The sequence below is a fragment of the Chlamydotis macqueenii genome, chromosome 5 (assembly GCF_036417535.1).
Source record: "Chlamydotis macqueenii isolate bChlMac1 chromosome 5, bChlMac1.mat, whole genome shotgun sequence".
Taxonomy (NCBI): Eukaryota; Metazoa; Chordata; class Aves; order Otidiformes; family Otididae; genus Chlamydotis; species Chlamydotis macqueenii.
The window spans coordinates 3,987,819-4,103,174 of NC_141560.1; the positions used below are offsets into that span (position 1 = coordinate 3,987,819).

Sequence of the window (115,356 nt, forward strand, 5' to 3'; positions counted from 1 at the left end):
ATATTTTAACAAACAGGCTAGAGGGAGGATTGCTAACTTGTGAATTATTTTGATAGTTGTTCCCCTTCTTTTTTTTTCTTTTAGCTCTGCAGATGCTATTGAGTTTGGAGGCAGTGAGACCCCAGAGATCATCATGCATCAATCTCCTGTCACCAGAATTGACTGTGAGATACAGATGTTCTGTTGCTTCTCAGCTGGTCAAATGCAACACAGACACCTTGCTCAAAGCTATTTGATTTTGGTCTCCAGTTCCTGAGGGTCCTGGATTTCAAGGATTTCCCCTGTAGGGAAAGAGCCTAGACTGCAAGCTCAAAATGCACCAGCTTGCAGGAAGCCTGGGGTGGGATATTGCTGGCAGCAAGGCTGAAGATAATTACGGCAAGCGGGGAGCCCCGAGGGAGTCAGGCACCACGTTTCCTCATGTGGCTGCTCCGCTTGCCAAGGTTAGCAGACCCCTTTCTATGGCGCCGCATTTCATTGATCAAAGTAAGAACAGGGCAGCGATTTACGGCGTATGACAGCTTGAAAAGCAATGCTTTTCACCAGGCACTGCTGTACATGGAGACAAGATTGACAACCCAGCTGTTGCCTTTCTTTTGAAAGCTGGCTTCTTCCTAGGTGGTCAGTACCAAACCCTGGCTGGAGCAGCTGCAGCATCATCCAAACCCTCCTCCGCTGGGACAACTTGCTCCAAGAGCAGCTTAAATCACTCAAGGTTACCCTTACATTTTTCTACAGGACCAAAGAAAGGTATTTGACAAGAGCTGGTGGATTCACGTTTAAGAATGGCTATAGCTTTTCCAGTCTTTCAATCTTTAACTATCTTCCCAGAGACATGAAAATGTGTAAATAAATCTGCCAGCTCCAGTCTTCCCTTTCAACGCCAACTTCTTAACAAAAAAATCTCCATCAAGTCCAACAGCATTTAATAACCTGTCATTAACGAACCATTTGCTTTTCTCCTGTCCCGAAAAAGGAATTTGATAATATAAAGGACTCTTGACCCAATGACATGTTTTGATGGGGTAATTTATATCCTTCACTTTAGCAACCTCTACCTTGGTGTTCCCACTGTCTAGATGTTGGATCTACTCGCAGTAACCCGTTAGACGCTTATTTCACAGCATCTCATGGGCTCAGAAATGTCCAGGCTTTGCAGAGTGGTACCCTCAGCAGCACTTTGCCACTCATTTTGCTGGGGTTTGTTTTGCTGGGTTTGATGGGCAGGGTGGCAATGTGCAGATTTCTCTGCAGTTCATCCTGCTCTCATGACTGCTGCCACTGAGACCTCAGCAACGCAGGGCTCCACCATCCCACTCTGGATACATCTGCTGGAGCTACCTGGAATAGGTGGACCTCCATTAGGCCACATTTTCAATTTAATTCTCCAGAGTCCCATAAAAACCATGTCCTCCAGCACAGCCAATATTTCCCTCATCCCGCATAGTCTGAAGGCTACTGAAAGAGGTGGTGGGGACAGAGAAGTGGCTGGATGCTGGTGAAGTTGGGGACAATCACAGAAAATGTGGTAGCTTGTAAAGCTTTGCCTTGGAGCCGGCATCAGTTTTAACCACAGCCATCTACACTGGAACATAACGCAGGATCTCGTATTTTAACTATGTGGTAGTCTCTGCGGCAGGGAGCAGGACCAGTCCATACAAGGGCAAGGCAAACCCAAAGACGTATTCACTGGTTTTTTGATCAAGAGCATTGTTTCTCCAAATGAGCTCCTTAAAGCACAAGAGTAGGAATGATTTTCAGTCTTCTGGATGTCTCTTATTTGGAACAACATAATCCTTTGTAGCAGGGTTTGGATATGGGCCCCGGTCCAGCTGAGTGACCCTACCCGCACAAATCTGATCTAATAAGGTGGTTTTATCCCCTTTTTGTGTCTGCTCGTTTCCATGAGAATTTTCTCCTTTCCTTTTCTTCTTTCCTCACCTCTTGCAGATAAACTTGTTGATACCCATGAAGACAGGAGTGGCGGTTTTGGTTCCCCACTCTTCGTGCCAGGCTCCTTGGGAAAGCAGTGACCTCTGCTGTGCTCTGCTAGGGGGTGGCTGGAGACAAGCTGGGACAGCCGAGTTTGGTATATACAGAGCAACATTTACAATTTTATATATTTATTTATTCCCTTTTTTTTCAAGGAAACATGTAAAAACATCTAAGCAGCAATTTAAGTATCTGGCAGAGGGTGGTACAACGAGTCTGGTTCATCAGGGAGTTGGGGGTGGTATTACCCAGTTTGCTGTTAGCCGTTCGTAGATGTGCCGGCCTTCATTTATGGAGCTCTCCTGAGGATGCCCAAGAAGCAACCTCCGTACCAGCGTGAGCAGACTGTGTCCTGGGCAAGCGAGTGGCCTGAGACGTGGTAGGATGGAGAAAGATGCAAGGACAGTGTGCGGGGCATGGCTGAGACTGGATCCCCTCTGCCAAACCCATCGTGGTGCCTCTCAGGATGATCGATGCAAGCTGCTTCACCTCATGTTTGCCTTTCATGCTTGGATCTCCTGACATTTTATCAGGTGAGAGCGTGAAGGTTTTCCTCCACCTCAGCATTCTGGCTATGCCTAAAACCTCACCCAGCCTGGCACCTCTTCCGCTCTCCTTAAAGGAAATTCTCCTTAAATTACCATCATTTTGTCAGCACCGGGCACGCTTTGTTATTAATAGTTAAGTAGAAAGACTGCCTTAGTATCAGTGTTGCTGACATATGTCTTGAGTTGGAACCAGGCTTCCAAAGAGAATTGCTTGAAAGGGGTAGTTAGGAAAGCAATTTCCTCGATGGTGCATGCTAATGCAACATCTCCAAGCCTGTCTTGGAGCTGCTGGAGCCGCAGAGTCGAGCAGCTCCGTTGAATGGTGCCTCCTTGGGGATCAGCATCTTGTTTCATCAGGGCCATCTGCTTGCAACGCAGCCTCAGTCAGCTCCAAGTCCTACAACAAGCTGCTTTCATTGCTGGCTGGAAATGGTTTGAGAAATTGCAGTGTTGTAGGTAAACACGACGTGAAGCTATGGGATATAGCCATCCAGGGAGTTCTCTCACCAGCAGGCATTTACGGGGTGTTAGCGCGCAAGAAGAGGGGCCCAGAGTCGCTCAGGCATTTTGCTGCAGACCCATCCGAGGTGTGAGCTGGAGCTGTGCCCCACACTTGTGCCGATGGCTGGTCAGAGAGGGTGCGATGGGACGTCTCTTTTGTGCCATACAAGCGAGCACACCTAGTAACCAGGCTGCCCCAAAGGCTTGGTAGGGCTTGATTTGCGCTTTGCCCTCAACACACACGGAGGTCTCAGTTTTGCAAAGACAAACTCTGCAAATATTCACGTGCTGTTGAAGTAACGATAAGGTTTTGCGATGCAAAAGCCCGCCTTTATATTCAAGGGGCTATTTGAAACCGCCCAATTTGAAGAGCCCAATTAAACTTACTGCCTGCCTGGTTGAATAAATCCTTCACATCCTCTTCTTCCTCAGCTGTTCTTTGTCACCGACCCTGCATGCATCACCGTGCAGGAGAGCAGCCTGTGATACATTTGCAAGAGGCGCTTTTTTGAGAGCCATTAGTTAAGCTGATTTATTTTGTTGCCTCTGTGTCCCTGGGGTCCCCGTGAGCCAACTCATCAGCGGCGCAGGGCAGAGCTGACATTGCCGGCGAGGCAGATGCCCGTGCGCTCACAGCACAACACGACAGTGCGTTCAGAGAGGAAACAGGGGCTTCTCAACGCAGCCCCTTGACAACGGCTAAACAAATACAACGTAACCAGCGCTTCCCATGCTAACCAGTATTTCCTGTGTAGATCTGTGTCCTCCTCCCCCAGCCTCAAGTGAAAATGGAAGACCACTGCTCCTTTCACGGTGAATTCCGAATCAAGTTCTTCCCCAAACCCCAGACTGGGCACAGTATAAATACAAATTTTTAACAGCTGCCCCATCCAATTTGGATACGTAGACCCATGCAGGTTTATTGTTTATTTTTACTTTTCTTCTATTTCTCTTTTTTTTTTTTTTTTGTGGGTTTTTTTTTTTGGCAGGTTTTTTTTTGTGGTTTTTTTTGTATGAATCGCACAGCTCCACCACCCAAGGTAAGGAAAACGCTAGCATCTCAGTGGCCAATTCCCACACTTTTTTTAGGAACAAATGGAAGAGACGTTGTATTTAATTATCTCAGCCTGCCTACCGTGGTATTTTCACTAATACTTGGGTTTAGTGAGCTAGGAAATCTGGGCCATTGTGCGCTGGTGGATAAACTCATCCTTTCTTCGGCTAAATATGCTATCGGAGAGCTTCCACGGAGATGAGCAACCACTTCCTTTGAACTCATGAGCCGTCAAGATTCACTAATTTGCCTAGACTACCTGCTTGGCAGGCCTCTTGTTTTCCCTCTGAATAGGTAAACAGAAACGTAGATGGTGCCTAGGTGTTGCTGTACCGAGCCACCCTGGGATGCCGGCAGTGGAGGTTGGCCAGACCACGCCGTCAGCTCTGCCCCAGCGAAATAACGACCGCACGGGGAATGCCAAACCCCGCTAACAGCCTCTGCTCTCAGGACTTGCAGCCCTGCAGAAATGCCCTGCCTGCATCTGCAAAGATCCTGGGGTCCCTCAGGAACTGCCGTATAAAATAAAATTATCCTGCCTCTTCAGTTGCTCTGCCTTGTGTTTGTGCAGAGCTGGCCGGGGTCTCTCTGCTCCCAGGAGACAGTTTCTGCACATTGGATGCTCCACCCATGAGAAAGTTGACTACAGAGGTGCTGACGAGCCCCTCCACCCCAGCCGATTTGCCCCAGAAAAGGAGATTTGCTTCCAGTCATCTCAAGGATCCTTACAGCGTACTGATGCGGACAGGCACTTGCCTCACAATGCTGCAGGGTGTTTCTTCCACGGGTCATGGATATATTTCTTAATTACCATAGAAACCTCCAAACATCACAGTGTATGCCATTACATCAAGATCTCACGCCTCTGTGTTTGCTTCCTGGGGACGGTATGGGGAATACGTGCTTGTAATCTCCTGAGCAGCAGATGATTATTTTTGGTTTTATTATCAGTCACGCTCGTGAGGTCTCCTGGAGCACAGGACAAACTCTGTGGCTTCGGTCCTTTTACTCTCCCACGTTCATGACTTGCTGCATGTGGGGGGACACCACCTCCCGCCTATCTGCCCCGCCTGACAGAGGCTGCATGGACTGTTTCAGCACTAAATATTCTTCTGATCGCTGCTGTTACCACTTTAGATGTGCAAAATGCAAAACCTGAGAGGCGTTAGCGGCAAAGAAGGCTTGGCAACCCTTAAATTAGCAACGTGCAAGCGCGCGGCGTTCTGCCTGCAGCTCCTTGTGCTGTTAACGCCGATGGTTTAACAAGCCTCGCTCCATCTTCCCGTGCAAGACGTGCACATGGGTGCGGCAGATGGTGTATCCTCACAGCTCCGCGGGCCAACCCTCAGCACTCACGGACAGCGGGAGGACTTTCGACACCACGGTGAGGGTAAAGGAACACTTTGATTGACCATTTCTTAGGATGGAACCGGAGGATGAGACAGATGGCTGGGGTTTGTTGGCAGGGAACTCCACTCCTGTTTGTTTAATTAGTCACCAGACAGACTGAAAGCTGAAGCACGTTACATGCAAACTCGTAAGCAGGGTAAGATGGAGCATGTGCGCTTGATGGATAGGAGCTGCTAGAAGTGAGCTGGTGATCCTCATCTCGTGGTCCTGCTGCAGGATTGATACTCCTGCACATGGGACTGGGCATTCCTGATGGATTCAGGCAACCTTTATCTCCTTGCTACTTTTTTTTTCCCCCAAAGGGATGGATTCAGCTATGTGCATTGCTTTTTAAGCCAAAAAGTTGCACAAACCCAGACTTTTCCTTTCTCCACTACCCATCAGAGCACACAGCCACTTTTGGGGAGCAGATTTCACTGGTGGAGAGGTTCAGCCCTTGGTTTGCCACGATCCCATCACATCTCCCTCTCTCGCCACCTCCTGACACCTGAGCACATCCTTTACTCACCTCTGAGCTTCCCTGTCTGCAAAGCAAAGGGGTTTAGGAAATTGCTGCAAAGGTTTACCAGGGCCACTTGTTCCCTAAAGCACAAGTCACACATGGATCAGGCATTTGACGCAGTGTCCACAAATAAACACACTTTACACCTTTATTTATGTTTTACAGTGTGTTAGAATCTGCTCAGTATTTGCTGTCTTATCATAGAATCACGGAATGGTTTGGGTTGGAAGGGACCTCTAAAGCCCACCCAGTCCAACCCCCTGCAAGGAGCAGGGACATCTCCAACCAGATCAGGTTGCTCAGAGCCCCGGCCAACCTGGCCTGGAATGTTTCCAGGGATGGGGCATCCACCACCTCTCTGGGCAACCTGGGCCAGTGTTCCACCACCCTCAGCGTAAAGAATTTCTTCCTTATATCCAGTCTGGATCTGCTTCTCTCTGTTTTAAAACCATTACCCCTCCTCCCATGACAACAGGCCCTGCTGAAGAGTTTCTCCCCATCTTTCCTGTAGCCCTGGAGCCTCCTCTTCTTCAGGCTGAAATATCAGGGAAATCAAATCTTCAGGGGAAATCAAGAACGCGAAATACAAACCCTGCCCCGCTCCAGGATTAAATCCCCCACACTCACCCCCCGCTCACCAAAACTCCGGGGCAGCACTGACCGCTGAGCCTGCCGACATGCAAAACATTTAAAAAAAAAAAAAATTTAAATAATTTTTAAAAGGCGCTTTCTTGCCCATGCGACATTTCCCGGAGCAGAAAGTAAAACTTTTTTCCCTCAAAAAAAAAAAAAAAAAAAAGCCATTCCCCCGCAGTCCGCTAGATGGTAGTTTCCTCCGCAGGCGCGCGAGGAAGCGGCGGGAGCGGGAGAGGCGGGAAGGGGGGGGGGCGGGACGCGCGCGCCAGGCGCGCGCGTCCCGCCCCCCCCCCTTCCCGCCTCTCCCGCTCCCGCCGCTTCCCCGCCCCACATGACGTCACCGCTATGCAAATGAGCGGCATGTGGGGAGCGGGGGCTCGGCGCGCCGCTGGGCTCAGTCTCGCGCCGCGGAGCCGCCGCTCGCGCCCCCCCCTCCCCTTTTTCCCCCCCCCTCCCCTTTCCCCGCCATGGCACGGCCCCCCCCCGCTTCCCGGGGCCGGTACGAGACAGGTGAGTGATTGAGGGGGGGAACAGCGACGACACTTTTTGGGGGGTTGGGGGGGGACCGACACGCACACACGGGGGAACTCGCTCCCCGCCCCCGTTTTGCTGAGCTTTGCTGCAGTGGGGGGGACCCCCCCCTCCGGGTGCTGGATGCACTGGGGGGGTTGCTTGTTCCCCCCTAAATGGGGGTGCTGGATGCGCTGGGGGGGGGGGGTGCTTACCCCCACCTCAGTACTGCCGAATGCATGGGGGTGGGTGCTTCCCAAAACGGGCAGGCGGGAGGGGGTGGGGGTCTCTGAGATCTCGTTGGAGGAGGAGGAGGAAGGTAGCGGGGCCCCGGGCAGAGCCTTCCTCCTCCCTCTCGCCACCCCCCTGACGCCCCCCCACTCTTTTTTCCAGGTGTGAGGCCCCGCCGCCCCCAGCCCTGCCCGCCGCCGCCTCTCCGGGGGCAGCCCTGACCCTGGGGTTTGTAGGGTTTTCTTGGTTGGTTGTTGGTTATTATTATTATTTTTTTTTTTTGTGGCTTTTTTTTTTGTTGTTGTTGTTGTTTTTTGGCCGCCCACCCCTCCATCCCTCCCGTGGTCGCCGTCAGGGACTCCAGCACCGCACCGAAGCCAGAAGAGAGAGGGAGCAAAACCCAACCCAGGCCGAAAGCTGCGTCCAACCAAACCAAAACCCTTTCTATTGCAAAGGAGATTCTTTTTTTTTTTTTTTTTCTCTAAATTTTTTATTACTATTCTTTTTTAATCCTGACCCCAGCCGTAAGGGAGGAAGCGGCGTCGGGGCGGGGAGGTTTTCCCGGTTATTTATTTTCTCCCCCCGCAGAGGTGTCGCCTCCGGCCGCCGGCTCACCATGATGTTTCGAGACCAGGTCGGCGTCTTGGCCGGTTGGTTCAAGGGCTGGAACGAGTGCGAGCAAACCGTGGCCTTGCTCTCGCTGCTGAAACGAGTCAGCCGGACCCAGGCTCGCTTCCTCCAGCTCTGCCTGGAGCACTCCCTGGCAGACTGCACCGAGCTCCACATCCTCGAAGGGGAGGCCAACAACCCTGGTGAGTCGTTTGCTTTTTTTTTTTTTTTTTTTTCCCTGCTGCAGCCCTTCTTCAACGATGCTCTAATGCAGGCAAAATTAAAAAAAAACCAAAAAAACACAATGCCCAAGAAAAGAGGGAGGTCGGGGAGCCGGGGCTCCTCAGCTTGATTGTATTAACAGCTTCTCTTCTTATGTTTTATTTTTCAAACGGGTGATGCCTTATTTCAGTTTGATTTTTCACAGCAAACTACTCCAGTCTATGGCGTGGTGTAACTACGGTAGCATGAATGATTGGTGGGTTTTTTTCCACCCCCCCCCCCCTTCCTCCTTCCATGCAGTTTCCTGTGAAATAAGTAAGTCAGGTCACGTAGAGTCTGGATTTCCTAGGCTGCTTTTGGACAACGTGGCTTACTTTGCTTTCTGCAACATGCAGAAGCAGCCCAGCACTACCTTAGACGAACTGTTGTTTTCTAAAGGTCTGGGCAGCTGAGTTATCCTTTTTTTTTTTTTTTTTTTCTCCCCAAATGTGGCAATTCCTATTTCATCATTCAGATCCTGTTTGGACGCATTTTTTTTCCTGCGGCTCTGAATACCCCCTTGTATTTCAGTGAAGCTCTAAGAAAATATGAGTAGACTGTTTTATGTTAGCGAACATGCAGAATGCATTACAGAAAATGTGCGTGGCTACGAAAGTGTATTTTGGTTTTGTTTATGCACCATTACAAGTTACTCAACTCTGCAGAAGTAAATGGAGTTAGCGCAGGATGAAAATGGCATAAGCGATGTGCGAACTGCGCCGTGTGTTAATGTGTTTATTTATGGGTGTGTGTGGATTACAAACATGTATGTTCCTAAGTGTGTATGTGCAGATATACGCAAGGATATAAATAGCTTTAAGCAGAGTTTCTGAAATACTGAGTGTGAGTAAGGAGGGTGAAATCTGTCTTTAAGCTGCATAGTTCTCTTTCCCCAACCTCTCTCAAAAAAAACCCAAACAAACCAACAACAAAAAAGCAAAGCATCCCTTTTTAAAAATAAAAAAAATCCAGGAGAGAGCCGGGAGCTCTTGCTTTTCGGGCTGTGCGTGTTGAAGCGGTACCGGGGAAGCAGGCGGCTGCATTTTGGGATAGGTGGAAATCTTGCGGGCTGGCGGCGGCCGGATCCCGAACAGAGCCCCCAGTGTTGACGGGACGGGAGGAATGCAGGGTCCTGCTCCAGCTGTTCCCTATTAGAGCACCGAGCCGGCAGGATTTGGCAGCTGCCTCCGCTGCCATTTGATGACAAGGTCCAGCGCAATGCCGTGTTCGTCCGAGGACGGATTTAAATCCTTCTGCAGGAAACCAAGCCCGGGGCTGCTCCGGCATGAAGGGATCGGGGCTGGCTATGGCGGGGAGCGAGGCTGGAATTGGCTGTTCCCTTATATAGCTCGCAGGAATGAGAGGGAGGAATGCTGCCGACTGCAGCTGGGCCCAGTGCTGGTTTTATAAACAGCTGAAGAGCCGAACCTCATCCATTTGGGTGGGGAGGCCCCGGGGCGGGGGGACGGGGAAGGAAAATGCTCTCTAAACTCAGCCGCTCTGGGATAGATGTACAGCCTCCCATGCGCAGGCTTGCTGCGATTCCTGCTGCAAGTCGACGTGACCAATGTTTTATTTTTTTTATCAGCATTGCAATTTTTCGTTCAATTTGTGGTTTTGCTGGTAGCCGTGTCCCCGTGGTTGATCAGGTAATTAGAGGGGGATTATTTACCTCCTGGCCACAAAAAAAAAAGGTGAATTATGAAGGCAAACCGCGTTTTGAAGTCTTTCCAGATACAAAGTCACGTATGGCCGACTGTATGGTGGCATTTGGTCTCTTGAGGTCAAGGTGGAAACCAGGGGTTGGACCCTTCCCATCTCTACCTCTGCGAGCGATCCCTGCTTGTCCCTGTAATCCCATTGACCTTGCTTGGCGCAGGGGTTTCTCGTACGAACGAAGCTTGGCGTCCAGCCTCTTGCCTGCCCCTTGGTGTGTTTGTGGAGATGCTTGTGCTTTCCCTGACATTTCTTCCCAAAATGAGCTGTTCTTCCAGGGCATTTGTAACTCTGTTGGCAAAACCTGGATCCGTTGAGTTCCTCTTTCTCGCCAAACACCTCTCCGTACGGCTTTCCCGTGGGATGGACGTATTAACGCATCCTGCGGAACAGGACATGCGCTTTTCCGAGCCACGCGATCCTGTTGTGGTGGAGGGAAGGATAGCTGAGGTGTGCAACCACAGACAGTTGGGAAATAGCTTTTACTCTCCAGCGTTAACGCTGCCTTCTTCGTAAAACTGCCTGTATTTTTTTAAATCACTCCTATTCAGCGCCTGTTTCGTGCTTTGTTGCTTGCCTGGCGATGGAATCGCACCATGTTCTTCTGAAAAGCAGTGTCGTCATCTAACCTTGCGTTAGTCTTTACTATTTCAATTTCGTTGTTTGCATAACTAATTTGGACTCAATTACCTCCCAGGCTGGGGGCTGAGGTGGCTCCCAGTGTGTTTTCCTGGTGTTTGCTGCCTTGGAAATGGTGGCTCCCTGCTTCTAGGTGCCCCGCCAGTGTCCTTGTTGATGTTGGGGATGTGGTGATGGTGGTGTGCAAGGCACTGCGGCGTGGTGGGGTGACACAGCCTAAATGGGACGCAGGAGCTGGCTGTAAGACGTGGTGTGGTCACCTTCAGTGAAGTGCAGGTGAAGTCCTCTGTCTGGCGAGGGGTGTCACCAGGAGTTAAGCAACGCTGATCTGAATGCGGCGTGCTGGTCTAGTGTGCTGGAGCAAGTGTCCGAATAAGCTTAAACGGCGGGTCCTCGTGAGAAATGAGTAGTTTTGTGTGTGCAGGACCTGTTGCTTGCCCCAGCCGTGTTGAGGAGGTGGGAAAACTTGAACATTATCCCTAGGTCACGGCTATTAGAAGGAGGTGGCAGCCTTGATGTGTTCCTTAGTGGATGGGCACCATCCTTGGCAATATCATCACCAACAACTGAGATCAAGAGAGAGCCCAAAGGGAGTCGAGCATGAAATCCTCACTGGCTGGCGGAGCTGGGCTCAGAAGCCTTTGAGTGTATGGACTTGGACACCTTCGTTGAGCGGAGTTTTCCACCATGCCAAGTTGTTTCTTGCCTGGTAGACTCCAAATGAGAGGTCTGCTGTATTGCAGATGAGAGAAGAGAACCTCAAGGAAGAAAAATAACTCCTTTTAACTAGTTAATTGAAATGGAGAAGCAAGTTTGTTTCTTTTGAAGGAGTTACGATTTTTTTTTTCTTCCCCCCCGAAGTGTGAGAGTATTTTGATAATGACAGCCAAGCCCTCCTCATTAGGGCTGCAAGATTGGTGTGGCTCTGCTGTGTGGAAGCATGTATGATGCTCAAAGAGGTTTGAGGAGCCTCCTGCTCAAGCACAGGGAGGTGGATACAACCGCATTGCCCACCTCAGAGGAGAGACGCCTCACAGAAAGCTACGCTGGTGTCTCAGAGCATGCCAGAGATGCGGTGACTACACATGGTGCGGGGGCTGCACAGGTGGCTGTGGGACCACCTGCAGTCCATAGTGTGTTTAATGATATTGCTTGATTATGAAGGTGAAGTCGACGCGAGAAGCAAACACAGAAGGAAATCCATACGTTTCTTCATTAGGCGAAGTGTACAGCTTGTGGTTGTCCTACGTGGTGGCTATGAGGAGCCTCATAGAGCTTTAATGGTTTAACTGGTGAAGAGTGTGGGTACCGCTAATTCAGTTTGAGTGCAAATGGCTTCTTGGACTGCCGTGCGTGGAGAAGAATATGGAAACCATATTATCCGTGCACAGAAATAGCAGTTTTGGGTATTACATAGCGCTATTTAAAAGCCTGCTATAACTTCCTTCCTTCCTTCCAGCCTGGCCTCGCTGGGCGGCTTCAGTCCCAGCTGCTCGGAGCCGTCAGGACACGGCGACCTCCTCCAAGCCACCCGTAAATGTCAGGCAGGAGCGTGATGTGCCCCATGGTGGGATCGGGCCTCGTGCTCCTCCTGTGCCCGCTGTCTGGGGCTGAGACACTGAAGGATGCCGGGTATGGCTGCTCTGCGGGGTACGGACCTGATGAGGACATGGGGGCTGGTGTATCCACGAAATCTGGTCCATAGGCTTTTGGCACAGAGCGCAGGATGTGCTTCTGCTCCCACCTGCTCAGGCATCCCCTCTCTGACGGCCAGAGGCGTGACTGGGATTTTCCTGGAACTTCGAGAGTAGTCCCACATCCCATCCCACCAGGCCCAGCTTTGGAGGTGCCATGGCTTCCTCGCTTCTGCAGTGTCTGCTGGCTGCTGAAGATGTCTAAAGGCTCCTGCGAATCCTCCAAGCACCCATCTGCACTGGTGGTAGTAACAGCTTTAAGCTCTTGTTTTTGAGGGACAACAAGCCTTCTTTGCCCGGTGCACAGGACATTAACTACTTCACATGTTAAGGCTGAAATCTTTATTTCATTCTGTCAGGCTGTCAAGTATCACAATGAGAACATCAGAATGACCTAGATTTCTCGTCCTGGGAAGGACTGGCTGGAGGAAGAGACAAGGGTTGCAGGGAACAGGAATGTCTTTAATTAGACCAAGTGATGCAGCTGGAAAAAATGGCCAAGCACGAAGGTGCACCAGCTCAAAGGAAGGCTTGTGCGGTTGTGGGTTGGTTGGTTTTTAATTTTTTTTTTTCCCCCCAACTGTACCAGCTAGTCTATTAAAAGACATGACATGTTCCTGCAGACCTCGCCTCTTATATCTTTAGGTCATTGTGGCTCCAGCCCTATGACTGTTGCAGCCACCCTGGCCGCAGTCGGTCTCCCAGCTCGTTGGGAAGCTGCTACCCCTCCGCTCTGTGAATTCTGCAGTTCATCCCCGGTGACCTCCACCGATTGAAAGTCATCCCAGTGCCCAGTTTGAAGATGATTCTCAATTTTTCAAGTTTCTCTTGGCTGACCGTTGCATTGCAATGCTCAGCTCTAGTTTAAGTGCCCTTGGGCTGTGTGAGAGCATTGCTGGTCTGTCCCAAGGTGGGGACCGTAGGGGCTGAGCAGGCATCCTGGGAGGAGGATGGTGCAGGGAGGTAAGCCCTGTGCTCGGTGGGAGCAATAGGAAGTTTTAAGTGCAGAGCTGGACGTTGGCATCGTGTGCTGTCTCTGCTCAGAGGGGAGCGTGAGCAGCTTTGCCAGCTCTGCTCATTAAAAATCATGAGCTGGGACTCTTACGCGGAGAGAGCTGCGGAGCTGTTGGGCATTTGGCTTCTTTTAATCTGTGTGCTGCTGCCATGCATCTTGCCCAGGTTTTGTTTGCAAACTTTTTGGAGTTTTTTTGGAGAATAGCAAGGGAAGGGGGATAAAGGTACAGAAGAATGTTAGCCAGGGGCTCTGAGCAAGGCTACGTGCCTGGTATTCTCTTGCAATTCAAAGACTTTTCTTTTTAAAGGTGCTTTTCAGAGTAGCTGTGGGAAGCTCTGCAAGCCAGCGTTTGGCTCGCGCCAGCCCTGGCACAGTGTGAGGAAGGCTCCCCTTCGCTCTCCCCCTTGTCCTGCTCATGGGACCTAGCCTCTGCGCTTGTGCTTAACTTCTACTTTTTTCCTCCTATTCACTTAAAAACACCTTGTATCGCAGTTCCTGGGAGGAGTCCCTTGCAGTTGGAGGAGGGAGAAGCTCCCTATGGCTTGCTCCTGAAGCACTGGCAGAGTGGGGCAGACCTAAAACGAGGGTTGGGTCGCTTGGGTGGTGGGTGTGCTTCTTCCCATGGGGCAGAGCTTCCCGGGGAAACTGGTTTTTGGGTAGCGATGCTTAAAACGGGGCGGGGAGAGAAAACACTTAACTAATGAGAAGTGTGATTTGCTGCCCTGAGAGTTGTGCTGGTGCAAGTGGATCTGCCTGTGGGCAGGCTGCTGTCCCACAAAGAAGCTTTCCCAAACTTTGTGATGTCCTTTTACCATTTTGTCATATAATGCATGCCTCAGTGAGGGGTATGATGTTGGAGTTAATGCCCCCAGTGACTGTGGCTGGGAAAAATCTCACTTCTGAAGCGCAGAGATGCAGAGAAGCGTTTCATGCATCATCGCAGACCTGAGCTGGAGTTTTGTGCCTGGGCTGGCTTGTCCCATGATTTCTCTCCAAATACTCCCCTTCTGTGCAGATATCGTGTGTTTGCACTTGGAAGAGTAGTCAAGATAAAGTTCTGCCCCTCAACAGCGGGTGCAGGGAAGCTGTATGCGAAGGGGAGGAACCGCACGGGGCATCCCTGACGGCGTATGGCAGTCTTCAACCCATCAAGATATGGATTGATGGGAGAGGTCGTGGATAGCTTTAGATCGGGAGCTGGATTAAGAACAACCTGTAGAGCCATCAATTAAAATAATGTGGTTTGCGACTACACTTATCTTCAAATGAGATTAAATGGATGAACGGGGAAAGTGCTCTGCTTGTGGCCCGGGCCGTTGCTGGTGGACAATCTTCTGTGCGGTTATGTCCTTCGGCATGTTAGAACTCGGAGCTGAACAGAGCTGTGTGCCCATCTCACTGCTATATTTTACACGCTTGCGCTTGGGCCAGTTGCTTTTAAAACAGTTGATGCTCCGGTCAGTCAAAGTTTCCTGCAAAGTTTCCCTGAAGCAGTTAGTGATGGTTTCTGTGGACCAGGTGGATCACAATTTCTCAAGCCTTGACCTTTCTTTTCCTCGTTTTCCATCAAAAACCACCTTTATTTAATTAGTGGAACGTGAAAGCAATTTCTTTACCAAGATGGGAGTTCTGTTTGCAATCAGTGTGAGTAACTGAAATAGTAATTAGTGTGAACGCTTGCTTTATTTTAAGATGTATCCGTCAGTGCTTTAGCTCTCCAGCTTCGTGCTCGTGTCTAATGTTACTGCAGATAACTGTTCGGAGAAAGGGCACCCCTTGCACTACCACTGCATCCAAACGCTGGGGGCCAGAGCCTACAGATCCTCGGGGCTGGATTCATCAGAGGGCGGAGAAGCTGGGCTGTGTTTTGGGGTTCCCACCTGATTGCACCAGTCTTCTCCCCACTTCTTGCATGGTGCCAGGTGAGTGCAGGAGCCCACAGCAAAGCACAAGTCATCGTGTTTGAAATCCGTTCCCAGGTTTCTGCAGACAGAAGGGGGTTTGGCACCAAGGGCTGTAGCTGGAACGAACCCTTACATAGAATTGTAGAGTCTTTAAGGTTGGAAAAGACCTCCAAGATCATCAAGTCCAACCGTCAACCTAACACCACCATGAAATGGTGTGTGCATGCATATATACCAGCGTGCACATGCCCTTTGTGTTTTCTCTCTATTTTCACTGAAAAAACAAGCATTACCTTTTTGTTTTAGTAACTCTTGGTTATGCAAGAACTGCTAAGGGATTTAAAAGACGCTAAAAGAGGTGGCAGGCCCTGATGAAGGGGCTGGGCAGATTTGCATGCTCACTCCTTTTCTCTTAAACAGCGTGTTTATCTTTGCGGTGCTCTGGTCCTAGAGAGGAGACTTGGAGATGTGCAGAGGTCACCACTGAGCGTGAGTTTGGCGATGGCAAACAGCCAAGCCAGTGGCTTTCCATCTTGGACCCCATAATTACAAATAAAGTTGAGGTTGGAGTGAGCAGATCCATTCCCGACTGTCTGCCTGCGTGCCGCTTCCTCTTCCGCAGCAGATGAGTTAAGTGGAGGGGCAGGATCTTGTCAAAACAAGGTTGGGTTTGTTTCTCGGTTGGAGAACATGATGCTGGTTTTTTGGGGGGTTTCGTGGGCAGAGGGAATTGCGTTTCTGGCGCAGGGGGATTGCAAGCTGGGTTTCTTCTCCAAGAGCAGAGGACTCGGGACGGTCTCACCCATTGCGCGATGGCTGTGCAATTTGGTCTGCTCTGATTCTGGGTAATGAGCAGAAAATGAGCCTGGTCGGGGTGGGAGGACCAGCTCCAGAGGCCAAAACCCAGTTTGCTTTGTACCTGGCAGGAGTTAGCTGTGTGAGGCAAGCACGTAGGCTTTTGCTAGCCTTTCCGTGCAGGCGACAAATGCATCTAAGGCACAAGCAGGTGTAAGGGAAGGATTTGCCAGCGCAGGTTCACCCTTCCGATGCCTGGTTCACAGCCTGTGGTGTAACTTGTGTATTGGCACGTGGTGACTCACTCCATGGCATGGCATGGGTGTATCAAAGATTTAGGTGAAGGTGCCTGAATTGTAGTATGGGTTTTTTTTGTTTGTTTGTTTTTTTTTCTGATCAGGCTCTGTGCTTGCAGAGCTGCGCAGGTGTCCAGTGCAGCGCCTCATCTAAGGCTTCCCAGGCTCGGGGCTTCTCTCTGGCATAAGCAGAGGTTCTGCTTGCTCGCTGATGAGGTCTGTGGACTTCTGATCTCTGAGTTGAGACCGGGATGATAACCATGTGGTTTGCTGCTATTAATTCTGGCTGGTGCCCTTTGCAGATATTTCAGGGCAGTTGCAGTGCTTGAGCTGAAGCGCAAAAACTTTCTTACATAAAAATAATCCACAGGGCAGAGAAAGACTTTCTCCTGCGTGCGTGCTGCCATGCTTGAACAAACTCGTGGTCATTTTCTGTCGTGAAGGTGGGACTTTCCCTTGCAGAAGATAGGGATAGATGGTACGGATGGCCCTGTTGCACCAGGGGCTGAGCAAGCTTGTGCCACAATCCCTGTAAGCCTTCCCTGACATTTGCTCCAGCTGGACGTGGCCCAGCGTGTTGAGCTATCATGACTGAAGGTGTTATTTTACTTAAAGTAATGTTAATATTGTCAGTGTCACCTGCAGGATTCAGCAGTTTTGCTCCGCTCTTTGCTCTTGAGTGAGGCAGCTCTGGAGTCGAAGCACAAGGCGCTTTAGAAAGATTCTTTTCTGTTACTGATCCTCACAAGTAATTAGTTCCAGATTTCTTGGTTTGGTTTTCTTTTTTTGATAAAACTTGTTTCAGACACGCCACAAACCTGCCTTACTTTTAACCAGTTAGTTCTCCTGCTCCTTGCCTACGCCGTTGCCTGGTGGGGCATAGGCACGTGTTGTGTTTGGAGTTTTAATTGTTGTTATAAGAAGTAATTGAGTGGGTGGATAAAACTAGGCTTGACCAGGTTTAGATTGAAACATTTTAAAACTCACTTTCCATCCCACAGCGTTTTTTTTCTTGTTTCTGTGTTTTCAAAGAAGAAGAAACTTGAACATCAGAGATTGGTTCTCTTGCCCTTGAGTTTTTGTTGTTGTCCGCTTCTCTCTGGCCCCTGTCTGCAGTGGGAAGTGAAGAAGGAAGAAAAGTGGGAGAGAAATATGGAGGAAAAAGCCACAAATTTTGTTGTGGAGAAACTTGGATGATCTGACGTTTGCAATCAGAACATAGTGTTTCTGCAGCAGCTGTGGTTTGCATTCATGCATTTCCCCAGCATTCATAGTTTTCCTGTTGGGATATTCCCCCTGTTTCTCATGCAGCAAACATCAATGTGATTTTTTTTTTTCTATCGTTTTTTCTGTCCGTTCCCCATTGTGCTGAAAATGCCCGTGGGGTCAGCTTGGTTCTGGGTAGGTTTTGTAAAAATCTTACAGTTCCAAAGAAGTGGATTATTAGAAAAAATACAAAGTCCCTAGGCTATTTCCCTGCAGGTAATGCGAATGTAGATGAAATGTTGAGTTACAGCTACCTGAGTGACCTTTTAAGATAAGAATTGTTATTGACTGGTGGTATTATGTTAAACTCATAAGAATTCTTTTTGAAAGAGGAGGGGAAAAAAACCCCACCAAACCCTCCAGTAACCATAACAACTTACTCGGCAACGCTCTGGCAGTGCACAGCTCCTTCCTGATGCTGGTGCTGGAGTCTTGAGGGCGGCCCAAAGCTTCAGGTTGGTCCTGCGAGAGAAGCCCGAGGTCACTTAGCTGCTCCTCTTGCTGTCAGCCCCTGAATTTTCATCTTCTGTAGGGAATTTTAGGTGGAGAGTTGGGCTGAGGCGTGGTGTTGTGGTCCAGTGCTGCAGGTTTGGATGTGGTAGGAGGGATGGGTGCAAGGGGAGAAGGTGCTGAGAGCAGGAAGGATGCTTTTGGAAGTTGAAGGAAGATGCTTTTAATGGTCTTTGCTTAAGAAATGAGCAGCTGGGCAGGGAAAGCTCTTCCTTACCATTACTGTGTCAGCAGGCACAGCGCAGCCCTCGGAGCCCCGTCGGGAGCTGGATCCCATCTCTGCACCCCAGCAGAGCTGCCAGCTCCTGTTTTGGGTTGTTAGAGCCGAATTAGGAGCCTGATGAGAACATACAGGTACTTAAAGCCTTCCTTCACCCAGCTGAGCCCTGCTTGGTATGCCTGCGTGTGCTGCTCTTGGGGATGCTGTCAATTTAAAGCCGAGTTCATGCTCTTGCCATAGGCTTCCTTACCTTTCGTTATCGGGGGTTGCCACTGAGACTATTAGAGCCAAAGAAAACCAACTGTGAGCAATTGATTTTTCTTACCACCTGCTTTTCTTCTTCCTCCACCATCCCTTTGCACTGGTATTACCTGCGTGTCATGGGTTCCCACGTTTTGTGGAAAGCGTGTGTCCGTGCTCATGGGTTGCGGGCGGGGGTGAGCCGAAAGGTGAATGAGCAAGAAAAGCAGCAGCTCAGAAAGCGCAGAGACCCAGGAGGTCTGAAGGGAGAGGGGACAGGCCTGATAAAACCAAAAATACTCTAAATGTCTTAGAATTATTTCTAGGGTGGGGGGGGGAAATCCATTTAAATACATACCAGCAGAAGAGGCAAAGGTGTGCAACTCAGTGTGTCTGTTCAGAAAATCGATTACTTAAACCTGCTCTGTTAAAAGAGTCATTGCAGCAGCATGAATTCTTTTAACGATAGCTCTTAGCGCTGTGTAAAGGTGTCTTCTCGGGCTGCGCTCGCTAACCTTTCATCACGTTATTCTGATGCAGTCAGTTGGATGCTGAATGCTTTTTGTAGCTGATGTCAAACCTCGGTCAGCCGGAGAGCCTTTATAAATAAAGGTGTCGGCTTGTATGCAGGCGTACGTGGATAATAGCTGCTGTAATTCAGCTGTCCGGCTCGGCTACCCGGCTTTTATAAATGACTGATCAGAGATTCCACTGAGAATGAGTATTTAAAGCAATGGTGCTGCTAAAAGTGGTCTCTGTACCAATAAATATAGCGAGTCTCTATCCCTGGGACAGGTGGCCGGCATTGCCCTCCTTCCACTGATGTCCCGGGTTTATTTTTCACACAAAGCAAATGTTGCATTAATAAAACTTTTGTGTTGCGGTTAGATTGCGAGGCTCTGCATTAATTTTTTGCAAGTTGCACTCAAATCTTTCAGTTTGTCATCATTTTTTTTTCCTTTTTTTTTTTTTTTTTTTTTTTTTTTTTAATGGGAGCGGGTAAACACTTGGAGATCTCTGGACAAGCCACAGCAGCTGGAGGATACTGGTTTCTCTATGGAGTGGAGGAATTTCATCAGAGGAGCTATTGTTCGACTGTGTTCTCAGCATTTTGGCAACTGTTCTTTAGATTAACCCTACAGAAAAGGGAGAGTGCTCTTTGCTGGATCTGAAATAATTGCAAAAATGTGGGCAGATGCTTTTGCGTTGTTAGAAGTCGATACTGGTTGATAGTGGGGAAGCATGGTGTGGGATTAAGGAGCAAAGAAACAAGAGTTCTTCAAATCCCTCCTAAAGCCGAACTGGATGTTAGCATTGATGTTCAGTTGTTTTCTGTTTTTAAAATAGAAATTGTTAATTTTCCCCTTGCCCTACTCTAAACAGTCAATGATCTCGGTGTGTGATACCCAGGGGTCCTGTCACACAAGGGCCACGGAGCCCGGCCGATGCTGCAGCCCTGCTGAGGCTTTGGGCTCACCCATGCCTTGCCCTGGCATCCCACAGACCCCTGAGATCCGACTCCTCGCTGGTGTGATGCCCCTGATTTCGGCAGATTGACTCCCACTGTGGATCTGATGCTGTTTGCAGGTCTCTGAAATCGGTCTCTTGGTTGGCACCCAGTTCCTGGGTGCATCCCACGTATGGTTTAGATACGGCCGGTGGGGAAGGGAACCCACCTCCAGCTCTGAAATGTTTGTGCCTGGGTTACCTGTGTGCAGGACCCTTTTGACATTTATTTCTCCGCGCATTTAATTATTCCTGTCCTGCAGCTTGAGTCTCGGCAGAGCTATTTATATTGCTGTATATCCACGTGCTGTTTACCCCAGCCCTTTCACCATTTTGCTTATTTTTTTAAATTAAATTAAATTTTTCAACATCCCCTTCAGAAAACCTCTTGGCCGAATGTGCCTTCTCTGGGGTGACTTTTGTTTGCTTAATTTTTTTATTTTAAAAAAAAAAAAAGGGTTGCTAAAGCTTTTCCCAGGAGACGGTCAGCACTTCTGAGTGACTTCTTGCATTCCTAGGCTCTTATCCCTGCCCCGCAGTGGGAAAGCAGGGCTGTCCCTCTGCACAGCTGATGCTCGCACGCCGGTTTATTTTCGGTCTCCCCCAGCACCGGCCAGGCTTGGACCCCTGCATCCATGCCGAATTGCGATGTTAAATGAGTCCCACCTCGAGGATGGCAATGGAGAGAGCCACTCTGCTGAAGTCAGTGATGCTTTTAGCTGGATTTAATTCCAGCAGGTGTGTCCTGCTCACCAGTGAAACAGATTAAAAAAAATAACTTCTTGGGGGTTTGAGTGCAACTATTCTGAATTTATGCTGCTGAATTTGGCCCCGTGGCACTGGTGGAAAATAAGAACAACTTCCCTAATCCTGCTAGGGCCACTGAATCTGGCAGCAATCCCCTCAATCTGGAGAAAGCACTTGGCGATATTGAATCTCTTTTTCTACAAAGGCAAATCAAGTTGTTCTCAAGTTAACAAATAGATGCTGCTGGCAAAAACTGTTGTGGGCTGGGTGGCTCAGGAGAGGGAGAGCTCCTTGCTGCAAACCTGCCTCTGCATCTGCATCTTTCTCCCCTGGACATACGGCTCTTGGGCGGTCCAGGCTCGGTAGAAACGGGGACGATGTGCAGATGTCGAGCCCTGGGTGCGGGTCCTGCGGTCCTGCTGGCTGCAAGCTACAGGCTTAGGCTTTGCTTCCCACCCTCCCTGTGCTGCTGGTGAAAGCCCAAGGTTTTGAAGGTGCCCACTTCACCTGGGGGCTTTCCTGAGGCGGATTGGTGATTCATGATGAATTTTGCTCTTCAAGTTGGTGAGTAGGGAAGTAGGATCACGAATCTCGTGCTTCAGCTTGTGATATGAGGATAGCAGTGTCCAGTTTCCCAGGGCAATAAAATCTGATGATGGTTAATGATGGGTTAGGAGATGGCTTGAGATGGCCACAGTGTGAATCTGGAGGGGTGAGCAGTTTCACCGAGGGACAATATGAACTCGCTGTGGACCAGCATTTGCACGGTAGCCTGAGCTCTTACCTGCTCGTGCTCCGCCGCGAGTGCGAGGATGCGTTGCCTGTCCGTGTGGTCCCTCCACAGAGGAGAAATGGGAGCCCGTCAGCTGTGGCTGAGGGGTGATGAAGCTCCTCGCTCTCTGGGCAGCATCTTCTTCCTCAGCCAGTGCCTGCAGAGCCAAATTCAGCCCCCAGCGCCATTAGTTGCCAGCTCTGCAAAACCAAGTTGCTTGTGGTTTGTTTTTTTTTTTTGGTTTTTTTTTTTTTTTAATTTGATGTGCATATTTTGGTTCAATTTATCCATACAATTAAAGCACTAATTTGCTTTATTATATGGAAAGAGATTAAAAATGCATCTGGCAGAGAGAATTAAAAACTAGTAATCTGGCTGCTAAGAAGCACGCATTAGGATTTCCTTTCTAGGTGTTCAGAGCTCTGTAACGTAAGCAAATCTGATCCTTTGTAGCTGCAGTTTTCATAGGGAGAGCTCATTATAGCTAGCATGATTGTTCAAGTAAACGAGAAATGAATAAATCTAAAATATAAGACTAAATCCTACCACATTAAAGCAGTAGTCATGATTTAAGAGCTTGATTTTTGTTTGTCTTGTGTGTTGGTTTTTTTTGTTTTTATGTGAACCTGGAGCAATAGAGTTGCTTTACCTTTTAAAGGATTTAACAAGTCACTCTAATTTTCTTTTAATGTTGCAGTGCTTCAAAATAATGCAAGGTCAGCCCAAGCGTAACTAATTCCAGTTTGAAAGCAGAGGGTAGCCTGTTTTCAATAGATTTACAATTAGTGCAGCAATGCTCCTGCCTTCGAGAGGGATGTAGCAAGAAAGGAGACCGCTGGAATCTTGCTAAATAAAAATACGTACTTGGGGATTTTGTTTCCTTTTTTTTTTTTTGTACAAGGAGAAGGGGAAACTCTATAAAAGCAAGGTTTAACTTAATTTTGCTTGTTTTCACGTGTGCCTCTGGCCCAAGAGGACGCATGGCAGGAGGTCAAGACATGGCGAAGGTGATCTTCTGTCTTTCAGAGGCTGGAAAACCCTTCTGAGGGTGCTGTCTTTTCAGTTCTCATCGCTTGGTGTGTCCAAGTTTATCTGTGGTAGGGTCCCAGGGATGCTGGGGGCTTTTTTTCCTCAATGTCTGGGGATTGGTCTGGTGCATGAGCTCTGGCGCTCCATCCCAGCCAGGCACTGGGCTTTTGGAGTGCGATCACCTTGCTGTTTTGCAAAATCTCTTTTGTTGCACCGTTAAAACTTGGTTGTGAATATTAGCATCATCATCTTGATGTCAAAAAAAAAAAAAAAACAAACCCCCAAAACCTCTAGCTATTTTCACGTAGCTCTTGGTGTGCTACCCGTTCTGGCCTCTCGTGTAACAGGAAGCCCAAAGCATCGTCCTGCTTTCCCCACAGCAAGCCCCACAGCATGCGTGTGGCCACAGCGTATCTTGCTTTACTCAGGTCGTCTTTGGGGATCCTCTCCCAGCTGCGGTGCTGCTCTGACGGGTGTTAATAGCAAATAACTGTCGCTATGTCACCTTAGTGTTTCAGGTGATGCCCGGTGTCCTCCACTGCCATTGTTAGGGAACCATTTCACAACTTGTGCCCTACTGCATGTGTTAATTTTGCTTTCAAAGACTGGACTGCTGCCACAACGCATGCATGTCCTTTTCTTCTGTCCAGTGTGGTGGAGGAGGCTGGGAGCTTGGCAACACCGTGAGCACAGGTGGGGAAATGGGAGCTCCCATGCCCTCACTCCTGTTCACCTTCCCTTTCCTTATCTAGAGAGACTATTTTCACGATGTAGAGGTTGCTGGTGGTTACAGCCAGTGTTTGCTGCGATGTGCCCAGGGGCAGATGGTGAGGACAAGTCCCGTTTCCCACCAGCCTTCCCCTGGCAGGGGCTGTCAGGGAGCCCTGGGGCTGCCCCATCGACACTGGGATGCAAGTGTGGGTCCCTGGACCGCTCCAACTCTTCCCCACGTGGGATGTAGCCAGCAACCTTCCATCCCCTGGGTGCCAACTGGAGCCCTGCCAGCAGCACCAGACCTCCCTGGGCATCACGTTCCCGCTGGCAGAGCCGCGGCCAAATAAAAAGCATTTTTCTTTCTCCATCTCTGCCCTGCTGCATGATTGTCCGGCCTCGGACTGGGAGGTGGGTCTGTGGGCATGTCTCCAGCCGAGCCTCAGTCTGCTTCTGTCTCCCTTAAGATGTCTGCACACCCTGGATGCAAATACAGTCAGCTCTGCTTCTCTCCATTGAGGTTTTGTTGTTTGTTTTTTTTGTTTTTTTTTTTTTGTTAACTCCTTATGTGCCCCTGGCTGATACAATTTGGCCTGTTGCGGTGGAGATCCCAGCACGTGCTCTGTGCTTGCAATCTTTTTTTCAGCAAAGGCCGTATGCTGCAGCTCCCGCGAGAGAGGAAAGCAGCGTTAACTTTTCATCTCTGTTGCCGTGAATTTAAGGGGTGAGAAGGTGGCCTGGGTCTGTTTTTTAGGAACTAGGCGTATACCGATAGTACCGGTGTCAGTACTGAGTAACTCAGTCAGCCGAAGAATGCAGCAATATCTAAAATTAAATCTGTTGTTAATTGCTGGGTTATAAATGGCAGTGTTTTCTCCAAATGGAATTAATTTATTATTTTTTAATTGCTGAAACAAGACTCGGCAGCACAAACCCCGCAGTTAGTTAGTATTAATGCTATAATAAGGCGCTTCTAAAAGGTGCGTTTGGCATTCGTAACACACAATGCAATCTAACAAACCATAAACTATGTCAAAATACTGTTAAGGTGGTAATTAAAACTTTTTAAAAACCATAGAATAGAAGAGTACATTCCAAATTGTGACTTTTCAATGAAGCTCTTTCATAAAAAACATTGTTTCTTGCCAAAACAAATTCAAAGGCATTTTTGTAATTTCTGTTGGGGAAAGGAGGAGTGTTTTTCCAGCCTTTCATCTTGGCTGGGCTTTTTGACTTTATTTTATTATTTTTTTAAAAAAAGGCAGTGCAAGAAAATATATTTTTGTCTGAATGTGCACTAAAAAGTCTTGCTCCTGTCCTCTCCAGAGTACTGTGCAGAGTTGGGCGAAGGCTGGAGAGGGATGCGCCTTCGGGGTGCAAGGCTCTCTAGCATCGTAGCTGAAATCCAGCGTGGTGAGATCCCCTTGCACGTCGCGTTTCGGGTGGACACGGGGCCTAAAGCAATCCCTAATGGCACGGGGATGCCGGGGGTCCTGCTGACATTGGCGGCAAAGCTCCGCTTGCCTCTGCTGGCTCCTGCTTTTGGGGGAGGACCCCCTCCGCGGGTGCTGGGGACAGGGTTCCCCTGCTTGCTTCACAGAGCATCTTCTGCAGCGACAGGCATCCAACCAGTGCACAAAGCAAAACTGCTTGACATATTTATAGTTTTCCCTTCTGGTTTTTTTTTTTTTTCTTCCAATTTTGGACCCTTTTTGACAGCTTTTACCTGCTGAGTCACTATTCATCCTCTTGCACGAGAGCTACTCCTGCCATTCCAATTCCCTGAGCAGGCTTGAGCAACCATCATTTAAAAATAAATCCTGTCAAGGAAGTGAGGGGTTTGGTTTTTTTTCCCTCTTTTTTTTTTTTCCATATTGCCAACTGCTTTTCCTGCTGTGTGTTTGCTTTCTTACACAAGATGGCTATTTCATAGATGCGATGCTAAGGATGGCTTTATGATTTATCACGTCCCGCCTCGGCTTACCGTATGGAGGGAACTGTATGTCGAAACCAGATAACGGTGCAACTTTTGAAGATAATTATATCTGATTCTGCAACAAGTGCTCTGGTTTTCCTGAGATGGGCTTTCTTGAGTGGTAAACCACAACTTGAGCACGAACTGTTTGATTTTCGTGGCTCCGCTTGGTGAATAACTCCCCATCCGCAGCAAGTAGCCGTGACTGTTGCTTCTGATGGATAGGAAGGGACGATTGGTCTTGCCAAGGGTAACCCCGATATCCAGATTGGTTTTCTTTCCCACTTACCAGGTTCAGATGGCACGAGGGTTTACAGCTGCTTTTGCGATGTTGCTTAGTGCTTAATCTACAACATTTGGATGCAGGCTGCCTGTTGGTGGCCAGACTGCGATGGCCAGCTCTCTAGAAACCACTTGGGAAGACTTTTCGGATACATACAATGTCACTTATTTAGGGTATTGAAGCACTGCCTTCCTGTCCCTTCATGCATCTTGGGTTTATTTACTTTGCCTTATTACCTATAGTTTTTTGCTTTGCGTGGTGAATGTCAAGAATATTGTTAGCTCCTTCCTGTTGCTATATTCTCACCGACTGCAGTCTATGTATTAATCCGTCTATATATTAATCCTCCAGGTGGTTGCATTTTGCTGTAACACAGCTGCCAGTGGGATGTTAATCTTAATGAAAGACTATTTTAGCTTTCTCCTGGTTGTACAGCCTGCTGTCATCCCGCGGGGAAAATCCTCCCCCAGGAAAGAGGAAGGGAGACTATTTAACGAGGAGCAATTTGGGAGGCAACAACTGCAGCTGAAACCGAAGCCGGGTTTGGGAGGAGGAGGCTGGGAAGGAGCTGTTTCAGGGGACAACTCGCCCCGCCACGCACATCTTGGGTATGGAGGTGTCTGTCCGATGATGGCACTAGTTTTGACACAAGCAGTTCAATGCGTGACTCTGTTTATTGGTGTGGTTGCATGGGGAGACACAGAAATGTAGCATGCTGCCAGTGGGGTAGGTGCCTTGCACAGGTTTGGGAGTGTCTGGTGGGTTTTGTGGTGTCCTTTGGGGTTCTGCTCGTGTGCAGGTCCATCTTGCATGCACGCAGGTGTTAAACATTTAATTGTGGTTTGTATTGCGTGCCCGCTCCTTAAGGATTTTTATATTTCATCCTGTCCTCCAAGTGGGTTGGATCACAAGCATCCTCTTACCCAAGCTGGAGTCTCATCCTGCTTGCAAACAGTACACCTTATTTTCTTCTACTTTCTTCTAATGAGCAGCCCATCTTTCCTATAACTGAACTTCTAATGCCCTGGGGATGTGCTGTGTTGATCGGCCAGTAAATCTTTGACCTCAAATGCAGCAGGGCAGCTCGGGTCCCAGCGGGAGTGGGCTTTAAGCATGAAACCCACAGGATACGTTTGCAATCGTGGATGCGATGCTCTAGCCCTTGGCCCTGTAGTTCTTCTTGACGACAGAGAAGACGACAAGCTTCGTACTTCTGCTGCTCTTAAATCTGAATGAGTAATTCAGCAGCGAATAGCTATCAGTTCATTGCTTTCATGTTAAGGAGAAATCTTGTCCTTTTAAAGCCTTTGTATAAAAATTGGATAGTGAGCTAATTGCTAATCTTGCACGACTAACCAGTACTTGAACATAAGGCTTCCCTTTATCATCGCAGTCTCTTTTGTTACAGCAATCTTCAGCATATGGTTTTCAGAGAATTTGACATCTAGCTCAGACACACAGTGACACACTCTTAGTCCTCTGCACGTGTAAGTCTAAAAATGGCCCTTCTTTTTACGTTTCTAGGATGCTGTGAGTATTTAGCACTACAGAGGAAAAGAAAAGATCCACCAACAGTATTTGCAATAGAAGTTTTCCAAAAGTGCATCTCCTTTTCGTAAGGAGAGCACTTGTGCCTGGGCTATAACACAAAAATTGTTGATGTTTTTTGCTAAATTTGCTAAGGGTTTTCAGTGCTGGGGATTTGGATTTTTTTTTTCATAGTTGGAAAAAGCTTGTAAAACTGGGGAATGTATGCAGTGGTTTTCCCTCCTTTTTTAGCCCTGTTGCTTCTTGCCGGGCTCTTTTGAGGCCAACTGGTTTGCCAGCACTGCCTGCATGCAGGTCCCAAATCATCTCCTTGGTGTCTGCGGTGGTTCTTGTGCATCGAGCCTGCGCACAAGCTTCCTTCTTCTGTCCTACATCTTTCTGCTTGTTTAAGAAGGAGATTTTGTAAATACAGGTTTTCCATCCCTCCCTATCAGCCTACGCGAGGACTTGAGGGTAAGTGCATCCTCATGTCCTGCATCCCGGGGAGAGCCCGTAGCTGCTGGAGAGGGAGCAGGGATGCTGCAGCCCCTCTCCTCTCTGGCATCAGTGCTTTCGAAACGCTAAAATCGCAGTAGGGATGTGTTTAGAGGAAAGGGGGTTGTGGTGGCATGAGCTGTGCACCCTCACTCCTGAGCAAAAAAGGGTTTGTGATTGCAGGAAAAAACCTTCAGGGTTGTGGGATGGGACTGGACGGTTGGGTCTGGAGCTGGGGCTGCTGCGGTTCTCTGTCTGGCCAAAGGATTTCAGCTTCATCTTATATATCAAATAGAAGGTGAAGTGGGCTATGCAGTATTTAAATTGTTCTTGAAAAATCAACTTTTTTCCCCAGCTGCTGTTCATCCTTCCCGTCAGATATCCCTTTGGCTGGTGATGTGTGGTAAAGAGGAGAAAAAAGGAGGGGAAATCCTACTTAGGGATAAAGAAAAGTGTATTGTCCCCAGTGCCGGATCCGGGCAGTGAAGCGTGAGAAGGGCTCACACGGGATTCATTGCAGCCGCATGTTTCTCAGCTTCGGCCATTTTCCCATCAAAGCAGAAGCCACACAAATATCTTGGTTTTTATTATTGCCATGATAGAGGAAGCATTTTCTGTCTGAAATAATAGCTGTAGGGAATTCCTTTGGTAGTTTAGAGGGATAAGTGGACTTCTTGGCCTGTGCTGAGGCCGCGGGGGCTCCTTGGAATAAAGACTTTGGGCTATACGAGTTCTCATGTCACTGAGGAAGGTGATGGTGTGCTCTGATGTATCTGAACCTTGCTCGAAACACACAGATCTATCTTCATTTTTCTTTTTATTTTTCAAGGGGTTTTACACGTGCTGCTGGCTTTATACGCTTCCTTCTTCCCGTGCATCTTGGTCTGTGCACAAGCTGAGTTGATATCTGGGGAATTCTCCCCGCCGGCATCTCAAGAGAAGCGGGATGAAGGCATGCAGATGCAGCAGGGCATGGGGGTCAGGGGCATGCGGCACCCCACGTGAGGGATCCCTGTGCAAACCCTGTTTTGTGCTGTCTTCCCTTCTCTCGCTCAGCGGGGCAATCCGCTCCAGCTCTTCCCCAGTGTCCTGTGGAGGCAGGAAAATGGGAAAGGTTTGGATGAAGGCACTGTCTGGTGGGTGCCAGAGCTGCTCCCCCGCTACAAGGCTCATAAGATAAGCCGAAGGAAAGCGTGGAGGTGTATTCCCTCCCTCTCTCCCCCAGCACACGCATAACCCCGAGGCTTGGCTGTTGTTTCAAAGCTGCTCTCTGACTATTTTAAATTTAGGAGCTGGCTTATGCAGGCGTGGGCTGTGAGCGATTGCGCTGTGGGGCAGGAGTGGGACGGGATGTCCTCGGTGACTGGAGCTGCTTCTCCTCCTCCTCTCTCCCAGGCCCACCACCCTTCCTGGCACAATTCTGTATTTCCACCTCACCTGCGACATCCCTGCTGCCATTTCCAAGTCAAGTCATCAGGAATTAGGGGTTTTAGGGGGAACTTTTGATGTCGAGGGAAGAGAAGCAGTGGTGAGGACAACTCTGGCAGGGTTTTGAGGTCTGTGCACCCCCGTTCCTGCATTCCTAGTGTACGTCCTGGTCCTGTAATTGCGTTCCGGCTATAAAACGCACTCTTTTTTGGCTTGATAAGTCATGTTGGTGTGGACTTGCAGAGCACACGGGCACGCAGCTCCTGCCTGTGCAGGCATGGGTTGAAGTCAGTGTATATCTTGGTGCTTGACCTCTTGCGTGCTCTTTACCGCCACCACACTTTTTTTCAGATTTGGGGGAAAAATTTGAAAAAATACTTTTAAGGTCTGTGCTAATGGCAATCCTGGCAGGATGACTTCATATTTAGCCCCCATTTGTTTCTTGGTCCTCTCTTCTCTCTGTAAGAGAAAGAGAATCTACCTGGCGAGGGTACTGGGAAGCTAAATTAATTCACATTGAGGTCTTCAGATAGCAAACGCTGCGGTAAGCACAAAGCGCGGGTGTAGGCGCGGTGCTGTACAGCACTCGCGTGGCGCCCGTTAACGTGCGCATAGAAATGTGCTGATACCTTTCAGCGTGACTTTAAAACTGGCCTGTGCTGTTCCAAGTGTAAATATAGGAAGAACAATCAGCCCAGCGGTGCTCTCTGTGACCTCCAGCTTCCAAAACAAAGCCTTGTCTTTCCGTTTTTTCTGTACCCGCGTCCTCGTCTTGCGTTACAGGTCCCTGCTTGAGACGTGCACTTACAAGACACTTTTGGTTTTCCCCATCTGACGGTCATGAAGGATTGCACCTTCATCAGGAGGCCTGACCCTCCTCCTGTCATCAGGCAGCAAAGTTTAAATTTAAAGGAAATTTCTTTGGGAAGGAAAAAATAAATAACACTCTACTGGAATTTCCTGGGTGGTTATTTTTTGTCAAGAATAGCTCCTCACTAGAAACAAATAAGAGTTGAGGTGTCTGAGCTGAGTATAATAATCTGTTTGAACTGAGTATACTAATTTATTTTGAGCACACTGCGGATGCAGGAGGCTGCAGTAGCTTAGCGGTCCTTCATGTGGGTGAAGCAGGGAGAGATGGGGTGGGCTTTGGGGTGTGCCTGGATGTGGCCATGCACATCTTGGCCAAAAAATGCGAGGACTCCCCCGTTCATCCAGCATGGGAGAAGCATTGCCTTGCCTCGTGACCACACGGGTGGTGGGTAAACTGTTCCGCAGCGCCCTGTGCTCCCCTTGCATTGAGGTTTCCTTGCAGAAATTTTGGTGCAGCCTCTTGGCAGAGGTGGGAGTTTACCGCTGTAGGAACAGGGCTCTCCTTAACAGAAGATCTTTGAAAATAAATTAGTATGTTTTTGGTCTGGAAAATACTTTCGGATCCTTAGATCCTCCAGCCAGAAGGCAGCATGCTGATCCTCCAGTCTGGCCAGACAACTGCGCTCCGTCACTCTTTCAGCTGAGCTCCCGGCTTTTGGGTGAGCTGGATTTTATTTCGGCATTTTCCATCCACTCTGCAAAATGGTGTCAGCTCTCGCCCATCGCTCTCTCCAGTGGATGGTGTGCTCCTCTGGCAGGAAATCCTCTCTCCTGCGCCTAACCTCACCGGTGATACGTCTCAGCAGTGCGCAGGGCTTTTGCCAGGAGATGAAAGCAGATGCTCAGCACTGGGGGAGAAGGTGGTTCCTATGTGTTTGGCTCTCACCATCCCTTCTCCCACCCTGGGAAGGGATGGCGATGGGTAGCAGCATCCCTCCTCCCTGCCCCTTGGCTGCCTGTTTCCGGTGGATTCCATCACAAGGGACAAATAAATAAATAAATGCAGCCGGGGGTATCCCCACTTGGAGCGGCACGCGGCTTGCAGCCGATCGAACACACCAGTTGCACGGACTTCAGCCAGGGCCAGCGGGTTTTCTTCTGCCAGGAGGAGCCAGGTTGAGTGATAAAGGCCCCCTTGTTAGTGCGTATTGCCTTAAGCTGTGTTTCCACAGCTTTCTGTCTGTTTACTGAGAGTATTCAGACATATAATTCCACCGGATCTGGCTGCTTACGGAGAAGGCTGGATTATTTGTGTTTCGTAAATAAGGCCAAAAAATGCAAGGTCCAGAGCACTGGAAGCCAGCTCTGCATCACTCCTAGTGGGGTTTCTTTTTTGGTCCCACTCTCCTTCCTTTTGATTTAATTCGTTTGTTTATTTTTAACCATAGCCCCGCTTCCCTCTGGCTCGTATGTGCCGTTACCCACGTTCCCTCCCAAAGCTTAGTGAAACACCACAAGCCAACTCTATTGCTGTAGAAGGAGGCATTTCTGCCCCCTTCGCCCCCTTTCTGACTTTGTCCCACGTGCTTTGAGCTGTGCAGGATGCAGCCCCCGGCACAGCCGAGCAAACCTCGCTGCTGGAAAGCGGACCAGCACAGGGCTGCTTTTAGCATCAGCTCCAGCTTCCTGAAACATTTGTGGCTCCGTGTTTGGTTCGTGCCACTCTGGAGGAGAGTCTTATGGTGCTCCCCATGGCCCCTCTCACCTGGAGGGTTCTTTTTCTGGTTTAATCCTGCTAGCATGGGTGGTTTTGTTTTGTTTTGGTTTTCCCCTATGGTAAAACGTTATGTCAAGAGGAGCTGGCATTGTGTATAATGAGACCTGGGTGCCCTTGAGAAAAGGGAGGAGTGATACGTTGGAGGGTTTGATGGAGCTACTCTTGTCTTGGTGAGCTTTTGTGTTCCCCATCACCTTTTCCCAACTCTCCCAGTTGTTCTCCTGGCCATAAAACCAGCAAAAGGGAGAGAATGATTTAAACTAGCATCTGTGCGAGCTCTGTGTCCGTCTGCTCCCATGGGGCACAGCATCCCTTTTATCTCCAGTGGAGCTCATTGGAAAAGCGACTCTCTAAAGGTAAATGAGCAGTTTGGTTAATTAGAGCTTTCTGGGCCTTTTCCAGCTGGATGTCCATGGAAGCAGGGAATGACTTGTGCCTTCGAGCCGGGCATCTGGACCATGGCTGCAGGGCTCACACCCAGACCCTGCAGTGATGGTCAGGCTCTGAAGAGGAGGAGGAACAAAAAGCCCTAAAGCCTGTTTTTTTTCATTCTCTAATGATAGTTTAGCGATCCATCCTGTCCTTAAAGCACCTTGTAGGGACTATTAAAGTAAAAGCAGTGCCGGTACAAAGGCGGCCGTATGTTCATCTGAACAGGAGGGTGTCGATTCAATTAGCAGACGTGTTTGGAGGAACATCTGTGAAGGGGTAGAGAGATTCCCGTACCACCGGCACAGCAAGTCCTGTTCTTGTCGGACCCGTACTTGGTCCTGTGAGACTGATTTTTTTTTTTTTTTTTTTTTTTTTTTTGAAGGAAGCAGCAGCATCTCTGTGAGACAATGTTTTTGTAGTCTGCCTTGCTACTCAGGATGATTTGCAGAACGACCGACGTGCACAGCAATAGCATGGCCTGTCCTTCTGCCAGGCAAGCCTCGGTTTTCCTAAGTTGGAAAGAATTGCTTTGGATAAACTCTGTAAAGTCTGGATTTGTGTCGTGTTGGAGTCGGTGAACAGACAACCATTGTTTTATGAAGCTGTGGATGAAAACCTGAGAGCTTTCCTTTGGCCGTAGCGTACAGGGTAACAGCTGGGGATGCCCCAGGTATGTGAGAAGCACCGAGCCGGGGTGATTTTTCTGCTCTGTAAGCTGTGCTACTGGGACCCTCGGTGCTGAAACTGGGGAGGTTGAAGGTAGCTTGTGTGTATGTTGTCAGACTCCTGCCATGCCCGTGCGGTTTTTTTGTCCCTTAGCCTGCAACCTGCACAGTGCAGTGTCCTCAGCCTGAGAGGGGATTTGGGCTGGGGACATCCCGACAGGACGTGTGGCCAGCCCTACTGATGACTGGTAGCAGATGCATGGGAGATCCTCCCAGTAGCAAGGCTTTCACAGTATAAGTTCTCATTTTCCAAAACCCCAGCGTTTCTGGGGACTTCCTTAGGTTCCATCCAGACCGACCGGGCTGAGATGTAAGTTTGGGAAACAGACCCCATAAGTAGAAGAACAATAGGAATCTGTTCAGGCTGCTTCTTTTCTAATGGAAAACAGACCTAAGGACTTTGTTTCTTGTTCTGGGGGAAATAAATGAGTCTTTGAAGCTTTGCTCGCTCTCTGTCTGACTTTTCAGCATAACAATTAATATAGACCTCCATTTTAGATGTATCCTCAGAGAAGAGCATCCATGGTGTCAAACCATAGATTTAGGGATGATGGATAGTGCAGTTTGAAATTAAAAAAAAAAGAACATAGCAGTCTGGGGATGATGTGCTTGGCAATTTCTGTGTTTGCTGGTCGGGGCTGCAGCAGGGAGTAGGTGGGGCCAATCCTACAAAATTAGGATGTGCACAGACTCTGTGCTGCGTATCTTCAAAGCATCACGCAGCTGTGAACTAGTTAACACCAGGCTTTTATCTCCTTGGTCACAAAACCATGGACCAAATTGTGAACCGCAGGGGACTAACGCAGACCCCGAGTCTCGCCCAGGCTCACCGTTCCCCTGGCTTGATGTGTAGCTGGATATCATGTCACGTCCCAAAGGCAAGGAAACGTTCAAGTCCATAAGATGTTTGACACCAGAGATGTGTTTAGGAGGACATGACCCTCCACGTGAGGGTTTGGTGCTGGTTTGAATTTTTAAAGAGCAACAGGGGAGCTGTATAACCAGCATAAGCTTGAAGCAGGCTACGTCCAAGAGACTCTAGATTCTGATAATAAGCCCAATTAGACTCTTATGGTGGTTTTTTAAAATGCCCCATGTGATGCTTCCAACGGCATTTCATGTTTCAGACTTCCTTGGTAGGACAGTGGTATGATGTAGAAATATCCGAGGCTTTAACAGCGTCTCTGTCTCTGCCCCTCTTCCCGTCCAAAGATAATAAGAGCTGCAGGGTTAGCCCTTCCCCCAAAGCTGCAGGGCCTGGATTACGCTTCCTTGCATATTTTGGCAGGGAGAAAATAGCATTGAAGTGTGGTAAAAGACAGAAATATGCTGGAGCATCAGGAATCAAACCAAGTCTCTTTGAGGATGGAGTAAGAGAACATAAAGATTTTTCTTTCTTTCTAAAGGAGTTGTGAGCAAAGCTGTTGTTTTTGAGGATGGAGGATCATAAAGCACTTTCCTGGACTGGAGAAATGATTCGAACTGACAGATTTCAGAATGAAAACAAAACTGGGGAAAAGCTGAATTTTTAAGAACTGCTGCTTGCACAGTTTAAAAACAAAAAAAAAACCCCTGCATTTGCTTTGCAGTTTTGCTGACATTATTTCTCAGGCTGTGCATTAATGATTTGAAGGTAGTGGTGACTTCTTGACTGTTCCATTGGTTTTTAAATCTGTTTTTGCTGGATGGGGTGGCTGGTTTTGATTCCCTTTTGTGCCCGTTTACATCAGAGCGCTTGCTGCGGCTGTGCGCTGATGGGGGAAGCTGGTGATCCCCTAACAGAGGGGGACCAGCAGATGGGTTTGCTGTGTTGCGATGCCCAAGGTGTCCTGGGCTTTGCAAAGCCTTTGGGAGCAAGAAGTGAAGGAAAAGGGTAAACTTGCTGCACTGCATGGACGATTTCAGTCCTTTGTGGTGTATGCTGGTGCCGGGAATCTGTCAGCTTCACGTGCTGACGATATACGCAATTTGAAAGTGTGTGTAAGTGGTTTTAAGACCCGATAGTGTCACTCAACTGTGAGCCCAGAGAATATAAGAAATAAATAAATAAATAAAAAACCAAAGAAAAAAAAATAAGACAGTGATACATCTTTACTCCTTTATTTTTTTAAATGAGACCTCGTTAGCTGGCAGCACTCGTCCGTGCTGTGGCTTCGCAGAGAGTCTGCAGTGGGCCTGGGGGAGGCAGCATGAAGGGCTGCAGCGAGGTCCCCGTCTGCTGCCCAGACTCAACCGCAGATCCCCCTGCGTGGGCATCGCTGTCCTCGCAGCGGGCTGTCACCCCGGGGAGCAAGCCTGGCGTGTTTGGGAGCTGGCAGCTTGCCTCTTCCCTTTCCCCAGCCCCCTGGGCATCACTTGGGGCTGACGCAAGGCTGTGCCCTACTTGCCGGGGATCTTGGCTTGTCTCTGGGGCCACGGTGCTCCGCTTCAGCCCGACGTGTCTGCAGCCCAAAAAGAGCCACCAGGCACGACACCGTCTCGTGGCATTGAGGGCATCCGAGCATCGACTGCGGTGACACCCACTCCTCATCTCTGGCACCGCTCAGTGAGGTCAGTGCTCCCAGCGTGCTCATCCTGGACGTTTTATTTTCTGTTGTCAGCCACAAGGGCTCCTGCGTGCTCCCGGACAAGTCGCTGATGATCTGGCACGGCCACGGCTCCCGCTGCTCCCTACAAACCTGGCTGGGCTCCATCGGGAGCCGGTCACGTCGCGCGGGGCGCCAACCTGGTGCAGCAGCACAGAGCTTAGCCTGGGAAGAATATATAATGGGATGGCGGGGAAGAGTCACTTTTCTGCGTTGTTTAATGGATATTTCATTTTTTTCTATGACTGTGTCTGTTACCGTGACCCCAGAGTGGCTACGTACAAGCGGTGAGGGCAGAGATGAACGTCAGATCCTGAGGGAGGAGAGGCCTTCAAGAAGTGACCAAGAAGTCCCTGTTCATAATAGATAAATCTCTGATTTAAACCACAGCTCTGTAGTTTTTTGGGAGGTAAAAAAGAGGCAAAGAAGTAGTATGTGATATATCAGTAATGCCTTCAGGAAAAAAAAAACCCCAAATTATTCCAGATTGTGAAGTGCAAGGAATCTGGTGCAGAGCTTTTTGTGGTTCTTCTGGTACACGCCGTGAGTTGCTCCCTCTCTGCTCTCACATCTTTTATTTTAGTTTCCCTGCAAGCAGCAGTCCATCCGTGGTGCAGGTTTACTCCTGAGCGACACCGAATCGCATCTGTCTGCGATTTGTCTTTCTGCAGAGGGGTGTTTTTGCCAGTGGAAGAACAGATCTTCAGTCTTTCAAAGATGAGGTGGCTGCAGACGCCCACACGTTTTGTTGGACTTTTTTTTTTTTTTTCTGGCATGCATGCTTCCAAAACTAAGTGGGAATCCTTCCAGTGATGAGCACCGTAGCTTCAGCTTTCGGGAAGCTTTTTTTTTTTTCCTAGTTCTATACATATTGTCACTCATTAGGGATGGCAGAGAGCCTACAGGTATTTATCACAGCACCAGCTGTCTGGCTTCCCCACGGCAGCTCCCTGCCTTTGTATAATGCTGGGGAATTCAGGCAAAATGTAGAATTGAAATACAGAACAGGGCAGATAAATAAAAATGGAGAAAGCCGTGTTTGTCTGAAGCATATTTTGTGTAAGAAAAGAGTGAAAATTAAACTTCAGATGGTGACAGTCTGCGTTAAGATAAAAATGTACCACAGTGAGTTGCTCTGCTGCCTATTAAATATTCAAGCACTGCTTGTTTGCTGCCAGAGTGTTAAAGTCAAACTGTTGGGGGTGAGGAATCGGTTGCAAAATAAAGAGGTTATGGAAGCGCTGAATTTTCTTCCTTTCTGTTGAGTTGCCCAGTTCTGTTCAGTGGCTGGTCCCGTCAAAGCAAAGACAGTCATCGGGGGCGGAGACAAGGCTGGGGATGTTTTCCTCTTCAAGCCCAAGTTAGGGTGAGATCTGTTACTTCTAAACTCTTGAGACCAACCAGAAAAAAAAAATCAAAAAGAATAACAAAAAAATTAAAAAGCAGATAGTCTGAAATAAAAGTGAAATAAGCTTCGATCCCCTTGCTTTCTCCATGTGTGTTTTGCAGTTACCTCGTCATTCTGTTCTTTGGTTTCCACTTGAGCGAAGTTTAACACATCGCTACGAAGAATGAGCGTGTAGTAAATATAATGATTCATCATTCCTGCCGTAGTGAAAAAGGGAGGTGGGGAATGTCTGTCAAGTTCTCTAAGTCCTTGAATTAAATGTGTAGGGATTTTGAATAACCTCTGAGTTAGCAAATAAAAGCACTAATTTTAGCGTTGAGATGATATTTAATTGAAAAGCAACCAAAGGGACATACTCATTTTTAGGCAACTAACAGAAAAGTATAAATACAAAATAAGTTTAAAATAAAGTAATTGGAAATTAATTGAAATTTAATTTTAATTAGGTGCCTGAAATTGGATCATCTGGATCCCTGGAGGTCCTGACTGTCTCTTCCCTTTTTTTTTTCCCCTTTGTAAGGCAAATGCCAATTAATATTTTAAAAGTGCTTTAAATAACTTCATGTCTGCAACCTGTTGCAAGTCAGTGGGACTCAAGTGTTCAGAGGTTTAGGAACCTGTGTGCAGTTGTAGTTACAGAATAGCTGCGAAGGGGGAGAAGCGTTCAGGTCTTTGTATGTCTTAGGTGCCCAATTTTCCATAAAAAACGGAAGGAAAAAAAAAGCGATCTTGCTTTTCTGCTCTGGAATATCTGCTGTGCTGGTTTTCTTCTCCTGGCTGTAGAGAAGAGGCTGTGGTTCAAACTTCTTAGAAAAGTTCTTGCGTGTTTTTCTCTGAAGTGCTAGATGTCTGGAGTTGAGATGGCTTGCTTTTCCCCAGGAGTGTGCCAGGAGCTGTGTGATGCCTCCAGCTGCACTATGGTTTGGGGTCCATCCTTTGCCCTTGGGGGCTTGATTTCCATCTAGCAAGGGTCCTCTTGGGCATCTAGATGGGATTTCGGTTAACTCTGGTGTCCAAAGTGTCTCGCCAGGCACTGCCTCTCCTTAAAGAGCTCCCAGGGCTGGAGGAGATGCCCGAGCTTTTCTGTGCCGCGGTCTCCGCAGTCCAGGGGATGCAGGTGCCAAAACTTCTTCTGGAGGCATCGTTGACTTTCCTGGGAAGATCAGGATGCTGCTTCTGGCCACCCCAAAGGATTTCACTGCGGATCCTGCCCTTGACAAGTGAGGACATGGCTCATACCAGCCGCTGGGCTGGTGGTGGGGTGAGGAATGTCCTCTGTCTAGACAGATGGGTCTGACTCAGGGAGCGCGCGGTTTTGGGAACGGCCTCACCGGCTCCCTCGGGGCAGGGCTCAGGTGCACCAAACCGCTGCTATTTTTGTACCCGTGGAGCGAGGGGAGGCTCGTGGCTCATCTAGGCAGCACATCGGCAAGGTGAGCAAGATGCTCCAGAGATGAGCGGACCCTGGAGCACTCGCCCGTGCTCAGGCCAAGCTGTCCCCTGCTGTGGCATCTCCAGAGTGGCCTTGTTGGAGGAGGAAATGGGTGCAGCTTACAAGCCTTCAGAGTTTACCTGTGCTGGGTGCAGGGGGAGAGAACCGTTTTGTGGTTCTTCTGCACCTTTCTCACCTCCATCGCATGCCTGGCCTGGGTCTCTGCTGCTTCGGGGAGCTGGCAGCAAGTTCTGGGTCCTCGCTGAGGATGTATCTTGATGCTTATTGACTCCAAGATGCCTTTGTTGTACTCAGAGAAGCAGTGTCTAAAAGGGGCATCTTTAATGTCTGTGAGGAGCTGTCACTTAATGGCTTGAACTGCAAAGCTCGTCATTGTTGCACAAAAAGAAGGAAAAAGTCAAGAAAGAAGGAAAACCAAGTTTTCTTGTCCTCATGCTGCGTTTGCAGGATGTGAACTGCTCTGCACGGCAGCTTGCACGCATCATACGTGCACAAGGCGGCACATGCGTGCGCGCCGGGGCGATGGGGACAGCATCTGGAGGAGCAGGTCTCCGTTCCCCTTGCCTGGGTGTTGCAGAGATCAGCTGCTTGCAGTGAGCTCCTCAAGTTGACGCCGTTTCCTTCCACCTCTGGGAGCTCCAGAAAAGATGGCTTTTGCTCAGGAAGTTGGAATGGCTGTGTTATTTATAGAAGAATTATTTGTTTGGATGTGAATAACCTCAGCGTTTGTTGGCAGCGAGTCGGAGATCAGCTTCCCTGTCTGCTGTGTTACTGCACCTTTGCCTGGGGAGACCGTCGTGTCCCGGGGTGTTTCCCTGGGATGGATCCCTTCGCCCCCATACCCCTGCCCATCCTGGGGCACCCCTGCACCCGCCTGGGCACCATCCCAGCGTGTCCCCTCCGTACTGGCTGTCCCACACCATCCCTGATGACCCCTGATCCTGGTGCATTTGCTGCCACGTGGCTCAGAAATCCTCTTTAAAAGCATCTCCCCATGCATGTTGGGTAAGGCGATCTCCCCCCCAAAAAAAGCTGTTAAAAAAAAAACATTTTTCAGTACAGGCTTAAGAAAAGACATAAGCATATGTTTAGCTGCATCTTACTCATTTTCCTGGTTTCCCAATTTCAGCTCTGTAGTGAAATCATCCCTCAGCCTTTAACTAATGGAAACTTGGTTTAGGTGCCAAGATAGAGGCAGCAGAACCTGAAACTGTTTTTCCAAAGCGCTGGAAACATTGTGCAGCTACAGCTACCATAGGGGAGGCAGGGTGGAAACGTTCACATCAGGTTTGTTACCTCTGACACCAGGTTTCCAGGGATAAGGTTTAAGTCCCCTGCCTTGTTCTGCAACAAAGTGGATTTGTTGTCTCTTCAGCGTAAGGATTTTTGGTTTTAAGCTGAATCATCTTATTTGGGCTGAGCGAAGGGCTCTTGGAAGATGAATGGATTTCTTCTGCGCACTTTCCCCGTGTTCTTTGTCATCATCAGAGCAATGTAAAGACTCCGTAGAGTAATTAGGAATCTAGCCCTTTGTTTTCCTTTTCTTTTTTCTTTTTAAAATTAAGGGAGAGGGCTCATTCCTCCTATTCAGCTGAGTGTCCATGTGAAATAAAATCTCCCAGACTGCGATGCAGGGTTGAGTAATGTCATGCATAACTCTGACTTGAGCATCTGCCTCCCCTAACATGTGAATCGAGAAGAAAACAGATTTTTTTTTTTTTTTTTTCTTTTTTTAAAACGAGGTGTGTGGTTTGTTTGTGGAGGATTTGGAAAAACCTCTGGAGCTCCTTTGCACGTATATGCAATCCTCAGGCATACATGTCTGACTGTCCTAGCTGCTAATTTAAAGGTCAAAGTCTTGGAGGTTTCCCAATGTATATCGTCTACCGTGGTGATTTTTTCCATATTAAAAAAAAAAAAAATTAAATTTGCCAGTAACAATTATTTTCCAATTTATTTAAGCTCTGGCAGAGGGGTTTATGTTTGCACCGGTGGGGTATCACCCGAGTGAGAACAGCGTGTCTCGCTGGAGCTGCCTCCAGCGCAGGGGAAGGGCTTTTTAAAAAATTCTCTAAACACGATTCGAATCTCAAGCACAGAAGTCCGATGAGGGGAAATACTGCACCAGAACATTTGCTTGTGGTTTTTTCCCTGCTTTCCCTCCCTTTCCCTGTGCGTGCCTGCGAGAGAGGGAGAGAGAGCAAGGGTTTGTGTGGAGGGAGGGGGAGGCACCAGCCAAAATTTTCCAGCGGGGAGCTGCTGGGGCTTGGCACGCCTGATGCGCCTGTTCCTTGCTAGGATATTTAGAGGGAGGTGGAGTAGCTCAAACTGGGATAACTGGGCTTTCGCCTACTCTGTACAGACAGCAGCTTCTCGGGGAGCAGCTCTCCCTGCTTCTCCGTTTGTTCCCCTCCCTTTTTCCTCTGACCCCCTCTCCCCCCACCACCTCCAGCACACGTGCATTTTTCCTTGGTCTCAAACGGCTTGGGATGGGTGAAAATGAAAAGAGGTGGCACCATGAGATGAAGAAGGAGGTTCCTATGGGGAAGGAGCGCACCAGCTCTGGGTGACAGCCCCCAGCCCCCAAGGTGGATGGTACCACGTGCAATTTAGCTATGGCAAGATTAAAGGAAGGACTGCTTATCTAATTACCCCAAAGGATAATCATAGCAAGGAGCAGAAGTTGAGGGAATGAACTTTCTGGGTCTGACTCATCTGCTTTGCTTCTCTCTGGCAGAGTGGAGTGGGTGGGGATGTCCCCGGAGATGCTTCCCAAGCATCTTGGACACGGGGCGATGGCTTCACTCGAGCGATCTGCCCGGTCTCGGGAGCTGCGGGACCCGTGGGAGTACGTAAGGATGCAAGTTGACCTCACAGCCTTTTGGCTCCAGCAAACTTTAAGGGGCACAGGACTTAACGCTGAGTCATTGTACAGCCCTGGGAGAATCCAAGAAAGTCCCTTTTCCTCCTTCAAGGATCGGTTTGGGTTTGGTGTTGGGGGTCTGAAGGGTGGCAGGGGCTTTGCCGGCATGACCCTTTGCTTAACGTGGGGCCGGAGTTCTCCGCTCGGCGGTTCCCCAGCCGTGTCCCCTGCCTGTTTGAATCGGGCCATCTGCACCTAATTAGGGCAGGGTTTTCTTCCAAGAAGCTCATTCTTGAATGAACGTTGTTGAAAGGTGCGTTCATTATGTAAGTACTTGTTGTAGGTCCGTCTGGAGGAAGAGCCTCGACTAAGAGATGCCCCGTTGCCCTTCCAATTATTTAATCTTTATTTCATTCACTTATCCACTGGGCTACACCTACTTTCCCAGACCCCTTAATTAAAATCTGAAAGAATTAAAATGTCAGATTCCACACCCCCCCCCAACCCCGTTTCCGTTGCCGTGCTTTATAACTGGATAGCAGTGATGTACCCACGAAGGAATGCCGGGAACCGCTGCCGTTCGGGATCTTCTCCCGGCCCACGGAAACTCCGCATTCTTCAGCCAGCTTGCGGCACGCCAGCGCATTCCTGCTCCATGAGGTGGAAGCAATACTGGTAGTGTGAGCTGTGATTTCTGTGGCCAGGGTGGGGAAGCGCCGCTTTAAAAAGCCTCTTAATTATATTCTTTCTCGGCAACGCATCAGTGCCGTTTTTAGCCCATTACGAATGCCGCGATTTTTCTCTTAAATCACGCCTATTAGCTGATTGACCTAGTTCTTCCTAGTTTAATTTTTTGCCATCACAAAATGTTCTATTTTCAGGCACTTTACAGCCCTTGAAGAAGAAGGAGGGGGAGAGGGAGAAAATAAGGAGCCTAGTCCTGTTTCATGCCCGTCTCCTCGCTCGCCTTCCAATGGCAGCGTTTGGTTCTTTGCCTGGAAGCACAGATACAACGCAAGTCCCTGCGCAGCCTGGTCGTAGCTGCTGCTTTGGACTTCTCCCTAATCCCCTAATTTCCTCGGGCAGGACTCTCTCTAGGGCTGCATCCATCCCTCGCTGGCACCCAGCTGGGTTGTGCTGCAGACCAGCCTCTTTGCTCACTTGGAACTGGGTGTGAACGGGTGCAGCTCCTGTCACCCACCGTGCAGGAAAAAGCAGGGAAGCCGGGATGGGGAGGAGATCTGGGGGTGCTCATGGAGGCGACGAGGGGCAATGCCAAAGGAGAAGAGCATAATTGAATTTGCCGTCTGGGTGCAGAGGCGGGAGCAAGGTTTTTGCCTCTCCTCCCTGCGAGCTCCTCTGCAAGCAAAGGTGAGGCTCCTCCACACTGTTGCACCCCACCGTGCCGTGGGTCGCATCTCCCCGGGGTTGCACGGAGGTTGTATGGCTTGAGGAGAGGCGGGTGGGTGAGCTCTTCCCTCCAGGTCTCGTAATAAATTCCCTTGCAGCAAAACCAGGCTTTGGGAAGGTGCATTGGCTGCAGCCTAGGAGAGGACCGGCTGCTGGAGACACCGATCCGGAGTCAGATGCACGTTGGGTTGATGGATCCACTGAGTTTGCGATCGATGCGAAGGGTGTATTTATCGTAATTCCTCCCCTTGTCCTTCGACCGGGTGAGTCAGCGCCCCGCTGCGCGACCTGCCCTCGTTTACATGCTGATGAACTTGAACGGAAAGTTGATTTGTCCGCTCTGCATATTAAGCAGCTGTTCCTTCGGGGAAGCTGTTGAATGCAGTTGTTACCCACACGGGAGGTCGAGGCCTCTTCGGCCAGGGATAAAGCAGTGAATGCAAGCTGTGCTGCCTGGGGGATAAATCTCTGCGTTAGTCCTGTGTCAGCAGATAGCGCACCTGGGAGAAATATTTCTGGCAGCTTCATTCAGGGGAATGAAATGAAACTCAGCCTGTTTGGTTTATCCAGGAGGACGCGAAGAATTGATCCATCTGTGTATAAATACCAACACGGGAGGTTTCAGCAGTGGTTGGTAGCTGCTTTTGAAAGCATGAAGGTTGCAAGTGGATGCTGCAGACATTCAGGCTTGAGATGGGGTTTGGCTTTTTAGCTCGTCGTATAATTAATTAAGCTTTGCAGCAGCTTACCAGGGGCTCGGATGGATTCTGTATTAGAGCTCAAGTCAGGGATGTCAGCTTCCGGCAGGGTACCTGGTGTGGGCCAGGGTGCAGGGCTCCCCGTCTGTAAAATTCTCTTTACTCTCTTAATTCATCAAATTGGAGTAAATGAGCCAGTACAGCCCTTCCTGGCCCCCACATCGACCGACTGGTGCATCTGTGAAGTCTTGTAATGTGTGTTTTTGGTGGGTTTATTTTTTTTAGCTGGCGTGGGAGGCGTCTTTCCCCAGACCTGCTGCGTTTCTTGCCTAGGCTCCAGCCGTGTCTCAAAATGCATGTTCTGAAGATACTGATGCCTTTTTGGGGAAAAGACGGGATGTTACAGCCTCGTGGCAGGCCCTTAGGTTACCCGGCAGTGACTGTGATCTCTCTTCACTCCTTCCCTATGAAGTTCCCTTGGTGCAGCGCCTGGCGGGACCTTTCTTCACTCTGCGCTCAGATGTGTGCTCTAGACAGGTTTTACTTTTTTCCCTCCCTATGCTGTGACAAGAAGATCAATAACTCTGTGCTTTCAATGGAGTTTTTGATCCCTTCAGCCAGGGAAGACGCTTGCTCGTGCTCTTGCAAGGAAGCTTCTCTCCCCGTGGGGAGAGCGGCGGCGCAGGAAGCCTTACAGCCACAGCCACCACGCTCGTTTTTCTTGCAAAAAGTGCCAAAATGAGCCCAAGGCAGTGATGCCCAAGGAGCCTGTCCTGGTGCAGCTGAGGGGAAGCAGCAAGCTCACCCAGTGCTGCTGGCATCGCCTCGTCGTTCCCTAGGGATTGCCCCGTGCCGATGATGGATGTTGCACGGAGCCGAGCACGTAGCTTCATCCTGCAAGGCTGGTCTTTCGCAGTTGCAGCCTTCGGTAGGTGTGAAAACATAAAACAAAGAAAATCCTGTTGCAACACCTTCATCCATCCCCCCCCACTCCCGGTCTATTCTTGGCCTGCTGTGATACTGAGAGTGTATTTTTAGGTCTGCGGTCATGCGTTTGCTGTATCTAATGTGCTGCCATGCCTCCTGCCCAGCCAGGCACAGGGAAGCAGGCTTCCCTGACAGTTTTGGGAGTCCTTTCCTTGATCATGGATGGCTGTTAAAAAAAAAAATTAAAAATAAAGCCTTAAAGGGCTCCTGGCAACCTGTTGAATATTTAAATTGACCTGTGAAGACAAAAAACCCGATTTGTAATAATGCGTCCTGTACTAATGTATTGTAAGAATGCATTGCAAAACAAATGCGCTCTGTCTTTAGATGTTAGGAGTCATCTTTTCTTGGGACAACTACCTAATTGTCCAGCTACATGTTTATATTATATATATATTAGTCAAGACTGCACACATCAAGCTTTTTTTGTTTAATGTCTTCTAATCATGGTGGTTTTGCATATTTATTCTAGCTATTCACAGATAACTTCATCTGATAAAAATAAAATTATCAAGTTGCTGGTATCCTTTTTCCCCTTCTGCTCTGGAAACAGGTGTTTTCTTTTGAAAGATGCCAACGATGGGAGTGCTGATTCCTTCCCTGTTGAACACATGAAAACACAGATGGGCACCCTTTTCTCTCCCTGTAGACTCTTACCTGCAAGCTGCTGTCTTACCTGTGCAGAGATGAAGGTCTTAAGGGAAAAGGCAGCATGATGCAGGGAGTGTGTCAATAAGGTAGCTATAAACTAGAATATATCCGCTCAGAGTGATGGAAAATCATTCATAAATCACTGGGGGATCACACGTACTCCAGAGGAGCTGCTCTAGACAGGCTTCGTGCATGCCAGACAGATAGATGGGAGTGTAACATTTGTTCAGGAATAAGAAATGGAAAAACCTCACCCCAACCTTTGAATACTGACTCCTCTAAATCACATTTTTATTGACTTGTTTAAAATACGACGCAGGCGAAGTCTGTTTCTGAAGAGTGACTTATGCTGGAGTTAAAAAACAGAAAGCAAATCTGTCTGCCAGCCAAGTAAAACTTGGACTGGCTATTAAAACCAAGATTTTGTTGTCTAGCGTTGTATCTGGTTACATCAAAGTGTGGGAGCACTTTCTAAAGCAATTTTTCCAGCCTTTCGGATGTTCAGTCCTATCACCTACCGTAGTTGATCAGCAAGACTCCCCTCCCCAGCAGCCCTACGCCTTCTAATCAAACCCGCGTGCCTCGGGAAGCTCAGGAAAAGCGCTTTTTGTCCTACATATTTGTTTTTAAGCAAATGTAGTAAATGTAAATGTCATTCTAGACAAAGGATCTCTAAAACAATTTTGCTGAACTGCAAGGGAAGTGGAGAAACTTGCTGCTTGTAGGCATCCAACCTGCTACTGCCGGAGGTGAGAAACTGTCTCAGCAGGTGTAAATTACCCCGTTCCTGTCGAGTGATACGGAGCCCACAGTCCGGCTCAGCCAAGGAGGATCTCTGCACCTCTGTGTGGAGTGGAGTTTAACTTCACCTCTGTAGAAGATGCATGGGAAGATGCACAGTCCTGCCTTGCTTTGTAAGGGGAGCATCAGTTGATGTGTGCAGGATCCTCAAGAAGAACAAGCAGAGCAGCCGCACCTTGAACTGGTTAACTTCATGAATGTGAACTGCTTAACTTGAATGAAGTTTTTATCTTTACATTGTGTATAAAGTCACTGAAGGTAGCTCCCATGTAGGCTAGTGAAAAGAGAATTGAAATGACTTATCTGTCTTTCTGCACTCGTAGTGTTGGGCTATTTCAGACACGCTTGTCTTTTCTGCTCATAAACTCTTCCCGTGAGAAAGGTTGTCCTAGCTCCTTGGTCCAGTGCTTTGGTGCCCTTATTGCAAATAAATTTTCCCTAATGCATAAACTGATCCTCCTTCCACCACATTGCACTGAGTCCTCTTTGTTTTCTGGAAGCTAACCTTTCAGTACAAGATGAGGGGAAGTCTCTGGGAGCATGGTTTCTGCAGGACATCTGGGGCTGTGCCCTCAGAGACTGAGGGAGTTGGACTTCTCTGCCTTAACTGGAGATAATTTGGTGGGAGCTGTGCATTTCACTGCCATAGGTGCTGGTCAGTAGAGATGATGTTTTCCAGTGCTGCTCCTCAGGGTCATGAAGAGCTCTTCCATGAAGTGTACATCTTTGGGGCTGGAGTCATCTTTCTAGCCTGTCTGTTAACACACTTAGCAAGGGGGGGTGTTGGCCAAAGTAAAGGTTTTGGTTTGCTACAGTAATGCAGTGAGGATGATGAAGATGGCATGACGCGCTTTGCTGGAGGACACCAGCATTCAAATTGCTGAGGTGGTGATAGCTAGGGAGGATGAGCAAAGTTTGTGTTGATACTGTGAACCTGCTGTTTATTTGGGGAAATTCAATAGCAAGCTGATGTGTTTGATTACCCTCTTCATGCCCTGGGCTAGATTTTGTTTATGAAAGACAGGTTTCATCAAAGAGATGCTGCAGGCATAACCTGAAATCCAAAGCAAGTTTCCGAATGCTGCTTGCTGAAGATATATGTGATTTCATGCTGTGATGGAGGTATTTGCTGCCTTCGTCCCTCCCTGTTCCTTTGCCAGTACCGAGGGTTTTCTTCAGCTCTGAATGTGCAGGAGATGTGATTCTCTGAGACGGAGCGAGGTTGGTGGCAGGTTTCTCTTAGTGTGGTGTTTGTGGCCAGCCTTGAACCAGAGTCTGGTTTTGGGCAATGCAAGACAGCGTTGCCCAGGTCCAGATCTCCGGTGCTCTGCGGGGCTGTGACTGAGGTTGGGGACAGTGTGATCTGCACTGAAAGGGTGACACTGAGTACCTAGTGGCCTTGGCGTGGAGGTTCCCAAAATAGCGGTCTGTCAGATGGGTCCTGTCTCCGCATGTTGGCTCGTCAGGCACAACACTATTGCAAGAGCAGCGTTTTTCAGGAGCGTACAGCATCGGGGCTCTGCTTCGAGTCTGCAGCAGGGTTGGCTTTCCTGCTGTTGGCTCTTGGGTGAGCTCTTCTTGCCTCTTGGTGTTAAAGTTTCAACGGAGTTGGTGCCCGCAGCTTTGATCTCTGTAGTTGGCTGCAATCACGTTGCCAGAGAGCTTTTTTTTTCCTTTAAGGCCTCACCCCATGTGCTGTGAAGGTGCCTGGGGCATAACAGTAGCCACAAAGCTTGTGGAATAGGCCAGGAAGAAATGACAAACATATCCTTATTCAAAGTCATGCGTCGGCTGATCTGATGCTACCTCTTACGCTGGCGGCCTTGGCTTCTCGTAGAAGTTTGGGGAAACTTCTCTGGCAAAATACCTGGAGAGTCCTCAGCGTCTGACTGCAGCAAGGAAGGTGCCGCAGGACCGAGAGCTCCCAAGGACAGCCCAGCACCCATGTCACTGGGATCTCAGGAGCTATTGTGGGTCTTCACTATGTGAAGTGGAGAGGTGTTTTGTGCTGGAAGCTACAAATCACTCAGGGCTTCTGGGTCGCATCGATCCATGGTCAGAAGAGGACCAGGAGCCAACGTGCGGTGTTGCAACCCAGCGGACGGCCAGGTTGCAAAGCTGCATTGGGTCTGTCAGACATGTTTGTCATCACCAGCATCAGCTTGAGCTCCCTCATGGTGTTACCCAGAAAAATCCTTCAGGAGGAGGCTGGAAGATAAACACCCACTGTGAAGGGCTAGGAGACTTGTGGGGAGAAATGATGTAGAGAAGTCCCAGCCTCATTCATCTGGAGAATCCCAGAGGACTTAAACTGTCCTGTTTGGGAGAAGATGGGTCTGGGTCTCCTTGCCCTGGCCTGGAGCAGCCCAGTGTTTGTGGAGGGCACTGCTAAGGGAAAGGCATTATGAGAGTGCCCTGATGTTAAAGATGAATAATGCAGGAACTCTGAACAAGCAATACTTGTATAGGAAGTACCTGGAAAGATGTTTTATCTTTAGAAGCAAGGATGCTTCATTAATCTCATTGAATAATGGCAAGCCATAAATTATATTCATAATAGACATATTTACATAATGAAAAGTAACTTCGCTTGGTCTTTACATGAATAGAGATTAGAAGAAACTGGATTTTCAGGCAGCCCCATCTATCCCTTAGAAATAAGGTACTGAGAGTTCAGCTGATGGAAGGACCCAGCTGTGCCCCAGAGCCATCTTTGGGTCCTCCCGTACCGTGGCTTGTGTCTCTTCTGCAGCATCATGGAAAATGCGTCTTCAAAAAAAAAAAAAGGGTTAAAGAAAATTGCTGGGACTTGCAGTGAGCTTCCCTTGCTTTCAGCATTGAAAAATATTAAAACCAGCAGCCCGTGCAGTCCAGACCACAGCAGAATTTGCAGCCTGTGGTGCAAGCATCTAGGAAAATGGTTTTGTATGGTAAGGCCACGTATCTGTAACCCAGTAATCCCCGACGCTGGGAGAGCTGGAAGTGGGTTGCATTTCAGTATAGTGAAGTTATTTAGCCAGACTGAAGAAAACTATTTTTCTTTGCAAGAGCAGGAGAAGAAAAAGCTCATTTAATGCAAGCTTTGCTCAGGACACAGCAGCTCTGAGGGGCTGTTGGAACATGGCTGTTCCCATTCGCATCCCAGTGAATGGGATGGCTGAGCATAGGGGAATGGTTTTTTAACCCAGCTCTGCTTTCGTTTGGTATAGTGGAAAACCATTGTGATACGGGAAACGACAACCTCGGTGTCGAGGAGGACAGAGGGGTTGAAGAGCTCTGACTTTGCCGCTCATCTTCCATTGACAAGAGTCCTGCTGCGTCTCCTGTGCCACCAGCCAAAGGTGCAGGAGGCTTTAAAATCCTGTCAGAGTACCTGGAAGAGAGGAAAGGCTGGGCTGAGGATGAAGGAGATGCCGGCGAGCTCCAGCCTTGCAGCTCCACGGCTTTTGCAGGTAGTTCACTGAGCGCTAATGAAGCAGCGAGATCAGCCCGTCCACGTCAGCTCCTGCGAGCCGGAGTCCTGGCTGCTTCTGCCGGGCTCTCAGCGTGGCGGAGGGGAAAGGATGTCAGGAAGTCATGCAGGGGGTGAAAGTCTTCAGGGATCCTATGAGAAAAAAAATAACTGTTCTTTTCTATTCTGTTCTGTCTTGTACTCAGCAGCCTGTTGCCACCCAGATTGGCATCAGCGACAAGGGGGGTGTAGGAGAGCGGTGACTGTCCCGGGGCTTGCAGTGCCGGCGCTGTGGTTCGGGCAGGTCCCTGGCAGCTACATCCCAGGGAGAGCAGTGAGGCACTTCTCCCAGCCTTTGTGCCGGCTGCCCTGAGAGCTGATCAGGTTTCACCTCAAAATAACTTTCTCCTCCAAACAGTGGTGGCCATTATAAGGTCTGAAACCTGAGCGATGCCTCACATTGGCCGCTTTATCAAGCCAGGAGTTTATTGCATCTATCATCTCTCCCCAAAAACTGTTCTCCAGTTTTCCCCAGTGGTATTCGGTGGGGCTGGGAAAGCTGGGCTTCTCGCCGCCGTCCCCGCCTCCTCCCTGTGCTGCTGCAGGCTGGTCCTGCTGAAGCTGGTGCGGTTTCATTCTCTGAACCGATTGTCAGCATCTGATGGAGAAGCATTTCTGGGAATAAGGTTCCCTCCTGCTGGGTTTCCATATAAATCTTCTCACTATTTATTTTGCAGCTTTTCTTGCCACACTGCTTCACATTGAGAATTGCAATTTGCTGTCTGATGAGTGTATGTGCCTATTCCACAGCAGCAAAGGGACCGTGGAAAGTGGCAGGTCAGGGAATTTGTTCCTGGTGTCCAATTTTCTGCCTTTAACGAGTCTCTAGCTGTGTTGCTGTTTGTAAAGTAGCCCAGAAGAGGAGCGGAGACTTTGCAAGCATTACTTGTGTGAGTGCCTTTCTTTATGCGACTGCCAGCATGCAGGAGAGCTGCGGCCTCCAGTTCCCCTCTACTTAAGACATTTCTCCTCAAGGAGCAAGCCTGGGGTAGCTGGTGGAAGAGTGTTGTCAGCAGGCTTTAGTGAAACGCTACGGACTTCAAAAGCAGCCCTCAGTGTGCGATGCTGTTAGCCAAGAAGTACCATCTCTTCCTAATACCAGGAGGAGACATGGTGGAGAGGTGGAGGAGACAGGTGATAGTGCAGAGTTGTATAAACCCCATCCTGAAGTTTCCTTTTTCACCACACACAGAGTTGAAACCTGGAGGACCTCAGCAGTTGTAGGCATTCCTTTGAGCTGGCAAGCACTGCAGCTTTGATCTTCTGGTGGGGAACCGGCATGTAGATCAGATCTCCCCCTGAGATGGAGGTTGCAGGAATAGCGCTGAGCAGGACGATGCTGTCACCATATCACATCGCAGCAAAGCAACGTGTTGCTGCTCTTCAGCGGAAAACAAGAAGATAGATGGAAGGGCATTTTCCTCTGCAGGAAAAGCTGTTCTTCTCTCTCCCTCCACAAAAATAGCTGGTTTCTATTTCGCTGAAAACTTCTTCCCAAATATTATAGAGTTTCATCAAGAAAATGAAATCTCAAATCTCAAATTTGGTAGTTGAAAGTGGACTTTTTATCCAGGCGGAGAAGGAAGGATTTTGGATTGTCTGAAAACTTGCATTAACTGGTAAAAGCTTTTCAGTTTTTGGGTACTAAGGAAAGAAGCGTCAAAGTCATCATTGCTCGGAGCTGGGAGACCAGTTGATTTTCTAGATCAGTCTTAAGGCTCAAAAACGTAGTATTAAATGGAGATTTTACAGTCAAACGGAACATGTTGTCCCACTGGAGCCTTGTGATATTTTCCTAAGTGTTTAAGGATGGTGGTCACTTCCGCTCCTCCTCGGCTGTCTGCCCTAACGCTGGTGGTCAGCATTGACAGCACCAACGCTTGGACCACCCTTAGCTGTTGAAGCTACATCAGCCGCTGTCAAACGTCCCCCAATGCCCATTAGTGGCAAAACAGGGCCATGTGGGTTTTTTGGGGCTCCTCAATGTAATTTTGGGGACTTTCATGGGCAGCAGCTGTTATGGGAGAGGACCTGGTGTGTTCAGCACTGTGCATGACCAAATCAACGCTGTAATTGCAAGGATTGGCCCCTCTTCTTTGTACTTTAAGTTAAAATGTCCACATTGACCTGTGTCGTGTTGTGTTCACGGTGGAAAGAGCATCATGGAAACCTTCCCGGTGAAATAGCTGCAACTGCAGTGCTCCCAGACCGTTCCAGCCCCCTCCCAAACGAACCCTTGCAGCTCCTGAGATGTTTTCGTGAACTATAAATAAAAATTGGGTGAACAGCAGTTTTATTCTGAAGGAACAATGTCGCTCTTTGTTTTGAGGTCCCGCAGCGTTTCGTGGGTATATGAGAAGGAAAATGCGAAGCTGGTTGTAAAGGAAAGACAAGCCGGCTGCCTTTCCGTGCCAGCCGCGGGCAGCACTGAACACGGTGAATTCCCCGGTGAAAGCTGCGTCTTGAGCCGGTGTTTCTGCCTGGTGAGTGCTTGTTACAGCTGGCAGAGATACAGGGAATCAGCTGCGTGCTGGTACCACTGCTCTGGTAACAAGCTGTTAACTGGTGAGAGTCAGCTCTTCCAGTCCACTTTTTTTTTTTTTCGGTTTGTAAAAAAAAGAGGAGTTCCACCTTGCTTTGAACGTCTCTATTACAGGTGCACAGATTTTTCCTGTCCTCCCTGACTCAGCCCCCAGCTCTCCCCTCCCTCCTCTTTGACGTTGGCACTTCAGGGCAGGATCAAAGCGGGTGAAATTAGAAAGTCTCCTCCTTACGGAGACTCATCGCTGGCTTCGGTCAAGTGCTTCGCACTGGGTGATGTGGATAGCGGAAAGGGGAAGGGGTGGATGTCTGCATTGCCTAACTCCTCCTGGGGCTTCTGCACCCAGAGCATGCAGCGTGGCGGGGTGTCTGCTGCTCATCCTCGCTTTGCACCCACGCGATTGTAGTTTTCTGTTCATCGTACTTCAAAGCCAAAGCAAAATCTGTCCTTTTTTACCCAGGGAGGAAATCTTGTCCAGTCTGAGATCTGATCAGATCAATTAAATTGTTTTTTCTTTTATTTGCTGCAGAGAGCTTGAAGCAATAAATGGCCAGGTGTTTGATTTTTACACCTCAAGCATTGCAGAGAAATTTTCTTTTTTGAAGTCCTGGGTACGTTTTCCCCGTGAGAAGCTTGGTAGCATAACAGGCTCCTGCTCTTCATTGCGTGGGGTGCGTGCAGCAAGAGAGGCTCACCCATTCTCTGTTGTCTAACGCTGGTTTCCAGCGATAGACTCCATGTCCTTGCAGCTCCTGAGGTTCATAAGAGAGCTGAGAATGGGGCCAAACCTCAGACCAAACCACAGCCTTTCTCATCTTTTTATAAAAAAAAAAAAGTCTTGGGAGAGCTCCACAGGGTTTGCACAACCTGGATTTGTGCAAGAAGCCAGTTTGTCATGGAAAGGGTTACCTGGGGGGCAGGAGCTCTTCCCACCTGCCCCAGATGCTTGTGAAAATCTTAACAAAGAAGGGAAAGTAATAATTCCGTGGCTGGCAGATGCCTATGTTTAGCCTGCTAGCCCACACTGCACGTGGTCCTCCTGAGCAGTCCTGGATGCCTTTGGCTAGGACACGGAGGAGGATGCAATGTTCATCCCAAGAGGTGGGCTGAGCCCCCAGCATGGTGGGGGTTCCCCATGGCCTTGCTGTGATCTTGGGGCTTGTCCGTGCGTGGCTGCAGCTGGGGTGGTCTGTACAGGCACTCCAGCCAGGTTGTTGCACGCTCAGACCCGCCTGAAGAAGGCAGTTTGAGGCCACCAAGGAGATTTTCCCCTCCTGGCTCCTGTCTGCTCCAGGGTAAAAGCTTTGTTGAGGAGTGCATTCAACTGCTTGAGGTTCAAGATGCAGAGCTTTGAAACACCGGTGCCAGCAGACGTGGACACGGCGTTGCACACAACCTTCTCCCTCCAGCTCCTGGTCTCCTCTTTCTGCAGGGGCTCGGTGGTGCCTGGCAAGACTGGCAGCAATTCAGGCACGCGGGAGTTTTGCAGCATTTTTAGGCAGCATTTTGCTTAGAGCAGCAGCAGATCGTGACGGTGACTTTAATTTGTAGCACTTAGATGCGTTTAAAAGTAAAACTTTCCTTAAAACTCCTTTTTCTCCAGGCATTGCGTTTCCTCTTAATACGTGGAAATTACTTTACTGGCAGTTTCAGCATTTATTTTTATTTTTAACATTTCCATGTCTGCTGTGGGACAGGAAGCAATGGTAGCAATCCCTAGCATCCAAAGATAGGAACCAGTTTGTTTTATCTTTACTTTGGTCGCGTTAAATTTTGCTGAGCACATCTTGGCCGAGCTCCAGGATGCTAGACCAAGCCCACCATATTCAGAGAAGTGAATAATTACTACTTTGCGGCGGTAACGCGGGGAGGAACGAAAAAGTGTTTGCAAAACCCTTTGAAGATAATGACACCCACCAATTTTATGAGCGGCGGCATTACAGAGTGTGCTCTAGATAGCTCGTTAATGCTCGGTGATTAGAGGACCGGACAAGAAACACCGTTTCCAACGGCGCCCGATTTGGACTTCCTTTAAGAAGGGAGTGGTGAAAGGGAGGGCTTAGCCAAAAATAAACGAGCGTCTCAAAGGCAGATGGTCCTATTCACAGACCTAAAATTACACCAGCGAGGGCCAGGCAGGATGAAAGGAATTAGCATCTGGTGGCGAAGGGCGGACGGTGTCACTGCGCAGGGTGGCTGACCAGATGGCCCAGGCTCCGTCTGATGTCCTCCTGCAGACGGTTTCAACCTTTCCCCACTTGCAGACCTCTATGTTTTATTTTTATATATAATTTTTTTTTTTTTTTCCTGAGGAGGTGCAGATTCCTCCGGAGCAAATGTAGGCTCCCTGGCAGGAGGCTCACGTCTCCCAGTTACCTTTTATGGACCTGTTAACACCCCTCTGCTTCTGCAGCCGCTGCAAGCCGGAGCGAGCGAGGAGCCGTCGGCTCGGGCTGGGACCTTTCGGCAGCGCAGCGTCGCGGTTAATCCCAGGAACACGCACGTCAGCCCCGGCAAGGGGAAAACCCGTAAAGGTTCAAGCACTTGGTTTCTCAGTAAATGTGCAGCCCGTCACCTAACTTCTGTGGATTCTGCGTTGTCCTAGCCGAAATTGGGTGCAATGAGCTGCTGGATGCAGCCGCTTCAGATGCCTGGGGCATCCATCCCGGATGGATGCTCACCAGCTGTTCCCCGGAGCAGCTTTTTGGGGTGCAGAGGGGCCAACACTTGTTTAAAGGTTTGTTTTCCCTTTTCAGCAGCAAAAGCATTTTGTACAGCCGTGCTGTGAATCCCATCAGCAGCCGATCTAGGTTAAAATGACCTTTTTTAGTTTATTCCTCCCCTCCCGATGTTATTTTTAGCCTGGAGGAGGCCGATGATCTGGTTCATGGCGCAACCCCGTGAACAGTTGCGTTGGAGGGGTAGGGATGTGGAGCCCGGTGCATGGGCCTTTGCACCCCGTTCCCTGCCTTTGCCCTGCACCACAAATGCAAGAGAAAACCTAAGAACCAAGATTTAAACCCTCTTCTCGCATATATGGGGGATTTGGGGAGGGACTGGATTTGGTCCAGGGTTTGTAAACGTTAACTGTACAATATATCATACCGTTCTGCGAAGGACAGGGCAGAAATCTCTGGAAGAAGTTGCTGACTGGTGGGGATTTGCCTTCCTACGTCGTCACAATTATTTTTATTTTACTTTTGAGCTAGTATTCCAGGAAAGCCCATTAAAAGCTGGCAGCCGCCTGCTAGCGAGCAGCTTGCCGGAGCCGAGCGCCGACGTGTGATGCCGGAGGAGCCGCGCCGACGGTTGGGGATGACTGATGGTGCGAGGTGTCGGTGGAAAGGAGAGGAAAAGGGGGATGTTCTCACTCCGCTGAACTTCCTTCCTTTGTGTTTCCTATTAAGCCGAGGGAACCGCGCTGATGCGGCTGCTTTTGCAGCCTTCCAAGCTCCGATTTAATTGTGGATGATTTCATCCCGGCCTTTTTATGTTGAAGCCAGTGGCCTGCGTCATGCAGCAGTGAATTTAGGCAGATTTTATTTGCATGTGAGTCATTGAGCTTTTCCAGCTGAATGTCACCAACTTGGAATTTTTGTCTGATTTTGTTGTTGTTTTTGTCTCTTAGTATTTTTCCACCGGGCTTTTTCCCTACCCCTTGCTGCCTGCACCCCCTCGTCCCGCCGCAACCCGCCCCCCCCTAAAAAATAGGAAAAGGCTAAATGTGAGTTTGAGTTGGCAGTGCAAAAGGACAGGATTATGAATGTTCGGGGAGGGAGGGGAAAAAGGATGCTTTATGTCGCTGGGAGGGAAGGACCGAAGCCAAGTCAAATTGAGGGCTCTAATTTGGGAGCGGTGTTATTACAGGTCAGAGGGAGTCAGTTACTGGCTAAATTGGGAGAGCTGTCACATGCAGGAGCTGTAAATGCTGCTCACATGGCTGGGGCACACAGGCTCTTAGACAACTCGGTTTGATTTTGTTGACAACGCTTTAAAAGAATAATTTAAAACAAAATCTGTTTATTTTCCTCCAAAATACAGGCTCCCTAGCAGTGGCCCTCTGCCTCCGCTGCCTGCTCGCCCCAGCCCTCGCCTGCCCTTTGCACAGAGAAGTTTATAAATAGAGCAACTCCTTCATTATGTGCAGCTTCAGTCTCTTTTATTTTTATACTGGAATCTGTTCAATGATTAACAGTTTAAACCATGTGCTGTATATCAATACCTTACATACCCTTCATAACTTATTTTTAGGATTATTTTTTCCCCCTCCTAAATCCTTTATCCATGTTAGGCAACATAGTTATGACATTCAGATAATTTTATTTCTTTTTTAGCCTTTGAAGAAACTTATCTGCATTTCAATTGAGCTTTTGCTAAAGGGCTTTTTGCAATTGAAATGAAGGAGTCAGAGGAGTATTTCCTCCATGCCTGTGGTTTTGCCTGTAGTCTCCTCGCTGAAAGCAGGGGAGATTTGGGCGTTTTTGTGGATTAGGCTCAAAGAAGACATACAGAAATCGCATGCTTTATTTCTTTGGCTTCCTGTGTCCTAGGAAATTCCACTGAAGATCTGGATTTGAGGGCCCAGCGTAAGTGAAAGCAGGCGGTGAATTCATTTCCCACCTGTACCCCAGTGTCCCAGAAGCAGCAAAACCAGCAGCATTTTGCTGTTGCTGAGCTCATGAGCTCCAAGAAGTGACGAGACTTCTGGAAGCAATCTGCAGTCCCCTGTTTAATTCTGCTTTTAATTCTTGCTGACCCGTCCCGTTGCTGTGGGCCAAGCTGCCTCTGCGGGCCAGCTAAGCCCAGCTAACTTTGCACGGCAGCCAACAAAAGCCACTTGACCCAGGATCTTGTCGGGATATCTTTGCCATCGGACCTGGCACGGCTGCTTTGGTATTTCTGTCTCCTCGTTGCATGCACAAGGGCTGATGGATTCCCCTCCGCTCCTCCTGTTACGGCCTGAGAGCAGCAGCCCCCTGCCAGGGACAGCGTTTTGCTGTCATTTCTGCTGCGATAGCTTTCTTCCACCCGCCCCGTGCTCCTGCTTTCTCCTGCACCAGTGGGTAGAGGTGGAGAAACGTCTCACCTGATGGTGTCCACACCGTTGATCCAGAGCACAGCTAACATACCCCTGGTGCTTTTGCGGTTTTGCACACTCTCTGTTGCCAGGTGGGACCCAGGAGCTGTTCTCCTGCACTTCTAAAGATCGTCCACCTCATCTGAGGCTTGGGAGCATGGTACCACTGATGCCCAGGAGCTTGTGTGCTCCAGCACGTTAAGAGAAACCGGTGCTGTGAGTCCTTGTCTGGTGTCAGGCTGGCCTCACTTTTCAGGACAGCTTTCGCAGGAGGTTGTTTGGTTTGTCCACCAAGTCCTCATGGCCTTTGGGTTAGAAGCAAGGTACCTCATCCTTGCTGATGTCTCATCTGGCTCTGAGCTCTTATTTCTGACACAGAACCATTTCCCACATTTTTCTGTCCAAGCACTGAGAGCTTGGACAGAACTTGTGGGAAATTCACTCGTTTCGCACTCGTTGGCACCGCTGTCGTCGATGTTTTTGCCACTCTGTAAGAACGTGCCTGCTGGACCATGGCTTGTGAAACTGATGAAGCGAATTCATCTTTCCCAAGGTTTTCTCCACACCAGTACCGGCCACGTCGCGTTGTGGAGCTCGAATGCCGCCGTACATCCAACGTAGGTTCCCTCGGCACCTTTTGATAAGGTTTCCCGGCATGTCGTCTTGGCTCTGAGTCACTGAGATGCTCTCAACGTCGCAAAGCTCCGCACTAAATTAAAGTCATGTTGCTAGGGAGTGTTGTGATAATACAGGGTATTACGCTCTGTAGCAAAAGTGTGCGACGGGTCTGGCCTAGAAAACAACCCATAAAACCTCCCATCAGATGCACGGTATGAAAATGGGGTGTACTTCACTCGATTGGTATTAAATATGTCATGGAAAAAGACTCTCGCTCCTTCTGAATTTCCTGAAAGTCTGCTTTGGGCTGAAAACCGTAGTGGCTGCAGCCAATTTAGAGAAGGAAAAATCCCCACTCTTGTTGCTGTCTGCAGAAGCACGCTTAATGATCGTGCCATGCGATTCTCCAGTGCTAAAAATATATTGCTTCTGCGTTTGTACAAACAGCCTGCTAATAACTGGAGCTCTGGCAAGCTCACGAGGGAGGGGGGGAAAATAGTGGCAAAAATGTGAATTTTTTTTTCTTTCTCCTTGCTCTGCAGTACATGAGAGCCAGGCTCTTCTGTCCTTGCAGCTCACAGCATGAATTCAGGGATGTTTTGTTGGGAGATCTCCCGGTTAATTCTGTTTCGGAACAAAATAATGGGCGTTTTGCTCCCTTTTGGGTTTACAACTTGGATGGAGAGGGCTGAGCTCCCTGCCCTGCTGCTCTATCTGCTGGGGTGCTGTCATCAGCCTGTTTAGGGTGACATGGTCTGGTTGAGGGTTGTCTTTGAGGCTGGCTTCAGTGCCAAAATTCCCAACTCTCGCTAATGCTGTCCCTGCTGCTAGATGAAGAAGTGCAGTCCCAGCTTGAGATGCTCAGCCTGGGGACGTCCTTTCCAGTCATTTCTTCCGCACAAGGAAGGAAGCGGCGCTACAAAATGGACACTTGACGAGGCTGCCGTTGCTTTGGAGAGCTTGCTGGAGAGGGGAGCTGCCAGTAATGAACAGCTGAACTTGCTCCCCGAGGAAAACTGCCTTTACAAGGGCAACGAGTCGAGTAGGGCTCGTGTTTTATCCCCCGCAGAGTTTTTTTGGGGAAGAGTTTTGTTTTTTCCCTGAAAGCTGCACGCCATATCGTCACCAGCTCCTTAGCCTAACTTCCCAAGAGGACCTGCAGGAATTCGGCTGTTCTTCAAACGTGAAGTGCATTGAAGATGCAACAGCCAGCTCCCTGGTGCTCATCCACGTCCACCTCACCTCTGCATCGGGCTGCCTTTGTTTCAGAGCACTGCCCAGCAGGGATGCACCTTCTGTGGAGCACTGAAAATAAGACCAGCGATGGCCACCGTGCTTCTTGCAGCCCAGCTGTGCCAGCAAACCCGTCGATGCTGCCTTGGCTGTTGAGGAACTTGCCCATGGCACACAGGGGGATGCTGGGGGCCGTTGCAAGAAGGTTGTGTCTTTTGGATAGAATTGTTTTCGGTGGTTAAATTTCACTGTTACTTTTAACAAGCCAAAGGGGTATTGTGTAGTTAATTTGCACAGAGTTTCTTAATCTCCGTCATTAAAGATGGAGAAGATGCTCCTTCATGAAGTCCTCTGTCCTCCTGTTAGTATTGAATCCTGCAGTGTAGTCAGAAACACTTTGCTTTTGATGGTTGTATGGCTCTTCCCTTTGTTTTGCCGAGGAACTAGTGTTGCCTGCAGCGGGGACTTCCCCGGCCACCTCCTTTTGCGGGACGTGCTGTGCCTATTGCTCCATTTTTATGGCATCTCTTCCCTGCATCGCACTGGTCCGTTCACCTCCCCTCCTGCTCAGAGCTTCTCTGCAGCAACCGCTCGGGTGGAAAGGAAACATTAGGAAAGTACTTAACGTATTTTTAGCCTCTTTGAATGCGGTGTGGCTGCTGGAAACACGGAGGAGAGCCAGCACCATGTGAACCGATCGGTTGCAGTACATCACCGGCAAATTTTCCGTCGAGCGCTGGTGCTCCTTGGCACCATCGCTGAGCCGGGGTGCAAGGTGGGTCACGGGTGATGGAGAAGGGAGGTTGTGCACGTGCCTTGTGTGATACGAGGCACAGATTGCTGTCTGTCTGTCCTCTCCGTATGGGTGCTGATGAACAAAAGGTCCTTCTGTTCTTCAAAGAGATCATCTGCAGTTAAATGTACACAAAAGCTGACCAGCTAGGGAAAGAGGGAATTCAGGCCTTCTGGCTGTTCCCAGCTCCTGGCCAAGGCTTGTTACAGGTTAAGACTTTGGCCACTACTCCCCAGATTTCTCCCTACGTCGAGCATGGGAGGGAGCAAAAGCAAAAAGCCAGCTGCGAGGTCTTCCTGGTTTTTCCGCTGTCAAAACCCGTGTTATCTACCAAGACAAGCAGTTTCAGGGACCTGGGAAGAATCGGTCCCCAGGATGCAGAGCTGGCCTCTCCCAGCCGCTGCAGCGCGGAGACGCGGGAGGTGCCAGGAAGCCGCAGGTGCTGGATCCAGCAGGCACGGATGCTGTTTGGCATGGCTCCCGTTGCCGTACAGACGTATAGGATTAGGTCCTCCCGCTCCGTGCTGAGGTCAGCCCGAGCGCTGGCATAAATTCAAAGCCGTTTGAATGTAGCAGGGGGAGGCTGGTGGGATTCGCACGCCGTGCTGCAGCTTCCTGGCTGTAGATGTGCTTGGAAACATCACCGGTGTCTTCTTGCCTGTGTTAGCTGCAGTTCTGCGTCGATTTTGGTGAGACGAGGAGCAGGATTCAGGTTCAACAGCATTTCAGTGTCAGCTTGCATCTCCGTCTTGTGCAGTTGGCAGGTCTGCCATAAGCTTGATCGTCGTGATTTTTTTCGTTTCATTAGCGTCGGTTGCAATAACGAAAAGGCACCTGCTGAAATTCTGATTATTTGGCTTCTCGTGGAGGGGGAAGGCTGCCAGGTTTAACGGCGAGGGTATCGATGTGCTCTGGATGGGGTACAGGGAGGGTTTCCAACAGGGTTCTCACTTTATTTTCTTTAATGTTGGTGTTTTGAGTGAGGCTGAGTTAGGAAGGGAATGATGTCAATTCGCCCAAACAAAGTGTTGTGAATGTGCTGCTGTGCAGGTGCTAATTACTGCAAATTATAATTGAAATCCCTCCATCTGGAAACACGCTGTCGTTGACCTTCAGGTGAGCTGCTGCGGCAGGAACCAGAGCAGAGGTTCTCATCCGTAGCAGGGCTGGAGAGAAGATTTGGGTGGTGGGGAGCTGGACCATCTCTGAGACCAGTAAATCCAGTTGCAGGAAGACTGGGACTGGCAGCAACCTGCCCTTGGTCGATACTTTTGGTGCGAATTCAGACTTGTGGTTAAAATCTCTCCACTTAAAAGTTCTTGTGCTTTAACTTTGCTGCAAACCACCCTGTGTGAGATGGGCTATGGACTCTACACCTCACTCATGCCTTTCACCAAGCCGGTTCACGTGAGTGTGGGAAATCATAGAGCCCGCAGAAGTCTTGCCGTGGGCTCCAGATTAATGAGCACAGAGCCACGACCCGTTAGAAACAGGACATTTAGCTTCTGCTCAGCTTACCAGAACCAAGAGCGGAAGGTGACTTGAGTGCCAAGTCCTCAGTTACCTTCACTTGAGGAAACACAAGACATCAAGGAGCTCTTTAATTCAGACTGGAATTTATCTGGAAGCTGAAGCCAGATAAATTCAAGCTCAAGCCAGATAAATTCAAGCTCAAACCAGGTAAATTCAACTGGAAATGAAGGCAGACTGAAGTACTGGGGAAGCATTGGAACAAATAGCCGGTAGACATAAGGCTGGGGTTTGTGTCTTGGTGGCCCATTCACTGGGGGACGATACTTTGGCCAAACAGAGGTTGTTGGGCTGCGTTCATATGCAGAGTCAGGTTTCTTGAGCCCTTTTGCCCAGGTGAAGACACTCATGCAGCCGTAACAAGTGTTAAATGCTGGGGCTGACTTTGGAGGTGACCTCAGTTACCGCAGATTTTGGTGATTTTGATGGCGATACAACATCTTGCGTGTGTGTATGGAGGAGCTGGCGGGTAGCGATGTACTGCTGGGTCTTTATGCAGCAGGAGGAGTCCGGACGCTGATTTTTCTGCCTCTGCTAAAAAAGTAGGTGCTTCCACATAGCTCTGCTCGTTGGCTATTGCCCGCAGCCGGTGCCGCATCAGTAATCCAGGAAACGGCAAACAATGGGAACTTCTTCTGGGAGCTGCTGAGGAAGGCCTCGTGCAAGACCTTCCTGCAAACCCAGAAATAGCCATTGCTTGCACTGGTGCTGCCGATTTCAGGCTCTCTTGAAGCGGTGGCAAGCTGCCTATGCACAGACTGTTTTTCTGTTTCGCTGTTGGTCATCCAAGACATGAAAACCTTGGTGTCGTCCGTCCCTAGGAGGGCTTGGGTGCCATCCAGGAGCACCCGGTTCCTCCCTCCAGTCCTAATGCTTTGCAAGATGAGGGATCCCAGCCTGAATTTTTGGTACGAACTCCTGGTTTTTTCTCCCTGAGCGCATCTGAGGGTGCTGCTCCGTTCAGCCTTGCTGTGAAGGCGCCCTGTTTGGTGGGTGCCCTTCAGATGTGCACGTCTCACTCTTAGTCGCTTCTTGCTTGGGCGAGTTATCTGAATGGGCCTTTGAGAACTTTTTATGGAAAATGTTGTTAAAATGAAAACAAGGGCATAATAAAACAGTAATTTAAGAGCAATTTGGTGGCAACTGGGGTAATGCGCTGACTTACCATTGTGGAGTAGTGGTACCAAGCCTGCTATTTGAAAATACTCTTTGTCACTCGGAAAATCCTTGGGCAGTTTTTAAAACGCTTCCACTCTTTAATTGTTGTCCCTGTTACTCATGATAAGCTGTTGTCTAGCTTATGAATTACACATTGTCCACCTCGCCCGCTTTGTCGAAGCCCCAGCTGACATATTTGTCTGCTTCACTTGTGAAATGCGAGAAGTTATACACGACAGCAGGAAGATAACCCAATTTCTGCTTTCAGAATGAAAAGGTTTATCTTGGTTGGGGTTGGTTGTTTCTTTGAGGTCTTTTGAAGCACTTGAGAGGTATCCCGCGTTGCCGCATCCACAGGGACTGTGCGTCCCTGCCTTTGTCCATCCCGGTTGGATTTACCTTTGTAAAACTGCGACTGTTCCCGGTGCGTCATTAACAGCTTCAGGAGCTCCGCATGCCTCGCTAGCGATGGAAGTTACCCAGCCATCTATCAAGAGACAGGTTCAAAGTAAAGGCAAGAAAGTCCTTCACGCGGTGCGGCGTTGGAGGTGGATCCGTTGCTGCCGGACGTGAAGGCAGTTAACAGTTTGCGAGGATCCAGAAGTGATTAAGCAGATTTGTGAGGGAGAAATCCAATGAGTGCTTATTAAATTGACAAACATCACCTCTTCCCCAAGCCAGAAGCCCCTGTTTCAGGGGTAGCATTGGACCTATTCGTAGCGCAGGACAGGTTTCGGCCTTGGAAGCAGGACCGGGCTATATTTGGTGCTGTATTTATACGCAGGCACCCTGCACATGCACCAGCTGTGCTGTATAGCAGCAGAATCGTATCGGGTAGGTGATCCTACGTTAGAAGGTGGTTTCACATCCCGCCTTCATTCAGCCTCTCACCCAAGAAAGAGTCCCGTGATGAAAATCGGGATTTTCTGCTTCGGAGGCACCGGCAGCTCCCACCCCTTCCCAGTATGGGGATCACAGGACTAGGATGGGAGCTGGCTCCTTACGGTGCTCGGGGCCAGTTGTTATTTTCGCTCATCTCCAAAAGGAGATGCTGATGCAGTGGCAGCAAGGGTTAGGACAGGAATTTGGGGGAGTTTCAAAGCAGCAAGGTGGAGGTTCTAACTTTGAGGTGTTCCTGATGCTCAGATTTGCCTGCTGCAGGTATCAATAGTCTTGCCGTCCCTTAGAGCAACGAAGGCCTTGTGACGGAAAGCGTCATGCGTCCTTGAAGCAGCACCGGGGGCAAGGAGTGAGGCTGGAGTGGGATTGGTGCCTGCCACCCCCTACACCAGCGCAGGTAGCGTGCCGGGACCCTGGGATGTGGGAGCTGGAAACCGGGACGCATCCCAGTTGCGGCTGAGCCGGGGGTGCTTGTTCTGGTAATAAAGGGTGAGGCATCCCAGGTGTCCAGGAGTGCCTGGCATTGGGTAGGGAGCTGACGTGGAGCTCCTGTGTTTGGAAAAAGGTGGAGAGGGGCTCTGGGGAGGTCGCCAGCCCCTCTCCCCCTGCCCAGAGGCAGCTCTAGCTTCCCTCCTCCTACGCCACTCTCTCCAGATCCCTCTGTTTTCTGGCTGATAGGATTAAGCCTGACCTTCTGCCCCATCATGGAGAGAGCCAAACCTCTTTCAGATTTGATTATTTTCCATTTTTGTTTAATTGTGCACATCCTGCTGCTGGCTGAGAAGGAGAGCGGCTCCTGCCTGGGCCAGGGCACGGAATGGCTCCCAGCCCATCACGGCTGCGGGCTTTCAGATCAACACTCAATCTTTTGGGAGTAGTTATTTCAACTCCCAAATCTCTCAGAGGTCCAAGGTAAGATTCCCAATAAGAGGCTCTGGCACCGTCCTGTGTTTCTCCAGCAATGATCTTCATACTCAGCCAGCCCCTGTGCGAGGAAGAGGAGTTTGGCCAGAGCCACCTGCCTCCCCCATCCTCCTCCTTCTCCCTTGCACTGAGTTGTACCGGGCTTTGCTTTTTCCACGTGTATTTTTCTACCTAGTTCCTACATACAAGTGGCACCGACTTCTTTTAGCAGTGCATTGCATGCCTTTTTAAATGATCTTTTGATTTCTCTGTTTATCCAAACTGCTGCAAAATCCCGCAGCTTCTCCCCGCCAACGGTGCCGGGGGTTGGCTGTGCCAGCCTGAAAGCGCTGCCGGATCGCCCCAACGGCAATGATAAAACATGGGGGTGATGAGGGAATGGGTGACATCCCTCTGCACGAGGAGAGGAGAAAATAAGATGGGTTTTCACCTCCCAGGCAGCCAGGGGACAGATAAATCAAATTAAGCTCAGCACGAAGCTTTCCCTCTGTCAGAATTACATCTGCATGTGGAAAAGACAGAGAGATACTCTGGTGAGCCTTCATTTGGTGCAAGACAGAGGTCTCAAAAGTCTGTCCCATGTGCTGTAGGTGTTGTGCGCAACCAGTAGTGTCTCAAAATCAAGCAACCTGGCCAAGCAGTTTGTCCACAGTAGGTGCTGAACGGCATCGTGCTGTGTCCACATCTGGCATCCTGATGCTGGTGAGCACTGATTTGTGTCAAGCCTCAGCCGGTGCCATGCACAAATCTGCCTCCATCAGCTCTCCGAACTAATGACCTGGACTCGTGTTGACTTCTGCACTCTGTGGACTTACAGAAAAAATAGTGATAGCAACGAGAAATAGGCACAAGATGGGTCTGTGGCTGAGACCAAGTGTTTCAGGGGAAGGCAAAGGAAAAGCCTTGTGGGCTGTTCTCTCGGAGAAAACGTTATCCCCAGTTCCCACCGGCAAGGGAGGATGGGGAAAGCAGAGATGGGAACCCACCCGCTGCGAAGAAAAATGAAGATTTGAGTTGTATTTCTCCCTGCCTGCAGCTTTGCCTCTATGCCAGCTCCCCTCTGACCGGTGGGGTACGTAGTGAAGGGCAGGGCTTTATGGACATGCCAGTGGTTGCACCCACTGAAGGATTTAGATGCAATGTCCCACCTAAGAGATTCCAAAAGCAAAGGAAGGCACTAAGGCTTAACACTGAGGCTTTCTTCTTGCTTTCTCAGCCGGTACCTATGTGTATTCTGTGCAAAGCAGCAGAGCTGCTCCAAAGTGTTTTGAGGTTGCCTCTGTCCAGAATATCCCTCACTCAGTGGGTAGAGCCAGGCTCAGGGTGGAGAAGGGTGCGTTTGAATCCTCCAAAGAGTAGCTTCAGTCCCACTGTGCTTTTGGAGAAAATGTTGGTGAGCTAGAAGGGCTCAGGGTGGTGATGGTTATGTGTGGTGGAGCCCTGCTTTCCTGGAAGTGGCCGAACACCTGCCTGCCGGTGGGAAGTAGCAGATTAATTCCTTGTTCTGCTTTGCTTGCGTGCATGGCTTTTGCTTTACCTCTGAAACTGTCTTCATCTCAGCCCATGAGTTTTCTCACTTTTACGCTTCCGAATCGCTCCCCTATCCCACCGGAAGGGAGTGAGCGAGCGGTTGTGTGGTGCTTCGTTACCAGCTGAGGTTGAACTACAACACATAGGTTGAGCGTTGCTTTTCCAAATCCCGTTCTTTAGCACCGAAACAACCTCACAGCATCTCAACGGGAAGGGAGGATACCAAGAGTAGTGAAACTCCCTTCTGCTGCAGACAAAGCTGTTCCTTCTCCACCAGAGCTGTGCCACGCCGTGTCCCTTGTCCATCTCGGCACAGCGGCACGAGATGACTTGGACACGCCGGCAGCCGGGTCAGGAAGTGGCTCTGGAGCAGGGGTGGGTCTGCGGAGAAGTAAATACCACTGCAGAAAGTTCCAGTGAGAGCCGTCGGCGTTTCCAGCAAGCCATCTAGTGGCTTCATCTTAAAATGGTTGCACTTCTTCAAACTGGGAAGGCGAAGCTGGAGGGATGAGTGCTGCTCACTCCCGCAGTTGTGCTGGGGAACCGATCTGCAGGGTTTGGCCCTAACTGGGAAAAGCCCTGCTGTAATGGCCCTTTTCTGAGTCAAGGGGTGGTGGAAGGGTTGGGTTGGGTTCACTGCTGGATGGCAACGTGGGTCTTCCTAAAAGCAAACCTGATGTGTGATCCTACAGATGGGCAACCAGATCTTCATTTCACTCGTGTGGGTTTCGTTACCCTAGCTCAAAAAAACCTGAAGGATACAGGGATAATCAGTGATTTAGAGCGGCTTCCTCCATGGTATGGATAGGAGACAGCAGACAGAGAGAGAGAACATAAAGTTTTTGGGTTTTTTAATAACATAAGAATTCAGGGAATTTCTCTTGTTGAACTTTTCGGGCAGCGGGTTTAAAGCAAGCAGAAGAAAGTCCTTTTTCACCAGCCAGTTGAGTTGTAGCACTTTTAGACACAGCCTTTTGCGGGGACTGAAAGTCTGAAGGCTGCATAGAGGGGTTTGGTAAATGCTGGAGGAGAGAGTGACCCGGGGCTGGGAAGCGTCAGTCGGGTTGTCTGGGCAGATCCTGAGCTATCCTTGGCTGGTATTTGTATGAGTTGGTCAGAAAAACCTCTGGTGATGGAGATTTCACAACGTCCGTAGGCAACCTCTCCCTGTCCATCGCTGGTCCTACCTGTAGGACATAGTTTCTTCGTGTCCGACCTCGTTCGCCTTTGCTGCATTCAGACCGATCACTACAATCCCCTGGAGACATGGAGAGCGGCTCGTCCATGTCGGTCTTCACCTCTCAGACAGCTGACAGTCTGACTGGTCAGTTTTTGTGTGCAGTGTGGCGTTCTGACAGATGTTCAGCCTGTGATGCTTCCTGACCCCAGGCTCTTCCCCTCCGGACACCGCATAGCGATTTATTCCCACCTGCATCCAGATGTTCGCACCTACTTAATGCAGCTGGGTTTTTTTCCGAGTTTTCTTCAGGTCTCAACATTGTTTGACTTCAAATCCAGTTTTCTGGAGTGTTTTCATTTCTCCTAGCATTGAACACGTTTATCACGTCACCCGTATCACCGATGACATACTGGGTGGGACAGGTCTCCTTGCCCAGCACGTCTTCCCAGTCTGACGGTGAATCACCAGTAAGGACTCTCTCCGTATGGTTTTCTGGTGACTTACGTGCCCACATGAGAGTAGCTTCGCCTGAGCGTGTTTCTCTGGTGCGCTGCTGCGGAAGCCGTGTGCGGCGGCGCCTAATGAATATCAAGATACACGGCTCTGACTGCGTCTCCAGCTATTCACAGCCCGGTTGCTCTGTCGCAGAAGGAAATTAAATTGTTCTTGACAAATCGGTGTCGGCAGTCACTTATCATCTTGTTATCTTCTAAGTGCTTACAAATAGGCTGTTTCATTATTTGTGCCATCAGTTTTCCGAGAGTTTGAGTTAAGTGACCAGTTTGTAATTCCCTGGCTTTTCCTTTTTTCCTCTTTTTAAAGCTAAACCCTATATTTGCTTTTCTTCTGGTCTTCTAAAACCTCTCTTATCTGGTGTGAGGTAATGGAGGAACAATAGCTCTGCAGCCGCTTCTGAGCCCTTCCCTAAATACCTTTGGGGCAGCTTATCGCGCTGGACCGGTGGATGGACCAACACCCTGGTTTGGGTATTGCCCGAGGTTTCTTCCCTTTGCCCTCTGTGACTCTTTGCCTCTGTTAGCTCACTTGAATCTTGACCTTTTCCATTTTCCAACCAGTGCTTTTAAAAGGTTAAGTTTATCCATGTAGAGGTTTTGTGTAGTATTTTCTGTAACCTGCAACGAGATGGAAAATTTGGGCCAAGTCGTGATTTTGACTGACAGTAGGACAACAGCAGTGGAGCTACGTAGCTGCAGAGGTGGGTGTAATTCGGCTTTCCGAGTGATTTTCAGGAGCGTCTGGTAACTCTCGGTGTCCACACCTTGCCGTGATCTGGGTTTTCGAAGAGCAGTGACCCCCCCGGCGTGGGAGATGCTCCCGCAGCGGCATCTCACACGCAGGCGTTCCTCCGGCGTGTCGTATTTACCCTGCCAGGTTCTACTTATTTCTATATTAGCTCTGTTTGCCGATTTCTCAATTCTCTTCTTTTTTGTTTTCTTTTTCTGTTCCTTCGACAGGAATCATTAACCAATGGCAACAGGAATCCAAGGATAAAGTGATTTCCCTATTGTTAACCCACCTGCCTTTACTGAAGCCCGGAAACATCGAGGCAAAAGTCGAATACATGAAACTCTTGCCTAAAATCCTGGCCCACTCGATCGAACACAACCAACACATCGAGGAGAGCAGGCAGCTGCTGTCCTACGCCTTGATACACCCGGCCACCTCCTTAGAGGACAGGAGCGCCCTGGCCATGTGGCTCAACCACCTGGAGGACCGCACGTCAGGTGGCTTCGGGAGCCAGAGCAGGGGTCGGTCGGATTCGGTGGACTACGGGCAGACGCACTACTATCACCAAAGACAAAACTCCGACGACAAACTCAACGGATGGCAAAACTCTCGAGACTCGGGCATAAGCGTCAGCGCTTCCAGCTGGCAGGACAAAAACCTGGCGTGCGAGAACGGCCATCTGCCCCTCTACTCCTCCTCCTCCGTCCCCACAACCATCAACACCATCGGCACTAGCACAAGCACCAGTAAGTACCCGTGAGAAGCACTGGGGACGGCCACCCGCAGCTGCTGTTCGCAGCATGGTTCCCCCATCCCACTAGAAAATATTTATTTGCTGTGGTTAACAGAGGGGCTAGGTTCATCTGGGCCATAGAAAACTCCTTTCTTTTTTTCCTCCCCTTACCTGCTTTTTTATTTCCTGCCAGCTTTTTTTTTTTTTCTCTAATCCTATGGGATTTTAAAGACCTGGCAGCTGGAGAGGAGGGAAAAACAGTCAAGCTGTGAGAGCAAAAATGTGTGTTATCAAAGGGAGCCCCTTTTCTTTCATGTAGCTCTATCTAGATTTGTAGTTCACGTTTCAGAAGTTCCTAAAACAAGCAGGGAGCTGATGCTTTGTGTCCAGAAGTGAGCTGGGGGACTTGAGGCAAGTCCAAAAGTGATGCGGGGACTTACTGGGAGGAAATGGGATTGGGGCCCCAAAGCGCAGGCATCATTTTTGGAAGCAGGGCTGGGATCTGCGATCTTCAGGGCATATCCGAAAACGTTCCCCTGTATCTACAGCGCATAGAGGTGTGAAGCTGGTGGCGATCGAAGGGTTTAGACGCACAGTCCTCCGTGTTTTCCAGGAGAGTTGGGTAGCTTTTCCCCCAAGGAGACCCTGCCAGGCTTTGATGGGAGCAGTGGATGGTGGAGAGCCCAGCCCAAGGCTTGGACACTCGGGGACGCTGCAGAGCACTTTGGCTGGAGACTTATCGTTGATTTTGCATGGAGATGTAGTGCAGCTGTAACTGTTTTGTAAAGCAGCCGTTGACGCCTGCAAGCCATCCTTTGGAGAGGAGGAACAAAACATCTTCTCAGGGGGCTTCAGGAGCTCCTCTGCCCACCCACTCCCTCTGTGGCGGGCTGGCACACCTGCCTTGCTGTCACACCTGCCTTGCTGTCACCTGGGGTGACTGCCACCATCTCACCTGCAAAGCTGAGCGTGCTCCTTCGCTTTGGGCCCCTCAGGAGGTCTCTCTCCAAGATGCTTGGTGTCTCCCTGGATACAAGGGATGCAGAGAGCACTTTGGGGAGGAGAGGCTTCTTGCGGCCAGGGTGCTGGCTTCTCTATCAGCGTATGGAAAGCCACAATTAAATAGCTGAAAGCTTTAAAGTGCTCACTTAAGACTTCTGGGTTTTTCCCTCTCCTGTAATAAGCGCTTGTGTTAGGTGATGTTGCAAATCAACAGTGATGTGAAACGCGGCTCTGGGTTTATCGCTGTAGCACCCTGGTCCCTGCCTCTCCAGGGTCCATCCTTGCAGGCAGCACTGCCTGCTCTGCCACGTGGGGATTTACCAGAAGGGTCTCAGCGTCTCCACCAACTCTGATCATCATGCCCATCCCGTCCCCCATCTTTGAAGGCCTCGCTCCTGCTGCCGTGAGATTATGTGAGGTTCAGCTTCTCTAATAACTGTTTTGGGGTGACCTGCATGGGAAAGGAGCATAACAAGGAGTCAGGTTGAGAAGAATCGTGAACCTATTTGCAATTGGTCTGTTAAACCTCTCCAGGGATTATTTTTGGGGGTATTCTTCCTCGTGGTTTTTGCGTGCTTGGTGGTTTGGAGGCTTGGCATACCAGGGAGGCAGGGGGAAGAGGTGGCTTCGGAAGATGTCTGGTTCCTCGTGTCGAGAGCTGGAAGCAGGGAGGTCTGATGGGTGCAGCAGGTTAATCATTGACCGTGGCTGGAGCACCACAAGATGCATTAGGTCTTGAAGGACGCTTTTCAAAAACCCCTTTGTGTTTCATTGAGCCTTTTTGCCTGCACTTATCTCTTAGCAGAAATAGCGACCCACCTCTTGTCCAGTGGGGTCCCCAGGTGTTAGCGCAAGGTGCTGAAACCCAAGCAACAACCAAATTACTCAGCAGTGCCTGAGCTGCCGCGCTGCTGAGATTTTTCTTACATTCTCCCAGAATTAGGTGTGCGCAGCAGTGCAGCACTGGAACAGGAGCGCTTGTGGGTCTAGCAGCAGCCCTGTACTTTACCCTGGAAGTCTGCTTCTCCATCTCTGCCACTCCCTTTGCCGTAGCATCCGTGAGTCCCAGTACACCAGCCCTTGCCCAGTCCGGTCCTTTCTGGCATCCTGCAGTAACTACTTCTTGTGGTGCCGGGGCAGCTCGCTCACATGGCCTGGCTCTGAGCTGCGAGGTTTATAGAGTCCGTACTTGGGGAACCTTTTCCCCAAGCATCGTGGTGGGGTGAAGAAGGATTTCTAAGGCTGAGTAGCTTTGCAGAGGCGTCTGAACACATCTCCAGCTCAGTCTAATCCTAATGTTAAGTTGTTTTAACTCCTGCTAACACGTTTTGGTGGCAGCACGTTCAGAAAACCGGCGGGCTGAACTGGAGACGACCCGACCACTCTTCATGTGTTACTTCGTAAGCTTCCTTAATGCAATATTTGCTTGGACACAGGCACAGCAAGTCCACAGACTGGTGCTAAAAAATAAACACAGCTGTCAGCCTTTGTCCCAGCCCCTTGAGTCAATCAATACGTCCATTAATCTTTTATTCCAAAGCAAAGCCCTCAAACCATTACTGTTTGTTTAGGTTTTCGTGTCATTATTTTTAAATTCTCCCTCTTACTTGGAGGTGTTTATCTGGGCAGGGGCTTAATCCAGCAAGAGCCTGCAGGGCATGGCTTTCCCCAACCCGTCCCTGCAAAGGCATTGCCTTTTCCTGACACTGAAATGGGGCAAAGCCTTTCCCAGAGGAGTAACGTGGTGATCTTGCCCGAGGTACTTTCGTCTGGTTTTGTGGCATAATTAGGTGTCAGGTTTAAATATGGGTCGGTGAAGCTCACGTGACAGTTTGCTTTGTGCTGTCCTTGTCTTTGACTCGACCTAGACCCAGGCTTTGAGACTTGGTTCAGGCTTGGTTCATCTCCAGCTCTCTCTTACCAATGCTGACTGGTGTTAGCCAAGGTTTGAGGAGATGTTACTGGAGTTCACTAGCCTTCGCAGGGCAAGTCTGGAGCACTCTGGAGGAGTCACTCTGGATTTACACCAGTAATGGTGATCTGGGAGTGGGACCAGCATCCTAAGTGATGGATCTGGGGCAATCTGGGGGTACGGACTCACTCAAAGCGATGGAAGTTCATGTGCTCCTGGCCATCCAGTGCATCACCGTAACTGCTTGCTTAGCCCATCCTGCAGAGCTTGAGCTGCAGCTTTAAACCAAGCTTTAGTGAGCCAGGAGTAGAGGTGGCCACGGCATGGGCTCAGCAGCGCAGGTCAGCAGGAGGCCAGAGCTGCTCCTGGCGTGGTGGGACAGGGTGAAGCCCAGAGCCCCGGCTCTGCGGCCGAGTCAGGCGGCGGTTGCAAAACGCCTGGGTTGCACAACGCCTTTGCAGTGGAGATGGGGCCTGGAAACTCTGAAAGGACAGAAAACAGCAGCTGGCTTTCAAAGCTGCAGACCAAGAGCTTCTTGGATGGGGGCTCCGGCTCCTTCCTTTCCCCACTGTAATTGGTTCCACCTGAGTACGATCTTATGGCATGTGGGTTTCTGGTGTCAAATGGAAGCTTAACCCTCTGTTTTCTGCCTGCTTGGAAGGGAATATGTGCAGAGAAGGAGAGTCTGCTATTAAATATGCTTACCCAGTGCTGAGAAGGTGGGGTGCAGGTACACTGGTCTGAACTGGGCCATCAGGTCTGCGAGCAAGAGCAAAGCACAAGGTTTGGAGGGAGTGAGAGCTACTCCGGCTGGCAATAGCGAGCCTGTTGAACCACAGCTAAAGAGGTAAGGATTCAGTTCCTGGTGCTGGCATGCATCTGCTGGACGGGTGTCTTGGTCCTCTGCTCCCAGTATGAAACCTGGGGATAGCAGTATTACTGCTTTTATTGATGTGTGGTGAGATTTTCCCATGCTCTCGTCCCAGGGCACTTAAACTCCCCATGGAGAGCAGGTTTCCAGGGGCAAGTCAACCTCCCACCTCTGCACAGGGGCAGAAGGTCTGGATTTTACCGCGGGGGCAACAATAATTGCCTCAAACGTTTGAATCAAGAGCCAGATGTTGCAGGCAGAGGAGCAAGGACCTCCTTATGCTGGTACCTACCCAGAAGAAGAGGTGGCTTGGTGCCAAGCACTTCAGCCAGGGTGAGTGTCTCCAGTTGTCACCCTGCCTGGGGGACAGGAGTTCTGCCCAGCTTCTGTACGGGCTGTAGCGCTGCCATAAAGCAATGGCACGTTGGGTTTCCCAGTGGGGAATGGTCCCGGAGGAAGCAGGCAGCACTTGGTCTTGCTGGAGCCTCGTGTGTCTATGAATCCATCTCCCATCTGTCCTTCCAAAAGGAGGAGGAGGTCCCTGGGCTGGTAATGGTGGTGTCTGAGTGCATGGCTGGTGGTGCCCCATGGTCTTGCTCTTGGGTGAGCACCCAGTGCGTCGCTGGTGTGAGTGCTCTGGGTCCCTTGGAGTGACACCAGTGCCTGGAGGCGTGGTGTGGATGACAGCAGGGGATGATCACAGGTCAGCCATGGATAGATACGGTCAGAGACCTTGCAGAGTGGAAGTCCCAGGCACTGGGGCTGTGTTCATCCAGGAGAGGTGTTGCGAACTCCAGTATTTCAGTGTTACTGTGCTGCCTGGATTCCCCTGTGAGTGAACAGAGAGATCCTTGGACCAGCAAAGCTGTTTGCCAGTCTGTGGCCACCCTTCCGCTTCTGAAAAAAATGGGAAAGGTGCCGGGTGCTCAGGCCTGCTACACCCTTCCCGTGGGAGTCTCTGCCAGAAAACTGGTGTTGTTTGTCTACAAGGAGAGAGAGAAGGTGAGCGAGCAATGCGATGCGGGAGAACTAGTCACCTCTCTAACCTTCTTGTCCTGAAAAAGAAAAATCTCTCACTTTGTCCTAGAGCTGAAGAGAAGGAATAAATCAGCGTACTTCCTTCCGTGCGTGCCAGTCCAGATTTATGGCTCTCCCCTTGCACCTACCAGCTTTCGGTAAATGCTTATGTTTCAGTGATGCTCAGGTGGCATCAGCAAGGTGGTCAAACTGGTGGTCCAACTCCCGGTACGACAAGAAATGTAGAGATACTGGTGGCAGCCGGGCACACTGCAGAAGACAGGGCCATCCCGTGGACGCTTAATGTGACAATCCCACCAGGGGCTGCTGGCTCTGAGGCAAGCCCAGTGCCGGCTTGTGGAGACCCTGCCGTCCTTGAAAGGGCTTTCTGTCATGCTGCTCTTTCTCAGAAGAGACTCAATCCCAACAGCGGCCGTACAGGCAGATCTGCAGCTACTGAGCTGTATGTCGGCATGTGTGTACGTGATGTCGTTTGCTGAATTTTACCTATATTTGTCCCAGTTATGGAATTGCTAGTGGGAGAGCAGATGAACAAGGTGCTGGAGCTCTTCCCCAGGTCAGCAGGCAGTTGAGGTGGGAGAAATGGCACCAAGAAAGCACTTGTCATGGACGGAGCGTGAGTTTCCTGACTTAGAATCACAGAATCATAGAATGGTTAGAGACTTGCTCCCCTGCCTACCACCAGAGACAATTCTGTCATCGTACCCAGTATCCAAACTGAGCTTGATAATGGAATGGGATCTGCGTGTTCTAACCTGCAGCACCACCCTGATTTGTGCTGGGTTGACGGGCAGCTTGCAAGTACAACGCTCTCCTCTGTGTAGATTTGCTATGTGAAGGGGATTGCATGTCCTCAGCGTATGTTTGCCTTGCGCAGGGCGACACGTTTCCTCCCGTGCGAAGTTTTGCTAGACACGCCAGTGTGCTTGCTCAAAAATAAAGAGTGCAGAAGTCTTAATAAGGTTATGACAGTGAAGCAAACAAATGCGGTGTTCTTGCTGGGGGAGGATTAGCTTTGTACTCGGGAATTGCCTTCAGAAACTTGTTCCTCAGTTGCCCATGCTGTGTGCTGACCCTTGGCACCCTTGCACTCATCCTGCCAGGTGGGGACACCTCTGACGTTGTTTGCTGTGTTTCTCTTTTACTGATGGACTGAGAAAAGCTCGTTGGCCTTTATCACACTGGCGCTTTTCAGCAGTGGTAGATGGGGACGTCTGTTGTCTTGCTCATGCCCTTTAGCGTTGCACGTAACCGTTGGAGAACGTTTCTAGGAGTCACTCACTTTGCCAGGGTCCCATCACTACAATATCTTGCTAATTCTGTAGCTTAAAAACAGAGTCGTCGTACAGAAAGATAATGTGTGAGCACGGTTGTTTTCTCAAATCCATGCGGAATATGCACAAGTACGACAGCAGACAGGTCTGAGAGTGAGGACAAGATAGAATCACAGAATCGTTTAGGTTGGAAACGACTTTTAAGGTCATCACGTTCAACCATTATCTTCTACTCCAGCTCTGAACAGCAGATACAGATTTCCCTGTCCACTCTGTAAATTCGGAGCACTTGGGAGACACAGTCCAAAGCTCTTTAGACCATCACTCTACAAGCAAGGAGATGAACTGTCACCTGCCCTCAGCCTGAAAGCCATGAACCGCTGGAGATGGTAGTGGTGGTGGAGGACAAGAGCAATGGCCTTTTGCCATGGCACTCCGTTTGCCATGTCCCTCACCCTCTGGTTACCAGGGAGGCATCCAGAATCCAAACAGAGCAAGCTGTGCCCATTCTCCATGAGCTGGGCTGCTGGCCAGGGTGTTTTTAGTTGATGTGCTGCTGTGCACTTGCTCACAGGGGCTCAAGGTGAAGATGCTTGAAGACATTTTGGGCAGGAAATTGGTCTGGCCCTCTGTTCTGGTCTGTCACCTTTGAGCATCCGTGTTGCTGTGTTCAGCGTTTCCTAACCCAACGTACTGAAGTGTCCTGATGGACTCTTGTACTTGAGCTACGATCAGAACCTGTTCTACCCTTGAGACGTCAGTTTAGCTGCCCCGGCACTTTCTGTTCCCCCTTTGAGCCTGTTTTGGCACATTCCCTTCACCTCTTTGCTCCCAGAGGGTCTCTCCTCTCTCCGTGTCTTTGACCAAAAAGAGGGGTGGCCAACAAAGGAAAACGTGGTGCTCAGGTCCCACCTGCAGTGCATGGAGGTCTTAGACTGACATCAAAGCTAATCAGCCTACCTGGTGTCTTCCCAAATACCGCACTGTGCACTGGGAGGAGAAAAAAGAGGGGATTCACACGGCGACACGGAGTAACCCGTGTGGCTTTGAACATGGTCCTCAGGCCGACGTCTGGGAGGGTGGCTCTCCTGTTCCTGTGCAGCTGGGACTGGCTGTTCACAGATAGGTTGTTCGTAGTGGGCGAACGGCCACGCAGCCTTGGCTTTGGGGGGACGCAGTTGGCTCTGGGGGGGATGCGGTTGGCTCTGGGTGGATGCAGTTGGATCTGTGGGGATGCAGTTGGATCTGGGTGGATGCGGTTGGCTTTGGGGGGGATGCAGTTGGCTTTGGGGGGGATGCAGTTCGCTTTAGGGGGATGCGGTTGGCTTTGGGGGGATGCGGTTGGCTCTGGGGGGATGTGGTTGGCTTTGGGGGGATGCAGTTGGCTCTGGGGGGATGCAGTTGGCTCTGGGGGGAATGCAGTTGGCGTTGGGGGGGTTGCAGTTATCAAAGCAGAGCTGATGTTACCCCAGGCATCAGACAGCACAGAGACAGGGACGAGGTCCTCCCTGCCGTGCCCGCTGTGCTCTCGCGCGGGAGCAAGTGATGACGGGGGGCATATGTGCAGCCTACAGCAGGCAGCGCTTCTGGGCTGCGTGCCCGTCCTGCTGTAGGCAGGGTGTGGAGCGAGTGACGGATACCTGCTTGCCAAGCAGAGGGAGTAGGCGGGGGAGCGAACGCGTTTCCCACGGGTGCGCTGCAGCGAGTGGGTTTTCACACGGGCGACGGGCTGGATCTCGTGGTCCTGCCTGCGCTCAGCCCCTCGTCAGGCGTGATGCTCAGAGGCAGAGATGTCACCGAAAGGCGGAGGGCTCCTCCTGCGTTCCCAAAAGGAAAGAGAAGAGGGGACCTCGAGGCTGGGCTCAGCGGTGGCTTGCACCAGATGATACTGTCTGTGAGTGGCGCTTAAGGATACGTGGATGTCACCGGTTGCTTTTGGCTGCTGGTAGGTACAGACCTGCGCGGGTGCTCGTAAACCAGCCCTTGTGACACCAAACAATGCTTCTAGGCGTTTAAATAATCCGTGTAACCTGGCCTGCCAGAGCCCTAGCAAACTCGTTACCGAAGCAAGGGGGTGGTGGTTGGTCTGCGTGGCTGGTGAAGAGGAGAGGGAGCACTGCGTGCCAGCGGGTGACACGTGTCTGTCCCCAAAGAGGACATGTCACACATGCATCATCTGGCACCGTTGCTTCCTCCAAACCTGGTGTATGCTAGGTTTGATCCTTGCGTGTACCCACACATCTCCTTTACAGGGCAGCGCTACCAAATTCACGTACCCTACTTGCAGAGCGATGGCTCCACAGCTTTCTGCCTGGAATGAGGCCACCTAATTTGGGACCCTCTATTCCAGCAGCACCCGGGGATGCTCCCACCCTCTCAGCTTGTGAAATCCTGGTGCAATCACCAGCCGTAAGCGTGCTCTGGTTTTGCACGGCCGTTAGCTCGTCGCTTGTCCATTGGTGCTGGGGGATAGGATACCATCCTTGACCTGCAATTTGGGTGGGGGGAGCTTGAAGCTTGCAGCTCCGATGCTGCCTCCAGTTTCCATACAGCAGTCCAGGTGTCTCAGGGAGGGGCACGAATAAGCAGCAGCGATGGTTTTGTGGGTTATCCTACGGTCCGTGGGATTCCTGTCGCCGATGAATCACGTGTCTAACCTGGAAGCGGTGCAGAAGCTGCCAGCGTGGCTGATTGATGCTCCCCGAGCTGTGGAGCAAAGTCAGACATCCCCAGTAATTCTCCCAGACCCCTCAGCAGTCTCCATGTTGGTTGACCGGGATCTTTTGTTGATGGGTGGACCCTCCTAGACCCCGGTGTATTTTACCAGCAGCCCTGGTGCCTGGCGGATACCGGCACAGACAACAGTAAGCTGTGCTTACTCATCCCATGGGAGCTCGTTGCTCTCCCGAGGGAAGCGTTGCCTTTCCCATCGCCCTGTCAGCACCTGCAGGTCCCCGTCTGCAGTGTGCATCACCGCCGGAGCCACCATCAGCATGAGGCCAGGGGTTCTGGCTGGGAGTCGGGTACCCAGGGATGCGCCTCCACTATTAACTTACAGCCGTGGAACGCCTGATGAGTAATGCCTCCAGCTGCTGACAGCTGGGGATTGCTCTCGCCAGCTTGCCCCTTGGCTCCTAGTTGCCAGCAGGCCCTTTTAGGGTGCCCAGCAGAAGGGGAGGAAGGGTCCACACTGGCAGAGGCACGCAACCCCCTCTAAACCCCTTTTTGCTCCTGCACACCAGCTCTCCAACACCACACTCGTAAAACGCTAGTTTCCTGATGTTTTCCTGAGCATCCTCATGGGGCGAGAAACCCTGGAGGGAAGCGCCGTTCCGTCGGCTCGTCCTTTGAAACCGTGCGGCTCTGGGCTCTGGCAAGTAAAGAAATGAAGAGGGATGAGCTCTCCTTCCCCCCGCCGTCCAACAGCAGCTGCGGAGAAATGGCAGGAGGACAGCGGGGAGGGAAGGGAGTGCTGGGGTTTGGATTCATGCGAAGCGACTCCAGTCTCCTTCCCGACTGCACAGGATCTTGCTGTCTTCTCCTGACTCAGTAACACGCTGCTATTTAATTAACTTTTGACTTCTGGTTTAAAGGAGCAGCGCACAAAATAGTTATTTACTTCATTTGGAAATTCTTTTAATCGTTACCATAATTACAGCTTCCTCTTCTTTTTTTTTTTTTTTTTCCTTTTTGATATTTTTCTTAGCAGAGGGAAGGGAGGGAGGGATGGGGGAATATTTGCCGCTCTCCTTGTGGTTATCACATCCTTCAAATTACTAAAAGAGGCTGGGATAATAGGTCTGGTGATTATATATAGGCACCATCTGCTCTGTGGCTGCTTCCTATCAAAGTGCAGTTAGGAGAGTGCAAGAAGGATATTTTCTCCCCAGCTATATTAAGACTCTGTTTCCATCTCAGCTCCAAAGCAAAGCTCTCTGCATGCAAATGGATCAAATGCGCTGTAATCAATGGCTCGGTTTTGGCAGCCTTGAATCTGATTTTTTTTTTTTTTTTAATTTTATTTTCCCCTCAAGCTTGCTGTTCCCATTCGTTACGCAATTTTATTCGAAGCTGGTTGCTCCGCATTCGATGTTTTCTTGTAACCATAGACGTCCTCCTCTGGTTTGCTGAGCAATCTGGTCTCGTGTTAGCCAGCTCAGAGATCTGTGTCATAACTGGAATGCAAGGCAATATCTGAGCAATCAGGAATGTTTCGGAGGATGAGGAGGGCAGATTTTTAGGATGCGTCAGCTCTCCATGTGTAGAGGAGGTGGGAAGCTGAGCTGAGTTAATTTGGAGCAATAGTGGGAAAGAATTAATGCATGGTTTATGATAGCAGCCATAGCTGTCCCACTGCTACTGGAGACTGCTGGGGAGCACTGCAGAGCTCAGTGTTTGGGGAAATACGGGGAGCTGGGAGGTGTCCGTGCTGGGCAGAAACCACCCAGCATCTTCTGCATCTTCTCGTGCGGGGAACTGGATACTGCATTTACCCCTTGGAGACCCAACAGGCTTTTTTTCCCTCCTGGAGCTGGTAAGGTTTTATGCTCTTGGAAGAAGAAGAAGGTGTAGGAGAAGGAATAAGACATCACCAGTCCGGAGGGAGGGAGCTCAGGACGAGGCACACGAGGGCTGGAGGCCGGAGGAAGCCGATAAGGCTGAACTGCAGAGGAATCTGTTTTGCGAAATCCGGGCCATGGTGCCTACCAGAAAGGAGGGCTAAATGGCTTTTTTTGAATGAGGGAATGTGGGTAAAATGAGACAAGGGAATAGAAAATCCCAAATAAGTCGGTGAGGATAGAAAAGGCTACAGTGCTGCAGCAAAGTCCTGTTTCTTTCTGGGTGACGTTTCCCTGGTGATGGTGGGGTGACGACTGTGGGATGTACATCGTGTGAGACGCACGTTGTCCTCCTGTGTTTTGTTACTCCTAAAGGCACACTCTCTCCCTGCACTCATTCCACAGATTTTTAATGACTCTTCAGGGATTATTGGATCCCAGTTTCTTGGGGTAATTCCGGAGGTTTCGGCCTCAGCCCGTCCAGTGGACTGGCTTGAGACCCTTCTTTTCTTACTCCCCGTTTCCCACAGGTTGGATGTTGCTCTGTAAAGGGTGTACGTCTTCCAGCTTGGTCTCCAGAAATAATTGTAACTGATAGAGGGGTTTCTTCATCTGAAGGACAACATGTGTTAGAAGCTGATGCTGTCAGCAGTCTCAGCAGGCAGATGCTCCTCAGACCAGGGATTTTATTAGTGGGTGGGGGAGGCTGTGGGGATGCTGCCTCAGTGGAGCAGATGCTCTTGGACATCTCCTCTGGGTGGGAAAGAACCGTAGGAAGGAGAGTTTCTGCATCCCAGGGTGGTTTATCTGGCTTGATCTGCAAGCAGGGGAGGAATTTCCCCCAGGAGCCCATAGCAAAAAATCAGTGTGTTCTGGGATAGTTACTGAGGCTTGGTTCAGCAGAGCAGCGTCGTTATTAACGGACTGGGATTCCCCAGGGGCAAACATTGTTTTTTCTGCGGTTTGTGTATAAATGTAGGAGAGAAACCACATTTACTGGCCTGGAGATCGGGGCGTTGCGTTTACCCAGAGAGCAGCGTGCTTTAGGGCAGCACCTTCTTGCAACGTGCCTCTAATCCTCCGTCCCCAGCACCCATTCCCACCTCTCACCGCCGCCGTTTCCTGCGTCCTTCTGTCTGTGAGTTAATCACGGTCGGGATTCACGCCTGGTCTGTCTTGCTCCCACCTTGCCGGATACTCTGGTGGGAAGCCCCATGCAGGACCTTGAAGCAGCCCCCGAGCTCCTGCTCCTCGGCGAGACGAGCGGGGCTTCCTTCCGGAATCACATCCCGTTGGATCGCTGAAGCCACCGAGAGCCACGTTTACACCTTTTTAGATGCAGCCCCGCTCCTGCTGCCCCACAAATGTGTAAATAGCCATAACAGCAATTCCTGCCGGAGCCAGACAGCGGATCCACGCGTGCTCATGCCGTGCGGGGGCTTGCAAAACTCTGTGGTCAGCAGAAACATTCCCTGTCCTGGCTGAGCCTGGATGGGGCCTCGCATGTGCTGCTTGGAGAGAGCAGCAACAGACGGGTTATTGTTTCTCTCTCCAGTTTCTTGAACAGGAAACTGTGTTTCAAAACGTCATTTTTTTAAAAAGTTTGCTTGACAGGCTTTTTTGCCGTCCATGCTTTTTCCTAAGTTTTCTGCTTGAGGCAGCACTCTGCTTACATCTTTTTTTTTTTTTTTTTCTAATACACACAACTGCCCGGTGGCTTCTTGCATTTAGGACCCTTGGCTTCACCCCCCATGCTTATATCAGCGCCCGATTCAGGAGCACGGACGTAGTTATCCGGCACCCTCCGAACACAGTTAAGTCACAGCCACAAAACCCAGGGAGGGGGACAAAAAAAAAAAAAAGGCACAAAAGAAAAGGCTCCAAGGGTTAGGGGATGCTGAGCCCAAAAATGTTTCATCAGGTTCTGCTTCGGCCATGCTGGAGCTGCCTGTGGGGAGCGGGTGAATGAGGTGCCCAGGAAGGAGGCTGGGTGCCAGCTGGGCAGCGTGACCCACCGGCGGCTCTTTCCAAGGGTCCTCGGCACGGAAACGCTGGAAAAGCCGCCAGCCGTCGGTCTGCCAGCGCGGGGGAGCCTTCCTGCCGGAGAGGAGGCTTCGTGAGCGGGGTAGCAAGGAGGAGGCGGAGGAGAGGACTGAGCGGAACTTGGCGGTTGCTTCGCGAGGAGGATCACAGGAGCTGCTCGGTGTTCCCGCTCCGTGGGGTTGCCTCTGGGCTGCACAAGAGAACAGAGTTTAAAACATCCTCACTTCCTATAGCAAATTGGGGTCAAGCTGCTGCTCTGGGTACGTACAGACCAGAAAAGGAACTGTGTGTGATCAGACACTGCCTGAGGATGCACTGTAACCAGCTTTGCAGCCACAAAGTGCCAATTTTAGAATTTTAGACTAAAACAAAAAAAAAAAAAACTATCTCCCAAAAAGTTCAGCATGGCCCTTGCAGCACTTTTTCCTTTCTCCAGCCATGGGGAGGGCTTTATTTGGAATGGTAATCTGCCCATGTGCATCTTCTGAAGGACTTCTGCAGCACGTGAAGCCAGGTTTAGTGAAGGGCGCGCTGGGGCAGCAGGAAGGCTTGTCAGCCGTCACACGCCGCTTGGAGGAAGGTCTGCCTGCAAAGCCCAATTCCTCAGCTATAATTACAGGAATGGGTGGCTTTTTCCTTCTCAGGCTGAAAAATTGGCCCGAAACCCTGAGAAACCACAACACAAACGTCTGACTCTGTTCCACATGGGCTTCAGCGAACAAAAACCCTCTTGAAATTAGCCCTTGCCTACCAAAATAGGCAACACCGCTTCAGAAAGGAAGAGGGCCGGGGGGTGGGGAGAAACCCGGGGCTTCACAGGGAAAGCACTTGCAGCCTCGGAGCTCCTTTAAGGACGTCGCCGTGCCTGCCAGCCCAGCCAGCGTTTGGTCCGTGATGAAGCCGGTTTTGCCCGAGGAGGTGATGGTCCCGCAGGGATGCTCCTTGTTGCTCTGTCCCTGCGGCAGTGTGCTCTGCAGCCGCCTCCTGCGACGGGGAGCCCTGCACGCCAGGACGGTTGCCTTACCACCTTCACTCCTTCTCCATCCTCTTAATTTTTTTTTTTTCCCCTGGAAATATTAAGCCAAGCTTTGTTTGAAGCCTGAGAGCACTTTAGCGACACCTCATACATCTCAGCACCGTTGGCTCCAGGTTCTTTATCACATTTTTCCCTAAGATGCGAAACACCCAAGCTCATCTCAACGGTGTTGTATTTAGCAGTGACCGCCGGCTTGCAGCTGATCCAGGTCTGGAGGCCATGAGGAGCTTTCTTGCAAGGAAACACGGTCTGACGTGGGCTGGGCACAGCCCCTGCGGTTGTTCAGAGCCGCGACGGCGAAGCGAAGAGCCGATACCAGCCTGCTTGTCGTGGGGAGGACCGTGATCTGTGCTGGCCCCCGTCCCATCGGATGCCTGGGTGGTGTCTTCCTGGGGAGCGGCTGGCTCTTGCACGGCCTAAATGGGCCTGTGGCAGGCAGGAAAACACTTCAAAACCAGAAGTGGGACACGCTTACGAGTTGTAGGGGATCCGTGTGCCAGCGTGGCTTGCACTTTGGAGCAGTGGTTTCCTCTCTTTGTTCGTCCGGCGCGCACCGCTGCGGCACTCAGAAAGGCAGGCGTGCCTCTGGCCACCTCCTGGGAGCTTATCTTACCCCAGAAGAATATATTAGATTTCCTTTTAAAATTAAATCTTAACATTTTTGTAGTTTAAAAAAAAAAAAAAAGATGCTTGAGCATAAGGTTATAAACTCACCCTTGGTTTTCTTCTGCTGAAATTAAAGCACATGTGGACCATTTATTTTATCAAGAGACTGAATAAGTGCCTTATCCTGATGGGAAGTCCCAGCTTAGCCATCAACAGCCCCAAATTCACCTTGGACCATCCAAAAACCACGCAGGATTCTCAAAAGCGGGGAAGGACCAACACCAGGCTGACACTGTGAAAATCATTAGCTACATCCTGTGTTTCAAGAAACTGAAGAGATGAACACGAGTAGCAGCATTGACAAATACACATATTTATTAACAAATATCACATATTTATTAATCCTCTTTCTAAGGGTTGCAAATTAAAAGAGGGAGAGATGTGCGCGTGCCAGGCAGGTGCTAGCCCGGGGTTTGCAGCATTTTTAAGCCTGAGCGCTGATGGAAAATGGGAAGAGGGTTTGCGAAAAACTGTATTGCTCGCTGCCGTCTGTTACAGCCAGAAAGGCTTAAGCGGAGCCTAAAGTTAGGCCACTGCTAAGAGCAGTTAAATAATCTATATCTGGTACCAAGAGCAGCTGGGGGGGTTTCAGAGAGCTGGTGACTTTCTCCGCTTGTAGCATCCTTTGCAGAGGAGTTATCCCTACCGCATCTCGTGACGTTGTGTGAATTGATTCATAGTTGAGTAAAAATGCTTGTGGTTTAGTAAAACATGGTCTGTTGGACTCCGGCGTTGTGTTATCTCAGGGAAGGAAGTGGAACTAATTTTTATAGGTTGCACTGGATAATTTCTGATTGTTCCTGGCCATCCTGCGGAGTTCATTATTTCTCCTCCAGCCGACACCAGCTTCTAATTGCGGGACATAAAATTAAGAATTAAGATGGAAGAGCAGCCGTTTGCAAGGATATTGCTGCTTGGAAAGGAATCTGGGCTGGATTTAAGGCAAAAAATAACCTTGTTTGCAAGATTTTGGTGGGGTGGCTTAAACACCACAGGGTACCAGCTGCCTCACGCCCTGTACGAGGGAGCGCTAACGGAGCAGCCCTCCGCCTCCTGAAAGGGGGCAATGAGCTCCTGTCCTCCTTGCCCGTTCCGTTGCGTCTCTGTTCATCCAAAGAGCACAAATATTTCCTAAACCAGACCTTTTCCTACAAGTTTGGAGGGGCTTCTCCCCCCCGGAGTGTGTGACCATGGCTGGGGCGGCAGGCACAGGAGGGGCTCTGGCTGCTGCAGTGATGCATTTATTAGTTTTTTACCATATTTATTTTTTTTAATGCTAAATATTTTTTTCTCCTGGGAGGGTGATGTAACATCTACAGAGCCCCGTTGTGTTGCTGCTTTTGCAGCCCCAATTGCAAAGCCAAGAGCTGAAATAGCTTGGTCAGGACCTTCTTCCAGTACCTCAAGGGGGCTGCAGGAAAGATGGGGAGAGACTCTTCAGCAGGGCCTGGTGTGACAGGATGAGGGGTGATGGTTTTAAAATAGAGGGAGGCAGATTCAGATTGGATATTAGGAAGAAATTCTTTACAATGAGGGTTGTAGAGCACTGGCCCAGGTTGCCCAGAGAGGTGGTGGGTGCCCCATCCCTGGAAACATTCCAGGCCAGGTTGGCCGGGGCTCTGAGCAACCTGATCCGGTTGGAGATGTCCCTGCTCCTTGCAGGGGGGTTGAGCTGGGTGGCCTTTGAAGGTCCCTTCCAACCCAAACCGTTCTGTGATTCTATTATTCTATGATTCTTAAATCCACCTATTTCCCCATCAGGATGCATCACAGCTTTAGGACACGTACCAGTGCTCTGAAAACAATCCCAGGTCCTCATTGACATCCTTTTCTGCCAGACTTCTGAAAGGTGTTTCTGTTGTTGCTTAATGGGAAGGGAACGAATTCTTCACCGTAAGCCATCCTCTTGCTTCCCTGGGCAACACGGTGTTGGTGTTACGTGCTGGTAGAAAAAAAAACTCCTTCAAAAACAGGAGCAGTTTAGCCATTGCAAAAATCTGCAGGTTTTTGGCCTCATCCATCAGCTGCATTTGGCACCAGCTGCTTTTTACAGGTGCTTAATAAAAGCAAACGAGCTCTGGTGTTTTTCTCTCCCCTCCTTTTATAACCCTGCTACCTCCTCATTTTCATTCCACTTCTGGTCAGCAGTGATGGCTTTGATGGTGAGTTTTCCTTTAGGCTTGAGCTGGGAATTAAACCTGGCTTAACTTTTCCAGCATGGTATACCTGGCTGGGGCTTTTCCACCAAGACCCGTTTGTCTTAGGAAATAACACGTGGAGGAGCTGGGAGTGGTTTTGCTGAGCCCCTACCAGTGGAAAAAGGGGGTTAGGGAGCTCTGGTGCTTTAGGAGGAAGAGCACTGAGAATGATGAATTTCCCCCAGATTTTGTACAGCACCAAGAAATTTGATTTTTGAAAGAAAAAATTGAAAAGTTTTTGCTTCACTTTCATACAGGCTGAAAGGTCGTTTTAACCCCTCTGCCCTTGGATTTCCCTGAAGCAGAAAATCAGCTTTTCACTTCATCTGCCCCGTGATGAAGCTTACAGCTGCTAATTTTGAGAAATTGCTGTCTTTCTGCAGAATTTGCTCTCATCTCTAGACACGAGTCCTTGTTAGCAGTCCTGCTTAACCATCTTGTTGCAAGGTGTTTTGTTAGCCATCGCGATGTGAATCCCACATCTGTACCCGGGGGCACGTTGAAAATACCAGCACCGATGTGGGTTTGATACAAACCAGAAAAGCTCTTCCCGTAGGGCTGGATCCAGAGCTTGTCCCAGTTATCCCAGTGGGTGATGCAACATGGCTTGGGTGAGTGACAGCTAGATCCAGAGACTTTTTTTTTTTTTTTTTTTTGGTCTCAGTTATCAGGAAACAGCCCTCATGTAGTCCAAATAATTTCATTGAGAGTAACTGCAATAAAACATTAAACAAGTGTTTTATATCCTAAATCCGTACGTCAAAACGCAGTCACTGCATTGGTGGTTTAACCAGCAGTTCAGTGACTTTGTGAATGATGGAATTTGAAGTTTAAGCCAATATTTTCATATATTTTTCGTTACAGGAAAGAAAGATAGTTCATCCATATCCATCTTTTCCTCTAAATATCATCTATTACACCTCCAGACCCGAGGAAAAGATAACTAAAAATGGCTGAGGCAGTATGGAAGAACAGTGAAAAGTGAAGACCAATCAGTCAAAATTGAATTTAAAAATCTATTCAAGTTGCAATACTTCTACCAAAAAGTGCCAGAAAATCTATGGTTTGGGATTTTTTAATACTTTTGCCTACATAAGACAAAGGCAAGCAGATACCCATGCACTGTAAAGTCTTTCTCGAGGGATAACTCCACATCGCAGGAGCTGCTGCCTCGCTCTTTTCCTAGTGATGTTGAAGTTACTTGGTAAAACCAAATTGAACTTGCTAGTATTAAAACTTCAGCCAGGAAGTACAAGCACATGTAAAAATAAATCCAGAGCTTTCCAAAGATAAGTTTTTGTGGGCGCTCAGCCTCACCTCTTTGTCCTGGGTGTGTTTTTACCATTGCTTTGGGTGTTTGCGTTTGTGGAGGGTTGAAAGGCGTGTGTTTGGAAGTGCCCCTGATGGGTGGCTGAGCTGGGATGCTCCAAATCCTGACCATAGCTGAGCCGTGTGTGAGCTCTCGGTAGGGCTCAGCAAGGCTTAGACACTTCTGGAGATGAGTACCTCCGCGATGATGTTAGGCTGATGTGTAAACGCTCGTGCTTTAGGGTGGAAGCCAAGCCCTAACCCAAAGGGAGAGACAGAGAAGCTTCCCTGGGGTCTGTGTGAGGACGTTCCCATCCTGGGCATTTTTATCCGTTTCCCAGAAAGATACAGGTCCGGATGATTTTAGCGAAGGCAAGTTTCATGACCTCAGCGTAGTCGCTTGAAAATTCCCGTTCCATCCGCAGTAGCAGCAGTGCCTTTCCTGGGAGGAGACGACTGCCCAGGCTCCAGGGCTGGCAAGCAGCAGCCAAGCACCCAGCGTGGCCCCGTTTGCTGTCGGTACGTGACTCTGCGTAGGGAAAACCTTCAGAGCTGTTAGATTTTTCTTTTCCTAGAGATGCAATCCACGCAACACCTTCCCTTAAGCAACCTGACGTAGCTCCTGTAACCCCGTCTCCTTCCAGGTATTCCCGTCCCCTTTGCTTCCCGGGAGGCAGAGCTCAGGGTAGGGTTTGGGTAGCCGCAAAGCCGTCAGCAAGGCCTCGTGGCCAACCACTACGCATTTTATGATTTCATTGAATTTTTTTCTGGGGAACTCTGCTGCATCCCGGGCCGTGAGGGGGAGAATAACCTCTTTGATATATATATTTTTTTTATTTTTTTTTTTTCCAGTTCTCTCAGGCCAGACACACCACAGCCCTTTGAAACGCTCTGTGTCCCTTACCCCACCCATGAATGTGCCAAACCAACCCCTAGGACATGGATGGATGTCTCATGAGGACTTACGAGCTAGAGGACCCCAGTGCATCCCTTCCGATCATGCCCCCCTGTCTCCACAAAGCAGTGTAGCCTCTTCGGGAAGTGGTGGGAGTGAACATTTAGAAGATCAGCCTTCCGCTCGTAACACATTCCAGGAGGAAGGGAGTGGGATGAAAGGTGAGTGAAAAACCAGACGCCTTCCCCCCCCCCTCCACCCCGCACCCAGAGGCAGGAGGGGAAAAGCCGTTTTCCCGGCAGCGTGGGGCTCGGTTGGTGGTTTTGGGCGAGAATCCTCGTAACCAAACGGGGCCCTTTAGCATTTCTTCCCAGCTTAGGAATTCAGGTTTATGGGAATGAGTTAGATTTTCTTTTAAGCAGCAGCTGGTCCTGATCTGACGTCTTGTAGTTGGGTGCTCGTGGGCTGATTTTGTCCTAAAATCCTGCAAGCAGCCAGCTTTCCAAAAAGCTGGATTTTTTCCATAGCCTGAGGCTTTTGGCTGTGAGTGCTGTTCTTTTCTCTTTCTTTTTCTTTTTCTGTTGTGGTGAAAAATAGCTTAGCCTAAGTTTAGCAAGCCACTTGTGATTTAGCATTGCGGTGTTTGGTACCCACCAAGTATTTTGTGAAGTTTTGGCTTAGGATACTTGTTTGGAGTGAATTTGCCCTGTGTATTTCAGTTGTTTTTCCCATTATGCCTGCGTTTCACAGAGACTTTTAGCAATAAAAATACGTGATCCTGTTAGTAAACAAGGCAGAAACGAAATGCTGTTGCTGCAGTCAAAGATGGAGAGCGAATTTCAGGCTGTAGAAGAACAAATAGATAAAAACTGGGCTGTATATTCCCCTGAACAGACAGAAGGGCTCAAAATGAACCCGCAGCTATCAGAGGCCGATTTAAACAACAGCAGTTTTTATTAATGCGAAACAACTCTATTGTGTAAAGACCGATAGTGTATCAGAATATGAAAATACTCAGTTTTTTAAAATAGTCGCAAGGTGTGATCTTATTCTAATTCTAGACAAATCTGGATACATATAAATCTCCGTAATGTGGAACTGCGTTTGACTTGGCGCTGTATGACTTTGATGTGCGTGAAATAATTGCATGAAAAAATCCCTCGCGGTTCCCCTGTGAGATAGATGCTCGGGGCTCGGCCCTCTCCATGGCTGGACGTTGCTCTGGGGTTGGGGCCATGGGCTGTAGCTGTGACAGGAGAATTTTCTGAGCTTGGTGGCCTCCCAGAGCCGGGCTCCGCTCACTAACGAACGCCTAATCGGGTAGCGCAGCCAGGGAGCGTTTCATCTGCGGCGGTGCTGCAGGCTCTGTGCCTACCTGAGGCTGTCGCTGCCTGCGTGACCTTATGGTGGACCAGTGGGCAGGCTGGCTCTGAGAGGTCACCGTGAGCACGTTGAAGACCAAGCTGTGATCAGCGTGAAGGGTTCCCAAGGCTTTCCATGCCTGGCGCTGGATCCTGCAGTCTGTCAGATCAACAAGACCCTTTTCAGGAGCTGGTGGTGCAAAGGCGTTTATTTAACATTACGTTTCTCTGGGTTTCTGCTGATGGAGCTGGGGAGGAGACCGCAGGTAGCTTGGCTCCCTGTGATACCCAGCTGCGGCTCCGGGGCCTGCGTGGGTAGAAACTTCCCAGTGCAGTGCAGTTGATCTGAATGACCGACTCAGCAAAACCCAAAGGTGCTGCTGCCACAGGCAGTAATCACTTTAATAAACTTTACGTATTAAGACAGCCCCTTGCTGCTGCATGCAGCCGCCCTGTGGAGATGGCTGTCCTTCCTTGGGCCATCCCTTCCCGGGCATCCTCCTTCTCTGGGGGGAGGTTCGCAAACATCTAAACCTGGTTCCCCTCGCTGCTAAGTCAGCCAGTTTGCTTTCGTCCCGCTGTCCGGGGACATGCAAAACAGATGTCTGAAGCCACCGGTGTCTACGACTGTCATGTCCTCTCTCCTTTGCTGTATTTTCTTCAGAATGAACCAATCTAGTTTCTTCCCAGATGATGTTTTCTAAACTTGGGGTTGTTCTTGCTTCTCTCCATGGGGTTTTGTCCAGAAAGTCTGTGTTTTATTGAAGGTGTGTTGCCCAAAACTGGACTTAGGGGCAGAGACTTACAGTACAGACAGATTCCTGCGGCTGTATAGCTCATCGTCCTCGAGTAACACGCCACCATGGGCTGCGTATGACCTATTGTATCCCCACAGCTTTCCTGCAAAAAGAAAAGTACTGCCCGTTCCCTGCCCTCAATTTGTGCCGTTTCTTGTTCCTACAGAAACGCACAACTTTGTGCATTTTTATTGGGTTGCATCTTATTTCATCCAGCCCAGTTGCTCAGTTTGCCAAGTCCCTTCTCTGAATTGCAGCCGCGTCTCCCCGAGCGCCTGCAGGCTCTTGGGGCTTGGTGTCACCCATGCCTCTGATCAGCTTGCTACTTCTTTAACACCCTTCACAGGAGGGTGGTGGGTGGGGAAACCAGACCCACAACAGACCTCCATCCGACGTGGCTTAGCAGCTCGTCTCCCCTAATGTCACCTGTTTCTCTCCTTTCCATCTGTCTTTGTGCTGAAGGAAATGCGCACTTTGGCTTTTTCCTGGTTTCTCCAGGAGATCACTTTGTTCCCTGAGGAGCCCGTCCATCTGTCTGTCCATCCCACCCTGGGGCAGGGCTCAGGGCGTGCCGGGAGGAGGGTTTGGGTTGAGCTGAGGGTTTCTGCTGTGAGTACTCCATGGCTGAGCATGGTGTGCTGTAAGGGTGCTTCAGAAGATGTCCTGTGTATATGTTGGCAGGGGGACTTGTTTTCCTTCCTAATTTCCACGCCAGCACCCAGATTTCCATGTGTTGGCCAAACTCCGGCGTTTGATGCCTGTAGGGGACAATGTGCGTGAGCAGTGTGGAAGTCCTCACTTTGCAGCTCGCATCAGACCCAGCGTTTCTGACAGCCGTGCCATGACTTTGCAATTAGCTCCCGGTGATCGGTGATTAAAAAATAGCTCTGCGGGTGGGCGGCTCACTGTTCCGTGGGGAGCATTAGGAAGTTTGACTTTCCAAAGACCATTGTTCTGGTTTTGTTAGTGAGGGGGAGCCTAAGGCATCCTCCTCTTGGACGCGAGTGGGATTTGGGGTCAGCCCAGGCAGTGGGCAGCAGGAGAAGTCTGGCAGATGTAAGAATTGCCTTAGGTGACCGAACCAATGGTCCATCTTGCCCTGTCCCCTCCAGCGACAAGATGTTGGTTTGGGAAGAGGTTTGTGATGCTCCTTGACTTGCATCTGGCACTCAGCAGCGTGGGGCTTTCTGGATAGAGACCGCCCGTACTGTGGGATGTCCCAGCAGTGGGACTGTCATCTCATCCTGTTCCGAAGCAAGTCTGGCCTCATGCCTTGCAGTCAGGATCATCCTAGAAAACCTTTGAGGTTGGCTATGTTAGTGGAGGTTATTGGAGGTGGCCCACAGCAGCCCCAGCACATAGTGGGTAGAAATCCCTCTCCAAAGGTGTGGGGTTTGGTGCTGTTTGGGGTTGAAACACTTTTTTTTTTACTGTTACTGCACCCAGTGTGGGTTGAGATGGCGCTCCCAGGTGTCTGGCTGGTGGAAAGGGGACAAAGACAAGGGTGTTGCTGGGAGCAGAGCGCCTGAGCTCGGTAGGCTAAGGCAGAGCTATTGCTGGGTTGTAGGTGCCGGTTCCAATAAATAAAGCTGGTCCCAATTTGGTGCAGCATTTGAAGCCTTGAGGATGCAGAGCAAAAGCGTTATCACGTGTACGGTGTTGTGCGGCAGCACAGATATGTGCAGGGCCCCCCCCTCCCTTGTGGGGTGTCACCATGGGCCCCTCAAACCTGCAAAGCCCTGAGTAGCTGCTGAGCAAGGCTGGAGTTGGGGAGGGTCGTATCCCGTTGCCTTTTCTGTGGCGGACACACCATTGTGGGGTGTGGTGGGGTTTTGCATGTTATAGAGGAAGGGTCGCCCTCCCAAGTCCCTCCCTGTGAAATTACAATGATGTCAGGAGGGTAAAAGTATTTTTGGGTACCCGTGCAGCCAAGCACAGAGGTGTTGCACTGCAGATAACAAGTAGGAAGGAAGAAGTGAAAAAAATTTTTTACACTAAGGGTGGTGGAACCCTGGCCCAGGTTGCCCAGAGAGGCGGTGGATGCCCCATCCCTGGAAACATTCCAGGCCAGGTTGGCCGGGGCTCTGAGCAACCTGATCTGGTTGGAGATGCCCTTGCTCCTTGCAGGGGGTTGGACTGGGTGGCCTTTGAAGGTCCCTTCCAACCCAAACCATTCCGTGATTCTAAGTTATTTCAGTTGATGCATTTTGAGGTTCCCAAGTCATTCTTCTGAAACGGGTTGTGGAACCATCTTCGATGGCATGTCATTTTTCCATGCTCAAAAAAAACCAATACCTCCTTATTTCTCTTCAAGTGGCCATTTAAATTTTAGCACATACCGTCTTCTGTCACGCCATAAATCTGCAAAACAGCCGTTTGCTTGTCCTAAGTTTGACCACACTGTCAACTTCAGCGGTTCCCACATTCCCAGGAAACGGGCAGCAAGGAGCTTGCCATTGCAGTGACAGGATGCTGGCTCCCCGTGAGCTAATTCCTGGTGGCTTAGTCCCAGAAACCCAACCTCTGAGGACATGCCCTCATCTAGGGGCTGGTTCCTCCTACTGTTTGTAGCACTGTGTCCTCCAAAGGTCTGTGAAGCTCAGTAAGGTGTCTGAAGCACCGGTGGGATGGTGGATGGCACGTAATCAGCTCCTTGTCTTGCTGTTGGTGCTATTGCACGTCATGAAGTGGTATCATGAACTAAACAGGAGCTCTCATTTCCTTGCCTTTGACCTGCAGATGTCCCAGCCTGGCTGAAGAGCCTCCGGCTGCACAAGTACGCCGCCCTCTTCTCGCAGATGACGTACGAGGAGATGATGGCCCTCACCGAATGCCAGCTCGAGGCACAGGTATGTCCCACATCAGTCGTAAAGCGGTGAGCCGCGGTCTCGATGCTTGTGCGGTCAGTAGATGAGATGCCTCCAACGCCTCTTTTTAATGTCTTCACTGTCTTTTCTGTGCCCTTTGCTAATCCCTGCACTCAGAAATTGGATTAATTTATAGCAGCCCTTTTCATTCAGGGGAGGAAGGATTTGGGCTGTCCTGTGGAAATGTTAACGCCAGGTTTTATGCTGTTTTTGCAGAACGTTACCAAAGGTGCAAGACACAAAATAGTCATCAGTATCCAAAAGCTAAAAGAAAGACAAAACCTGCTCAAATCTTTAGAAAGGGTAAGTAATCACAACCACTTTTGTATTTCCTCTTTTTCAAGAAGCCAGAAATTAATTCTGGGGTGAAGCTCTCTTTGGTTACACGTGTTGTTGGGATCTTTTGCAGAGGAATCTGTTGTTGGCTTGTCCGCATCTGAATGACGTCTCAAACACTTTGTACCAGATGCAGGTTTTATTTGGGGCTGTATTTTACAGACTGCGTCCAAATCCGTCTCTGGCACTCACGCAGTGGGGATGGATGTACCCTGCAGCAATGGTACAAGCTCTGGCCAGCTGCAGGATGCTCAGAAACACCTGAGTTTCGGGTGATGGAGGGCACCATTCCAGCACCACTGATGGGAAGGTGGTTGCCCATCTGCTGAGCCGTGGTGCAGGCCCAGCTCTAGCTGCACCGGCTGCTGTGGTCCTCTCTGCCGCTGGACAACCAGCTGGGCAGAGCCTTTAACCCCTGGTTATCCCTCAACCACACCCATCTCATCTCGATGCCGCTGTCCCTCTCAGGAGACCCCTCCGTGCACAGCAGTCAGCACGAAGACCCCTGAGCCCTGCCCGTACCTCTCCATCCTCAAAAGAGATGGGATTTCCAAGTGTCTTTAAGGTCATTGTGCTTTTCTGGAGCATCATGTGAGCAACCTGTCTCTGAATAAAAAGCCAGAGACCCATGTCCGTGCCTGAGCAACATCTTGAATTTCCGAGGAGAGCAAACAGAAACTTCTTTCTCTCTTCAACAAAAGCTTAAAACTCTGCAGAAATGACTCTCGTAGAAGCATCAGCACCACAGACTGGCTGGGAGCAGCTCAGCCAACCCCTCGCTATTTATTATCGCAATATTATATTATATTTAATTGCACCTTCTTCAAACAGCAACTCGCAGAACCTCCCACTAGGGGCTTTTAAATACTTCTGTGGTGTATTGCTATTTATTGGTGTTTTCGTTAGCTCACTGCTTCGCTATTTATTTATAACATGGGCTTGTACGTGGAGTACGGCAGGAGCTAATAAAGCCATATTTACCTCTGTATATTAATAATACCTATTAAATCTGCGAGACAGCTCGCTGGATTGCGCTTGCTTCGGCGATGTGTTTTCCAGGCGATTGCACAGCCTCTTCCCCCGCTTCTCCGCCTGGGTTTTGAAATATGGTATTGATTGACTTGGCGCGGTGCGGGAGGGTGAGCCCGGTTCAGCCGACAAAACCAGCCACGCACGCTGTAAAAGAGGGGAGAGAGGTGCCAGGGGCCGCTTTTGAGCGCTAGTGGGGTGGGTTTGGGCTGGGGGGCTGTGACCGTGTCCCGCTTTGCTGGGGCTCAGAGCTGCCTGTGAGCTGCTTTACTTGGGAGGAGGTGTTCTGGTTTTCCAGGCTTCCCATCCAATTTTTTTTTTTTTTTTTTTTTTTTTTTTTTTTTTTTGCTAAACAAGAGCATGTGTGGAACTTGATTTTTTTGGGCAGTGTCTCACTGCTAAAGATTGCTGCTTTCTTGGAAAGAGCTGCTCCACCCCTCTCTGCCGGTTAGCAGAGCAGGGTTTTTTCCCCTAACAATGCCCAGCAGACTGACGCCAGATCTTCGAGAGAAGTGGAGTTGAGACATCCAAGAGCGAGCTGGGCGTGCAGCAGGAATTAGGGTGAACAACCATTTCAGTGCTTCACTTGTGTCTCTTCCCTAGGTGCAGCAGGACTTACCTTAAAAGTTGTCTCTTTCCAAGCGGCATTCCCTGAGCCAGACTGTGCAGGAGCCTGCAACGAGCGGTTCTGGTCCGGGCTTAAAACCAAAGTGGAATTATTTCCCATCAATGGGAGAAAGATCTGATTGTAGAAAGGGAGTTCTTGATCCAGAGCAAGGCTGGTGGTGTACCCAAATCCTCTCCCTCCCCGGTGGACCTCCTCCAGGATCTCCAAGCTGAATATTTTTGGTGTAGGGGTCTGAGTTTGCGTGCAGCCTCAGGGTCTCACCTCCTGTGTCTGACCACAACATACTCTGCTCCACTTGAAACCATCCCTTTTCCATCTGCATCCACTCACCCGGCGCATCCCAGTGTGGATAGAGATGTCCCCACTTTGCCGCTGCGGGATGGGCTCCTGCATCCCAGTGTGGTCCTGGATTTATAATGGTGGTCACAGGGCATAAGGATGCGATTGTAGGCTCTTTAGGGCAGAGCAGTTAATGGAGAGCCAGAACTGAAGGCAGTGCTGGAAACTGGAGACAAGCCCATGTTAAAAAAAATAATAATTGACATTAAATAGGGCTGAAATGTCGTGATTGTGGGATTGCTGGGGAAGGAGCAGGATACTCGTGGTCTGGGCATTGAAATCTCACAGGCTCAGTTGCTCTCATGGGATTTGCATCTTCCTGGTGGAAATTTGGAAATGCTGAAGCTGGATTGTTGCTGGTTTTGGGTCCCAGTGGTTCACAGGGCACGTTTATCTCTGAGGATTCAGGTCTGAATGTGTCCAACTGGTAATCAGGTGCAGTCCCTGCAGTGGCTCCACACTCCCCTGGTCTTAGCGAAAGTAAAGTAAATTAAACATGGCTGTGGAATATGGGCTGCAGCAGGGGCCTGGAGGAGGAGCGAGGCCCTCAGCGTTGCTGGGGATTTTCTAGGAGATAACGGTAGGGATCTGATTTGTAGCTGACATCCTGTTGTCCCTGCAGTGACAAACCCTCTTCTCTCCGCTTGAATCCACAGGACATCCTGGAAGGTGGCAACTTGCGTGTCCCGCTGCAGGAACTACACCAAATGATCCTCACCCCCATCAAAGCCTACTCTTCCCAAAACTCAAGCACGGAGGAGCACAGCCGGGACGCAGACTCGCATCACCCTTCCTCCCTGATCGGCTCAGACAGCCAAGGCTCTGACTGCAAGGACTCTGCCGCCGGGGGGATGCAGCAGCACCATTTACCCGGCTGCGAGGGCGAGTCGGGGGGGGCCCCGTTGCCCGAAGGTGACCTGCCCGGACAGTTCACCAGAGTGATGGGGAAAGGTGAGGGATTTTTTTCTTCTTTCTGTCGCTCGTTATCGGTGTCCTCGCTAGGGAGAGCTGCTCTGGCGCAGGGTGCGTGTGGTGGCGGCGCTGGCAGCAGCCTTTCCCTGCGCCCCTGCAAGCCGCAGTCCTAGGCCTGGTGATTTTTTTGAGGCCCCATTATGCTGTGGTAAGAGGTAAGAGTGTGGGTTGGGAGGTGGGCAGTGATTTTTGGGAGGGGCGGTGATGCGATGGGCTGGCTGCCCCAGGTCAAGGAGTGCTAGCATCCTCTCCCTTCCTATTCAGAGCATCGCACTGGTCCAGAGGGGTTTTCAGCAGCACCCCTTGGACTTGCTGTGCTTGTGTGAGGGTAGCACTGGTGCATGGGCTTAGTGTGAGCTGTCCTGAGTGCAAATCAGCTGGGCCCAAGCCCCTTTTTAAAGCCCAAATTTAGATGCAGGACATCCAAATTACTCAGGTGATCCACGGCTGGTGCGAGGTGCAGGGGTTTGCATTAGGATTAACACACTGGGGGGCACACAGGAGCGATGTGAGGTAGGGACCGACCTCCTGTGCCGTACACAGGGCTCCTCCAGCAAATTTGTGTGCGCTTGGATGTGTCCTGGCACCCGAGGCATCGGTGCTGGCTGCATGAAGGGACGTCTCCCTGGGGAGGAGGGGAGGGGAGTCTCATCCATGAGCTCACAGACCAGGAACAGAAAAACTTGTTGGGTTGCCCAGCCCTGTCCTTATTTCAGAGCTTTTTGACAAAAGACAGATGAGGTTTTCTATGTAAAAACTTGCTGCAAAAATTTCTCACCAGCTAATTGATCGCGTGCACAGACAAAGGTGGGTTCCTGGCCCCGTTTTAAACCTGCTGATGAATTCAGCCCGTGACAAACGCCTTCATCACACACAGAGCTGTATGTCTGGCACAAGCCGTGCCTGGGCAAGCTGTCCTCCTGGACCTCAAGGCATCCCTGCCTGGGGGTTGCGACGGGAGAGACTCACTTCTCTGGGAACTCATTTCCACTTGCTCTTATGGCATTAATTCCAAAAGAGGTTAAAATCCATCAGGAAAGATGAGGATCCATTTGCAGCGAGGGCAGATTTTGGAGCAGGAGCTCTCTGAGCTCTGGTTCTTGCCTAGAAAAAGGGAATAATCCCGTGCCCCTGATTTGCTCACGTCTAATTTTGATGACTCCAGCGGTGTTACTCTGGATTTACACCATCGTAGCGGAGGACAAAATCTGGCCCTAAATATAGGACAGGATTTGGGGAAGGGTGTTTATCGCTGATGAGAAGACTCACCCATGGGACAAGGGAAACAGGTCATCCAAGGTGTTTGTTGGCCCACCCTGGACCCCGGCTCAGTGTCCCCATGCCCGTTTTTCTTCTTTTCTTTTCCAGTATGCACACAACTTTTAGTTTCCCGACCTGATGAAGAGAATATAAGTTCCTATTTACAGCTCATAGACAAATGTCTAATCCACGAGGTGAGTCGTGACTGATCATCTAAAGCTGTTGTTCTCATCACTTAGAAACTGTTTCCAAAGTGTCTGTTTATGTAAACCTTTTGGTTTCTAACACAAATATTTTTGGGGGGTATTAATAGTAATTCTGTCAGAACAGGGCTGGAGCGGGCGGTAGCTCCAACGTGGTGCATGGAAATGTTGCTCCCCCGCCACGCTTGCTAAATTGCCAAGACCCGGAGCTGGGAAATTCATCTGGCTCGTGACGGTCTGATCTGCAGCTGGATGAAAGAAAAAATCCAGCGATCCCTTGGCGGTTGCCGCCTCCTGTTTTGCAGCACGTGGTTTTGGGATTTTGCAACGGGGGCAAAAGCTGTTTCTGCTCCTGCCGGATCCGCCTTTGCCAGGTGATGGCACACTCCTGCCCGGTGACGGGGAGGGATGGCCGGCAGCCCCGGTGTCCTGTAGCGTTTTGTACCCGTGCCAGCTGCACCTGGAAGAACAAGCTGCTGCTCATCACCTACCCATATGGCAGGGGTTGGGGGGAGATTGCACAGCCTCTCATAGGAGCTGCAGGCTTTAAATGTTTCTCAGTTATTTGTTTATTAAAAAAAAAAATACACTGTTAAAGAACAGAAGAATCTCCTCTGGTGAGGGCTGGTGGCTGCAAACCCCAAAATGTGCTGCGCGCTGGGTGGAAGAGGAGAAAGCTGCCTTGCAGCTGAAGCCGCAGCCCGAGCTGCACTTCTGCAAAGGTTTGATCCAGGATCTCTGCAGGGCCGAGCACGAGGGATCGTGAATTGGGATGAACCAGTTGGATACTGGGCAAAACATGAGTTTTGCCATTATTTTTTTAACATATTTTGCCACGTATTTTTTGAACTGTACTCCTGGACACCTCTGTCGATCACAGAGGGGATTTCAATTCATTTTGGTGTCAGCGCCTGCGGTGTCAGCCAACGTTTGGCCCCGTGCAACACAGGGTGGTGGCACCTGCTGTTCGAGTTTGCTACAAAATGAGTTTAGAGCCCTGGGTATGATCTTCTCAGTGCTTTACACAGACATGGGCAGTGGAAAATAGCTGGAGGGGCTGGAGGGGAAAGCATGTCTGCTCCCTCTTGCTGTCCTCGTGGAGAGCATCGGAGCCTGGAAATAGTGCCTAGACTTTCTGGACGGCCAAGCAGGGCATTGCTGCGGGAGCAGAGGTGTGAAGAGAGGAGCAAGGATGACGCGAGTAGATGCCATCTACTTTGAAGAGCAAAGCCGGGAAGACAGGGAGCTGCAGAGGGGCTCGTTTTCCAGGAGCACCAGGGATGGACATGGTGACGCAGCATCACCCCACCGGTGCCAGCCAGTGTCCCAGGACCACCCTCTGCTCCGTTGTAATCAGCGCCAGGAGAGAGCGTCTCCTCTGAAGGGTTGTTCAGAGCAATCAAGTCAGGCACTAATTAGCCTCCAGATTGTCCTCTGGAGACCTCCGCTCCTCTCCACCAGCGGCACGGGGACGTTGAGTCTCTAAAGTCAGCGGTGGTGGGCACGTGGACGTCCCCGTAACCAGACCACCTGCCTTGAGATCTGGGGCATTTCAGGAGGAGGTCTGTCCCCTGCGTGGGTGACCTTTGCAAGGAGCCCGGGTGAGTGACAGGGCTCACCCCGGGTGACCTTTCGCAGGGGCTGTTGGCACCAGGAAGGGAGCCGAGCTCTGCCCAGCCCTGAGAAAGAGGATAGGGTGCGGGATGCCATAGAGCAGCTCTGCTTTCCAAATCCCAGCTTTTCCCACCCTGACAGTGTTCTAGAGCCACATCCAGGTGACAAGTGTCACCATCCAGCGGGGTGGCTAGCATGGGTCTGGGGGCTTGGAGGGGTAGTGGGGAGGTTTTGGGGAAGCCCTGCTCTGCCCAGGGGGGTTGGCAGCCTCGGGGGTCCATCGCTCTGGGGTGCAGAGGATGCTAGTAGAGCATTTTCTCCACCTGAGATGAGTAAATCCTTGAGAGACACCGGGGTTTCCCTCTGGACTTGCCGATGGGGCTCATGCCACCGCCTACACCGGCTGCTTTTCTTCACACACACCCCCACGTACGCATCGTTCCTTGCTTTGTCCAGAAAAATATTCATGTTTCCTATTTTTCTCTCTCTCTCTTTTGGGTGCAGGCGTTTACAGAGATCCAGAAGAAGCGGCTGCTGTCATGGAAACAGCAGGTGCAGAAACTCTTTCGATCTTTCCCTCGGAAATCCCTCCTGGAGCTGTCGGGCTATCGGCAGCAGAGGAGGTACGCAGGATTTCGGGAGGGGAGGGATGGATTCAGCGGCTGGAGGGGCCAGCAAGAGCATCTCGAGTGGGACCAGTGCCTCCCAACAGGGAGGGATGGACCGTGCCAGGTTCAGGGCTGTGTTTTGGGCAGGATAATTGTTGGAAAAGCTTCAGCAATAAAGCCCCAGGCGCTGGGCTGGGAAGGGAAAGCAGCAGTAAGTTCGCTTACGTGTGTGGTCGGCACCTACCTCACTGGTTCCCACTGCGTCTCCTTGGCTCCGAACCCGGCACTTCCCAGCTGTGCGGCGTATCCCCGGCACTGGGCGGCCGGCTCTGCCCCTGCTGCGGCCTTTTGCTAATGACATCAGTGCTGGAGTTTCACCAAAAAGCTGTCAACTGGCAAAAAAAAAAAAAAAAAAAGACTTGAAGCCTGCAGAGGGTGCAGAGCCGGAGGGCTGTGGTCAGAAAACCTGGGTGGGGTTGTTTCAGACACCGTCTTTGCTCACGTCCGAGGTGATGCTGGATTTGGGGTGATCCTAGAAAGCGTTTGGGTTCTGGCAAGAACAGATATTTTTAGACCAGTTTTAACAACAGCGCCAGCCATTTGTTTCGTTCTGCTAAGTGTTTTCTTGCCAGTCTTGTGCAAGTTCTTTTTTTTTCTCAAAAAATAAAAGGGGGTTAGCGTGAACTGGGAGCACTGGGACAGCTGGGATGTGAGTTCAGAAGGGACAAGCACAGAACAGGAGTGTTCCTCAGTGCCATGAAGCAAAATATTCTGGAATGGAAAAAACCAATCCGTTTCAACGCTTGTGCCAGGATCAGAAGCAGACAGACAAGAGCAGAGGTTTTTGGTGGACCAGTTTGCTCTGGGCCGTCACTGGTGCAGCAGTTTGGCTGCGCATACGGGCTGTCCCCAAGCACAGGGCAGAGCTGCTGGCTTGAAATGGTCCCAGTCCCTTTCCAGGGGCCGCCCAGGACACTGCTATTTCCTCGCCGTGCTTTTGGATGGTTTGCATTTTGCATTTCTTCTGCTCCTGGGAAGCTGTGGGCGAGGAAGGAGCATGTGGCCAGCCCTGCTTTTCTCATGGGGATTTAATGGCAAGAGTTTTTTTGGATAAGGTTTAAAGAAACCCTATTGTACTTCTGCGTAGTAAATTTACCCAGTTTTGGGATCCTGGTGTGTTAATGTCGTCTGAAGCACGTGTGCAGCCACCCACACAAGCGGGAGAGATGAGGGCTGGGAGGAAGGTGAGCTGAAACGTCTGCGTGGGTGATAAAGTGCTGGAGAAGGGCAGAGGGGAGCGGGGAGCCTAAGAGGAACCGCAGCTGCGGCTTTGTAGAGTGCTCCTGTCCTTGGCTGTGCTTAAACCCCGTGACGGCCTCGCAGTCCTGCTGCCCAGCTGATTGTGTGGAGACACCAAGCCAGCGCTGGACGGCGAGGAGACGCACGCTGCATGTCTTCCTGAGGCTTATCTGATTATTTGTGTGTCATTCCTCTGGTCTCAGTGGAAAAACCCACTTGGGGAGGGATGCCAGTGCGTGGGACCCTCCCCAAGGAGGAAAGATGATTTTGTGTCCCGAGATCGGTGTCTCAGGTCCAGGTGGTTTTGCTCTCACCACAGGGAGATGGGTGAAGGTTTGAGGTGCAGAGATGGCACGAGCGTGCCTTTTGCTCAGCCCCTCCCTAGGAAATCTTGGACTTGTTAGGTCATTTTAACCAAGTTTTACAGAACTTGAGAAGTGTGAGGACTGTGTTCACAAAAATGAACCCCCTGGAAGGGTAGAAGGTCCAACCCTTCAACTATTCCCCGTAAAAAAAAAACCCAGCAGCACGAGCTGAACCTTTATCAGACACTGGAGAATCCACACCTGACCGATCTCTTTTGCTCAAAGCTCAAAGACATTAAGAGTTTAAGTCAAAATCCAAGAAATCAAACACCCTTGGGACGTTTGGCTGTTGGTCTGAGCGCGCCAAACCAGCCACTCGCTCCCACGCCTGCGGCACCATCCCGTCGCAGGAGCCGATTCCTCACCCTCGACGCTTTCTCTCTCTGCAGCCGAGGCTTTGGCCAGTCGAACTCCTTACCGACAGCCGGATCTGCGGGGGCAGGACTGGGCCGGCGAAACCCCCGCCAGTTCCAGATCCCCTCCCGCAACCTCCCCACCGCTCGGCTGGGGCTGCTGGGCCCCAGTGGGCTCCTGGGCACCCCACAGCGCAGCCCCGCCGCCAGCCCCGCCATCCTCAAGCAAGGCAGACAGGTTGGTCGGCATTCACGGCATCTCCACCTTTTCCATCCCTTCCCTACAAACTTCCTTTGCTTTTCCTCCTCTAACTTTGTCCCGATTCCCATTTTTTTTTTTTCCCCCCTTTTCAAGCGAGCGAGGGCAGTCTGCAGGCTTTTGGGTTGCGCTCTCCTCTGTGCGGTGGGATGCAGAAGAGGGGCTGGTGGGAGCGGGGCAAACTGAGTGATGGAGAGGGGAGAGATGAGCCCGAGGGGGTGGTAAATACGTGGCACACAAGCCTGTGTTTTACATCCTGCGTCCCTTTTTCCCTTTGCTTCCCGCAGAACCTCTGGTTTGCCAACCCCGGGGGCAGCAACAGCATGCCCAGCCGGAGCCACAGCTCGGTGCAAAGGACGCGCTCGCTGCCGGTCCACACCTCCCCGCAGACCATGCTGATGTTTCAGCAACCAGGTAGGAAGCAGACGTTTGGTTTTTTTTTTTTTTCCTTACCCACAGCCTGACAAGACAAGGGGAAGCAGCAGGAAAGGAACCACCCTGTGAGCCTCGCTGCGGGGGCATCACCCGTGCCGGCACGGCACGCTCCTGCACGCTTGCAGCCACGCTCACGGCGCCGGCTGTCGCAGCCTGGGTGGGGAATGTCTGACACTAGTTGGATTAGTGGGTTGGCTGGACTGGAGACGTCACCGGAGGGATATTGGCCCTGTATAGAGCATATTGGCCCTGTATATCCATGGGATGATGCCTTACGTAGCTTAATTCTGAGGGGCTTCGTGTCAGACAGAGAAGGCGGTAGCTCTTCCATCACCTTTTTTTGCTCACGGGTGGACGTGGAAACCCGGTGTGGAGGGACTGCCTTCATGCGCTCGAGGGAAATTCTCTTTACAATGCACGTGAAGTGTTGCTGTGCTGGCCCTCCCTTCCCGCACACCGCAAAAATGCTCCCGTGTGTGGGAGCGTCCTCTGATGAGCGGGCTTCCTCCTGAACCTGGACACCCTTCCCACGCGGCCTTTCGAGCCTTTTTCTCTCTGTATCCCTTCGTTAAAAAAGCCTGCCTTTCCTTACCGACACACCGTAACAATTTATACCATGGGATGGGGATTTGCAACCCCGCAGTAAACTAAACCTCATCCATGGTTTCAGCTTGGCAGCTCCCCTCGCGTCACACGCCTGCGGTGTTTTAACCGCGTAATTTAGGCAGCGAATGTCCTGTACAGCAAAACAAGCGTCTGTTCTCGGGTATTGACGAAACACCGGGACAGGGGCACGTTTCTGTGAGCATAAACGGGTTTCTCTTTGCGTGTTAGCCGGCAGTGAATGAGGGCACAGGCGGTTTAGGGAGCCAAAGTCACAAAGTACTGAGTCACAAGGAAAATGAGCAATCAAGCTGGCGGCAAGCAGGAGATGCCGACCACTGGTCGCAAAAACTCCATTTGCAAAGCTTTGTGCTGCAAAGGGGGAGGGCATTTCGGTGCTGTATAGATCAGGTTGAGGCGTGCAGCTCACCAAACTTCATCCCCTCGCCTTTTTTTCTTGTGCTCACCCCGCCAAGGACGTGGCAGCAGGGCTGTGGGCGACCGAGCGGCGGCCGAGCCAGCCACGGAAAATCCGGTCGATGGCTTTGCCGGTCTGTGCTGCCATCCCACGTCCGAGCGCAAGCCCTGCTTGCACAGGCAGCTCCCGGCCCCGCTGCTCTCCAGGGCTACTTGGAACATTTCACATGTAGTGAAGGTTTTTGCAGGGCCTGAGTAAGGGGAGAGGCTGGACTGCCCACTCCCGGGGCAGTGGTCCTGCTCTCACCCCAGCTTTCCCCCCAGTGTCTCTAACCAGCGCCACATTCTGCTGCGGTGCCGTTGAGCCCCCCCCCCCAGCTTTACCCCTTATCGATAAGGAACAGGAGCGATGACTGGTTTTGCAAACATCTCGTCTGAGGTGATGACACCAGGAAGCAAAGTGCTGCCAGAGTCCGACCATCCGGTCAGACCCTCCTGGGGCATCTTTCGGTGGTTTCCTACCCTACGTGCACCTGCGCCGGACCCTGCCAGGTCCCCTGACCAAGATCTCCTGTCCCTTTCTCCCTGCAGAGTTCCAGGTGCCGGTGGCTGAACCTGACATCAACAACAGGCTGGAGTCCCTGTGCCTGAGCATGACGGAGCACGCGCTCAGCGGTGAGCACTCCCTCCTCCTCGGGCTCTTCCAGCACGTCCACGCCGCCTCCACCGAGCCCCCCAGCGCCTGCCCTTGCCCCCTGCCCCCAAAAAGCTGGGACAGGCTGTGGCTGTGAGGGAGCGGGACGGCAGCAGGGCTGGATGCAGGAATGCTCCCGGGGATGCTCCCAGAGGGGGTCGGATGGGGACATTGGCTTTTCTCAGCAAGGTCTGCAGGGCAGAGGGGTAAAACCGAATGTAGGGATCGCACCCAGCACCAGTGGAGTCCGTGCTTGTTACCCACTAGTTAGCTTGCTAATTATAATGAGTATTAGCTCACTAGTCTGTTATTAGTTCTCGATACAGCCTTTGCCACCGGAGCGCTCGAATGCTTCACGGGCTTTGGAGTATTTTACCCTTCTGCCACCAGCGTCCCTCGTTTGGCCGGGGGGTGCAGGAGCCCCAAGGCCCAGGGCTAAAATCCTGCGGCGGGCTGCCGGGCGCTGTGCTGGGTGCAGTGCTGGTGGCGCTGGCCGTCCGCGCCTGGGGCGGCTGTGGGTGCCAGCCCGGGTGGGTGGATAATGGGTGCCGGGAGGGAGGAGGACCTGGCAGAGGAACGGTGGAAAAGGCAGCGGCAGCGCGACGGAGAGCCCGGCACAGCAAAAAGCACCGACACCAGAAGCGCCCGGTGCCCCTCACCGCTGCACCAGACCTCCAGGTGCAAACGATGACCCCGCGGTGATGGGATGAGCGCAGCCGCCGGCGTCGCCCAGACCCTTCCGAGCGACCAGCTTTGGTCTCGCTGCCGGCGATCCCCGGACCGCGTTGGACAGTTGAGGACAGGAGCCTTGGGGAGGATGAGCACCACGGGGTTGCCACCACTGGCACAGCTCCCTGCAGCGCTGCGACAGCCCATCCCGGGGAGAGGGACGCGGGAGCAAGGACTGTAAGAGGCAGCGGGGCCCTGGCAGCATCCCCGGCCGGGAAAACAAGGACACTTCTGTCACCCGAAGCGTTTCTCCGGCGTGTGCCCAGGCGAGGCTTAGCTGTCTTGTTCCTCTGCAGGGTACTGTTCCTCCGAGTTATTTTTTTCCAGGTCGCATACCCCGAGCCTCTCCAAACCGGTTGTGCTATAAATAGCTCTTAAAAAAAATAAACCTTCGGGGGAGAAAAAAAAAAAGGTGTAACAAACCTGTTTATTCTTAGTTGTAAGGAGTGAGGCTGCCCTGATGCCCCGGGCAGCATAACAGGGAGTGCTCTGTTCGGGGGCTGCGCCGGGAGCCGCCCTCGCTGCGGCTCCCCATCCTGGGGATGGGGGTTTGGGGTGGGGGACGGGGGGCAGTCAGGGCTGGAGGAGGGCTGAGGGGTTGGAAATGCTGGTGGATGTTGATTTTTTTGGCCCTGTAAGAACTGCTGGTGCCCGGGGCAGGTGGAGGAGAGGAGGGGGCACCTGGCAGCAGGGTCATTTGTGCGGCTTTGGGATGGGGCGTGGACCCCTCGCTCCTGGGCGTGGGCTGTGGATGGATGCATCCCTGCCATCGCAGGACGCTGAGGACGGGGGGGTCCAGGGAGACAGAAACAGCTCCTGGGGAGTTTTTTCCTGCCGTGAGCCTCAGATGGAGGGAAATTTAGCATCCTCTGCGGTGTGGGCGTTGCAGGGCTGGGTTGGCTGGGGGACAAGGCAGATCCCCGGGATTGGCTCTGTCCCCGTCCACCCCACTCCTGGGCTGTGGCTCGTGAACTTGTCCTGCTGTACCGGGGGGGTCCCAGACTCACACCCGCCTTGCAGCGACTCCGGGCTGCCCAGAAACCCCCTCTGCTCCTGGGAGAGGTGCTGTGGAGACCCGGACCGGCTTTGGGACAGTGACTCAGGGTCGGGGGGGCTGCCATGCAATGGGGACAGATGGTGACACCCCAAAACCTCTCTGCACCCCCTTGGGGAGATGGAGGTGGCCCCGTGGTGCCACCTCACCATAGGGTCCGTGGGTTGGGGGCGCTCTGGGGAGGGGGGGGGTCCATCTCCCCCTCTTTCTCAGCTCAGAGGCTACCGGGGCTGCTCCTAACTCTCCCTTCCCGCTTGCAGATGGCGTCGACCGAACCTCCACGATCTAGAAGGCGTCGCGACGGGGACGCTGGCCGGGAGAACAACTGCTGCGGGTCCAGCGGCGAGGTCGGGGCTCGCAGGGAGCCTCAGCGATAGCTTGCATCCTTTCTCCTCTCTCTCTCCTCTCCTCTTTCTCTCTCTCTCCTGTTTTAATTTTGTGAATGTGTAGATTGTCCTTGTGAACATATCATTAGACTTGGAATTTGTGTTGTCATTTATTACATCCATGCTAAGGGGGGGAGGGGAAATGGCAAAAAAAAAAAAAAATCAATGACGGTGATGAAAAAGCATGGGAGGGGAGGGACGTGGCAGGAGAGTGCTGACAACGGAGGGTTCACCGGAGCACCGTGGGCAAACCCCGTTTCTGGACGAGGATAGAATGAATAGCAAATATCACGCAGGTGTGTACGACCAAAAACCCTTTGGGGAGGATGTGCCTGCCCCGCCGGGGGCTTGGGGGCTGCTGGTCCCATCCCTTGAGTTTCACTGTGTTCAGGCATGGACTGGCCCAGCAAGCCTCAATTTAAAAAAAAAGAAAATATTAATAACCCCAGAATTTCCTTTCGGTTTAGTCAAGAGCATCCGCGGTTTCGAGGCAGCGGTGTGTAGAGGGTCGGCGGCCGGTGGGCTCGGATCCCCTCCCATCCCTGCGCCCCGCCGTGGGTCGGAGTTCGGGGACGTGGAGGGGGACATCTCGCCTGGCGGAGCGTCCCGGGGGCTGTCAGCGAACTGGGGGGACGCTGGGTGAGTTTCCGTGTCTCTTGGCCTGCCTGCGCGGGTACGGGGAAGGTGCTGCACCCTGGCTTGACACATCTCCCCCCAGCCTGCCGAAATCTGGTGTTCCAGGGCTTTTCCAGCCCTGGGGTGCCCGACGAGGAATGAAGGAGGCTTGGGAGCAAGCGTGCGCTTTTATCCAGCCAAATGAAAACCAAGCCCCAAAGGGCACCAAAATGCAACTCCACAGCCCCAGTTTCTTGGCGCTAAACCCACGCCGGGGATGAGAGGTGGATGGCAGTGCCTCGGCTGCCCCCTCGCCCGCCGCGGCGCTGCTTTTCGTAACGGGGAGCTAAATTTGGTCCGAGGGCACTGAACAGCCAAATCCCACCCGGCGCTGCTCCAGCCCCTGCGCCAGGCGCGATCGGAGCCAGAAAAGCCGTCGGCACCCGCGGCGACGCTCGGTGTAGCGGCGGCTTCGCTGCTCCCAGTCCTCTGCTGGACGTGGCAAAGGACTAATGATAAATTTAAAATTAATTAATGAAAGGAGGTGACGGTGATACTCCCAAAACAGGCTCGGCCGTGAGCACTGATGGGCCTGGAGCAGCCGGCGCAGGGCTGGGGGCTGAGGGGGAAGCGGAGCATCGCCGGGGCCAGGGGAGATGTGTGAATCCATTTGCCATGCAGCGTTTCTAACTCGGTTTTTTTTCCTTTTTTTTTTTAAAAAAAAAAAGTGCCAAATGCAATGTTTTATGTTTGCTGTTCCTCGGTTCCTGTATCCCGGCAGGCGGGAGAGCGGGGAGCGCGTGTGTGCTGGGGGCTGGGAGGGAGCGGAGAAGGGAAATCCCGAAAGCGAGGGAGGTTGGGAAGAGGTGCGAGGAGGTGAAGGCGAAGCGGGGGCCGGGGCGGGGGGGTCACCTCCCGCACCCCCAGGTTGTGCGAAACCGTGGCGTGAACGCAACCGCCGTAGCGGGAGCCTTCCCCGGGGAAGGCTCCGAGGTTTTTAACGGAGCTGAAGTTCTATTTATTCCTTCGCTGCCTAGAGAAGCAGAGGTCGTGATTGTTGAGAGGTTATTTTGGATCTATTCCCTGTCAACTCGCTGTGGCTGGTAACCATGATAATGTCTGTTCTTCACCACCACCAAGTAATTCAATCGTTTTTGCCTTTTGTTAAAAAAAAAAAAGCTTATTTTCCATTCACAGTGTATAGGTTGGTAACGACTTAGTTGTGTTTGCTGTTTCTTGGTTTTTTTAAAGTGAAGAAAAAAAAAAAAAAAGCGTCTTCGGTTGCGTTGGTGAAGTCCTGCCTGGCTCTGGGGCGCCTGCGCTGAGTGCGGGCGGCAGAGCTCCAGTGGAAGAAATTTTAAAAAAAAAGAAAAAAAAGCTCAAATCCTAAAAAAAAAAATGAAATTATTTATAAAAAGAAAAAAGTAAAAAAAAAACCAACCCCACCAGTTGCATGAGTGAGGCTGTGACGTCCAATCTTCAGTAATAACGCGGCAGTGCCTTTCTTTTTTGTATTCACCCGCTCGCCCCCCTGCAGCTGTTCTGTACCCCGGCCCCTGGGGTGGGCAGCTCCCCCCGCTCCCCCAGAGCCAGCCCCTGCCCCCAGCGCCGCCGGGGACCTTCTACTGGTGCTGTTCCCCTGAGCCGTCCCCGGCTGCAGCGGGGAGGCCGGCCAGCTCAGCACCCAAGTGTCCTTGGGGCCGCGGCTGCGACACCCGGGAAAATTTAAAAAAAAATAATAATAATAATAATAATTCACCTTTTTCTTTCGAGGTGTCCTCCCCTCTCCAGGAAGAAGCCCTGAGCTCGACTGGACTTGAGCTGGGCTTTGCCTTTGCTTGCTCAGCTCGTTAAAAAAAAAAATAAAATCTCGAGGCGGGGGGGGGGCGGTGGTGAGGGTCAAGCCCGGCCAGCATCCAGGAGGGAAAAAAAGCAAATCCCAAACTGTGATTTAGGGAGCGAAGCTCGAGTTGGGTCAGCGCTTAGGGAAAGGGTTTCCGTTGTCACCTTTCTCCGTGTCGGGGCGCGGCCGCGCCCAGGTTTGGCTTTCCGAATGTGCCTGAGGGAAGTGGGGCCGCAGCCGGCTGTAATTTGCACACAGCGCCGAGAACACTAACGTGGATTTTATATTGAGTCATCCAGAGTTTGCAAAAGTGAGTTTTATTTTTTGTATTCCTTTATCTTTACTTAAAGGTGAATGTGTATTCCTCTGGGAGGAATAGGAAGAAAAAAAAAAATTAAAAAAAAAAGGGGAATGTTAATAATGTTCAACAGAATACTTCCTCCCTTATTAATATATATAACCCTCTGTATTTATGCCTTGTACGCTGACTTTAAAAAGCTTTTTTCTGTTGCATGCCGTCCCGGGCAGCCTTTTATTGTACATGCATGCCTTTCGTCCTGGATTTTCTGTACAAAGTTAGTGCACAAAGAACTATTTTTGCCTAGTTAATGTTGCCAAGCGATGCCTATTTTTTAAATTTTCTTTTGTTTTTTTGGTTTGGGTTTTTTTTTTTTTTTTTTTTTTTGGTCATATATGGAACTAGCATGTTTGTTACATGTAAAAGCTTCCCGATATAAAGAAATACCGATGTTTGGAGATGCCGGTCTTTGCAAGTGTACAGTTTTCAAATGTTGTTCCCAGTGAAACGCCCTCGTGATCTCCACTTGCTCCCGTGTATTTATTCCTCATTGCCTCCCGTGTAACTAGGAACCACGGCTCTGTTTCATATCGACGTTCCAGCGGAAGTGAAGGGAGATGATTAATACAAGGTTTTGTAACACTGGGGTGTGGCGCCTCCTTCTTTACGCTCTTTTGGGGAGATGGCTTCATATTTTTTAAAATATATGTATATATATATAATAAATGGCCAGCCCCGTGGGGTGAGGGAGGGGAGGAGGAGTGGTGCAGCTCCGCGGAGGGCTGACACATCCCCGGCGTTCCCCACGCAGCCGCGTCTCCGTCCCGTTGGGACGCCCACGCCCCAGGAGCGGGTTGGGTGCGGGATTTGCTTTTGGGGCGGGAGCAGCTCAGAGGCTGCAGGTGAGGCTGCAGAGGCAGACGGAGGAGCTTGGCGAAGAGCTTCAGCGTGTGCGTGGAGATGTTTGAGTCGGGTTTTTAAGGCTGGGTGGATTCTGGGCTAAGAACGGACGGATTTCAGAGCCGCTTTGGGCCAGAGCAGGCAGGAGGGGTGCTCTCAGCTGGCCCAGCCAGTTGCTTGACCACAGAGGGTGCTGAGGGGCAGGACCTGGCGTCCAGATCATTCATCACAGAATCACGGGATGGTTTGGGTGGGAAGGGACCTTCAAAGCCCACCCAGTCCAACCCCCTGCAAGGAGCAGGGACATCTCCAACCAGATCAGGTTGCTCACAGCCCTGGCCAACCTGGCCTGGAATGTTTCCAGGGATGGGGCATCCACCGCCTCTCTGGGCAACCTGGGCCAGAGTTCCACCACCCTCAGTGTAAAAAATGTCTCATCTGAATCTACCTCCCTCTATTTTAAAACCATGACCCCTTGTCCTGTCACACCAGGCCCTGCTGAAGAGTCTCTCCCCACCTTCCCTGCAGCCCCCTTTGGGCACTGGGAGCCGCTCTCAGCTCTCCCCGGAGCCTCCTCTTCTCCAGGCTGAACAGCCCCAGCTCTCTCAGCCTGGCCTCACAGCAGAGCTGCTCCAGCCCTCTCAGCATCAAATTAATGACGCAGTTAAAGAGTAGTTGGCCGCATTATTGACCTGGGGGTACACCACTAGTGACTGATCTCCAGGTGGACTTTGTGCCAGTGAACCAAGCCGTCTGGTCCCTGCCACTCACCAGTTTTCAGCCCGTATTAATATCAGCTTGCCCAGCCTGTACCTCACCAGCTTGTCCGTGAGAGTGCTGTGGGAGACAGCGCCAAAAACCACACTGAGGTCAAGATGAAGCACCCGCTGCGCCAGTCACGGCATCGCAGAAGGGTGGATGGGCACGCAGCCCCTTTGCGAAGCCGTGTTGACTGCTCCCCATCACCTTGCCCTTGAGGTGTCTGGAAATGGTGTCCAGGCTCAGTTTTTCCACCACCTTTGCAGGTGTGGAGGTGAAGCTGACTGGCCTGCAGCTCCCCACAGCCTCCTCTCCTTTCTTGAGGGGAGAAGTGGCTTTTGGTCTGTTCCAGTCCCCAGAAACGTCCCTGTCATGGTGCCCTTTCCAAGATCACTAACGGGCCTTGCACTGGCTCCTGTCAGGCCCCGTGGACTTGTGCATGTCCCCATCCCTCACCAGACCCAACTCCGGGTGAGCTTTGCCTTCCCAAGCCCCTTCCCTGGATGCCCACACAGTGTCCCTGTGCTTCTCCTGGGGCCTCTGCTTCCACCTCTTGTACGCTTCCTTTTCACGTCTGGCTTGTGTCAGGCACTCCTTGGGCATCCAGCGCTGCCCCCAGCCTTCGCATCCTCCTCCCAGTCCTTACTGGGCTGCCAGCACAAGGTGCAGCAGAGCATCTCCCCTTGCTTGCCCATCACAACCTCATGGGTGCCCTTCAGAGACGTCCTGGGTGGCCTGGGCCCTGCTGTGGTGTCCCTCCGGCAGGCATTGGGGTGGCTAATGTCCCCCATGATGAGCAGAACCTGCAAATGTGGGGCTTCTTCAGCTTGAAAGCCTCATCCGCTGCTTCTCCTTGTCAGAGGCTCCGCGCGTACTCCCCAGAGCTGATGAGGCCGAGCACCCCAAAAGCACATCCTGAAGCTCCCTCTGTTTAAAGATGCTCCTGAGCGTCACGGGCAGGGCCACCTCAGGAGGGAAAGATTCATCACGGTGTTCGGTCCCACCCCAGTTACCACGGGCCCTCCCTGCACCCGCTGCACATCGGCCCTCCCAGGAAAACTGGAGCCGGAGGGGCTGAAAAGGCTCCAGGGAAAGCCAACAGCAGCATGCGGTCAGGGAGAGTCTGCAGGTCCTGGGAAGAGGCTTAAAAAAGGAAAAGCAAGAAGTTAAAAAAAAATAATAATTTCCCTGCTGTCAGGAGCCGTTGGATGACTCAGTTCCAGTGAGTAAAGGCTTCGCCACCCCGCGCGCCCGGATTGCGCCAGGCCTGAGCCCCAGCTCCTGTCCGGCTGCCCGCGTCCAGCCCAGCTCCTCGGGGGCAAAGCCGGGAGCCGGCGGCCGCAGTTTCAGCGGCTGCTGGGCTGTCCTGCTTTCCACAGCGTCCCTGGCAGCTGCGGGATCACTCCAGCGGTTTCACGGGGTCTTTTTCTCTGCACCCACCCCAGAAGGTGATGGAGAAGGAGCCCCAGCCCCGGGAGCTGGACGTGCTCGTGCCCTGGGCCCTGACCCCGCGCTCCCGGCCCTGTGCAGTTGGAGGGAGGGGAGAGGGTCCCAGAGCTGCGCTGCTGCCCCGGAGCTGCTGGCACCAACGAAGGGAGCGGCCGGAGAAGGACGGATCACGGCTTCGCCCACAGCCCAGCGCAGGCAGAGCCGGGGTCGGCAGCCGAGCGGCGCTTACAGCCGGTGCCTGGAAGAGCAAAGTGGGGTTTTTTGTGGTTTTTTTTTTCCTTTTCCTTAAGAAAACACCCCAGCTGACTGAGCCTGGTCAGAGGAGGAATCGCCAAGCTCAATCAGAATTCCCACTTTTCTACAGAAAATAGATTTTGGGCCAATTTTAATAATAATTTTTTTTAAAACTAGCAATCATCCTGGCAGGTTAGCCCCTGCTTTTTGGCAAGGCAGCACCATCTCCATCCCTGGCCAGCGTCCACTCCCCGGGGCGGCATCACCCGGCAGCAGAGGGGCTGGGTGCCCCTCTCCCACCCCCCCCATCCCCCAGCTCGGCACCAGGGTGACCCCAGGCCTCCCTGCAAAGCTCTTCCAGCCTCCATGGAAGCTCTTGCTCCTCTCCTGCGGCGAGCAGAGCTCAGGGCTGGGCTCAGCAGAGGGAGCCACAGACTGAGCATCCCCGGGCCGGCTGGGACGCAGCCTGGTCCCTCTCACCACATCCCTGACCGTGAGCGTTGCCCAACTGGAGCCAGGAGCTTTGCAAACCCCCACTGCTTCTCTACAAAAAGAAAAAAAAAAAAATCCTTTCCCATCCTCTTTCTCTCCTCCAGCTGCACTGGCTCCTTGCAATAAAATCCTCGTCCATCCCAGTTCACCTCCCCGGGTGAGCAGCAATGGAAAGGAGACTGGAGAAGGAAGGTCCAGGCCAGAAGAGCATGGACCTGCGGCACAGCCTGCCAGATTCCTGTCCCCGTAGGAAACCAGACCTTAGAGCGGCCTTCCAGTGCCTCAAGGGGGTTACAGGGAAGATGGGGAGAGACTGTTCAGCAGGGCCTGGTGTCACAGGACAAGGAGTAATGGTTTCAAAACAGAGGGAGGTAGATTTAGATCAGATATTAGGAAAAAATTTTTTACACTGAGGGTTGTAGAGCACTGGAACAGGTTGCCCAGAGAGGTGGTGGATGCCCCATCCCTGGAAACATTCCAGGCCAGGTTGGCCGGGGCTCTGAGCAACCTGATCCGGTTGGAGATGTCCCTGCTCCTTGCAGGGGGGTTGGGAAGGTCCCTTCCAACCCAAACCATCCTGTGATTCTATGGTTCTATAAGATGCCGCTCCCTGCCTGTCGTTCGCTGGATCAAATGTCGCTAATGCTGGATGCTGCTGACATGAATTGTACAAGAAAAAGAAAGAAAATTTGCCTTCTTCCTACACATTGGAGCACTGCAGCGCATCCCAGCTGGATCGGCAGCGGTGGTCACCTCCTCCTCCCGCTGCCGCAGCTCTCCGGGCGTCTGCCGGGGGCGTCGCAGGAGCCAAGGCAATGCCGGCGGCACGGTGAGGGGACGGTGCGATGCTGAGAGGTGTACGGGCACTCGCAGCCAGGGTAGGACGGAGCCAGGGCACGAGCTCCCTCCCGCAGCGCCCGGTGAAGGGCTCCCCAGGTCACCAGTGAAGCTTTAGCGGGGGGAACCCACCCAGGAACTGCTCCCTTGGCGGCATTCGCACACCCCGGGCAAAAGGAGCGCCGCTGGGGTTGGCCTCAGCACTTTGGGAAGGGCTCACAGGCCTGTGTGACTCGCTGGGCCGCTCTCAGGGGGGATTTTTCACCTTTGCTTTGCTGTTGCAATCGCGGTACGGAGCAGCAGAGCAAACAGAGACCTGCCCCTGTGAAGCCCTCACACCAAAAACGCAACACATGCTCATTAAAAAAAGAAAAAAATTGTTGTGATGATATTTTTTGAGTACTGTAACAACATTTCTTTGAACGCGGGGATTTATTTGCTGCCCCTGTGAACAGCCCAGCCCAAGGTTTATTAAAAAGCGCTGTCATGTTTTCTGTCCTCTTGCCTGCTAAGCCACGGCTGCAGCTTTAAACCCAGCTGGGAGGCAAAGCTTTTCAGAAAGGTTCGGCAGAAGGGCTCAGCCAAAGCTCAAAGGGCACGGCTGACCCGGGGCTCTTTCCCAACCCTGACAGCTCACGCGATAGCGCGGGGCAGAAAGCAGAGGCCGGGTAACGAGCAATTGGAGCTCATTAAGCAACGATGAGCCGCTGGAAGGTTGTGATGGCTGCGGGGCTGCTCATCCGTCAGGGTTCCTCGTCCCTCCCTCGCAAAGCCCAGACCACAGGGCCGGCCGTGTTTCCACGAGCTCCCTCAGAGACAGGCTGGGTTGGGCTGGCGCCTCTCGCGTCGTTCATAGAATCACAGAATGGTTTGGGTGGGAAGGGACCTTCAAAGCCCACCCAGTCCAACCCCCCTGCCAGGAGCAGGGACATCTCCATCCAGATCAGGTCACTCAGAGCCTCAGCAGCAGCATTTGTTATTCACCACCCACCTGACCCATCCCGATGACCAGCAGCAGGATCTTGGGCACAGGACGGTGCTTTGAGGAAGAAGTTTTGGGACTTGTGCTTTTTAGCAGAAAAGAAAAACCTACAGCGGCCTCAGGAGCACGAAGGTGGCAGGAGACCCAGTCACAACCAATGCAGCTGGGCAGGAGGTATCTGCCCAGGGTTTCCAGGAGAGGCATCCCCATCTCCAGCAAGCTGCCACATGAGGGAGAGCTGGGAGGTGCCGGCAGAGCAAGCAACCCACCAGCCAGGTCTCTGCAGGGAATTCACACCGCAGCACAAGGGAACCAAGGCCACTTCTTCGCACCATGAGATGAGCAGGACTCACCACCTCCCGCGGCTCCTAGAAGGTGCCTGAACCAAAGCATAAACCCACACCTGGAAGTGGAATGGAAGGGGAGAGGACCTGGCTGAGCACAGCACAGGGATGATGGGAAACACCCAAAAGAAAACCACATCAAGAGAAAAACCACGATGGAGCTGTTGGATGTAGGACTCTGGAGAAAAAAAAAAAAAAAAAAAGAGAAGCAACATGTACCACCGTAGGGTCTTAGGAAATGACCACAGCAGGTGGGATCTGGTGAGATGTGGTAGGTCAGGGATGGGAGATGGCACCTTCATAACGGCTTTTGGTCCTCCTACAGCTCTGGCTCTTAGCACTCCTTTCTGGTTTTTGAGCTGTAAACACTTTCAAGCTTCGCCCCAATGAAAACAGATTTTCCCATGATCAGAAAACCAAGGAGGCTCCTTCCCAATCCCACACCTAAAAAAAGTGGCAGGGAATAGAAAATCTCTTGCAGAAGTGCCTATTTTTGACAAACAGGATGTTTCCCACCACAATCACCAGCTTTAATACACAACTGTGGGAAACACAGAAGCCACTCAGCTTCACGACAGAGACAATTCTTGA

General features: G+C 50.9%; 1 protein-coding gene across 4 annotated transcripts; it reads left to right on the forward strand.

The window, feature by feature from the left end:
* Positions 1 to 7,067: 7,067 nt before the first annotated feature.
* Positions 7,068 to 109,410, forward strand: SAMD4A (sterile alpha motif domain containing 4A). Of its 4 annotated transcripts, XM_086748568.1 has the most exons (13): positions 7,072 to 7,153; positions 7,547 to 8,196; positions 68,097 to 68,615; positions 87,362 to 87,625; positions 92,302 to 92,411; positions 92,646 to 92,732; positions 95,418 to 95,712; positions 97,102 to 97,187; positions 99,315 to 99,433; positions 101,472 to 101,673; positions 101,982 to 102,108; positions 103,741 to 103,824; positions 105,887 to 109,410. In XM_086748568.1, the coding sequence occupies exons 2-13, from the start codon at positions 8,001 to 8,003 to the stop codon at positions 105,913 to 105,915; spliced, it is 2,118 nt and encodes a 705-aa protein (XP_086604694.1). In that variant the 5' UTR covers positions 7,072 to 7,153; positions 7,547 to 8,000; the 3' UTR covers positions 105,916 to 109,410. The 4 variants fall into 4 exon arrangements, with proteins under 4 accessions (XP_086604692.1, XP_086604694.1, XP_086604696.1 ...); XM_086748566.1 differs by lacking the exon at positions 105,887 to 109,410 and having other exon boundaries at positions 7,068 to 7,153; positions 103,741 to 104,983; XM_086748570.1 differs by lacking the exon at positions 87,362 to 87,625 and having other exon boundaries at positions 7,074 to 7,153.
* Positions 109,411 to 115,356: the final 5,946 nt, after the last annotated feature.

Coding starts and splice junctions, on each gene's coding strand:
- SAMD4A (XM_086748566.1), top strand. CDS start 8,001: ATGATGTTTCGAGACCAGGTCGGCGTCTTGGCCGGTTGGTTCAAGGGC. Junction 87,626..92,301: donor GGAAGGGAGTGGGATGAAAG/GTGAGTGAAAAA, acceptor TTTGACCTGCAG/ATGTCCCAGCCTGGCTGAAG. Junction 92,412..92,645: donor AATGCCAGCTCGAGGCACAG/GTATGTCCCACA, acceptor CTGTTTTTGCAG/AACGTTACCAAAGGTGCAAG.